A 139,297-nucleotide genomic window follows, 5' to 3' on the forward strand; every position below is an offset into this window, starting at 1 on the left:
GAAGATTTTATAAAGTAAGGAAAAAATACATCATTTTAAATGTTCCATATTCATCAATAATATTGAAATTGTTAGTCATGTGAAAATGTGTAAAGATACCAATACATAAATTGCAATCGGAGACACTACAGTGGTGTTTTTCCAAGCCCATGTTGGTTTGTAGAAGTCTTTTTACAAATTTTGAATCACAGAATATGTTCCATGATTTCAAAATATATAAAATTACGAAAAGAGGATCAATCCGCTATACTTAATTCGAATTATGCAAGCAGTCTGATTACAAATAAATATGCCGACGAAGTTCTTCAATATATGCTTATAAGTGAACATTTAGTCGAAATAGTATTATCGAGAATAGGAGACAATTGGTTAAATTACAGATTAAACAACTGTTCTGATATCTTTAGATCTAAAAAAGAGAAAACATGTTGTTTGTGAGTTGAAACACACATAAGAGAAAATAATTCTTAATGTTTAAAGAAACGTTAATGTAAGCCGTCTTCCTCAAATCATTCTTAGTTTCTTAGTAATTCAAACTAGTTTTTCTATTTAAGATGAATGCTTCAAAAGAATTGATGACACTATGTATTGCAAACGACCTTCTGTACTTAAAGCTCTTCAACGATTTTCGGTACTTATACATCTTCGGATTTCAAATGTTTGGCTTTGAGCGTTCCTGATGAAGGTAAATCCAGAAAAGCGCTTCGGACGCAATAAATTATAAAACGTGTTGTTTTCCAATTTTTTGTATATAATTCTATTCTTAAAAGTATTGGATTTTCCTGTGCTCTACTGTTTATCAAAGTAAGACAATAGAGACTCCGTCACATATTCGAATACCTTTTGAGTCTGAGTGGCCTAGGTTATGAATATTCTCGGTGGTTGTCTAATTGCATATGTTTTTTTTTTATTAATAGTATATTATTTGATATATTAGTGCTTATGTCATATTTTAAACAGTTTTGTGGAATCAATTTTATTCGGGGCGTTTAGAATTTGCCATTTTCATATATTGAATTTAGTAGTATAACTGTGATAAGGGGAAACGAGAATCTAAAATTAAGTAAATACTTATGAAAACTCGAAAGTAAAGAGAGTAGAAGTTGTCAAATAATGAATACAAACAGGAAACCCACAACCTTTTACAAATCTAAGGGGATCCATTTAACTTTTTCCTCCTCATGAAACACGCATTAGGAAAGTTATTCTATTATTCAGGTAGTTTACTTAACCTTCAATAAGTGATTGAAAAACTTTAGTTAATGATTTATAACATTTTACGACCACGATTCATTAAAACAAAAAACAATAAATATGGCAGATTCAATCACCGTGAGAGGGGTTATCACTCTATTCTTTTATTTAATTATTCTTTTTATTTTCATTTATTGTATAGAATTCGCTTAGGTGATGATAAAATATAATCAAATGTGTGATTGTGTATTATGGGAAAGCGTAAAGGTAAACAAAAAGAAAGCAATTTCTTCTGATGTATCAGACCTAATGAAATCAATTACTCGCAATATATTTGAAATCGACATCATTATTGTCTCCCAGTTAACTTAGGTCTTTGAAGAAAGGCATACCGTGACGGAATGATATTTGAATCATCTTTTGTTCTATGTTATCATATTGTTATAATTGTTTTCAATCTCTTTGTAAAGCTCTGTTCAATTATAGATAATATTTGATTGAAAATCACTTCTCGCAAAATTACGTCTCAAAGGGACTCTATTAAAACGATTCAGTGAAAACGTTTTGATGGTACCATGCAAAACATATTGTTTTCTCTTTTTATCAGAGGTAAATATTGAAAAATATCAGTAATTAATAAGTTTGCACTTTTCAATCTATTTTTACAGGAAAACAATTATAGTGTACTATTAAACGTCGTTAGTTATAACAAGGAGATTAAAAATATAATGGTTTTAACTTTTGCATTTCCGTCATATTTAACTTTAAAGTAATTCATAGGTGCTGCCATGATAAAAGTGGTCTAATGATTACATAAAAACGCCTTAAAATGTAGGACATGGATGGCATTATGTCATTTCATATGTATACTGACAAATGAGGATAAAATGCCAGAAATGAAATTTGATAAAATTGTCATGATTTTATTGTGATTGTCCTCGTCATTATGTAATCTCCTTGTTTCCTCAAGTAAAACTTTTCGTTGGTATTTTCGTTGGTATCTTTCGCCCCTCTTTTCTTCCTTTTTTCTTGTAAATGATAAATATATTCTGGTTGAAGTTATGTTTTATAATAGTCAATTGATTATACCAAAACCATCTATTAGTAAGTGTCTCGTAACTTATTTGATGTCTTAGCGGTAAGCCTGTTGGAAGTTGTGGATCGGCTTATGATTTTGATAAGATTTGCATATTTACAAATATTTCTTGGTTGGTCAGTCTGGTTTTTTTTGGTCTACACTTCGATATGCCGCGCAAGTTGCCGAAATAACTTTTTAACCTGTGTAAGCAGTATGCCGATTTCACTGTGATATATTCATAGATATAGGAATATGCGGTATGAGTGCCAATAAGACAACTCTTCATCCAAATCACAATTTATAAACGTAAACCATTATCATGCACGAGACACATGATGGAATACTGGGGTTCCAAGACAGTGGAAATTTAATAAAACTATTTATCTATTTTCAGAATTTTAAGTTTAACCCACCTTTACAGATTATTGATGTATTGCCGATAACTTACACACTTTACATAAACATTTCCAAAAGTTTTATTTGGTTTGTGAGCTGGCCCAGTTCACACACCAATAGCATGTGGATAATGTATCTAAGCCTTCACAATAATTAAAGGATGATTGTTAAACTGGATCAATTTTTGATAACTTTTGCAAATCTTGATTTTTGTTAATTATGGTTAAAATTATGCGCACAAAGTGGAATCACTATTTGGTTTAATATTTGGAATTCTGAATCGTTCGATCTCGACATCTTAAACGTGTGAAAAATTGCAATAAATGCAATGCACGCACATCGTCATAAACATACGATCTCACAACAATTGACCAACTTCTTAGGAAAACATTTGTACGAGATAATATATAAAGTCATGTGTTGCGTTTATTTGGGCATTTAGTATATTATGAGTATGAAACCATTTATCATGAAGTTATGGTACCAACGAACTGAAGTCTCTTGATATTCTAATGTATTTTTAATGCGATATTGTACTGACAATTTGTTAAGGTACTTTCATCTGTAATATTTTCAAAGAGGCTGAATCAAACTTTTTAATACAATGAAGTTATATGCGAATGTGATATGTTTAAGATGGAAGATATGGTCTAAACTTATTTTGAATTCTAAAAAAGAAGTTGATAAAATTGCCATATTTATACCCATAACAGTACCTCTCTTTACAATCAGTGAAGACCTTTTAGGAATTATGACAAAATCCACTTATGTAACTACAAGTTTGAGTTTAAATTTGAAATTTGAATTGGGTGTCTAATTTATGAAATCTCTATTGTTATATAAAAAAAACTAAGAACAAAAAGAGAAAAATAGATGTGTTCTCATTTCGCATTTCATATGTTACTATGCATAAGACGGTGTGTTCACAAACTTCTATATAACTGGTACATTGTTGTCATGAACATTACAGTCTGATTTTAGAGGGAAAAATAGTATTTTGTCAATCTCAACAACTTTTCAATGCGCATATTCATTTAAAATAAAGTGCAGGTCATTTTTTAAGTTAATGTCTTCATTGGTTTTGTTTTGCCTTTATTGACAATCGGAGGCAAAGTAAAGGTTAAAATGAAACCTGAAATAGTCTATCGTGATGTGTCGTCAACGATAAATAAAAATATGTTTGTAAGTAAACCTGATAGAACGACACATTTCAGCGACGACCATTTGATTAAAGATCGGTTTTGATAATCTTTGACACTATCCCAATACATCTTAATAGCAAATTAGTGTTGATTTTTGATGCTGAGACAGTTTATTGACAAAAGAATCAGAGAAAAACATAATATTGTCAAAATCTGTCATAATACCAAAAACAACTCTCTGAAGAGTTCATTTGAGATCGAAACGAGGGACAAACCAGAATATTACAAAATGCAAATTTAGCGAATAATCATCATTTTCATAGAAAAACCAAACAATAATCTCATCAGGAAACCGATAAAAGAAATCAATGCTATGAATAAAGCTCTTTTAACGTGGTTTAAACGACTGATAAATGTTTCAATTTCTGGTAAGAATGACCTTTGTTCTACGTTTCTGGGGTATAGACGTGAAATATTGTCAGTTATGTTACCAAGGTTGGATTTACTCAAGTCAGTCTAATGTTTTCCTGCACTGTAAATGTTGATTAAATGTCCCAGAACACAATGATATATCTACTGATTGTTTTCATAAATTATATTGCCAAAGATTTTAGTGCTTTTGGCATCATATATTGATTCTTAAACATCATGCAAAATGATTCCAGAAAAAAATATTCGTTTCAATCTCTTATTTTAATATAATAGAAACATTTTTACCTATAAACAATATAAATGAATACTGATTAAGTGGTTTCTTTTAAAAAGAACACTACAAACTGATAAAGGTTAGTTGACTCTTCCTAAATTATTGAAGATTTGATATGTTGATGACTTGCACATACATTTTGTACTAATAAGAGGATGATTATATATATATAAACGTTTGAATTACAAACAAAGAATAAGAGATATTATTGCATAGCAATATAATATTTCCCACAGAAGGTAACCAAATGTTAGCATGCAATGCATTCTAAGATTGCACTAGTGCAATAAATCATCAAAATTCATGACGTCATCAACGACAAATTCTTAGTTTAAACCAATTTTTTCTTTCAAATATTATATTGCTATACAATAACAGGGTTATTGCATGAATATTGGGGAATATTGTCCCTCGTAGAACATATATTGCACTCGCAAGCTTGTGCAATATAAAATTCTACTCGTGACAATATTCCCCAATATTCATGCAATAACCCTATATTACAATTTCCACTAATTTGGATTTATGGGAACGCGAAGTTTAGAGAGAAGCTAGTTTGAGATATTTGAATAAATTAGCATGCAAATAGATGTGGCCAAATAAACAAAATCAAAAGCACGACCAACAATCGAAAAATGCCATACAGTTTTATGCGAAATTTATAGTGAATAGCAAATATTAGAAAAAAGATTCTGTTTACTTCAAAACTTGACAAAGTAGTGATTTACGTATTACCCTTGACTGAAAATCAATTAGTTCATTAAACAATAATTTCTTTTTTACATTCAAAAGATTTTTTTTAGAAATGTTATTTATTTCTGTTCATCTCAGGCTATCAAAATATTAGAAATAAATTGGACATGAAAAAAAAGGAAAAGACAACTTAAATATAAAGGAAGATTTTAATTCCTCCGAAACAATCAGTTACTATTTTGTTTTCATATGCTTTAAATCTACGAGAAATATTTACTCTAAATATTGCGTCTCAAAGTCTTAGTGGCCATGTTACCCCCATTATGGTTTTCGGACAAAATCATAATACTATAAAAAAAAACCCAAACAGATGCTCCACAGGACGCAGCTTTATACGACCGTAGAGGTAGAACCCTGAACGGTTGGGTCAAGTATGGACACAACATTTAAGCTTGATACAGCACTGGATTTGGATTGCGATTGAATAGTTGACACAACATAGGTTTCTGACACAGAACGAATGTGGTCTAAGAACTTAAACTTAAAAACTTAAAAAATTTTAAATTGGAAATTTACCTGTTATGGTCCAATATCTAAAATCTAAATACATGGTTAGATTCAGCATATCATAGAACCCCAAGAATTCAATTTTTGATGAAATCAAATAATGTTCAATTGTATACCCTTTAGACCTCAATGTGGACCAATTTGATAACCAGGCTCAAATATTAAAAATCTAAATACATGGTTAGATTGAGCATATTGAAGAACCCCATATATTCAATTTTTGTTGAAATCAAACAAAGTTTAATTTTTTACCCTTTGGACCTTAATGTAGACCAATTTGAAAACGGGACAATACTGTGCAATTGAATATTTCTTGCTATCGCGCAAAACTGCGCAATTGAAAATTTGTTGCTATTGCGCAATATTGTGCAATAAGTTATTTCTTGCTATTGCGCAATACTGTGCAATTGAAGATTTCTTGCTATTGCGCAATACTGTGTAATCGAAAATTTCTTGCTATTGCGGAATACTGTGCAATTGAACATTTCTTGCTATTGCATAATACTTAATATAATAATTTTGGACCCCGATTTGGACCAACTTAAAAAATGGGCCCATAATCAAAAATCTAAGTACATGTTTAGATTCAGCATATAAAAAAAGCCCAAGAATTCAATTTTTGTTAAAATCGAGCTAAGCTTAATTTTGGACCCTTTGGACCTTAATGTAGACCAATTTGAAAACAGGACCAAAAATTAAGAATCTGAATACACGGTTAGATTTAGCATATCAAAGAACCCAAATAATTTATTTTTTGATGAAATCAAACAAATTTTAATTTTGGACCCTTTGGGCCCCTAATTCGTTGGGACCAAAGCTCCCAAAATCAATCCAAACCTTCCTTTTTTGGTCATAAACCTTGTGTTAAAATTTCATAGATTTGTATTAACTTATACTAAAGTTATTGTGCAAAAACCAATAAAAATGCTTATTTGGGACCTGTTTTTGGCCCCTAATTCTAAACTGTTGGGACTAAAACTCCCAAAATCAATACCAACCTTCCTTTTGTGGTCATAGACCTTATGTTAAAATGTTCACTTATACTAAAGTTATTGTGCGAAAACCAAGAAAAATGCTTATTTGGGCCTTTTTTGGCCCCTAATTCCTAAACTGCTGGGACCAAAACACCCAAAATCAATCTCAACCTTCCTTTTATGGTCATAAACTTTGTGTTTTAATTTCAAAGATTTCTATTTACTTTTACTAAAGTTAGAGTGCTAAAACCAAATGTCTTCGGACGACGACGATAACGCCAACGTGACCACTATACGACCAAATGTTTTTCAATTTTTGCGGTCGTATAAAAAGAAAAAGAGTAAAATCACAAAAATACTTAACTCTGAAGAAAATTCAAAACGAAAAGTCCTTAATCAAATGGCAAATTCAAAGATTAATATATCAAAAGAATGGACAACAACTATCATATTCCAGACTTGATACAGGCATTTTCTAATGTAGAAAACGGTGGTTATATAGCTAGCTAAACCTCTCACTTGTATGACAGTCGCATCAAATTCCACTGATTTTAAAGAAATGAACTGATGTAAATATGATCAATTTCATATCTACGGTGAGAGGTTAACGCAATAAGACGATGAAGATGCATTTGTTTTAACTCAAACAAGTAATCTTTTAATTTTGAAATAAGATTTTCAATTGAAAATGAAACAATTCTTGACAACGATTAAAACATAACTAAATCCAACTTTAGTATTCTTAGGGGATTTATTTGATCTCCATTTGAAACAAAAGCGACACAAACGGTTGAGATGATAAATAGTAAAATAACAAGCTTACCTAACTCCGAGGAAAATTTCCCCCACCTTAGTAGCAATATACCAACTTCACCTGCATATGGGATATACATTTCCGACATTCAACAGCATGCAGCAACTATTTAGACTTTGTAAACATCACCAGTGTCGGAACAGAGAGGTGATGTTCGAGGGCTTTGTCAAAGAAAGTCACGTTCTTTTTCTAAAAAGTTTATCAGAAGGTATTAAGATCTTGTTGATAAATATTCTGTATCAACTTCACAAATAATACAAGAATGTCTTGAAGTGAAGATTATTTGTACTGATGTTGTTTATCATTTTAATAACGTGTTATAGTAATCTTTTATGCGTCTTTATAAATATTACTGTTACTGTTAAGTCTATTCTTGGTGGTATCAATTTGTCGTGGCTCTTTTATTGTACATTCCATCATTGTGTTATTATTCTGTGTTAATTTTTTTATTCCTGTCTTCATTTTTGCTCAAATGCTATGTCTATATGCTTTTTTTTTCTTTTTTTTTTTACATATGACGTTGCTCTGTAATTATACATCCTGTCAAATGTTCTGTTTTGTGTCAATGTTTGTTTACATATATATTTATTTCTATGTTGATTAAGATAATAAAACAATGTTGACTGCTGTACCCCTATTTTGACATTTTTATAATTATATCTGTTTGTTTTGTTCGCACATCGTTGTAAATATAATTGAATGCTATGCGACTGTCATACATGTGAGAGGTTTAATTAACTAGCAATAAAACCATGTTTAATCCACAATTTTTCTACTTAAGAAAATGCCTGTACCAAGTCAAGAATTTGACAGTTTGATGTGTTTTCTCTTTTGATTTTGCCAATTAATTAGGGACTTTCCTTTTTGTATTTTCTATGAGTTTAGTGTTACTGTTTTTGTTTTTTTCTATGAATTGTATAAATATGAGAAGGCAAAAAACCGTCAAGTGTGTCCATTTTGACAAAATGTTACACTTAGATTTCACATTGCTACAAATAAACCTTAAAATGGTGAGCTCGTCTTTTTTATGGGGTTGCGACTTGCATGCATATAGTATTTGTTTGTTACCTCTACCATAAACTACCTCTCTGATTTCAATCTAAGAATCAAATATACCGGTAGATTTTTTTTGGGAGAAAATCTTCCCTGCCATTTGATTTAATTACATTTAATATATATTATTAGCTTTAATCACGTTAAAATATAATTAACTGAAAATCTGATTTGAAACAGATTGTCCTATCGGCTTTGCACTCCTGTAAATAAAACTCATGACGTCATCTGTAATAAAGCTTTATGTAGAAAGCGTATACAACCAATTTCAATCTACAAGCTAAATCATTTTGTGATAGAATGATGATTAATTTAAATTTCAAGACCTTTTCAGAACAAAAAGTTAATTTATATTTATTTTCACAAAAATAATTCAAGTTTCTATTTTCACCTACACAATTATATTGCTTTTATTTCAATTGAAAAGTAACCTTAACAGACTTCTAAGTCAATCAGAAAACATTAATCACTTGGAGCTTTTTTAATTCATAATCTATGACTTATTTTCTGTATCCATTGCCTTTGTGTTTCTTATACATTCCAACTACAATTGCAGACTATTGTCTATTGAAAAATCTCATTTTTACATCCATTAGTAATTTGCAAATTTGAGAAAAACTTTAATTTTCTGAATCTTTGATATAATGGTGCTTTACTTTGGATATTTCTTCAAATGAATGGTACAACAATCCTCTCAGGAATCCATTTCCTTTCTTTAACAATTGCTTTTCTTGATGTGTGAAATTTTGACAATAGCTTGAACATAATTTTCTTAATCTATGAATAGTTTCATCATGAACTCTATAGTATATTGTCAATGATGCCGAGACTAATAGATTCTAAATGAATGAACCGAAGAAGAAAATGAAACAGGGAATTGTTCTGCTATTTTACTTTCTGATAATACCAAGTTGTGTTGATGGAATCCTTTCATTCTATGTGGAATTATTTTATAATCTCCCATTAAATTTTTCAGCTTTATCGAAACCGGTTGATAAAAGATGTTTTTTATCCTCAAATCAACGTCCTGTTGTCTAGTACACACTTTGACAAGAATTTATTGAAAGGATAATAAAAATACATCATGTGATTTACGAATTATTTACCAAACATGGTCATTTCTGATAGCTTTCCTTTTTTATGTTTACCCTTTTATTATATAGTACACCTAACACTTCAAAGTCTTCGAAAATACGGTAAAACAATGTCAACAAGCAGTGATACAAGAAAGCTACAATAATGTTTTCTTGCTGGCTGACAAAGTTCTCTGATTGTTTTATATGAGAAAAAAATCACAGCTTGTTGAGAATCGATAGGATATAAGATAAGATAAGATAAGATAAATTTTATTTCCAATAGAGAAACCATTATATGCATAGTCAGTACATTGATTTTTTTTTATATCAAACAATTGCAATAGACAATACACAAGGAAATAAAAAAGAAATACAACTGTAAAAACATAAAATATAAATTGAGGTAATAATACATGTAGTCACGTTCACCAGTATGTTTACTGTTTATTGATCATGCACCAGAAGCAGCATCACATCCATTATAAAAATAGGTTTTGAGTCAAGTCCTTTCTCGTGGCTGATGCATATGAACAAGTAGTACTGTTGTTCATATGCAGGATTCACCAAGGGAAGATGTTTGAAGGACACTCAAGCCAATACACAGAAATATGAACACTTAATCATTTTATAACACAACCATAAACTAATACTCAAAGAAGAATTAAAAGATCAAATGAAGTATGCGACGTTGAAGAGCAAATCGAAAGGTTTTGTCAAATACAGCTTTGTTTGGACTTGTTTGTTTGCTTTTTGGCCTTGAATGTTTGTCCCTAATATTTTATTAACTACGCACTTGCATTCAGATATCGCCGATCAAATTTATTCGTTCATAGTGTATTAATTTACGTTTTTTGATTAAGTTAGGCCTGCCAATTGATATTTTATCGCGTGTTTTTCTATGTTGTGATGTTATGCTATTGTTTCAGAAAAAGGGAGAAGGTTTGGATCCATTAAAACGTTTAATCCCGCTGCAAATGTTTGCATCTGTCCTAAGTCGGGAATCTGATGTACAGTAGTTGTCGTTTGTTTATGTAATTTATACGTGTTTCTCGTTTCTCGTTTTTTATATAGATTAGACCGTTGGTTAAATCAAATAAAAACGTTGAACAGATGATAAAACTGAGAATAACAAAAAGTATAACCATGAAAGAGATTTAATTTTTTAAAATGCCTCATTGAAAATTCCGTAAAAAACAATATCAATATTTTATCACCAAAATTCTGTGCAATCTGGCTGGTGATACACTCGGACATCTACAATTCACCATTAAGAAGTTCGGTCAAGTGAAAATAATTACATTAGATGTATGTTTCATTATAGTACGTTATTCTGATTGGCTACACTACAATCTTGCGTTATGCCTTAGTCAATTTCATTACACAATAAAATTTATCATTCATGATGACACGAGGTCCCAAAAATGTACTTCGGTCAACGCCTTTATACCCTAATAATGTTACAAAAAGAAGCATTCAATTCTTAAGTAAAGTATAAAGCGATATCAATTTATGAATTAAATGCGTATTAATAAAATTAACAACAATTGTCGTTTGACTATAACAACTTGGGCACCCGCATACATGTTTAATCCATACACACTGCATTTGTGCCTTTTATAAGTAATAAGTCAGAAGCCTGTTGTTCATAGGTTGTCATTTTTTATTGTATATTTATTTCGTTATTTGTTTTATACAGACAGTAGTATTTTTTTCATTTGTTATTTCCGTATGTGTTATAGCTAACGTTAGAGTCTGGATTTTGTTGATTGTTTAGGGCACTACGGTGACATATAGTGTTATCAACTACGTCTATTAGTCTTAAACGGAGATTTGCTTCATTGGTAATAATACAACAACTTATTTAAATATTCAAGAAAAAACGGGTGTAACAACATTCCAGCAGGGCATGTATATGAAGTACGATATTCCAAATCTTTCGTTTTCTTTTATGATAGAAATAAACTCATCATAGATACCAGGACTGAAATTGTATATTTACGATGGACGCGCGTTTCGTCTACAAAAGAATCATCAGTGACGCTCAAATAAAAAAATGTTAAATGGCCAAATAAAGTACGAAGTTGAAGAGCATTGGGGACTAAAAATTCCTAAAAGTTCTGCCAATTACAGCTAAGGTAATTTATTCCTGAGGTAGAAAAGCCTTAGTATTTCAAAAATTCAAAGTTTTGTTAAAAGTTAATTTATAATTATGAAAGAGGGACGAAAGATACCAGAGGGCCAGTCAAACTCATAAATCGAGAATGAACTGACAACGCCATGGCTAAAAATGAAAAGGATAAACAGACAAACAACATTAGACATGACACAACATAGAAAACTTACGAATAAGCAACACGAACTCAACCAACCAAAAACTAGGGGTGATCTCATGTGCTCTGGAAGGGTAAGCAGATCCTTGCTCCACATGTGGCACCCGTCGTGTTGCTCATGTTATAACAAATCCGGTAAATAAACATATCAATGATAGCTTAAGTCAACAGGAAAGTGCTGACTACTGGGCTGGTGATACCCTCGGGTAATAAAGTTATTCAACAACGGATTCCATGCGGTTATGTTGAAGTTAGCAATTTTAAAAGTTTTTTGAACGCGAATCCATCAATTGATGGTTGATAGATGTAGATTATCTTTGTCACAATTGAACATGTATATGTTCTAATGTCATAATCATACTCCTTTAATTGTGTCATCACTGAATGAGATTTATCACAGAATATATACTTCCCATGAGCATTCTAACGCGTAGCAATAATACAGCAGGATATGCTTACCTTTCCTGAGTACATGATATCACCCCAACGTTTCCCGGGGTTTATATTGGGCAGTTTCAAGCATCCTATGATATATTTTATGGACTTGTTTGTATTTTTTCCGTTTTCGGTTTTTTTTTTACTATGACATTGCAAGTTACTTTTCGACTTATAGTTTTGAACATCTTCTTGGTATCTTTCCACTGATTTATACTTAATGGGTGTGTTTTAAGCTTGAAACAAAATGTCTTTCAACTCAAACCCTATCATAAGGATTAAAAGGTGAAAGAAACCCCGAAAAGAACTAAAAGTGTAGTCAAACACAAACAAGAAACATTTCTGAATTTTAAATAGTTTCTTAGTTTTATATCACAGCTGTTATTATTATGAAAGTTAATTCTGTGTTTTGATACCAACACCAAAGTACTGGGCCAATGTCAACTCAATCCGCATATTCACTTGTAATGACTGGTATTTATTCCGTCTTTTTCAACTTCATCTGTTAACATGTTTTTCTAGTTCAGACCAATTCGAAAACGCTTAAATCATCGTATTTTAGAACAAAGTCATATGCAATAGTAATTTAATTTGTTTCTTTTTTTCTGACAAATCACTTTACTCGTTGTTTTAAATGCAAAGAGGAATAACTCTGAATATCATGCTTCAATCTAATGTAGATAGGTTCTGGGTAACAAGGATTTGTTTGGTTTTTTTTATTACTGTTTTTAGGTTTACTTGAATTTTCTATCCCCAACATATATGGTCTTAGCAATTTTTTGGTTGGCTTGGGCTTGTAGAAATATTTTGTTTGAATGCTTTAAAAATCTGAAAACAAATCTTAATAGATTGCATGCATATAAATGCTCCTCTGGATTTAACTTAATCATGAACGATGAAAGCTGAATATTATAAGTAAAGAATGTGTAACAATCAATCGAAGCAGTTGAAGAGCTATGTCACAAAAAGGATCGAAAAAAGTAAAAAATAACTAAGATCAACAATTATTGCACATTTTTCATTTGACTGTCCAAATGTTTTATTCTAACGGTAATGGTGTGTTTTATGTGAATAAAACGGGCTTCTTATGTGTCCTGGTATTGCATTTAGTGTGTCAAGTTTTGTATGAAGCCCTTATCTGGATTTATATTTCATTAGTAACACTAAAACTGGAATGTTTTAAAGCCAAGGATATATACATGAATACATTAGTACAATGATTACATTCCAATATTTTACATTCATGAAAATTTTAGTAAATACAAATATGTGCACGATTGAGTTTAAATTTCAAAGAGGAATGCCGAACCTGATAATGTACATACGAGCAAGCAGTTGCTAAACTTATCATAATATATAGCACGGACATTTTCAATTCCATCCTTTTTAGTTAGAAGCTGACGCCCTTCTTTTCCATTAGATGAAATAACCACGATACTCTCAGTTCCAAGTGACGCTACGTAAACGTTATGTTGACTGTCAACAGCAATTCCTCGCGGTTTTTGGAGAACCTTTTCATCTTCATAAGTCCACAAACTGTTGCCATCCATATCGAAACATGTCACACTATTGGTCTTCCAGTTTGTATGATATATCTTGTCACCGAATGACGTAAGATAAGTATCAACAGTTATATTTGCTTTATGAATTGTGGAAATATGACCAGTGTCTAGGTGTAACACATGTATACCTTTTGCATAAACAGAAAAAATCAGTTTTCCATCGGCATGAGTTATTCCGTCGCATTGCCAGGTTGTGCCAATAGACTTCTTTATTTTCTTGGACAAAATATTTGCGAAAGCTATTTGTCCGCTACTTCCGGTTGTTATAGCGATTGTTTTATTGTCTATACACGCGACATCAAATGCAAACAAAGGTGACAGCAAAATTTCCCCACTTGATGTGCCAGTGCTATCCATTATTACTATACGATGATTGTATGTGCCATCTACAAAAGCAAATTTGCCATTGGGAAAAATGGCACAGCTGGTAATAGTATTTTTATTTGAGCCTGCTGGAACAATAAGAGTACGTTTTACTTTCGCCTTTACAGCAGGTTCAGATCGTGATTTTTGAATTTTTGACTCGGTGGTTTTACTTTTTTCATGTGTTACGTTCTTATCTTGATTATTTACCGAGAACAAACCCTTCGTAGAAATTCTTTCTTCTTGAATATCTCCAAATGTCTGTAAGTCAATTAAAAATAGTTTTATCTTTTCATTTACATTGCAATGGATATTGATTCTATCTAGCCGGGTATCCCCATATAATACCTGTAGATATTTCTTTTTATTTTCCACATCATCTTTCAATTCATTCATTCCAACAAATGCCTGAAAATCTGTGGCATGTTTTTTAATTGCATCAATGTTCTCTTGAATTTTCATAACTTTGTTCTTTCCGTCTGTGACCTCCGTTATAAAATCTTCAGATTGTTGAATGATTTTCTTTTCGATAGCCTCCAATTCATCTTGTAACTTTCTCTCAAGTTTATCAAAGAGATTTACCAACTTTTCTCGAATTTCTTTGATCTCGCTTTGAAATTTCATTTTACTCTCATGAATAGTTTTCAAATTTGTTTCTTTATCTTTTAGGATTTTGTCCATATTATGTTGGATATTTTCGATTGTTGAGGACATTTCTGAAAATGCGGAGGACTTTTTTACTCCGTGTACAATGTCACTAATTAAAGATAAGCCTTTGCAGTTTTTGTGCTCGGTATCTGAGGATATTTTACAACATGGAGTCTTATGTACAGGACAAAAGTAATCATACTTTTCATCATGTTCTTTACAATAGTGCTTTTTCTCATGAATGAAAGCCGGAAGTTTTTCATAGTCATCGATAGTAATGATGCCATGTTTTCTGGACGTTTTTGAATGAGTATGATGGGTATAGCAATCAGCACACAGCCCTTCTTCACATTCGGAACACCAATGCGCTGCCGGATTTTCATTTTTCCTATACTTGCATGTGTCACAAGGCAGTACAGTTGTCGAAGACATCTTAACTGAAATACAAAATGATAATTAGTCAATGAGGTTGTATTTTTAAGTGTTTGTTTCAACTTTTAAAAATAAAAGGGAAAGCGGTAAAATGGTTACTGCTCCTTCAGAAAACCATAAGAAGACAGGAATCCCTTAATCACGATTGAAAAGCAGATTTCAAGTTAAATGAAACCAAACGTTTAAACTCTTTATCTTACATATTAGAAATGGTCCTCACTATGTGTCTTTATCATTTTTTTTATTATTATTTTAAAATTTGATGATAGATTAAAAAAAAACCAACAAAATAACAATATTTACCTCCTCATTCTCTGTATGTCCTTTATAAAATGGACAACATATCGTATGGTTTAAAATACTAAAAGTTTTTATAAAAACTGGTAATACAAAAGGACGTATGTCAACCAGTTCATTAAACTCACTAATAGACAAAAGCTTTTGTAATTTTATATAATTTAAAAAAAACTTATTTGTTTAAAGTTTATACTATTTTGTTATATTTAATTTTTAATATTTTGACATTCCTTTTATAAAGTTTCGTTCTTCGTATACTTTTGACTGTTCCAGTAATACGATCGGGCTTATTTGTCTGTCTGAAGTTAAATGATGGCTTTGATTATGTCTTAATGTTTCGTCTATTAATGAACGATCATCTTATGATTTTTCTAGAGCAATTACGAGCTTGATATTTTATTAAAAGACACTTATTTTACTTGAAATTTAAAGAGTTGAACGTTAAGGCAACAAAATTTAACCGATGTTTAAATCTCGAAACTCGATTAAGAATGGACAAACCCAGGTGAAAAACAAAAACTGAATATTTTTTACTGACAAATAAAATTTACCATGAAGAACAAAACTAAATATAAGGATAGATCAAACACATTTTTTTAGAATTTCGGTATTTCATAAAGCAAGTGTCATCTTGTTCCATATTTGTTATTATCATTTTTTGGGAGTTTGAGTGTTCCGGAAAGGTAAATCCAGAAAACCGCAAACTTTATAAAGTATTTCATTTTCTAGCACTCGGTCGATATCGCTGCTGGTTATCAATCTCTCAAGAATTTATTCTTTTATACTAACAGTTGGCTTAAACTTTGAGCTATACACCCTTCAAAATTCATCTGTATAAAAGAAAGGCTAAAAATATCAAAGAGATCTTCAAACTCATAAGTGAAAAATAAACTGACGTCATGGCTAAATAGAAAAAGACCAACTGACAGACAGAACACATTCACAAATCACGACATAGAAAATCAAAGCCTTAGCAACACGAACCCCACGAACAATAAGGGGGTGATCACAGGTGCTCCGGAAGGGTAAACAGATCATGGTCTACATGTGGCATGTTGCTCATGTAAATACAAAATCCGGTAATAAGTTTAATCTGTAGGTCTTATTCGGGAAAATGGGACGGGATTGAAGCATATCTGTCGTCATCTGTGAAATAGATATTCAATAACGGTCAACAAACTCGTGATTGAGTCAGTAAATTTACAAAAGGATGATTTCAACATCACTATTTGGAAATCATGGTTTAGAAACTTCCATGTGAGCAGAAATCTCTTTCAAGGAAATCATGATATGAAATACAAGCCTAAGAATATCGAATTAACTAGGAGATATATACTTCGTATGCAGGTTTGTCTGGAACGCTGCTTCATAGAAAAAAGAAAGTTCACAATTTGGAAGCAGAAATCTCATTTGTCGTAAAAAAGTCAATCGACCCTCATGGTCATTTCCTAGATGTAATACAAGTTATGAGACAGACACAACTGTTGCATCTTTATCTCAAGTTCAATAGGATAGATGCGTTCAACATTGTCGTCAGATTTTGAATTTTTGAGAGAACATCATCTATATAACGGACAGTATAGTTAAAGTATACTTTTTGTCTGTTTTCCTAAGATCTTCCTGAATGGAAACAATCTCATACGAGTAAAGAAACAAGTCGACAAGAATAGAATCACAGTTGAATAGGATCACAGTTGGTTCCCATTTGAACGCCGATTGTTTGTTGAAAACACGTCATCAAAACGTAAAAATATGTTGTAAATCAAGAAATCAAGCATCTTGATAATGTCTGTTGCAGAGAATTTTCTGTTGGAATCAGAGTGATTTGTTTTACAAGGCACGAATTATTCCTCCCGAAGATACTTGTATCTACGTTGGCGATTCTTTTTTATGAAACAAAACTGGACCAAGTCTATCAATTTGTCCTTAAAATTTGAATGGAATACTTGTGCAAAGTGTAGAAAAGTCAAATGCTTTAATACTATTGCAAGAGAGAAGAGTCTTAGATTGTATGTACTCAAACAGAGCTTCATAATTTTCAGTATTCTCATCTGATTTACGCCACCGCTAGAATTGGTCGATTCACAATCACTTCAAAGCCAGGCTTTGATTGCTGATAAATTTTATGTTAAAGATTTTTCGTGGAGCACTTGGAAGACCCAGCTATATAACAGTGTTTGTCAGGACACTTATAATGTAGTTTTTTTAATTTACTGTTTGCAAAAGTATGCATTGTTCGAAATACTATGGATTTTCTTATCCCAGGCGTAGATTACCGTAGTCGTTTTTGGCACAACAGTTATGGAAATTGGGGTACTCAATCTGAGCGTCACTGATGAGTCGTGCTGCTTTAATTTTCTATGTTGTGTCTTCTGTAATATTATTTGTCTGTTTGTCTTGTGATTTTAGCCATGGCGTTGTCAGTTCATTTTCAATCTATGCATGAGTTTGACTACTAGTATTCCTCTGGTTTCTTTCGTACCTCTTTTATGAAGACAAAACACGCGTCTGGCGTATTGAATTATAAGCCTGTTACCTTTGATAACTATTATGTAGTTAATGTATTTTACACAGTGAAGAACAATCCAGTTCTTCATTTATGGTTGAAATTCTGAAGGAACATAGAACAGACCTTTGACTATCTAGAATGTCCTCCTTGGTAAGTGTCGTGGGGGTATATGCTGAGTTTCAAAGTGAATTGTCAATACCTAATTCATTTATCAATTTATCGTGTATGTAATCTGATTTTCACACACAAACGATATTGTATGGTACTTTATCAGCGGGGATAATAACATATTTGTCATGAGTCATGACAAGACATGTATTTTGCATATATTTATATTCTTTCTCACATGTTACCCATTGCCTTGCATAATCCTCAACTGATTTCATCACTATTTTGAATTTGTGTTTCCTATTGATTGATTTCGGCTCAAGATATTTCGGCCTTTGGATAACACATTTCGAAGAGAAGTGTTTATTGACACCGTTTAGTTCATCATTAATAACGTGGTCTGTCAGATCATTTATGAATGTGGAACTAGTACAGGTACAATCAGGAGGTTAATAATTGAGATCCTGCAACACGTGTTTGTAATTGAACATTTTAAAGCAAATTGGTTTGGTACAGGTTTAAGAAATGTACATACTGTTTTTTTAAAATTGGGAGGTATTTTCCGGATGAACTGATTTATGATGAAGGATATCGCATAAGTTTTCTATTTTGTGTTATGTGTAATGATAGATCCGTGTTTTACTTGCTCGGATACTAATAAATAATAACTATATTTTTGTAACTATTTTCTATTCACAAAACTACATCTATATATTTACGCTACAAATCTACAACTCTCAGTTTATCGCTTCACGTGCGGATCTTATCTATATTCATGCATATTCATTAGCTATGCCGGTAGGCGTGTCAAAATCGTATCATACGCGATAATGACCAGCCAGTACACACTGTAATGATTTCATTAACCAGTATTAAAAAGATAAACATAACAGTAAGGTTGTTTATCTGCTTGTCTTTTTTCTCTTTTAACCATGACAACATATAAAAAAAACCTTCTTACCCAGATTCATTTAATTCTTTGAAGGTTTTACACAGTTGTTAATGTCGAAAATCTAAATGTTAACTGCAAAAAAAATATCAATAACAAAACTTTTTATTAGTTAAATAAAGGCAACAGTAGTATCCCGCTGATCAATAGTCTTTGAGCGATTAAGCGAAAACAAATCAAGGTTACAAACCAAAACCGAGGAAAACACATCAACATTAAGGGGGAAACAACGGAACAAAAGAAACGCTGAACTGCTAAAACACCATCATACATAGAAACGGACTATTTGAAAACAACTGCCATATTCCTAAAAAACTTTAACCTTAGATTAATTTAATCTTTAAATGTTAAATAGAAAAAGGTCCACAGATTTGTTTTCCTCTAAATGTAAGAGTTGGTACTGTCTATTCATTTTGAAGAAAGCGTGTTTTCATGTTTCATTGAATGCCATAAATGTATAAAAAGTTATTGATGTTTATTGAAATTTTAATCATAAACTGAACCTAAATGTTGATGAGGTAATAGACAATGGAACGTAGGATCGCTATATCATACGAAAAATAAAATCAACTACAAAATTAACAGTGACTTTATTGATGGCGACAACTTTTAATTGTTGATGACAATCTTGAACATATTAACACACATATAGATTGCTTACAATTTAGGTATGAAAAATAGTACATATATAATTAATACTTTTGGTTTTTTTCTTCAAGTGATTTCTTCTATTAAGTATTTCTTTTGTATTATTTCAATACTGTTTCATTTTAAAATATGCATTCACAGTTCGGGTTCAAAGATAAAGAGGCTATGTTGAGGACAAAATCATATATCCTGAAGATGTTTACTGTACAATTGTATATGAAAATCAACTATAAACACCCTATTGCATTTGACAACTGTTGGTCTGCTATATTTAAATTTTTAAATGGCAAAAAAATGAGAAGCTGAGATCAAGGTCAAATGTAGTTATGAGAAACTCAACCAACACAAATTGTTTAATATATCATGTTTACTATCCGAGATGCACCTTATAAATATTTTAAACGTGACCACTGTTGCATGAAAACGAGGTCCATATTTCATATGTTAGACTGACATATGCATTTTGTCATGAAAACAAATTCATGTATTGTTGACCTTCATAATCCTGAAAACTTCACCAACTGCTGGAATGCAAAATAATGCCAAGGCCATATGACATATGTCAATCAGACATACTTTTAGCAACCAATCAATACGTTTGGATAAAATATTGTTGAGCCATCATTTATAATTACTAATGAAAAGACCTCATCCTGTTTCTAGTGTTTATCTATTAAAAAAAGTATGTTTGATTATGATGACTGTGATCGTTTTCTTTAGTTTTTAGTTTTGTCTAGTAATTGCTAGTAATACAACATCTTGCTAACTTATAAATATAAGATCATATAATGTCATACATGTTTTCAAATGAAAATAAATAAAATGATTAATGAATTCATGTTAAAATGCTGGACAACAATCAAAAGAACTTTTAAAAATAAATATATATAATCTTTCGTGCAATTTCTATTGAATTCCAACAAAATAGAAGTCTCTGAATCATGACATACCCTCTCCAATAATCACAAATAGCTGCTATCATCTAGACATAAATAGACCTCAGGAGTAGGACATCATAAAAAAAAATATATAACTATCCTCAAATAAATGTTAACATTAGTTACAATAACTGTTTTGTTTTTATGAAATTGAGGTCATAATATACATAGGTTAACACTACTACACACAGAATGAATCATATAAAAATAATAACACAATCACATTGCGCAAAGGAACCTTCAATCACTTACTGAACTTCTTATTTTCTGCTCCATTATATCAGCTAAAGAATCAGCAACATCTAAAAAAACCATATATAACAATATTATTTTGAAATATAACAATACATCACGGGTGAGGGATTTTCTCGTTGTGTTGAAGACCCAATGGTGCCCTCGTGTTGTTTTCTATTCTTTGGTCGGGTTGTTGTCTCTTTAAAACATTCCGTTTCCATCCTCAATTTTGTAAATATGAATTTGAGAACTGTAAAATCAGAAATCATTAAGTTCATTTGTCATTGTAATATTCTTAAAGAGATTAATTATTATGGTTTCAGTAAAATTTGCATACAGATAAATGTGTCAGAAATCTGACAGCAAGATCTCGTTATTGCGATACTCATTCATTCCCATTATTTACATCAATAAAAAAAACCTTGCATTAATCTCAGAATTTACAGTATAAAACTTCAAAGTGTATCTATATTTACTAGTTATTTCATGTAACAAACATTAATACTCTTCCTCAACATTAAACCTGTTTAATACAAAACTGAGCCAAAATATCTTTCATATATATAGGAAATTAAAAGTGTACTACAACTAACTAAGACTGGTGACATAGGAATAGGTCTTGCCTGTTCGCAATGTTGTTAGTATAATGCAGATGTTGAAATTAAAATGGCAACATATAATTTACACTATGGAATACATTCACGAATAAGGACATTGAGGCATACATTTTCCATGAAAATAAGATTTACTAATGGTGATTCAACTTGAAATGGCCTAGTCAGAAGATTAAACATGTAAATTATGAAACTATGGGAGGATTTCAAAGCCAATAGACCAAATAAAGTCCATGGTAATGGGATTGGTTGTCACGTATGGCAAACCAACTGCACACCAAATAAAATTATCTACAATTTAATGGTTTCCCTGACAGTGACCTGATCAACCTTTAACATGCAAACTAAGAAACAGTTTCAAAGTCAATAGACCATGACTGGCAGAGGTCAAATAATCTCCATTGGAATGAGATTGGTCAATGCTCATTCAACTGCATACCAAATACCATTTAGTAACCCCTTGTGGTTCCCCTTAAAGAGACACAATCAAAAACTGTTTCGCCGCGATATAGCCTTTTGTTCTGATGCTGTGTAAAGCAAACAACAATAAATCAATCAAAAACTTTAACAAGTAAACTAGATTGAAGACCCATTGGTGGCCTTCGGCTGTTGTCTGCTCTATGGTCGGGTTGTTGTCGCTTTGACACATTCCCTATTTTCTTTCTCAATTTTATTTTAAACATTGATGGCTCATCAGCATTTACTACTTAAAGTTTGTCCTTTAGAATTACCAACATTTTGTCTACAGTGAGAGAGGTTACAGAATTACTGATCCTGTTTACTCACATAGAAGCATTTACCATACTCTTAATAATATTCAACTTGAACGATATTCAAGATCTGAAGCAACTACTTTTAATTTTTTAAACGTCATGTGTGTGTTAATCAGCCAGAGTTTATCTCCTCTGCTTTCTAAAAAAACCATTGGAAGATACCAAGAAGCAAAAGTAAAATACTCTTTTTCAACTTAACAAATAATGCAAGCTGGTCTATAGATATATTCTAGGTGCTAACGTTGTGAATTTTTCTTATCTACTTTTGTACTGTTGTGTTCTTTTTGTCGTATGACTCTTGCCTTATTTCAGTATTTGTGCATTTCATTTTCAGGTTTTAGGGCTTTAAGTTTTCGTGATGCAAATAAACTCACCATAGATACCAGGATTGAACCCTCTTATTAGTATTTTAATTTTAATTTGTATGTCATCTGGAAAGTGCGTATATGTACTCCATACAGTGCTCTATCATACTTACTATCAACTTAAGAAAAAAAACTACATTTGTTTGGCGTATTTGTTAGATTTAATTGTAAGCTTGTTTGGGTATTAAATATAGCAGTTGTATATCTCTGATGTATGTTACCACTATTTTGCCTGTTTGATCCCAATAACTGTTGCACGTGAGAAAAAATTATGTCTGCTTTACAGTTTGCGTTGATCACATAAATTTGGCAATATAATGGAACAACATACAACTGTCACACAAGTGGGAGGTTCAGCTGGCTATAAAACAAGATTTAACATACCACATTCTTCGGGAAATGCCTGTACCAAGTCAAGAATTTAACAGCTGTTGTCTAATTGTTCCATCGCTTGATATTGCCAAGCGTTTGGTGCTGTTAGGTATTATGGACTTCCACTTTTTTCATTTACCTTACAGTTCGATAGTTTTATCAAAATATACTTTTACAGGACATTCATATGTTTTCAATGATGGTTTTAGAAGACAACAGGAAGAAACCTCAAGTATAGTTTGACTATAAGACATTTATACAGTCTTCCCTTTAATTACTGTACACAAATGTTATTTGGCTTTCATTTAAATTTCGACATTTGGGAAAAATTACAATGACATCAAAACTCCTAGCTCCACAATAGATTATCATTAAACTCCATCCGATAACTAAAAAAAGGTACAATAGCCATTACAAATTCAAAGTTTTTAAAGGATATTGTGGATTCATTATTATTCGAGGGATACTAATTACCGTTGATTTCGATGTAACATATAAACCACGAAATTAAATGGTCAACGAAAAACAAATTTTCTGTATTCTCGTATGCAGACTTTGACAAAACAATGAAATCAAATATCCATGAGAATGCAAGTTAACATCAATGCACGAAAATTGGTACACACGAAAATAAGAATCCATAATACTGCCAGTTTGTAAATTGCAAGAACATTTCTCGGGCAGGTGCAATTGAAACACAATTCTGTATTGTCTTGTTAAGCATAGGAACCATGGGTGTAATATGGACTACCTACCATCAAAGTAAATAAATTCACAATATGGAGCCTGGTCTGGAACAGCATTTGTCATCAATTGACTAACGATTTCATAAAATCTTTCAGCCTCAGAGCCCATAGTCTCTGAAGTTACCCCAGCAATATTCCATGTTTTCATTTCTTCTAAGCAAGTCACTGGTGCTGCATACTGTCCAACAAAATATAATCCCTGAATACAGAAGTAATTTAGTAGTAAGAACGAATAAAATAAAAGTAAGACAATAAATACATTGTCAACGCATATCATAACATATAAACCCCAAGGAAATAACTAGTGTTCAATAACATACAAACAATTTGTTAAGAAGCAATAAAAAGCATTTACATTAATTAATAAGATATTATAGCACTCTGATAATTTATCATCCATGTAACAAGACAAGGTTATATGCAATCAGTAACGCTTTGTTTCAACAAATATTACAAAAAAAACACCGTAGGCAACTACTGTTTATAAAAGTTTACTCGTCATATTATTGATTTCTGAATTTAACCGTAACTAATTCTATTATTTTCTACGAATTCTGAATCACTCCCAACAGATATTTGAGTGCTTTGCAGAAATGTTAGAAACCTAGAAAAAGTGAGGTGCTTCATAAGATGGAAATTAGATTCCAATAAGTACAGCAGTGTTCTCAAGAATAACATTTTGTTTCAAAATTGGAAGGACAACTGATTACGAGTAACTGCTATACAATGAACTGTGAGCTTAATATTTGTTTTATCATACCATGTCCACTGAAGAATTATGTGCTCTAATCTTGTAAATATTACAGGAAAATGACCGTCCTCTTCCAAAGGGAAATACAGCTGCAGTTTTTGCAAAATCGATAATCCTTTGTGTATCCTTTCTTTTGTCCTTCAAAACATTTCCAGCACTACAGCTTTTAGGAATAACAATGTACAGCTTGTGTGGACAAATACCATTACTTATGCCCTTTTCTTTTAAGGCTTCATCAATTCCATTGAGAACATCTGTTACAAAATATATAGTAGTCTTCAATTAATACTTTACTGTGGAAGAATTCCTTTTTTTTAGTATACATGTATATATAAATTTAGACAATCATCAGCATTTGTGCTACATTTTAGAAAAACTGCACCTTTCATAATCCAATCTAGTAATTAGGGTTCATTAACAAAGGAAAAATGAATGTATACCATTTTGGCTCTTGAAATTGCATCAACATCATTTAAATGTTACTATAATTAGCTGTCATTAGCATGCTGTATTTGAAAAGAATTGCCATTTTAAATATATTTTTTTAGTAAAACTTTAATCAGTCTTAGCCAGCCATTTTTTTTAAGTCACTATGAAAATGACGTCATAAAAAATAGACATATATACCAGAAAGAAATTTCTGAACGTAAGTAATCTAGAATTATTAAGCTTTATAAAAAAAAAAACTAGATGTATCAAAGCGACACGAATGACTCCGTCTCCAAAAATTGAAAAATCTGCAATTTCAATAACACATGAGGACACAAACATGATGGTAGTCTCACATATAAAAAATCAGCTAAAAATCTGGAGGCGTATAGAAAAAAATTCTGTATAACTTGGATTTTCAACAAATTTCAAAGTTGTAAACACTTATGGTGACTTGAGAAACACCAATACCACTCAGATTACAATTCTACCTTGACAGGTAAGTTTGTATCTAGCCTATAAAATACTTATTTAGCCTTGAGAATTGAAAGGTCAGTTTATCCCATGCATACAAAAGAAGTTTACCTATGAGGGTCAGAATGGGGTTTACAGAATAGAGAATACATGTAATAGCAACAAAAAATAATAGAGAATAGAGAAAATGAACATCAAAATAAAGAATAGAGAATAATTTACTGCAGTGCAAAAGTATAAAGAATAACTGTGCATAATAAAAAGGTAACTTAGGTAACTGTAAGGCATACTGATAATATAATCATGATCAATGAACATAATTGATAAATAATCTTGTAACAGAAAGACTAAATAGTAAAATCATTTTCATGAGAATTTTACAGAATGAGAGTTTTTTCAAGGCTATTAAAAGAAAATGCCCTAAAACTAAAAGAATACAGATATTAAAAAACTCATCCAGGTCCTCATGTTATTTACCTTGTCAAAATATAGGCCACACCATTGTTATTCCAAGAATAATCTACACATCTAGTCAAACTGGTTTTAAACTAGAGATATAGTCAAACTGGTTTGGTATAACTGACAGTTTGCTCCTGCCCTAGATGTCTATTTCACACTGACCTTATGTGTTTGTGCTTAGAGTACATTGTACTGTCATATTTATTGATTTTTTGTTGGGACATGATCTAAACCTGCAAAACAGTGGCTTGAGATTTCAATTTAAAAGGAATCAATAAAATCTTAAAAGTTTATTCTATATGAACTGATTTTAGTATAATAAATTAATATTTGGAATTTCATATCCTGATTGATGATTTTTTTTGGGACCAAGATGTTTTCTTCATTCTAATTCACATTATAATTATTTAACCTTCAATTCACATTAAAAGATAAAAAAAAAAAATCAGCTCTCGTTTAGAATATTTTGCAACTAAATTATAATCCTTTAGAATTTGGTGTAAACAAAAAACAAGAGAACCTGCAAGCAGAGTCTATTTCTATAAAGCCGATAGTTTTTTTATATCTGAAAAGAAAACTAACACGTAAAAAAAAGGCCGAAAGTAACCCCTAAATTTCAACATTAACATATTTTGAACAATTGAATCAAGATGTACAAAGTTTAAGCATTGGTCAGAATATAGGGTTCTTTTGTACTTTAACAATATCACAATAACAATAAAGTGACCTTAATTTTGGACAAGGTAAATGGCATGAAGCCAATTTTACCAACTTCTTTTGTATGAATGGGATAAACTGACCTTTCAATTCTCAAGGCTAAATAAGTATTTTATAGGCTAGATACAAACTTACCTGTCAAGGTAGAATTGTAATCTGAGTGATATCGGTGTTTCTCAAGTCACCATAATCAGCGGAGCGGAACTAAACTTGCACTCGATCTGTAACTTATCGTGGTTAACTCACATATCAAATATCAGCCAAATATTTAATGGCGTTTAGAAAAAAATCTGTATAACTGTGATTTTCAACAATTTATCAAAGTCCAAAGACCGTAATTACAGCAAAAATTAGCTGAGCGGAACGAAATTTAAACTTGATCAGTAAGTCATCATGGGTAACTCACCTATGAAAATTAGCCCAATATCTGAAGGCGTTTAGAAAAAGTCCGTATAACTGTGATTTTCAACAATTTATCAAAGTCCAAAGCCCGTAATTTCAGCAAAAATTAGCTGAGTGGAACGAAATTTAACCTTGATTTGTAACTCATCGTGGTTAACTCACATACCAAAAAGCAGCCTAATATCTGAAGGCGTTTAGAATTTTTTTTTAGGTATAACTGTGATTTTCAACAATTTATCAAAGTCCAAAGCCCATAATTTCGGCAAAAATTAGCGAAGCGGAACGAAACACAAACTTAATCATGTAATTCATCATGGTTAACTCACATACTTAAAATCAACCCATTATCTAAAGGCGTTTAGAAAAAAGTCCGTATAACTGTGATTTTCAACAATTTAACAAAATCCAAAGCCGTAATTTTCGGCAACAATTAGCATAGAGAAACGAAACTTAAACTTGATCTGTAACTCATCATGGTTAACTCACATACCAAAAAAATCAGCCCAAAATATGAAGGCGTTTAGAAAAGTCCGTATAATTATTTGTTACGGAATGACGGAAGGACAGAATGATGGAATTACGGAATGACAAAATTACGGACAAGGGAAAAACTATATAGCACCGACAACCTCTTTGCGGGGCCATACAAATTCTTTACAGCAGGATTAGAGTCTTAAATTATGCATTTTTTCTCACATACAAAATCAGTTGTAAAAGGCTCAACTCAACAGATTAGTATGAAGCATACCACAGGACTAACATAGAACAAGAGTGCACACGCTGAAATGACTCGCCTTCTTTACTAATCATTGATAGTATGTTGATAGTATAAAGCTTTATTACAACTGTCATATAAACTTAACATTAACCAAGATAACTAAACAAAGACCAATAAACCATGAAAATGAGGTCAAAGTCAGATGAACCATGCCAGGCAGACATGTAGAGCTAACAATGCTTCCATACAACAAATATAGTTGACCTATTACTTATAGTTTAAGAAAAAATAGACCAAAACACAAAAACTTAATACTGTGCAATGAACCATGAAAATGAGGTCACGGTCAAGTAAAACCTTCACGACTGACATATACATCATAAAATATTTCCATACATCAAATATAGTTGACCTATGGCATATAGAATTAGATAAAAAGACCAAAACTCAAAAACTTAACTTTGACTACTGAACCATGAAAATGAGGTTTAGGTCAGATGACATCTGCCCGCTAGACATGTACACCTTACAATTATTCCATACAACAAATATAGTAGACCTATTGCATAAAGTATGAGAAAAATAGACCAAACACAAAAACTTAACTATAACCACTGAACCATGAAAATGAGGTCAAGGTCAGATGACACCTGCCAGTTGGACATGTACAACTTACAGTCTTTCCATACACCGAATATACTAGCCCTATTGCTTATAGTATCTGAGATATGGACATGACCATCAAAACTTAACCTTCTCCACTGATTCATGAAATGAGGTCGAGGTCAAGTGAAAACTGTCTGACGGGCATGAGGACCTTGCAAGGTACGCACATACCAAATATAGTTATCCTATTACTTATAATAAGAGAAAATTCAACATTACAAAATATCTGAACTTTTTTTTCAAGTGGTCACTGAACCATGAAAATGAGGTCAAGGACATTGGACATGTGATTGGCGGAAGCTTCGTAACATGAGGCATCTATATACAAAGTATGAAGCATCCAGGTCTTTCACCTACTAAAATATAAAGCTTCTAAGAAGTTAGCTAACGCCGCCGCCGGATCACTATCCCTATGTCGAGCTTTCTGCAACAAAAGTTGCAGGCTCGACAAATATGACAAACAGAAAGTACAGAAATAAGAGTACTTGCAGTTCCTGAAAATAATCGTAAGGATTCCGCGGAACTCAGTGTCTCGCCTACTTTTGCTGTTAATCGCAGGCTCAACAAAACCGAGGACAAAAAATACTAAAAATATTCCTCCCTATACTATTTTTTTTATTGTAAGAAGCTTATGACCAAGTTTGGTAAAAATCCAGGATAATTTATGAATCTAATAAAAGTTTTAACAAGAATGTGTTCTCAGTACACGAATGCCCCACTCGCACTTTCATTTTCTATGTTCAGTGGACCGTGACATTGGGATAAAAACTCTAATTTGGCATTAAAATTAGAAAGATCATATCATAGGGAACATGTGTACTAAGTTTGAAGTTGATTGGACTTCAACTTCATCAAAAACTACCTTGACCAAAAACTTTAACCTGAAGCGGGACAGACGGACGAACAGACGGACGGACGGACGGACAAACGGACGAACGGACGCACAGACCAGAAAACATAATACCCCTCTACTATCGTAGGAGGGCATAAAAACTTTAACTGCAGACTATGTAATGTTAACTGGAAGAAAGTCCATTTATAAGTAAAATATGGAAAGAATTTATTTTGATTTTACAAAATTTACTTCTGGATACTATTTTGTGATCATAAACAAGCTTGTGTTCAAGTTTGGTACAAATCCTGGATAGTTTTAAAAAAGTTATTAAAATGATTAAAACTTTAACCTCAGAGTAAATGTAATGTTTGCTGGCAAAACAACCAAGCCCATTTATAAGTAAAATACGGAAAAAGATGATTTTTTTTTACAAATTTTACTTCTGGATACTATCTTATGATCACAAACAAGCTTTTGTCCAAGTTTGGTAGAAATCCAATATAGTTTTTAAAAGTTATTAAAATTTCAAAAAATTTAACCACAGAGTGAATATTGGAGGCCGCCGCCGCCGACGACGACGGGATGTAGGATCGCTATGTCTCGCTTTTTGACAAAAGTCAAAGACTCGAAAAAAAGTCAATGCCAATTTTAACTTATTAAAGTCTTGTGCTACAAGATTTAAATATCATTCAGTGTAAAGGCATCATGAACAGTTGCAGACATTTACTGAATTTCAAAATTCCCTTTAGCAACGCCAAAACATAAAAAATAAACAGAATTGATAGGATGTAGTACCATAAGTTTGAGGAGCCGGATCTGCTTACTGGGGCACCTGAGATTACTGCCAACTGTTGTTTGGGTATTGTGTTGCTTAGTCTTTAGTTTTTTATGTTGTGTTTATTCTACTATTGTTTGTCTGTTTCTCTTTTTCTTTTGTATGAGGAGCGATTTAGCTTGTTTATTTTTATATATACAGTGATAAAATGAAAAATTCTGTACAGAAACGAAAATATAAGTTGCCCCCATCGCCGAAAAGGCAGAAAAGTAACTTTCCCTTGCATACAAATTGAAATAAGCTGAATGCACGTGATTCAAATATTTACTGCCACAAAATCAAAACTGTCATTCTGTAACTAAACTGTGCAAATAGACGTGTTAGGAAAGTCGATACTACTGCTGGCGCTCGTGTTGGTCGGAAGAAATATACAATATGATTGGGGACCTTCTCAATGAGTATAAAAACTGAACTCTTTTGTTACCTGTTTGGGCGTGTTTGATACCGCTGAGACAAATCTGTAACAATTGTATTTATTAGAGTACGCAGGAAAAGATCAAATTATTTGTTTAAGAACCAGAAAAGATTCAATAAATACATTTTTAGACAAATTAATATTAGTTTTTTGAATAATTTATCTTGTTTTAACATCTTGTAAGCCTTTGTTATTTTATTAATACTTTTATTTTCAGTAACTGCAAGTACTTTGATATTGGTACTTTGTGTCTATTGTCTTTATGTTATTTCTTTTAACGATTCCTGCCGATATAATGAGTCATGCCATTTTCAATCGATTTGCATAGTATGTACTTATGAATTACTGTTACAATTACACGACTGTCCGATGTTAGAAAAGGGTTTCGTCAAGAGCTCTTACGAACATATTTAACCCCGCAATATTATGTATGAACCGGTCACACACCATCAGCCTCTTATTCAGTAATTGAAGTTAGATTTTGAATGCGCACACTGGTAGTATACAGCAAATAAAAATAAGTACAACACAAAACAAATAAACACAAAAATAAATACCCCCCCCCCCACACACACACACACTTCTCATCTGTTATAAGACTATAAAAAGGTGTCCACGATTTTTGATTCTATATCATAAGCATACGTCTTTGGAAAGATCGTTATAAGCTTTTCTGATAATTCTGATTTTAGAAACAAAAAGTTTAAACGACATTTTAAGAACGATACAAACAAACTTTGCTTTAGTTGACATTTGACGATTTGAGCCCCATTGTCTTCGTGTAAAATAACATCTGTCTGCATTTCCGATTCCAATGGGTTCAAGTTTATTCTCTCGCCTACAAAATTCGAGGGTTTCTTTACCCTCGGTCCGCCTTTCCGTCCGTAACACACTTGTTGACACTCTATATTTAACAACGTTCTAGGAATTTGACCGTACTTGATTCGTTTTTAGTCCTTATGAAAATCTAGAATCCTATTAATTTTTGAAGACAAAGGTCATGGTCACAGTTGGAATTATTTGACGCAATAAGACGTCTAGAGACAGTCAGAGTCGTTTGTGACCTTATGGGAACAGCAAAGGAACGAACTAAAACAAACAGTTGAATCGTTTGGTGGACTTTTCGGGAGACATTAAACAATGCAAATGCTACCCAATCATACAATGCTAAAAGTTATTAGGCAAGTGAACAACAAAATCCCAAATTTGCATTATAAAATAAATCATCGAGCGTTCATATTGTGAAAAGGGGATTTGTGTTTTCCAAAATATTTTTTTTTTTTTTTATTATTTTTTTAAATCGTACCAGAATGAAGAAAACGATACTAGTAGTTTGCTTCCATTGAGAGATCAAGCGGGCCAAAACCCTTATCAAATTTTTTTTTGAAGGAATTTTGTTGATTCTGAGAATAAAACAAAAACATCCCCTCTTTTTCATGTGTATCCTTAATTTACAAATGTACCACGTAATTTATTTTAATTATCACATTTGAAAATTAATTTTGGTTCTTAACAATGCCCGATCGGTCATGTATTGCACACTATAAATAACGTATTTCAGTGGCCATACAGGTAATAAAAAATAGAGTATTTATAATTTTGGAGATGACCCCCCAAATCGTATTGTATTTATCTTCCATCCAACACGAGCACCAACAGTAGTATCGACTTTCCTAACACGTCTACTGGAATGTGTGACGATTTCGATTAGACTACAAAATCATAATTTAACAGTGATTAAATTTAGAATGTGAATTGGTCAGTGAATTACCGGTTGACAACATCATTATTACAAAGCAAACTCGCTCCATGTCAGACATCCTTTAACGATTATTGTATGTTTACGATGAGACGCGAGATTGAAAAAATGGCTTTTTATTAAAAAAAAATGTACTATGTCTTTCTTCATCTATTTGATACTTTTACTGTATTAACTTTTGCATATTTATTAACATAAAACTATATTGTCGTCTGTTGTTTGACTGGCGTCTCTTGTCAGTAAGTGTCAAAAGATTAAAAAGGCCACTTCCATTTTCTTCTGCGATCTGAATGAGGGACGAAATATACCAGAGGGACAGTCAAACTCATAAAATCGAAAATAAACTGACAACGCCATGGTCCAAAATGAAAAAAGACAAACAGACAAACAATAGTACACATAACACAACATAAAAAACAAAACAAAAAAATCAAAACGAACCCCACCAAAAACTGGGGGTGATCTCAGGTGCTCCTGTGAAACCCGAACAAAAAACAAAGTCCCTAGCATGTTATATACTAGAAACAGAACAACAATCGTGTTAAATCTGTCCCTCCCTCACCAAAATTCGACCTCCTGCTTTCATGATGTTTAGACATACTTATCATGTATATGTATTTTAACATGCTTAGCACTGCTTACGGTTGTGACATTCCTTGCCAGGTAAAACCTTAATCAGGTAATTTGTGACATAATTCCAAGCTAAACCGTAAGCCACATCACCTGCTGGTAACCTCAACTCAGTCTTCATTGGAATGTCTTCTCCTGTAAATGAATATCAATCTCATAAAATGAGAGTGGAGAATTGGATTTATTTTCTCATGTTATTGAATAATCTCTATCATCTTAAAGTTTTGTTAAATTGTTTGAAAATATGCATAAAATACAAATGTTTGCAGTATCTGCAAAATATAAACTTCTATAAATGAACTGTTATTGACTTTTGTAATCTGAGTTTACAATTTAATGACTTGAATGTGACCCAAAGATTTTTGTATGCCCCACCTACGAAAGAAGAGGAACATTTTGTTTTATCTGTCTGTGTGTCTGGTCGTCAGTCTGTCCCGCTTGAGGTTACAGTTTTTGCTCAAGGTAGCTTGTACTGATCTAAATTATTGCAGAATATTGTACATTTTTGTCTCCTGATGCATAAGATTAAAAAATAAAATGTTTTGTCTTTGATGTTGCTAAAAAAGACAAATAAATCTATATTTCTTACCACTGACTATAATATGAAGATCCTCCAGATAGTTATCATCTGTGTCAAATGGAATATATGTCACACATCTTAGAGATTCAGGGATGGAAAGCTTTTCCCTTCTATCAACAACTGATATGACTTTTACTTTCTTTCTGTAAATACTGATATTTAGTGCTGCCATTACAGTAAATGTAAGAGTTTTATCTTTCAAAGCTTGTTTTGTCTGTAGAAAAATAAGCCATTTACATTTTTCAGAAGCTGCTATCAATTTCTGGCCATATGACAAACCAGGAAGAAATGCATTGTCTTCAATGATGTTTGTTATTCCTTTTCTTTTAAGAAAATCAACAATTTTATTTGCCTTCTCTTGATCTTCAACATTCTGTGCACAAGCAACATAAACAGACTGATTTTCTGGCTCTGATAAATTCTGGTCATCTTTCTGAAATATGGAAACAAGTATATATTACCATGATACAGCATATTGTAATAGCTTTAACATCAATGTATAACATGGATATGAAAATAAAGAAACTTGCACCAAATTCATAAGATAACAAGAGTGTACACACTTAAATATCTCGCATGCTGTACTGACCATAATTGATTTAATGTTGAAAGTTCTAAAAAGAAAGGTTGTACTGCACCTCATATCAATGGTGAATGACAATAATACCAAGGTGAGATAAACTATTGAAGACAAACATTGTGCACCTTGAAATCATTCCATACGCTACATATAGGTGACCTTTTGCTAATAGTATCAAAGTAACCAACCAAACCGCAACAAAAGGCTCTCGAGAGCCTGGTATTGCTCACCTGTAATTTCAGTTACAGGCATTTTCTTTTTTGCAGATCTTACATTGCTGAACAATTTTGTCATTTACATTTTCTCTCTTTCTTTACTAATATGAAAGATAATACATAACCAAAAACTGTAAAAATTCCTAAACATTTTACTATTTTTGTACAGTTGCCGAACAATAAGTTGTCCTGCTTGTCTGAAGATGACTTAACAGTTAGATCTAAACCTGTTTAACACTTTACCAATGTCAGTTTTGCTGTTACTGCTTAAGTTTTTGAGATGATAGCCAAAAACTTTATTTGACCTATATGTTCTATTTTAAGAAACTGCAGCCATGTTTTAAATGGATAAAATAAAAAAATACAATATATACACTAACATTTGTAAGTATTTGGCTTAGTAGTTTCAGAGAAAAAGATTTTTGAAAAGTTACTAGACTTTCCCAAATACATGAGAATAAAAACCCAATATTCAAAGGGCAATAATTCCTTAAGTGGTCACTTTACCATTTTTATCATGTTGACTTATCTGTAGATCTTACTTAGATAAATATGTATTGTCATGTATAATATCTTTTACAATATTAAACCAGATGCTCCGCAGGGCCCAGCTTTATACGACCGCAGAGGTCGAACCCTGAACAGTTGGGGCAAGTATGGGCACAACATTCAAGCTTGATACAGCTCTGAATTTGGATTGTGATTAAATAGTTGACACAACATAGGTTTCTGACTTAGAATGAATGTGGTCTAAGAACTTAAACTTAAAAACTTAAAAAATTTAAATTGGACATTTACCTATTATGGTACAATATCTAAAATCTAAATACATGGTTAGATTCTGCCTATATATCAAAGAACCCCGAGAATTCATTTTTTGTTAGAATAAAACAAAGTTTAATTTTGGACCCAGATTTGGACCAACTTGAAAACTGGGCCCAATATAAAAAAAATCTAAATACAAGTTTAGATTCAGCATATCAAAGACCAAAGAATTCAATTTTGTTGAAATCAAATAAAGTTTAATTTTGGACCCCGATATGGACCAACTTGAAATTTGGACCCATATCAAAAATACAAGTACATGTTTAGATTCAGCACATCAAAGAACCCCAAGAATTCATTTTTTGTTGAAATAAAACAAAGTTTAATTTTGAACCCAGATTTGGATCAACTTGAAAACTGTGCCCAATATAAAAAAATCTAAATACATGGTTAAATTCAGCATATCTAAGACCAAAGAATTCAATTTTTGTTGAAATCAAACAAAGTTTAATTTTGGACCCCGATTTGGACCAACTGGAAATCTGGGCCCATAATAAAAATCGGTGTACATGTTTAGATTCAGCATATCAAAGAACCCCAAGAATTCAATTTTGGTTGAAATAAAACAAAGTTTAATTTTGGACCCTGATTTGGACCAAGTTGAAAACTGGGGCCATAAAAAAAATATAAGTACATGTTTAGATTCAGCATATCTAAGACCAAAGAATTCAATTTTGTTGAAATCAAACAAAGTTTAATTTTGGACCCCGATTTGGACCAACTGGAAATCTGGGCCCATAATTAAAAATCTGTGTACATGTTTAGATTCAGCATATCAAAGAACCCCAAGAATTCAATTTTTGTTGAAATAAAACAAAGTTTAATTTTGGACCCCGATTTGGACCAAGTTGAAAACTGGGGCCATAAAAAAATATAAGTACATGTTTAGATTCAGCATATCAAAGAACCCCAAGAATTCAATTTTAATTGAAATCAAACAAAGTTTAATTTTGGACCCCGATTTGGACCAACTTGAAAACTGTGCCCATAATAAAAAATCTAAGTACATGTTTAGATTCAGCATATCAAAGACCCAAGAATTCAATTTTTGTTGAAATAAATCTTATGTTAAAATTTCATAGATTTCTATTTACTTAAATTAAAGTTATATTGCGAAAACTAAAGTGTCTTCGGACGACGACGACGACGTCATACCAATATACGACCTCAAATTTTTTTTTGCTGTAGTATGAAAATAACCATGATAAACAAAATGTGAAAAAATGTCTTAAAAAGGACATTAATTCCTTAAAGGGTCAATGGACATTATTTATAACCTTTTTCTTGATCTAACTTTGCTAAGAAATTTTGCAATGTATCTCTATCTATAATAATATTCAATATAATAACCAAAAACTGCAAGATTTCCTTAACATAACCATTTTATTGGCAGCAATCCAACAATGGGCTGGTCGGTTCGTCTGACTATTTTAGAGCCATGTGTGTTGATAGATAAAATTTTCAACGACGACGGACGCCAAGTAATGGCATAAGCTCACATTGGGCACTCCGGGCCCTAGTGAGTTTCAAACTGAACATTGATCAATGTTAAACATGTTTTGTGAGATCACAAACCTCCCCCTATTTATAAGCAATGTAGAATAAACAAACAGCAATACGCACAGTTAAACTCAGTTTGAAAAGAAGTCCAAGTCTGAAGAAACAAGGCAAAATGACAATGATACAAAAAGTAAAAAGGACTGCTAGCAGTTACAGACATGCCAGCTTGACTCCAATTAACCTGATTGAAAGAGAATGTTTTTATCATATGAAAATCAAGCAAAATCCCAAATGTTAGGGGTTTAGCATCATACCATCATAACACATGTGAGAATAACATAACCCGTATCATGCCAACAACTGGTTTTTTTAAAAAAATAAATGTGTTTATTTTCGTTGGAAAGACCTATGAGTGAATCAATATTAATACCAAAATATGCCATCATTAACCTGACATCAATATACTAACTATATGCATTCTGATTTAAAATTATAATCCTGGTACCTTTGATAACTATTTAGTCTGTTTAAAGGTTTGGTAGCTTTTGAGGTGAATGTCGACATTTTTGTGTTTTGTATAGATATTACAATAAAATTACCTGAAAGTATAAGATTGTATGTTGATTAATACTTACAATTGATGTCCTTGTACCAATGATAAAATTCAGTTAAAGTTTTGGCAAATGTTTTTGATATCGAAAACCTTGGTATTATAATTTTTTTCAGTCGATGGGATTATTACCAATAGGAAATGAACAAGAATGTGTCCCTAGTACATGGATACTATCATTTTCTATGTTCAATGGACCGTGAAAATGGGAGAAAATCAAACACTACCTCGACCAAAAACGTAAACCTGAAGCGGGACAGACGGACGAACGAACGGACCAGAAAACATAATGCCCATAAACTGGGCATACAAATCATATCTTTTTTTAAAATTTTGGTATTAAGCTTCCTGCTTAAGATATAGATATCAAGATCCATAAAAGAGCAGTGTTTTTTGTCAGTATTAGATTTATTCAAAGTCAGTTCAACAGGATAACTATCTTTAGTGTACATACTGAAATTGTTTTCTCCATTTTTTTTTAGTCAATTTTTTAAATTCAAAACTCGACATCCTAAATATTTTGCACCAACCTATCAATTATTTCAACAAAAAAATGAGATTTGTTATACATGTTCAACAATGTGTATGCCATCTTATGCCCTTTGGTCACATTCTCCTATGTTACTGCAGATAGGTAAGTACTTTGGATTAATCTTTTACACTCACCTTTAGTTTCTTGATCTCAGAAACAGTAAGTAGATCTTCCCTTACAGCTTTCATTAACACCTCAGAAGTATTCTCATTTTCATCTGTAAATTTAGTATACTTAGTATTTGAACAGTTCTAATATCTAAACAAGAAATACTTTATGGACTCTTTATTTCTATATTTAAGAACCAAACAGATCATAGGATCATAAGATCAAAGCAGCGCAGTTAAAGAGATGACTCGTTCAGGAAATGAAAGTTTTACATATAATGCGATGACAAATATAACATTCACATAAATGATGACAGTGGATCAATATGCTGTTAGTGGCAAATGTTTCATAAATATCAGGAGGAGAATATGTTACTCGTGCATGTTCACACTATACTGACTTCATATATAGAAGTGTGTTCCACAGAGTTATGAGGAGGAAAGATTAAAAATAACACTCTGTAAATTCTATGGACACATGCGTTTCTCCGTGATGAATGTTCTTGCGTGTGTTTGTGCTGTATTCCTGTAACACAGTGTTGTCATTTAAGTAATAGTTTGTAACATTTTTATATAAGCGGGAGGCTTGGCTAGCTATAAAACCAGGTTCAACCCACCATTGATCTTAAAATGCCCTGTACCAAGTCAGGCACTATCTGTAAACAAAGAATCTAGTATAACAAATTATTTAGGTGAAAACATGAAATATATCCGGATTAATGACAATTTGTGTACTAACATTATTAACTACAATAGATGTTCTATACTAATGATAGCGATGTCGGGATAAGGTATCGGTATTTGATCTATCTATTAACAAATGTAAATATGTTAATAAAATTTTGTTTTAATGAAAAAAAAAGTCAGGTATAAGGTAACCCAGATTTGTTTTCTCTTAATCGATTGATGTCTTTTGAACACCTGTAAACTAATGTATACTACTGTTGCCTTTATGTACTGTGATATTGGTATGAATAAAGTTATTAAAGGTACCAGGCTTATAATTCTATACGCCAGACGCTTGTTTCATCTACATAAGACTCATCAGTGGAGCCTTCTATTTTTTTTTAAAATGACACGCAAAACAAGATGACACAGTGATCTAAAAGTATAGGTTGCCAATTTCATTTTGAACAAATATACAAAAAATAGCATTCAATTCTTATCTTTAAAGATCTTAGAAATAAGACATACCTGTTTTTTTTTAAATTTTAAATCTTAAAGGCAAGCTTTGCGCACAAAGCCTCAGCTAACATTGTGTAGGAATATGAGATCACATACAATACGTGCATGTCCATTATAAAAGTAAAATTTGCATAATGCAGCTGTTAATTTCCAAGCCAAAGAGATGTTGTATGATGAATGGCATTTTGTCCATTGATCTTCGAGTGAGTTTAATTTATGCTATTATTAGAGCCTATGATTAATTTGCCTTACCTATCTCAGATAAAAATAGGCAGAGGAGCAGAAGCACCGAAAGTCTAAGGGCTGTCAGTTAGATAGCAAACCGGAGTATTGCAGAGGTCGAGCCCTGAACAGTTGAGCAAGTATGGACACAACATTTAAGCCTAAAACTGCTCTGATTTTGGATTGTGATTGCATATTTGACACCTCATAGGTTTGTGACACAAAACAAATGTGGTTAAAGAACTGAAAAATATTGAAATGCGACATTTACCTATTATGTTCCATTATCAAAAATCCAAGTACATTGTTTAATTAGCATATCAAAACACCCCATGAACTCAATTTTCTATGAAGTTTAATTTGGGACCACTTGGATCTCAATGTGATATAATGAGAATAAATGCAAGTTTAGATTTAGCATTTCCAAGAACCCTTTATATATCCAGTTAATGTTGATATCAAACCAGTTGAATTTTTGGACCCCGAATAGGACTAACTTGAAAACTGGGCAAAAATTGGACACTAAATATACGTTTTTTAAATGTAGAAAATGGTGGATTCTCACTTACCATCAAAACGTAAAACTCTGGCTGTATTCCGACAGGTTTCAAAATGACTAAGGACAGAATTCATTGTGTAATAAAATCTGTCTAACTGTAACTCTTTATCATCGGTTGTAAATGGGGCTGCTGTTGTGTAGCCTTCTTCTGCACCACCCGGGTATGTATGAGAGAATCTTGCTAAATGATTGTCTTCCATTACTTTCATAGTGCCAATCACATTTGGATATTCACACACGCAGTAAAAAGTCTGAAACATAACAAGGTGTTAGTTATCTTCTGGATTAGAACACAAAAATACTAAGATGCTTTGTCAAACATATTATTATGTGACTTACAAAAAAGTTGAATCATTTTCATTTTCATTTCAATGAATTTAAATCAAATAAAGTTTGTTTCTCTCTCTCAGAGAAGTGTCATGGTAAAATAAGCATTTCTGATTTTAAATCTAACTGTCCCATTCCCTTTAAAAACTTATACTTCAATCAATGAAAGCCAAGCCAATAATAAAGTTTTTATAAAATGATGACCATTTAAATGCAAAATGGTTACACCAGAATCACATAACCATGAATAAACTAAAGGCTAACCTGAGTGAACTTTTTGGAGTGATAATTGACATCGTTTTTGAGGAAGACACATTGAGGATGAATTTCAGAAAATTTGGTTCAAATCCATTCAGGGGTTTTAGAGAAGAATTTTGAAAATGTATCGACATTAAGGAATACCATGTTATTGTTATATTTCACATGTCCCTATGTTTTACATTTCAAAAATGGCCTTTTCAGTAAATGAAAATTAAATTATACCAACCTTGTTTTTCACAAATTATGAAGTGCACTACTTTTGGGACAAATTTTATCAAAATTTCATTGTAACTATCTCAGAATATGGTCAATTTTACGCTAGTGGGGTCATCATTTCAATTCAACAGCTTGAGAAGTACTTATTTTTTACATTTCTCAATTGGACAAAATCACTACTTTAAATAACAAGAGTGCACACACTGAAATGTCTCGCCTTTTTTTTTTTACTAATCATTGATATTATGTTGATAGTCCTAAATATAAAGCTTTATTACAACTTTCACATAAACTTTACATTAACCTAGAAGGCTAAAAATTGTCAGATGAACCTTGAAAATAAGGTCAAGGTCAAATGAACCATGCCAGGCAGACATGTACAGCTAACAATTCTTCCATACAACAAATATAGTTGAACTATTGCTTATAGTTTAAGAAAAACCGACCAAACACAAAAACTTAACACTGAGCAATGAACCGTGAAAATGAGGTCAAGGTCAAAATAAATCTGAGCGACTGACATATAGATCATAAAATATGTTCATAAACCAAATATAATTGACTTATTGAATATAGTATTAGATAAAAAGACCAAAACTCAAAACTGAACTTTGACCACTGAACCATGAAAATGAGGTCAAGGTCAGATGACACCTACCAGCTAGACATGTACACCTTACAATCATTCCATACACCAAATATAGAAGCCCTATTGCATACAGTATATGAAAAACAGACAAAAACCAAAAAACTTTACTAAAACCACTGAATCATGAAAATGAGGTCAAGGTCATGACACCTGCCAGTTGGACATATACACCTTACAGTCCTTCCATACACTGAATATACTAGACCAAAACTTAACCTTGTTCACTGATCCATGAAATGAGGTCAAGTGAAAACTGTCTGACGGGCTTGAGGACCTTGCAAAGTACGCACATACCAAACATAGTTATCCTTTTACTTATAATAAGAGAGAATTTAACATTACAAAAAATCTAACATTTTTTCAAGGTGTCACTGAATCATGAAAATGAGGTCAAGGACATTGGACATGTGACTGACGGACACTTCATAACATGAGGCATCTATATACAAAGTATGAAGCATTCAGGTCTTCCACCTTCTAAAATATAAAGCTTTTAAGAAGTTAGCTTACGCCGCCGCCGTAGCCGCCGCCAGATCACTAAGCTTTCTGCAACAAAAGTTGCAGGCTCGACAAAAATTATAAAAGTGTAATGTCATTCTCTACTTATTATTTTATGCATAAAACATTAATAAATATTTGTAAAGCGTATGTTATTTTGCAAGGAATGTCCACACAAAGGGCTATATTTGAAGATAATGAAAATGAAAAGGCGACTATTTCAAAATGTCTATGGCTAAACAAGATAGACACAATTCATCAAATGGAAATGGTTCCCATATGATTGACTACCACTGAGTAATAAGGATACTTTCAAAATGTAAATAATGAAAAGAAAGTAAATTAAACATAAACTAAAATATGATTTTTTATGTTGGTTTCAGCATCAATAAAAGATGTATTTAGGAAAAATATTCGGATAGCAGCAAAAAGCTTGGTTTTATTTCATCCAAAAACTTTAAGACTTGTATTAAGCTAACAATCTTTGCTGATGTGTTACTGGTTCGCAAATTGATTATTCAACCTCGTTTGATTTTTTTTTCTTCATGAAACCGGCTATTTGACCTTACATTGAGTAGGTTATAGGGGTCAGCATGTTCATTCATCAAAAAAATACTGAAGTCAACATTAAAAAAGAGAAGTACATTTGTAGGGAAGCAAAGAGGTATAACCACTTCGATGACAGATGTAGTCCACAAAATAATCTTTTTTATACAGAAAAACTGAAAATTTACATAAATATTTTATCTATAAGATGCTTGAAAGAGCTTACAATACAATTTTTTTCACATAATTATTTTGCCCAAGGGGCAAAACTTTAAATTACATCTGATCAGCACTGATTTTCAGAATTGTCCTAGATTTTACTGAAAAATGTATAATCCTTCGATAAAAAAAATAACAAACATCCAGCATGAATTGAACACATGAGAGTTCATACATAACAATTTTCCTTTAATCATCATTCCAATGACGTAACCCTTTTGAAAAAAGTAAGAACTGATTTTCGAACTTGTCCAAGACATTATTGATATACATCTTTCATATATAAATTTCATACAAATCAGGCAAGAATGTAATCTGAGAGCCATCTGAGAAGGCAGATGTCAAATGCACAGATGTTTTATTTGGCCATAAAAAAACAAAAAATAATGCTCTATTCCTTTAATTTGATACAAACCTCATTGCCATCCGTAACACTGTAGATTTTAACATCATAATTTCTTGTATTCCCAGCTCTCATCACAACAAGGATACTAACTGTTGCCATTTCTGTAATATTACTGTCTTCTTCATGTAAATCATGCTTAACAGTACAAGACTTGGGTACCATTTCATATATTTTAAAGGATACTCTCTCTTGAATTTCAGAAGGCTGTTTTTTGTACCATTCTGACTCTTTTATTTTCTCCTTTAGCACTGCAAGATGACATTACTGTTGATGAATACGAGATATTCCACAACCTAAGAAGTTTCTTAAAACACCCCAAATTCACAAACTTCTAGTTTTAACAACATAACACATCTTTATTTAATGCGAGTTACGTTTGCTGTTGATTGCATTAGTTATCACCCTTCAAGGTGGCAAATTAGGAGAACTTCATTTATGTTCAGTGCACTATGTAATAACAATATTGTCGACATCGCGATATTTACAATGTTAACAAGATATCGTGTCAACATGGTTAACATTTTAGAACCTTTATATACTGTTTACATCGTTGACATTTTACGTAGCGATGTATACAATAAAATAACAATAATGATTTTGCATCGTTTACATCGCGATATTATCAATGTTTAAACGATATCGCTATAACGTCGTTTACATTTTAAGAAATCCTAAAAACTGTTTGACATTGTTGACATCACGATGTTTACTCTGTAGTAACGAAATTGAGTTTGCATTGTCATTTTATCAATATTGACACAATATCGTGTAACCATGGTTCACATAGTAACACATACTGTTTACATCGCGATGTATAAAATTTATTATCAATACCGTGTTGACATCGTTTACATTGCCGTATTCACGATATCGTGGCCACATGATTTATATTGTATGAATATGTATTACAAAATTTAGGAGTTATTGCCAATTAAAGTCGATTTTCCTTGTTATTTTTTCAATTATTTCTTATTAAACAAGTTTTTCAAATTTAAAATATTTTTAGGGGGGCAAAAATGTGGAAGTAAAAACGCACAACACTTTTACAGATAAATAGAAAATGCACACAATCAAATTTATAAGTATTTTACAATGAACGAAATTATTTTTTAAAGGTATTGTCATGAACATGAGCTTCACTAGGGGACTAACACTCAGATTTGTTTTCTATTTCTTACAAGTCAATCCTCAAACTTTGTGAATACAAATGGAAACATGATGTCAACACATTACTTCATATTGCGAAGTTGACTATGTAAACGATGTAAAAACAACGTCTCGGTATACGATATAAACAAAATATTAACACGATATTGTCAACATCGCGATGTTGACGATGTAAACACAAAGGTATTAACCCGGTGTCATATGGTATTTTGAACCCCATGGTAAATTGACCCCGGGGTCAAAATACCTCTATGATAAAATAACACCTCCCATGGTAAATTAACCTCCCCCAGTATGGAAAATTGAACCAACATTATACATTGAACCTGTTTTTTTTAAAATTCTAGATAATAGTAATAATATTATAAATTACTTTTAAGCTTACAATAGATTGAAAATAATACATACTAAAAGGTGAAATATATTTTTCATGGTAGGAAAAAAATAATGCCATGGCTTGCTATAAGTGCTCTAAACAAGCTGAAGTCCTAACCCACAAAATTTCATTTAAAATCCTTATTGAAACAGTATGACTAGATCATGTACCTAAATGCTTTGCTTATTTGAAAACTTAAAATATAAAGGGAGTTGAAATTTCCTATGGTAAAAAAGGGGAGGGGGTCAAATACCATGGCTTAGTAAAATTTTCAAAACATCTCTTCCAGCATGTTAAATACATACAAACTACTTATTGGAGTATAATAAATGTGTAAAGGAGTTATAACAGCTATAATTTTTGAAATAATAGGTCTATGGTATGGGGTTCAATATACCGCAAGGTGGAAGGGGGCAAAATACCATGGCTTAGTAAAATTTTCAAAACATCTTTTCCAGCATGTTAAAAACATACAAACTACTTATTGGAGTATGATGACTATGTTATTAAAGGAGTTAGAATAGCAAGATGTTTTTAAAAATTACAGGTCTATAGTAGGGGATACAATTTACCGCAGGGGGTCAAAATACCATGGCTAAGTAATTTTTTCAAAACATCTTTTCCAGCATGTTAAAAACATACAAACTACTTATTGGAGTATGATGACTATGTAAAGGAGTTAGAATAGCTAGATTTTTTGAAAATAACAGGTCTATACATTGTAGTAGGGGGTTCAATATACCGTAGTGGGGTCATAATACCATGGCTAAGTAAAATTTCAAAAACATCCTTTCCCAGGATTTTGAAAACATATAAACTCCTTTTTGGAGTATTATTAATATTTAAAGGAGTTAGAATAGCTAGCTTTTTTTAATTACAGGTCTATACATTGTAGTAGGGTGTTCGATATACCATAGGAGGGTCATAATACAATGCATATGGCTAAGCAAAATTTTGGTATTTTGACCCACAGCTGTGTATTGAACTTACTGCCATGTACTATAAACCTCTAATTCCGTAAAAAAATTCTAGCTTTTCAAGCATGTTAAATGCATACAAAAAGACTTATTATTTTAAAATGTTCAGCTATTCTTACTCCTTTACATAGTAATCATACTGAAATAAGTAGTTTGTATGTATTTCACATGCTAGAAAAAAATATTTAGAAAATTTTACTTAGACATGGTATTTTAGCCCCCGCTACCATGGTACATTAACCCCCCCTAATATAGATCTTTAATTTCAAAAATTATGTGTGTTATGACTACTTTACATAGTTATTATACTCCAATAAGTAGTGTGTATGTATTTTACTTGCTTTTAAAGATGTTTTGATAATTTTACTTGCTTTTAAAGATGTTTTGATAATTTTACTTTGCCATGGTATTTTGACCCCCTGCCATGTTATATTTAACACCCTACTATTGTATATTGAACCCCCTACTATCGAACTTTAATTTCCAAAATTCTGTGTGTTATAGATCCTTTATATAGTTATTTTACTCCATTAAGTAGTGTGTATGTATTTTACTACCATGGTGTACTGAACCCCTACTATAGTCGTTTAATTTCCAAAATTCTGTGTGATATAACTCCTTTACATAGTTATTATACTCCAATAAGTAGTTTGTATGTATTTTACTTGCTTAAAAAGATGTTTTGATAATTTTATTTTGCCATGGTATGTTGATCCTCTGCCATGATACATTGCACACCCTACTATAGACCTTTAATTTTTTTTTAAATCTAGCTGTTATAACACTTTAAAAAATTAACATAGTAATTATACTCATATAACAAGTTATTGTTTGGAAACTAGAAAAAATGCTAGTTTTTTGTATCTTATCCTGCATGTTAAAGTGAATGGATCTATGAACTTTACAGGAAGGTTCAATACCACAAAAAGAAGGTTGGGATTGATTTTGGGGTTATGGTATCAACAGTTTAGGAATTAAGGACCAAAAAAGGGTAAAAAACAAGCATTTTTGTAGTTTCAAGACATTAACTTGTGTGTTTTGAACTATCTGAAATTAGTAGGCTTGGATTGAGTATGGGGTATGACCGAAACACAGGAATAAGGGGCAAAATACAAGCATTTTCCTACTGTTTCGTCAGACGACGACAACATCATAGCATTATACGAACCCAAAATATTATTTTGCGGTCGTATCAAAAAGCCAAAATTGACCAACAATTATTATTAAGGGGGAATAACTTTTATAAGTTTTCCTCTAATCATTTTATAAGAAACAGAATATGGGAAGAATAGGGCAACAGTAGTATACCGGTGTTCAAATTGGTTGAAATTACCGTATCGCGTTTATACAATTTTGAATCGACGGAATTTGTTTTGGGGGTTGTATCATTCTATCCACGAAAAAAAACCGAAAATTTCAACTCCGCGAAAACACCAGCTATGCGGTAGTTTATTAGTTTCAGAGAATAATTTTTTGGAAGTTTAAGACAGACAAAGACATCATTTACAAACATAAAGTGATGGTAATAGATCATTTAGACCATAGGACCACTATTAAGCAGAAAATGTCTCACCAGGCAAAACATACTGTTGATATCCATTATAATGTGACCAAACTAATCCATGAGCAACATTTCCTGCTGGCATAATGGAATCGATTGGCTTGGACTCTACAATGTAAAGAAAACACTATTATTCATTTCATGATTTTATGAAGTAGTACTTTAAGTAATTCTAATCTGAAACCGAAAGTGATATTGAAAAAATAATTTAAAAAAAACATCGTTTCCAAAGTTCCCCACGTTGCATAAATTTTATCTGTCCAAAAATCAAATGTCTTTAAAACAATTTATGAATATAGAAAAATGATGGTTTCAGAGCAAAAGCAATGTTATTTATGTTATAATTATTTTTTTGAAGGGGAATAACTCGTAAAAAATATTTGATCAGCACTTTTTTTCGAATGTCAAAGACATTTCTAATATAAACCTATGGTATATGTTCACTAAAATTCTGACAAGAATTGTACACATGGGAGTGCTAACAATGCAATGTTCCATATAATCAATATGTCCAAGGGACATAACTCTTTGAAAATATTTGATCGGAACTGAGTTTAAAATCTGTCTGAGACATTGATGATATAACAAAATGGGAATAGGGAATGTATAAAAGAGACAGTAACCCGACCAAGGAACAAAAAATATACGAATGCCACCAATGGGTCATCAACACAGCGAGAAAATCCCACACCTGGAGGTAGGCTTTAGCTGGTCCCTAAACAAAAATGTGTAATATTTAAGTGAAAATGAGCGTCATACTAAACTTAAAAACATAAATGAACTAAAAAGACAAAAAGAGGCCAAAGCTCCTGACTTGGGACAGGCGGAAAATGCAGCGAGGTTAATATATATAAGAAGATGTGGTATGAGTGCCAATGAGACAACTCACCTTCCTAGTCACAATTTGTGAAAGAAAACCAATTATAGGTCAAAGTATGGTCTTCATCACGGAGCCTTGGCTCACACCGAACAGCAAGCTATAAAGGACCCCAAAAATTACTTGGGTAAAACCATTCAAACGAGAAAACCAAGGGTCTAATCTATACAAAAAACGTGAAACGAGAATCAATTATGAACCACATCAACAAACGACAACTACCGAACATCAGGTTCCTGACTAAGGACAGGTTCAAATAAACGCAGCGGGTTAAAATGTTTTAATAGGTACCAACCTTCACGCTTACTCGAAACAATAGTGCAACATCACAACATAGAAAGACACACTATAAAATATCAATTGAAATGGCTTAACTTGATCAGAAAAGAAATATTAACAAAACAAGTGAACATACACTGAACAAAAAAAAACATAGCCTTGAACAAATAACTTTGCCGCCAAATAAAATAATGTACACAGTTAAAAGAAAATAATTTTGTTGAAAGGTATACAGTATAAATGGAGAACGGAAATATTGTTTAAAAACTAAATAACTTTGTTTTTCATAGTAAGAGAAAGTCATACTAAACAGTTATCAAAGCTGGTATATATTAAACACAGAGAGATGAGACATCATCCTAAATAAGTTAACATTAGATAACAAAAAACATAACAATTGTATCAACATGTCAAATTGAACACGAAAGTACGATTTGAGAGTACTTGCAGTTACTGTAAATAGTTATCAAAAGTACCAGGATTATAGTTTTAATACGCCAGACGCGCGTTTCGTCTTCATAAGTAACTGTTTAGTGAGATCTCAACCCTACCTCCATACCTCTATCCAATTTAGAAAAAAACCAAATACACAGCAATATGCACATTAAAACTCCGTTTATAATAAGTCCTAGTCCGATGTCAGAAAATGTGATGAAAGAAGCTAAGCTTAATGATACGTACATTAACAAAGAACTACTAGCATTTACCGACATGCCAACTACAGACAATGATTAAACTGATTGAAAGATTACGTCTCCATCATATGATAGTCAATCACAATCCCTACTGTTAGGAGTTAAGTATCATACCATCATAAAATGTATCGGAATAACTGATAATCCGTATTATGTCAACAACTGGTTTTAGAATAAATGTTTTTATTTCCGATACAAAGACCCTATGAGTGAATCAATATTAATTCCAAAATATGCCATCTTTAATGACCTGACCAACAGTATCGTAACCATTTCCTTTCTAAATAAGTCTGTTTGGTTAGCTTTTGAGGTGAATGTTGGCATTTTCTGCTTGGTTTAGAATATTACCATAAAAGATTGGATATGAAATACCTGAACATACAAGATGTCTCCATGTTGAATTATTATTACGAATGATGTCCTTGTACCGATGATAAAAGTTAGGAATTGGTTTGACTAGTTTGTACCATCGAAAACCCTGGTGTTATAATTGTTCAGTAATTCAGATATTTTTTTCGTTAAAATCAATTATGCTGCTGTAGCGAATCGAGTTGGGATATATAACCAATGTATAAAGATGGGGACAAGGGAATGTCGCAATCTAAAATGGACAATTAAAAATAGGATAAGAAAAATTATCAAGTTTTGGTATTAAGATTCCCTTTAAGATATAAATATCAAGACCCAGGAAAGGGGAGAGTTCCTTGTTGGACATAGCTTTATTTAAATTCAGTTCAGGCGGATAAATCTTTTTATTGTACATACTGAAGTCGTCATCATTTAAAACCAATATATCATTCAAATATCTAAAAGTATTATTGGATTTATTTGTATATCAGATGTTGTTTCGATGGGTCTTTGTTGATTTAAGTCATAAATGTAACTCATAACAATATAGAAATTGGTCCGCAATAAGTGGTGCACAGTTAGTCCCCATTAGAAGTTGTCGATCTTGATAGCGAGCAAAATGTTATCTAGTAACAAGAATGTGTCCCCAGTACACGAATGCCCCACTCGCACTATCATTTTCTATGTTCAGTGGGCCGTGAAATTGGGGTAAACCCTCTAATTTGGCATGAAAATTAAAAAGATCATATAATAGGGAACATGTATACTAAGTTTGAAGTCGATTGAACTTCAACTTCATCAAAAACTACCTTGACCAAAAACTTTAACCTGAAGCGGGACAGACGGACGAACGAACGGACGCACAGACCAGAAAACATAATGCCCCTCTACTATCGTAGGTGGGGCATTAAAATTGATGAGCAGTTTTTGTATCAAAGCAGGTCATAGTTCTTTTCTTTGTTGTTACTAATAAATGACCTAAAATAGTTTAAACATTTAAATATTCGCATCCTGACTTTTAAAATGCGTATCTTACTAGGTGCGTTTTTTTTCTTAATTAGAATATGACGCAAAAATGTATATAGGGTAGAAAAATCTGAACTTTGAACAGATTCGAAATCACCAATAAAGGCATGCGATTTATCAAGTTCTTCCAACAAATGTTTGATATTCCAAAGGTAATTACTCCCACTATCTCCAAAGGACTTATTTGAACCATCCCCCTTTATAGTTTACTGTTCGACGTGAGCCAAGACTTCGTGTTGAAGACCATACTTTGATCCATAATTGTTTACTTTTTAAACATTGTGACTTGGACGGAGAGTTGAACAGTCTCCGGGACAAGTTTGCAATTCCGCTGAGTGCAAAAGTTGTCACCTTAATTTTTGGAGTTAAGTCAAAACAAAGTTGATAACTTGGTTGGTATTGGTTCCCTGATATTTGTCCTAAAATTTTTTGGATCTAGCACCACTGTTGAAAAAGTTATGCCCCTTTTTTCAACAATTTCCTCAGAGGAAAAGTACTTTTCCTCAAGGGAAATCAAATTTCCCTGAAGGAAAAAGATTTTTCCTCAAGGGAAATTGTTTTTTCCTCAAGGGAAAAAGATTTCCCTTAGGGAATTTGCTGCATAATTATTTCCTTTGAGGAAATTCTATTTCCTTAGAGGAAATTCTTTTTCCTTAGAGGAAATTCTTTTTCCTTTGAGGAAATTTGCAGCTTCAAATTTTCCTTGGAGGAAATACTTTTTCCTGTGAGGAAATTTGTAGCTTCAAATTTTCCTTGGAGGAAATACTTTTTCCTGTAAGGAAATTTTTGACAAACACTTTTCCTTGGAGGAAAATTCAAGACAACAAATTTCCTCTAGGGAAATCATTGTTCTTCAAATTTCCTCTAAGGAAATTTCTGAAGATCAAATTTCCCTTAAGGAAATGTTTTCCCTTATTTTTACTTGTTGAACATTTCTTCACTACACCATGTATACAAACAGTATGAATATAATAATAACAAGACTGTATAATTGATGCAAATGATATTTAAAACTTTAATAAATGTTTGACTCAACATTTTAATGACATTGAAAATAATACAGTCTGACTGTTTAGATCTAGGTATTGTTTATACTTTTTTTATAAATTTAACTTTGATTTATAATTTTTTTGGGAGCAAATGCTTCTATTTTCTTTGTAATTGTTTCAATGCGATACATTAATAAGCAACCAATTTGAATGTCATACCATTTGTGGTGTTCTAAAGAATTTGTTTATATATTTGCAGATTAAATAATAAAATAAACACTTTTCGTGTTATTTTGAATTAGAATTTCTTCTGTTTCAGCTTGTGTACAGTTATTCAATCCACTACGTAAGAATTCAGTGAATACATTATTCCATTCACTAAACAATTCCCTTCAATTCTAAGAGAAATCATTTTTGCAAATTGTTCTTCAATGATCTTCTTCTGTATATTTGATCATGTTGATATGAGGGAGCGATGTAAATGAGTGGATAAAACTGGTGTTCCTTTTTTCAACAACAAAATAGTATTTGTTCAGCATTCTCCTTTCTTTTGATTAAGATATGTTGTTGCTTTTATGCAATAGTGTTTTTGTGTATCTATGATAGAACTCCATTTTGTTTATGGTCATTATCATGTGATAATGTTGAAATTTCCTATTTCTTTTTTGCAGGAAAGCACACATTCCATTTCAAATTAATCCAATTATGCACTATGTAAATAAATTTCAACTATAAGTTTCCTCTTCAGTAATGACCTATTGATCATGAAAACCAAGATGTCTGATCACCTATAAATACACAAAATAAACAAATAAAATGTTATAAATGGAGAGAGAAACAGCAATAAATGTTTTTCATGTGTATCTTTCCTTATTAAAATACATTAAGTAAACTTGAACTCGAGAAAAATAAATAACTGCGATGTAGACTAGAAAGTATAAAATGCCAAATAAAGTATTCACGAAAAATTAGTTGATTTACAGAAGTCAAGTCCCTGTTTGCAGGAAATTTACATCATTGGTTGTCTGGTGGAGAGTTGTCTTATTGGCAATCATACCACATCTTATTTTTATATAACCTTGCCATATTCCTATTGTGCCTGTCCAAAGTTCAGAGCCTGTAGCTTTTGTCAGTTTAGTCTGACACTAAAATTTAGTGGTTGTTGTTGTTGTTGTTTCATACCGGTCATATTTATTTTTTGTAATTTATTTTGTTATAAACTAGGCAATTACCATGATTAGTTTTACAGTTTGGATTGTTTCAATATTTCATCTTTAGGTCTTTTATAGCTGCCTACTTTGACTATAGTATAGGGTATGAATTTTCTCATTATTGAAGGTCGTAACAGGCCTACAATTGCTTTCTCAAAGCCATGATAGTTTTCATATTTAATATACCACATCTTTTATTTTTATAGTAATCATGATACTAGTAATCATCTTTCAAGTTCAATAACTTTTTTAAAATTAAAAGGTGTCTTACCATTTAGGTTTAGTCGGCTTCTGCAAATTTTACATTGCCTATCATTTCTGCTGTATATAATTTCTCTGTATCTTCTATAGTTCTTGTCCTATACATAAAAGAGTAAAAGTTGAATGACATCTTGCATCAATATTTTTTTCTGTTTAATGTACATTATGTATATTTATGTGTGTTTAATAAAAATCTAAACCATGAGTGCTTGATAAGCTTCTTGCCCTTATAGCTGGTCTTTAAGCTTTAAATGAATTTTAATGATCGACTAAAAAACTATGAGCACTGTGCAAATAAGACCCCTGCCCTCCAAAAAAAACAAAACATGCACAAACAGTGGTATTTATTGACATAAAACATGTATATAATTTGGCTCCATTTATAGATATATATCTCAAGTGACTATAAGTTTAAGGCTGTGATTTTTTTAACAAATCCATAAATTTCTAAAACCTTTCAAAGTTTTTGAAAATGGACAATTTTAAAATAACTTTGCAACAACTAAAGTTCCTTAACTCTGCATCTTATAAAAAAATATACATGATAAATAGGGAATGATACTCCAGCTTGCATATTATTCAAAGTTTTAAAGGAACATAACTGAAGAACGGTAAAAGTTTTACTACCAAAATTTGAAATTGATCTGATTAAAATTGTGATAAAAAGTATTTTTTTAAAGTTTAATAAAATTTGGTTGAGGGAAACTTAAGTTAGAAGGCCGAAACATTTTTTTCCATTTTTAAAGAACATAACTATAGAATTTAGTAAAAGAGACACTACCAAAATTCAAACTTAATCTGTATTTTGTGATGATAAGCATTGTGTATTGATTTCATAACATTTGGTTGAGACAAACTAAATTTTAGAGAACAGGAAACCAAAAATTCAGCATATTTTCCCCATTTCTAAAGGGGCATAACTCTGATACTCTACTACAGTAACACTGACATCACCAAAATTCAAACTTGATATGAGAATTGTGATAACAAGCTTTTGTAAAAGTTTAATTGAATTTGGTTGAGGCAAACTAAAGTACTGTAAGAGAACAAAAAACAACTTTGGGACAGACGGACAAACGATCTGACAAGTGTTAAACATTATGCCCCCTCCACTTTGGGTCAAAACAATAAAAAGGGAGTTTGTCAAGATATAAAAACAATTCACCAAAGTTTCATAAAAATTTGTGAAAGCATTCTTGAGACTATCCTAATCCCAATTCATGATAGTACAATGACATAAATCAGATTTTTTTTTAAATTAAAAGGAAAATTATCATGTTTATGTTATACAAAAATAATTCACCAAGTTTCATGAAAATTGCTCAAAGCATTATAAATAGTATACGTACTGGAAAAATCCCCGCTTTTATGAATAAAATCCCTAACTTTAAATTAAAAATTTAAAATCCCTAAAAATTAAAAAGGAGCTTAATTATCATGATTATATCAATAGATAATTCACCAAAGTATTATGAAAATTTTATGATTAATGTATTCTAATTCCAAGACTATCTAAGACATGGTTTGTTTGAATTAAAAAAGTTGGAATAAAGTACCTGCTAGAATTCAGGAGAATTAGACCAAATCAGGCTATCTGCTAGATTATCAGACAATTGACTGTACATAGAAAAGGAAATTTATTTTTTCTTTTTTCTTATTTAGCTATTTGTTATCTCTGTCCTTAATATATACTGAACTAAGCCATTTTTTCACATATTTTTTTTGTTTTTTCTCTCTTGTGACTTGTTATTTAACATAACAAAAAAAACCAAAGGCAATGAAAGAGAAACTGACAATGCCAAGGCAAAACATAAGATGCAGAAAAGAAAAACAAAACAAAACACTAAGCAACACCAACATCACCAAAAAACTAGTGTTGAATTCATGTGCTCAGTCAGTCAGTGAGAGTTCGCAGATCCTGACCTACTATATCTATGCTTAAAAACCGAAAAATCATATAGTTCTAAACATATTTTGTAAATTTATACTTGATTAAAATGTTGTCATAAATAACATATAGACACCTCTGAGTTTTGAGAACCACATGTGTTAATTGTGCGAGTATAATCATTGATAATCATGCACAAGATTTACTTTTAAAAGCCTATATATTGAAATTTTCTGAAAATATTGCATGCATTTATTAATATGACCAATTTCAAGAAATGCACAAAGATGTGAGATGATTTATATAATTGTAATTTCAGGAATTTACAGTAAAGGCTTTTATCCTAACTGCATTTTGCACTTTTCCTAATTCAGGAGCCAGAAGTTATGGCCTTTGTGACCTTTGTATGATTTTTATGTTAGTTTCTTTTTTTTATATTGAAGAGTTTAGTATGACGTCCATTATCACTCAACTAGTATACATTTTTGTTTAATGGCAAGCTAAAGCATGCCTCACAGGCACGGATCCAGGGGGGGGGGCTGAAGGTTGGACATGTTGGAACCCCCTTTCTTTATTGGACGATCAATGCATTTGAATGGGGACATGTAGTTGGACACCCCCCCCCCCCCACCCCCCAAAAAAAAAATTGTCCTGGGTTAGGAACCCCTCCTTTATATGACTAGATCCACCCCAGTCTCAGGTTGCGGGATTTTCTCGTTGCAATGAAGACCCATCGGTGACCTATGGCTGTTATCTGCTCTTTGGTCATGTTGTTATCTCTTTGATACATTCCCCATTTCCATTTCCATTTTCTTTTCGGTTCTATTATAAATAATAGAAACGAGTTTGGCGCCTTTACAAAAATATAATTGTCTGTGCTGATAGGGGAGTATGTGTGCATACCAATATTTAAATTTTCTAGGCCTTCTTTTTGAATATTTTGTGCATTTCTTGGTAAAATACTGTCAGACCTCGAGTGCTGTTGTTTTACAAAAACGGTCAAGTAATGTAGGGGAAAGAAACTAACTAAAAAGACCAAAATAAGCCACAACTAATGGGGGTCTCATTGGGGGTTCTGTTCACGGATCCCGCTTAGTTACTACTTATTTTTTTAGATTCTCGCATGATGCCATCCCGCGTACACTATGTAAGTGAACAATTCTGCTATTTTTGTAATTTCCCATGTCCCGCTAAACTTCATTTCGCGTTTTCACGGCACAATAATTTGAGGGAGGATAGGACCTTTATCGGGACTGCGGGATCGGGTGTTTTTAAGCTCTGGATTTCGGGATTGACCCTTTCGGGATACGATAATTCTTTTTTCGAATTTCGGGACATCTGGATTTCGTGTTTTTTAAGCCCGGGATTTCGGGATTTCGTGTTTTTAAGCTCGGGATTTCGGGATCAGTACCCCTCCTACCCTCCCTCATAATTTGACTTTCATGTGTCACGTTTACAAAAAATACGCCTCGACAATCCCGAGTCCCGCTCAGACCCCCCTTATAGGTACATAATGAATAGTTTACTATGTAGTCAGTAGTCGGGTCAAATACACATGTATACACTTTTAGACGACCTTAGATTCATTTCACAGCGAAAATACTCATTTATATTGAACATTTTAGATCACTTTACATTTAGATTTTATAACTTTTAAAACAAAGACCATATAGATTTAAGATCATTTAATGAGGCTTGTTTAGGGGGGGTATCAATATCCCATATCTCATTAAGTTTTTATCCCAATATCCCGTATCCCTATAATGTTTACCCCTAATATCCCAATAATTATTTTTTACAAATATCCCATATCCCTAAAACTATTTTGAAATATCCCAAAAAATCATTATAAATTCATTCCCAAGCCCATTTTTTTCCTCATCATCACAACGTCAACAATTTTGACTCTGGAAAAACAAACTGTGTTAAAGGAAATTTAGTGCATATTTCTAGTGTTAAATAAGAATATACAATGTATGTGTCCAAAAGAAGAAGTGTTCCATCTTAGAGCCTAGTATAACAATCTCTTTTATGTGATGTTAAACGATAAATTTAGTGTAAGGGGTCTAATTTCAGACTTTTTTTTTTTATTGTTCAAACCGTGATGCATATGACTGTAAAATATAATTTTGATAGCATTCTTCTTTCATTGATAAGAAACTTCATCCTACACGTTAACCTATGTTGGAAAGAACAGAAGGACGCAACCCTGTCTCTTGTCCAAGATTGCTCTGACATCCAACGGCTGTTTTGCCAGACAAGCTGAGACTGTGGGACGTCAGAGCACGTCCATATCAAAAAGTGGATATTTAGCATGCAAGTTCAATAACTCAAAATTTAACACAAGAAAGCTTTCTGCTAATGTACCTACATTACACTTAACTGTTGCAATATTTTTACAGCAGGCAAAATTTGCACAGCCCTTGTTTTGAAAAGAAATAACATTTGAGTCTGTGATTTGTGATCTATGAATTACATAGATCCCAATATTTTTGTTGCTTTTTTTTAATTTCCTTTCTCACAACACCAGTAATAGAAAGAAAATATATCAATTTACATTGATTGTTTAGTAATTATTCGTTATTAACATAGTCTATACAGCGAAATATCTACTTTTTGATATAGGACGTGCTCTGACGTCCCTCGGCCCAGCTTGTCTGGCAAAACAGTCGTTGCACATCAGAACAATCTGTAAAACGTGGAGACCTCTGAAGATCCTCGCCACGCCACGTAAAAAATAAGAGGTAAAACACTATAAAATATTCTGTAATCATATAAAGCATCAAAACAAATGAAAACATTGACAACAATAAGGCTTAACTCATCAGATGGATACATCTAACAAAAATCTATGATTATTTCAAGAAAATTATCAATGCATATGAGCATATAATATAAAAAAAGATTTGGTATGATTGCCAATGAGACAACTCTTTACAAGAGACCACGTGACACAGAAATTAACAACTATAGGTCACCGTACGACCTTCAACAATGAGCAAAGCCCATACCTCATAGTTGGCTATAAAAAGACCTGAAATGACAAATGTAGAACAATTCAAACGAGAAAACTAACGGCCTAATTTATGTATAAAAAAAAATGAACAAAAACAAATATGTAACACAGCAACAAACGACAACCACTGAATTAAAGACTACTGACTTTGGACAGGCACATACATACAGAATGTGGCGAGGCTAAACATGTTAGCGGGATCCAAACCCTCCCCTTAACCTGGGACAGTGGTGCAACATAAGAACGAACTATACAAATCAGTTGAAAAAGGCTTAACTCATCAGATGGATACAAATAGAAATACATCTAACAAAAACAGAGAGTGAACGTGACCGAGTACTTGTACATTCCATCAACAAAAAGACACTAAGTACAGATCTGAGAGTACTTGCAGTTACTGACAGCTAGTTCAAAGCCAATTACAACTAATAAAAAGTAATGCATCCGAGACTACATTATCAATCATTACACATCCAACATCACCAATGGCACGGTAAACAACATCTCCGTAAAAATGAGGATGTGCTATCCCGTTTGAAATAAAATGTTTTTACAGGTAGAACCAAACTTCAAAACCAAATCTAGAATTTAGTAAAGATTTTAAGTGATTTGTGGTAACTAAATCCCTGACTTAATATTATTTACCAGTAATACATAGATTTCGTTCATTAAAATCTAAAACGTTACAACAGACACGGGCATAGCCTAGGTGTTGTGATATACAAACACTGTAAGATAGTGCCAAAGGAACATCACCATCCAAAAAAGGAAAATTAACAATAAGGAACGAAGTATGGAAAGCAAAACAAATACTTTTAAAATTATCAGTACACATGAGCATATAAATATCGAAAATAGATCAACACTTTTTGCTTGGGTTAGGATGACTTGTAAATAAAACGATCATTAAACTCAATTAAAATCAACAAAGCACTAAAATGACCTTTAATATTAAACTTTTGGGGGCAATTTTATCAAGTGAGAAGTAAATATTTCTGTACTTAACTTTTAAATTCAACTTATTTTTTTTTCATGTTAAAAATTCAATATCCTTATAAATGCATCAATATCCCATATCCCATTTACTTTTAGGACAAATATCCCGCATCCCTAAAATTAAAATGGCAAATATCCCGTATCCCAATATACCCTATACAAGCCTCTTTAATCGAAAGATTATAATTTGTCAATGCGCAACTGTAACCAGGTACTGATTTTTTTTTTGCATGCGTTAAGTTAAAAGTGCTGGGAATAGAAAAGCAAGTTAAACTTCTCATCTGGACTTTTTAATAAGTCTGTATACCGGACCTCTTCTCTATTTTGGGATTGAAAAAAATCTAAAGTTAAAAATGCGGTTTTGAGCCTATTTCTTCTTTTTAATTTGGTAACACGTTAAGCCATTAGTGACACTAATATGGTATATTACCAATAATAAGGCCATATATTTCGGTGTGTAGAAATACCGCAAAAGACTTCTTAGTGCACTAAGAAGAAAGTTTTTGCATTAAGGACACTAAAACGATGTTTTAAGATCACAGCGAACATGAATATAAGAGGATATGATTAAATACCTCAAATCTATAAAGTTAGGTATCAATAGATTTTGTAATTTTGAAGTTAAATGACTTTTTAATCAACGCCTGCCACTCGCCACGTGACCAACGGTTTATTGCAGATTCCCGAATCATCATGTTCAATCAACCTAATCCAATAAACAATTGTCTTTTGATCGTTACTTATTGATTAACCAATGGTTGTTAACCTAACGGTTTAGCGTGGTATAAATTCAAGTTTATGAAAGAAAAATAAAAAATAAATTTTGTGTTTTAAAACTTTGCCTTTGTTATATATATTTAGTTTTTAAGGAAATTGCTATGCAAGCTTTTTTTTTATTTAAAGAACCCTATTTTGAGATAAAAATTGAGAAACAAATGCTTTTGATATTTCATTTCCTTACTAACAACACAAGAGTTTACATACTATCATTATTCCTTGAAAGACATTTGAGAGTATGTGGTGTCCATGGGGTTCTTCAAAATCCGATTACAGAAGTAACATATAGAAAAACTCCAAGAGGTAAAATTATATTACGTTTAAAAAAGAGAATTATAGAATAAATCATAACTGTCTTCTATGAACGATAACTTTAAACTGGTGTCAATGCTTTTTTTTTTAACAATTCATCTTTATTTCAACAATTGAAGATGAATACCATTTTATTTCTTAATGTAATAAGCACTATGGGCAGGCGCGGATCCAGAGCTTGAAGTGGGGGTTTGGGGGAGGGGTTATGTGAGAAATGTTTAAAACACTAGAGAAGTTTTCATGTTATACCAAACCATATGTTTTTCAATAAATGGCACACTTTTTGTTCATCCGGCATATGGTTACTCTAAATAAAATTTTAAGTATTAATTTTATAAGGTTAATTATTTGATTACAGATCGTATCTACCCGTTTTGCAATTGTTGTATCAGTCTAAGGGAGGCTAATAAAGATATATATAATAAAATATAGAGATAGCAGCCTTGGATTGTCTTAATTAAATCCTTTGGTCCTCTAATTATCAAGTTACCCTCTGGCCAATGTTATTATGACTTGTGTATATTTAAAGAAGTGTAGCGACAACGTGTCACCCTATTCAGTGCTAGATATTCAAATTATAGTAAAGATAACATTAAAACAAGAAATGGTTAATACAAAAAATATTTTAAGATTTTCAACCGGGGGTGGGGGCTCGCTTTAACCCCCTAAATCCGCTAATGATGTGGGAAAACTAAATTATTTAGTTAACTTAATCATATGACTCTTAAGCCCGTTCTGCCATTATTAAGAAACGCTAAAGAACGGAAATGTATGATTTTAAGATTTGGAAATAAATGAAATTGGTGTCACAAATGGTATGTCTGCTTGTATTTAAAATATTTTATCAATAGATATAATGCTCATATACATAATTATTAACGGTTGTTTTACTTCGCTTATTTATAGCATTTAACAAATAACTTCGTATTCTTATTTTCGGCATCAAATAAAAATAATGGAATAAATATATAGGAAGTTCCAATCAATAGACAACGTACAGAACAGAGCAATTCGATATTACTTAGGCGTTCACAGATTTGCACCAATTCTAGCACTGTATGGGGATACTGGATGGATACCAAGTCAGTTTCGGCATTGGGTGAACATTATTCGATACTGGAATAGGCTTTTATCGTTTGAAGACGACCGATTAACGAAAGTGGTGTTCAATATGGATTATGATCGTTGCACAAACAATTGGTGTAGTGACACTAAAGATATTTTCACTAAACTTAATATGTTACATTATTACGAAAGTAGAACAATGGTGGATTTAAAATCTTTTGAACAAATTGTACGAACTTATTATAAATGATAAATAAACCAAAGCTACGATCTTACTTAAACTTTAAAACAAACTTCGAACTAGAGCACTATGTAAAACTAAATCTTACGAAACACGAGCGATCTGTGCTAGCCCAGTTTAGATGCGGATTATTACCGATCAGAATTGAGACTGGTAGATATATTGGGGAACCAGTAGAAAACAGACTATGCCGATTTTGTAATTCTCAAAATGTTGAAAGTGAGCTACATTTTCTTATAAACTGCACATTTTATAATGATATCAGACAAACTGTTTTTAGCGAGATATTAATGGTGCCTGACTTTACGCAACTAGATGAGCAGGGAAAATTAACATTTCTAATGGTGAACCATCCAAGGAAAATAGCTAAATACTTAGCAGCGTCACTTTTCCGTAGAAAACAAACAGTTTACTCTAGTTAACATTCTTAAACTTTTTCACAAACATTAGTTGAATAATATATGAACTTTTACAATCGTTAATTCTTAATCTATTATTATCTGTATTTAAATTTAAATTGGCAATTGACACGTGATATTAGAACATTTATATTGAACTAACAGTAAAAGGTGACTTATTGGTCCATTGGGCCGGGTGTATTATATATGTAATTATATTTTGTACAAATTTATGCTGATTTACACATGTCACTATAATAAACAATTTACTTACTTACTTACTTACTTTATATTTTAAAAGACAAGGAAAGTGAATTAAAAAATATATACAACAAAAATAAGCGAAAGGAGATGTGGTACGGCTGTCAATGAAACACCTATCCACAAAAGTTAAAAATGAAGAAGATGTCAGAAATAAATTGGTCATAATTTATTTACAGTCTAAAACATCGAAGGGACTAAACATCAACCTATACATATTTATACTTGTAATGCATTTGTATATAAACATCGAATCAGAAATATGTTCCTTTCCTAAACATGTTTAAAAACATTGCTGTGATAGTTATCAAAAGTACCAGGATTATAATTTAGTACGCCAGACGCGCGTTTCGTCTACACAAGACTCATCAGTAACGCTCAAATCGAAATATTGATAAATGGCATAGTTCTTAACATTAGAAAAATGAATGAAGTATTGGCAACTGGACGTTAAGCAACCAAATATCAATCCTCACTTTTCCATGAAGTGTTCACAATTATTTGTCTTTTTAAAATTAAAAGGATGAAAAATCCCAAACTGAAAAGAGTTGAAAATACGCTATTAATTTAGAAGTAAAAAATATAGCAGACAGAATAAATACGGCAAAAACAAACAAATGAAAAAAAAATAGAGAACAATTTGAAATACCATATACATGTTTAATCAGTATACTAGTAGATTATTCACGGGCCAAGGTTCAGCGAACATGAATTGCTATCGATTATACTAAAGGTGACAATCAACTTTTTGAGGCACGTGTCGAGAAAACATTAGAAAAAATATAATTTAAAATTATGAAAGGAGTAGGTCCTTAGTGCACATTTTTGTTCTTAGTGCACTAAGGAGGTCCTTTGCGGTGTTTCTACGGACCCCATATATTTGAAGCTGTTCAAAATTCTGTACATTATAGGTACGTGTATCAGATCGGACAATAATTTTCATATATATAAAAAGAATTACTGTATAAGTTATCTAGTATGAAATATGTCCACTGGACCGACCGTGTAAGTGCTATATATATTATATCATGTATATAGCCAGTCAAAAAGATGTGGTATGATTGCCAATGAGACAACTATCCACAAAAGACCAAAATGACACAAACATTAACAACTATAGGTCACACAAGGTCGTTAAAAACTTCCATTTGTTGTTGTCCACTGAAAATAAGCTCATAAAAACACGAATCCCCGTTTACTCAATTCCACCTTTATTTGTTAATATTTCTTTATCTTTTTCTTTTGATTTTATCATATCTTTTTTGTGAAATATTTTGTGTGGTCGAACATGAAATTGCCTCCGATGCTACAAAGAAAATTTGTTTAATGTCATCTGTTGCAATATATGCTAAGTACTACACGTGGACAGGATGTTCCCCAGAAAATAAGTTATACACACCCCGATATAACCCCGAGGGTACACGCTACTGTCATATGGAAAATTACTGGGTCACCTGTAAGATGGTAATCAGCCATGCAACTAATTAGGTTACTGACCATGTCACTTCAATTTAAAAAGTTTATCGTTAGATATCAAAATGATAAATTCATTTTAATTAAAAATTTAAGAACTAAAGGATTTATCATTAAAATGAAGTGAAATAATTCAACCAAATCGTATATAGATTATATACATATTTTTTTTTTATCTATGCCGGAAAGAATTGAAAAACTGTATTTATAATTTTTGATTTGTTTTATAGAAATCTGTGTAGGTCTCATGAAATGGAACTCACGCAACGCATGCCTAATTAAGATTTATAAATTTATTGAAAAATATAACAAAAATTTAGTTTTGATATTAAATTAAAGTTACCTTTCCGCGCTGTAATTTATTTGATATGACATGAATCAAGCAATTTTTGTTGAGGGATTTATGGGTTTGTCCATACAACGTATAAAAAAAAAAGTGTATGTTATTAGTATTTCACATGCCTTGTTTTCGCCTTGAAGCTCATTATTCAGAGTGTTTCAGACAAGATGATGAAAATAACGTGCAAGATACTTTTTTCGATCATCGTGAAGAGACAATTTTAATTCCCATTCCTCGATGCACTCTACCCCTGTTGAATTGTATATTTATAATTCCTCGTGCTTTTAATTAGCCCCCCCCCCCCTTTCGTGGTTACCGTTATGCCAACAAATACCCGGGGCTTGATTTACATGTAAAATCATGGGCGGATCCAGCCATGATAAAGGGGGTTCCAACTACATGTCTCCATTAAATAAGGGGTGTCGTTGCCGCTGGTTTTCTACGGTTACCCCACCCTTTTCATATAATTTAGATTTCAAAAGTGTATACCTTATTCATATATTGTGTAGGTTAAAATGTTATCTTTTCCCATATTGTTTGCGTTTTGATTGGTGTGTAATGCAACAGTGCAATACCTAAGTGTCAAAAGAGAGTTTTTCCCGACCTATTCACATATTTTTAAGGTTCCTATATACAAGGTGATAGGACGTTCGGTTCCGTTGGAATAGGTTACCTTTTCACGCTATGCCTTAAAACTTTTCCTGATGCACAGGTAACCTATTCCAACGGAACGTCCTATCACCTTGTATATAGGAACTTGAGAGGATTCCCGAGATTATCATTTATGCAATGATTGCTCACAAAATGCTAGGGGAGGCCAACCCCGGATTCCATCCCCTTCGACCCGCCACAGAATACAGATATAATTGATAATTGTTATTTAAAAGTCATATACTATAGCCACTATAGTACTAGAACCGAACACCTGTTTTCGGATATATATATATGTTCCGGACCATATGAGTATTTGGACCATACGCGTATGGTCATGACCATATGCGTATACTCATATGGTCCGACCATACGCGTATGGTCCGACCGTACGCGTATGGTCGGACCATATGAGTATAATACTCGTTTGGTTATTAACGGGTTGGACCATATGAGTATTTGGACCATATAGGTATTTTTTTCAAATTACATTATACACGTTTCAATAATACAAAAACTTTTTCTAAAAACAACAGCGATGAATACATGACAATATATTAATTTTATAATAAAAAATAATACGTAAAAATTAAATATTGATGCCATAGTTAGTTTTCATCGCTAGTTACATTCTTGCATGTTGGCTTAGGTGACATTCACTTCCACACGGCATCATAGCTTTTTTGCATTTGCAAGAATTTTGTGCACGATCCTTTTAATTTACACCTTTTGCTTGCGAGTGAAAAACTACCCTTTTTGCAGCTGCGTACAGTTATACCGAGGTCTACTTTTTTCAAGAAGCTCTAGATCTCAAATATCGTAAAATGACTACAATACACCATATTTACAAGACAACTTAAATAAACTGTGTTACTTTTCAGTGACTTCTTGTGTAACAGTTCATAAAGAAATTTTTGAAATTTATTTTTTTAGTCGACATATTGCCATTTACTCGTAATAACAAATTGGTAATGACCATCGGTAATGACCATTGGTATACAATGTGTTTACTATAAATTTGACAATTAAGTAAAATTAAGTATGTGAAACTTCTTAGTTTTATTTAGATTATCTTTTTATTATAATATAATGATAAAATTACCTATATGATAGCGTCTTTTTAATGAACGGTCATATCATATGAAGAGTTTAGAAGTATTAAAAGTAAACTGTAACAGTGTTAACTATCCCGACCATACGCGTACGGTCGGACCATACGCGTATGGTCGGACCATATGAGTATATACCCATATGGTCATGACCATACGCGTATGGTCCAAATACTCATATGGTCCGGAACATATATACATACACCACATCTTCCTATGTCTATATAGCTGATTTACCGTAAATAACTGCGAGAAAATGAATAATACACCAGTTGATAATTGTCTCTTCTCTGCTAATTTTAATGTGCATGCAATATTCACTCTGATTTACTTGTGAGACCACCGACACTAATAATAATTACCTACAAAATAATAGGTGCTCCTTTACTGGGAAGAACATTTCGGATCCGATCAATTTATTGGTTCCATTCCCCCATTCTACACTTCTCCTTAGAAAAAATGCCTTGCACTGCGTCATAATTATCTTGACTACTAACTTACTTCCATATAACTTCGAAAACAGACTATAATCTATTTCACTGGATGAGATTGGGCTCACGGATTTTTTAATGGATTGGTAATTTTTATTTATAGCACAAGTTTACAAAGCAAGATTAATCACATTTTTCACCCGGCCTACAAATCAAATGGTTGCCTCCTTACTGACGTACACCTACACAAGCTAAAAAAACATATTCATGGGGGGGGGGGGGGGGGGGGGTTCAAATGGGGGATGCTTGCCTCGGTCATGTTTCTGTGATTCCCTATATAATCAACAAAATTTTTCACACAAAAAGGGGGGCAGGGATTTCTCCTTAATAAGAAATCTCTATTTTCAGCATAAGCTCATATAAATTTGCCTTTTGAAGAACTGAAATAAATATGAGACGGCTAATGATTTTTCAGATGCTTTACATTAAAATACATCCATGTGACATTCACAATTATATATAGATCCAAATTTAAAAAGCTATTTTTTTTCAATATTTAAATAATGTAGGATCAAATCTTGATACATGTATGTAGTTGAAATTGTTAGCTTTAAACATGTTAAACATTAAAAAATGAACACCCAAAGTTTAAACCACGTTTAAACATAAGAATGACCATGTAGTCTTTATTAATGTATGCTATTGCTATGAAACTAGGTCATTGTAGGTAAACTGTCATCTATTCCCTTAAATCTTTGTTCCCAGTCACCCCAAGTTTGATTTAAATTAGTCAAGTATATCTACTCTATTAGGTCTCTAGTTTGGATAGTTAATAACTTGCAAATTACAAATGAATTAAAATCATACTCCTCCCAAATTTATTTCTTTAAATATTATGGATGAAATACATGTAGCAAGTAAGGGATGAAATTAAATTTGATGAAATGTGGCATTTTTTTTTTGATAAAGTAGTATGTCGTCTGATGTTGTCAAACTTAATTATAGACCCTTAAGGGGCGGATCCAGTCATTTTAAAAAGGGGTGGGGTGGGATTCTAACCCAGGACAGAAGGGGAAAGGGGGGGGGGGTCCAATTACATGTCCCTATTCAAATGCATTGATTATCCAAAAAAAGGGGGGTTCCAATCCCTTGAACCCCCCTCTGGATCTGTGCCTGCCCTTTAAAAATAAAATTATCCTTATTTTGAGTTAAAGCTTATAGATTTTTCTATAATGCTTCTCAGGGGCGGATCCAGCAATTTTAAAAGGGGGGTCCCAACTAAGAGCAAAGAGGGTTCCACCATATATCTCCCATTCAAATGCATTGCTCGGTAAAAGAAAAGGATTCCAACCCTCAAATCTATGGTCAGGTTGTTGTCTCTTTGACACATTCCCTTTTTCCATTCTCAATTTTATCATGTAGTCGTCGTTGTCCCAGGACATTTAGTTTTCGCTTAATAACTTTAGTACAAGTAATAGAAATCTATGAAATTCAAACACAAGGTTTGTGACCAGAGTTTTGTTCAGAGTTTAGGAATTACATGAATTAGGGGCCAATAGGGGCCAATATTAAACTTTGTTTGATTTTATAGAAAATTGAATTATTGGAGTTCTTTATATGCCAAATCTAACTGTGTATTTAGATTCCTAGTTTTTTGGTCCTGTTTAAATTGGTCTACCTTAAGGTCCAAAGGGTCCAAAATTAAACTTATTTTGATTTTAACAATATTTAAATCCTTGGTGTTCAGATTAATATGCTGAATCTGAATATTTACTTAGATTTTTTTATTATGGGCCCAAATTCAAGTTGATCCAAATCGGGGTCCAAAATTTTACTTTGTTTGATTTCAACAAAAATTGATTATATGGGGCTCTTTGATATGCTGAATCTAACCATTCATTAAGATTTTTGATATTTTGACCCATTATCAAATTGGTCCACATTGAGTTCTAAAAGGTCCAAAATTTAACTTTATTTGATTTCACCAAAAAATGAATTATTGGGGTTCTTTGATCATGTTGATATGCTGCATCTAACCATGTATTGAGATTTTGAATATTGGACCATTTAAGAGGTTAATTGTCAATTTAAAATTTTTAAGTACTTGGACCGCATTCATTCTGTGTCAGAAACCTATGCTGCATCAACTATTGAATCACAATCCAAATTTAAAATTCAGAGTTGTATTGAGCTTGAATGTTGTGTCCATACTTGCCCCAACTGTTCTGGGTTCAACCTGTACGTTTGTATCAAGCTGAGCCATGCATAGCATTTTTATCTGATTTATATATTAATTTGAAATTTTGACAAGTGAGACACATACAGATTATACTGTTAACAATATTTCAGAGTTTAACGTAGTCAAGCGAAACAAATTTTAGAAGAATAGTTGAATCATGTCTTTGTTGTCAAATGAAAAATTAGTACGAACACCAGAGTTCAATGAAGCGGATGCAAGAAATTAAAGGCCAATCATGGGCCTGCCTTCAATAATGAGAAAACACTTCCTTTATAGGTCATCCATTAAAGATCTCAACATATAAAGATTTAAACAATCCAATTTAGTTCAACATGTTCAAAGTCAATAACAATTAATAAAAAAAAATCATGCCTAATATAAAATATTGTTTGTTTCTCCAATCCTGACCGACCCTGCAAAAATGGCCCTACTCATAAAATTTTATTGTCAAAACTAAGCCAAATATTATTTTATTCATTTCTGATTTTCGGGCTTGCCGGATCATCCGATAATATTCAGGCTTTTGGGAAAAATAAAATTATTTACCTACCTACCTACCCACACCTGGCTTGTCAGAATAGGGATTAGGGAAACAAACAATATATTAATTTAGGCCTCATGTCTGTGAGCACTCAACCTGACCATAATATAGGACAGTGGTTCAAATATTAACACAACATATGAACATTCTATAACAACTATTGCAAGTGGCTCAACTTTAAATATCACTGCAAGGCACTAAACAACGAATATTAAATCTTGGACACAAAGCACTGAAATAAGAGAACTCATAAGCATGACAAGTAAGAATATCAAATGAAAGTTTCTCAAAATGTTCATTAAAACATGATAAAATAAGCTTATTTATATTGCTGTTTTTTTCTCCATTTATAACATTTTTTTTTATTTTGTGTATTTATAGGTCAGATATCTTGGTTTTTATGATCATCAACAGGTCCTGCAGGTCTATACTGAAGAGGAAACTTAATTGTTAATACTTTTCTACATAATGTGCTAATTGGATTATTAATGTGAAATGAACTCAACTGTGTGTTTTTCTGGAAAAAGAAATAGAAAAAATCCTACAAAATTGCTATAAACAAAATGGAGTACTATCAAAGAACACAATTGTGTAAAATGTAACAACCTACATTCATATTAACTGATGGATTATGGAGAAATTTAAGAAAAAAATAGTATCTTTGTCATGTTTGTTGTCGAAATAAACACCTGCTTTATCAATTCATGTACATGGCTCCATCATATCAAATATACAAAGAAGATGTTTGAAGAACATACGTTGCCAAAATTTATTCAACCAATTGAAGGAAGATGTCTTGTGGATTGAATTATTTATGCACTGAACTGTTATGTAGGGGGTCGAATACACAGCAGCTGAAACAGAAGACAAGTTAATTTGACAGGAAAAGTGTTTATTTTATTTAATATGCAAATATGAGCACAATATTAATAACATCACAAATGGTATGATATTCATAGCATTTTGCTTATTATTGTATTGTCTTAAACATGCTAAACAGTCAGCCTTTTGTTTTTGTATGTTTAATACTCACCATGAAAATTTGTATTACAGTATTAAAGTTTTAATTATCTTTTGTATCAATAATTCAGTCTAGGAGAAAATATATTAATACTGTTTGTACTGTTATGAAATTTCCAAAAAGGAAAAACATTTCCTTAAGGGAAATTTGATGTTCAGAAATTTCCCTAGAGGAAATTTGAAGATCAATGATTTCCTTAGAGGAAATTTGTTGTCTTGAATTTTCCTCCAAGGAAAAGTGTTTGTCAAAAATTTCCTCACAGGAAAAAGTTTTTCCTCCAAGGAAAATTTGAAGCTACAAATTTCCTCACAGGAAAAAGTATTTCCTCTAAGGAAAATTGGAAGCTGCAAATTTCCTCAAAGGAAAAAGAATTTCCTCTAAGGAAATAGAATTTCCTCAAAGGAAATAGAATTTCCTCAAAGGAAATAATTATGCAGCAAATTCCCTAAGGGAAATCTTTTTCCCTTGAGGAAAAAACAATCTCCCTTGAGGAAAAATCTTTTTCCTTCAGGGAAATTTGATTTCCCTTGAGGAAAAGTACTTTTCCTCTGAGGAAATTGTTGAAAAAAGGGGCATAACTTTTTCAACAGTGGTGCTAGATCCAAAAAAATTTAGGACAAATATCAGGGAACCAATACCAACCAAGTTATCAACTTTGTTTTGACTTAACTCCAAAAATTAAGGTGACAACTTTTGCACTCAGCGGAATTGCAAACTTGTCCCGGAGACTGTTGTTGTCTCATTGGCACTTATACGTACCATATCTTCTTATATCTATCTTTGAAGAAGAAGAAGAAGAAGAAGAAGAAGAAGAAGAAGAAGAAGAAGAAGAAGAAGAAGAAGAAGAAGAAGAAGAAGAAGAAGAAGAAGAAGAAGAAGAAGAAGAAGAAGAAGAAGAAGAAGAAGAAGAAGAAGAAGAAGAAGAAGAAGAAGAAGAAGAAGAAGAAGAAGAAGAAGAAGAAGAAGAAGAAGAAGAAGAAGAAGAAGAAGAAGAAGAAGAAGAAGAAGAAGAAGAAGAAGAAGAAGAAGAAGAAGAAGAAGAAGAAGAAGAAGAAGAAGAAGAAGAAGAAGAAGAAGAAGAAGAAGAAGAAGAAGAAGAAGAAGAAGAAGAAGAAGAAGAACACTTCCGGTATTTTTTTTGCACGTGAACGGAAATACTGCTATTGTTTTACATGAACTAATTAGCAGGACAGATGAAGGGACCAAGAGTTGTGTGTCTTAATGATTTTGATGGCTAAATTTGATATAAAAAGAAAACCTTGCGAAATATGTTACATCTTAAAGTACATATGTTCTTAATTTCCTAACTTATATTTACCTAGTAACTTGCAATTTTAATCAGCTGGCTATTGACCATTACCTACTTGTAGACCAACATGTTTTGATTTACAAAAAGAGACCTCATCCAAACAAATTGAATTTGAAAAATATACAAGTGTTATACAGTATTAACATTTTTTGCTTTCAAAATATTCAAATATATTTAACATAAATTATTAACAATATACAAACCATTAAGTCCTTCAACTATTTCCGCAACCCAGTCATCACTTCCTTGTGTAAAATGTATTTTACAAGCTTCTTGGAGAACTGCAATAGTTGGAATCTACAAATAGAATTTAGAAAAACCTTCTGAGTTAATACCGAGACATTTATAGATATAGGAAGATGTGGTAAGAGTGTCATTGAGACAACTCTCTCATCCAAGTCACACTTTGTAAAAGTAAACCATTATAGGTCAAAGTACGGTCTTTAACATGGAGCCTTGGCTCACACCGCATATCAACTATAAAGGGCCCCATAAATGACATGTGTAAAACTATCCAAACAGGAAAACCAACGGTCTACTGTTTATAAAAAAAGAAACGAGAAACACTTCTTAACCACATCAACAAATGACTACTCAACACCAGATTCCTGTTTTAGGACAGATGCAAACAAATGCAGCGAGTATAAATGTTTTAATAGGTACCAACATTCGCCCTAATCTGAAACAAATATAGTCTAACATCACAACATAGAAAGACATACTATAAAATATCAATTGAAATGGCTTAACTTATTCAAAAGACATATTATCACAAGTAAAGTAAAACATACACTGAACAAATAAATTTGATCTATGACACAATGTAAATACAAATTCAATAAAATAAGGGGTTATATGTTAAACAATTTCAGAAAAACAAAATTGAACAAAATGCCGCCAAAGAGGATAATGTACACAGGTAAAAGAAAATTATTTTGTTGTAAGGTATACAGTAATTCGGTATTAGTGGAGAATGGAATTTTGTTATACAAACTAAATAATTTTGTTGTTTATAGTTCATTGAATAGAAATCAAAATTTATAGTCATACCAAAAACTTGTCAAAGCTGGTATATAAAAAAAAATAGAGAGACGAGGTATAACCCTAACTAAGTAAACATTCAATAACAAAAAATCATTACAAGTTGTATTAACAGATCAAATTAACAAAATAGTTCGATTTGACATATATAGATATTTAAAAAATTTGTTTATATATATATGTACTCGTATTATTGTTTTTTATGCATTATTAAGCACTAAGAATAAAGGTTTATTTAGATAAGCGCTATAAAAGCACTGTAAATTATAATAATAATAAAAATTTGAGAGTACTTTCAAAATTAAATAAAGGTGTAACTAGATCTAGCCTCTGTCACATGCATAATGAATGATAGTTCCATGAAAATTAAAATAACTAATTGAGATGCAGAAATACAACTTCAAATTGGTCTGTCTGAAACACAGATTTACTGCACCCACTGATTTTCTCAATAATGTAAGATAGAAGTTGTCGTTTCTTTCAAGTGTTATGACTCAAGTTTTGCCACGTTGATAGGATGTTATATTGTGAATGTTAATACATGTAGTACAAAAATGTACATTGTTAATTTACGCATGCAATCACAAGTCAGCAGACTGTTATAGAATATCTGATTCACAGATTACAATGTTCAATCCCATCCCTGAATGTGAAATACCAAATGAGACTTATAACCGGTTTTGTACAAACATGAGCAACATGACACATATGGAGCAGGATCTGCTTACCCCTTCCGGAGCACTTTAGATGTTGGTATTCGTGTTTGCTCAGTCTTTCGTTTTCTATGTTACGTGTTTTTGTATTGTTTTTGTCTGCTTGTCTTTTTCCTTGTTAGTCATGGCATACATGGTCATATAAAAAAGAAGATGTGGTATGATTGCCAATGAGACAACTATCCACATAAGACCAAAATGACACAGACATTAACAACTATAGGTCACCGTAGTTTATTTTCAACTTGTGTGTTTGAATGCCCCCTTTGGAATCCTTTGCTTCTCTTTCAATATTTAGTTAACAGCTGTTGTTGTGAATTTTGTACAGATGTAGTAAATTCTATTTATTAGTAACACAACATTATAGATGTAAAAATACACCCCTGTGTAATGGCACTTACAAATTATTTGACTTTTTGTAAATTGGCCAAAAATATGACAAAATTCCACATTCTGCAATTAATGGAAAAAATGGGCATCTGGACTGATAAAATGTAAGACTGCTATCAATCAAATAATCATTTTATCATTTTATTTTACAACTTAATCTTTAAGATTATTTACCTCTGATTTTTCTATATCATATAGTAACAAAACAACAGATAATCTGTTAGTTCTCTGTGACTTCTCTAAACTGATCGACAACTCAAAAGAACACCAAGGACTTTTTAACGAATTCTTTGAAATGAACAACAATGTTTTGTCTGTATCATGTACCAAATTTGTAATGGCTGGAACCACATAGTTTCCTGCAACTAAATGTTCTTGTCCATAAATCTGTATGTTCCTTGCTTCTAATTTTGGAACAACTACGTTGCTAACAATTTGTCTGTCTTCATCTTCATTGCTGTGAGATATGAATACCTTCAGTTTACCATTAGACTCTTCTCTATCTAGGCATTTATCTTCCTCCATCCTTTCACTGAAAGATTAAAAAAAAAAAGAAAAAAAAAAGGTTAAGTTAGCTATAAAACCAGGTTTAAATTCACTAATTTTTACATTAGACAATGCCTGTACCAAGTCAGGAATATGACAGTTAATTGTTATTCATTCGTTTGATGTGATTGAACTTTTGGTTTTGCCTTTTGACTACGGACTTTCCGTTTTGAATTTTCCTCGGAGTTTTTATTCTACTTTTTACTGCGGCTATCTTAAGTTGTAAACTTCGTTTGCCGCCTAGTGATTATAATCAAACTAATTAAAACCTGTATTCCACATCGTTTATCAGATATAAAATATACGAACTTACCTTCATTCGAAAAACATGTGAAATGAAAGTCATCGTGTGGCTTTCCAGATTATAATTAAAACGTTGAAACAAATTTTCCGACTTTCGTTTTTCAAAACGAAAGTAAGTGAACTTCTACAACTTACAACTATGGGTTTTTTTCGTTCAGAAATAGAAACTCTCTATTTAACTAAGTAACGATTCTTTCATGTTTTGAAAATTATACAATACATGTAATAACAATGATTTGTGTTATGACTAACCAATAATGCACAGTCAGATATAAAAGGCCTTGAAATGACAAATGAAAAACAATTCAAACGAGAAATTTTACAGCCTAATTTATCTACAAAATGATGGACGAAAACAACCACTGAATTACAGGCTCCTGAATTGGGACAGGCACATACAGAATGTTACGGGGTTAAACATGTGAGTTGGTGTCAAACCCTTCCCTAACCTTGGACAGTTGGGTAACAGTACACATAAGGTTTATTATTTGGTCATTGAATTAAAATTATATACTTTTTACTGCGGCTATCTTAAGTTGTAAACTTCGATTGCCGCCTAGTGATTATAATCAAACTAATAAAGTAACTTACAAATTAATTACTATGAGCTCTCATTAACCTGTATTCCACATCTTTTATCAGATATAAAATATACGATCTTACCTTCATTCGAAAAACATGTGAAATGAAAGTCATCGTGTGGCTTTACAGATTATAATTAAAACGTTGAAACAAACTTTCCGACTTTCGTTTTTCAAAACGAAAGTAAGTGAACTTCTACAACTTACAACTATGGGTTTTTTCGTTCAGAAATAGAAACTCTCTATTTAACTAAGTAACGATTCTTTCATGTTTTGAAAATTATACAATACATGTAATAACAATGATTTGTGTTATGACTAACAGTAGTAACATATAGCAATAATAACAATTTTAGTCCCAGGTACAATGAATAGTCAGTGAATGCACACGAGAAAAATGTTAACATGGGAGACAATCAATTAATTATTGTATTTATAAGTATTGTGTCCCTTTGAAAAATATCTGATAGCCTTAAACTTAGGATTTGTACAAGAGTTAGCGGAGGCGGGGACCCAAATGTATTTATTAAAGGGTAAATTTGCACGTACATATAGCTACTGATTTAAAAAATATAAATGTATACAATATGTCAAATGCAAGACCTGTATAAGTACTTTTACAATTTTGAGTTGCAGTTTGTCATATACATTAGGCATTATCACACATACATATAAAACAATTATATGTAATATAGATATATATATATAACTCTAAATTTAGGCACAAAAATATTGAATCGGCAGATTTGCGGTAGCAAGTTTTTGTTCTTCCCTCCCCGAGATTCTGACTCATGTCGTATGTATTTCTTTGCATCGTAAACAGAGGGGGGCAAGGGGGTTCAATAACAGCAAAACAGTAAATTGATTTGGCTTAAAACAGATTACAAGGAATTGAAAAGGGACAATAACAGATAACAGTAGATGAAATCTTAAAATCAGTCCGGTCCAGGACAAATACAGTAGATCTTATTATGTAACTGGTTGTATGGATCTAGCTAGGCCTTAACAGAGACATATATATTCACTTATTTAAAGGATATTTTGTCGAGAAATTAAATTGAAGCTGTTAAAGACACATCTTTATTTCAGCAACAGTTTATGAGCATCACTTTTCACTATGTGAACCAGTTAAAAAGCTTTAAAAAAATTGATAGTCAGGGTTCTCTTTCATGTATTAAAGTACAAAGAGTAGGAGTAGCACTTCTAAATATGAATGCTAAAAAGCAAAAATATATTGTGTAATTCCCAAAGGCAATATTTCACTCACATGGTCAAACAAATGATACATATATACTATTTTTGTATTTTGTAAATAAGTATAAAAGGAGATGTGGTATGATTGACAATGAGACAATTCTCCAAAAGAGATAAAAATACACAGAAATTAACAACTATAGCTCATCATACTGCATTCGACTATGAGCAAACCAAAACTGCACAGTCAGATATAAAAGGCCTTGAAATGACAAATGAAAAACAATTCAAACGAGAAATTTAACAGCTTAATTTATCTACAAAATGATGGACGAAAACAACCACTGAATTACAGGCTCCTGAATTGGGACAGGCACATACAGAATGTTACGGGGTTAAACATGTGAGTTGGTGTCAAACCATTCCCTAACCTTGGACAGTTGGGTAACAGTACACATAAGGTTTATTATTTGGTCATTGAATTAAAATTATATACGGTGTATCAATGCTTTTTTTTTTATAACAAAATCCGTATGATAAGTTATTGTAAAAGTTATAAGTAAATTTTAGTCAAATTTTATACAAATGGTTATTTTTACAAATTATAATTTGTACAAAACATGTGTACAAAGTCAAAATCCAAATCATAATTTATAAGAAAAATGTATACTGGAATGGTCCTGGACCCGATTGTTTTTAAATATGTTTATGTGATGTATGTTACTTCTCCAAATACGTGACCTCCATATCACCAAAGGAAAAGACCCAAATAGTTATAATAAGAAGATATGGTATTAGTGCCAATGAGACAACTCTCCATACAAGTCAAAATGTTCAATTTTCTTCAATTTCTACTTAAGATTGGCTGTCATAATGGTAACATTCCAATTTTCCATAACAGTTAACAGCAAATACAATCTCACAATAACAGATAACAATAAATATGATAGTCCTATAACAGCTAACAAGGAATATATTTTCAGAATATCAGATAACTAAGAATTAAATTACACCATAACAGCATAACAGTTAAAACCCTTGCCCCATCTAAATAAACACATTTATTCTAAAACCAATTGTTAGCATGCTACAGATTGTGTTCTTCTCATATATTTTATGATGGTATGATACTAAATCCCTAACGGGAGGGATTGTGCTTGGTATTCGTATGATGAAGTCATAATCTTTCAATCAGTTTAATTGAGGTCTGGATATGGAATGCCAGTAACTGCAAGCAGTGCTTTGTTAATATAAGTATCATTAATTGTCATTTTGTTTAGTTTCTTTTGTGACCTTTTCTGACATCGGGCTTTGACTTCTTTCAAACTGAGCTTTACTGTGCGTATTACTGTGTGTTTATTATTAATTGTTTTTTTTTTTACATATGATAGAGGTTTAGGGGAAGGGTTGGGATCTTAAATCAAAGTGCTGGATAGCACCTCTGGAAAGTTTGCAACTTTAGCTGTGTATTATTCCAAAAAGGTTATAGAAGTGTATTATTTTAAATATATATTTCATCACAGCTTTGATGTTTTAAACTAAACCATTGTCTCCTCAGTAATCATAAAAAATCACTTTTTTATGTTTATCATAAAAAGTTTTGATATTTTTCTCATGATTGCAACCTTAAACAGTCATGACTGTAGATCTAAAATAATGAAATATACATGCAGAAAGCTCTGTTAATTTCAAGTACCCATGCGATGTCAACTTCAAGGGCCTTCATATTTGTTTTAAGTAAATTAAGTTAACGCGTAAGTTTTTTGTTTGTTTCAATTGTTCCACATGTTTCTGTCGGGGCCTGTTGAAGCTTTCTACATGTATATGGTACAAACATTTCTCAATATTGACGACCTTCATTGTGGCCTATAGTTATTAATACATTTTCATTCTTTGAACTCTTTTGGATAGCATTGGTTCTTTGCAAAAAATACTGCATCCTTACTTATAAATAAGACAGTTACAGTAACTTAAATCAATACAACTGTAAAGAAAGTGAATTTATATTAAAGGCTTTTATCAAAAATAGGGAACATGTCCATGGGACTCAAATGATGCCCTCGCTAGCATTAACGTTATAAACTCATGAACTGTAAATGTGACACTACCAAAATTTTTACTTGATCTGAATTATGGGTTAATAAACATTGTGTATTCATTCTAATTATACAGTATTGTGTAATAGAATTGTAAGATCTTGACATTTGTTTTGTGTCAGAAACCAATATGTTATGTCAACAATTTGATCGCAGTCCAAATTCAGAGCTGTATCAAGCTTGAATGTTGTGTCCATACTTGTCCCAACTGTTCAGGGTTCGACTTCTGCGGTCGTATAAAGCTGTGCCCTGTAGAGCATCTGGTTTCATTTGTAACAAAGCACAACCCTAGAGCAGTAAAAATAAATCCACAAATTCACACTTGATCAGTGTGTGTGGTAATGAGAATTGTGTATAAGTTTCATAACATTTGGTTAAGACAAACTATACTTACAGAACAGAAACTTAAATTTCCAGCAACTTTTCTTTTTGTAAAGTAGCATTAAACGCTAGAATGGTACAAGTTACGCAACAAAAATTCAAACTTGACTTGTGAATTGTGGTTATAAGCATTGCGTATCAGTTTCATACAATTTGGTTCAGGCAAACTAAAGTAAGAGAACAGAAACGAATTTTGGGATATATACGGAGGTACTTATAAGTAAGGGAAGAATGTACATACTTTCAGCCTGAAGAACAAGGATAAAACTCAATACGGTGGGAGCATAATAACAGCAGTATGACCACATGAATAAAAGGTTTATATACGCTAGATTCATAATTTTGTTGTTGTAAGCCATTCGTTTGATATATTATGGTAATCATTGCCTCTATGTTTGTATGACAAAGCAATTGAATTTCTATTTAAATAGGGCATGCTAACTAAGCCTATGCACGTTTGTCTGTAATCTATATAAATTTTTAGGTGAAATGCAGCCATTTAAGCCAAAGGGTACCCATCATCATAATTTCATGAACCTTAATCATTTCTACAGCACTTGTCTTCATACCCTGAGCTATGTTATTCAAGAAGTAGATGCTGGCCGTAGGCTGGTTGCTTTTAATATGGATGCTATATTATACGAATTTGCGATAATACACCAGAGGTGGTATGATGTAAATTATTGGAAGAAGACTGAAGAAGAATTGACGTTGGGTCAATGTTTTTCTGCTGTCAGTTTGATCCATTTGAGCATGCTGAACGAGTGAAGCCCCTTATATCCACATTGGAATGTATTTAAATAACGGAATTAAAAGTTTTCAAATGATTTTTGGCATCAAAACATTTCGATCGATGTTTAGACAAAGACAATGCATTTTAAAATTATTCTTTTTTATGAAAGCCGGTACCGTATTTACCTGTACTCGTCCATTACTGAGACAGTCACATTAGACATTAGACATATAATTATCGAGTATTTTATATTCTATCACCTGTGTTTTGTTATAACAAGTCAATTATCCGACGGCTTGCACCGCATTCCCGATTTTTTCGATACTCTCGGGCTTTTACCACGTTTACGTACCTACATAGTAAACAGGTAAAAGTAGAGCGGAAAATGTTCATCATTTTCATGAATGAAACTGACGCAATCTGGCGTAGATTTCTTGTGATTTTCTCTTCAGCGTATGGCAGATCCGCGATGTAGTGTTTGAGATACTCATTTTCAAAATGAAGTTAAATTCATCTGAATCGTCGGTGAACATTCGATTCTTTTTTATTAAAGCTGTCACGAATGAGAAGTTACTCAAAATTTTAAAAGAACCTTCCAAGAATCAGAATTCAAACACTAGTACTAGTACTAAATTATCTCGAATCAGAATAAATGGCGATAATCTGTCACCATAAGTTTGAGGCCGATGGCTATGGAAAGTAGCAATAGCAAGCTATAGCAAACTTTCCAAAAACATGTTGAACTATGCTGCATTTTTGCTCCTGTCAACAGTCTGGAACCTTTGGCCTTAGTAAGTCTTGGATGCTTTTTAATCTTGGTTTCTCTTATATATTTCGGAGTTTGATATGACACCCATTACAACTGAACTAGTACACATTTTTGTTTAGGAGCTAGTTGAAGTACGCCTCCGGGTGCGTGATTTATTTCGCTGTATTGAAGACCCATTGGTGGCCGTCGGCTGTATTCCGCTCTTTGGTCGGGTTGTTGTCTCTTTGACACATTCCCCATTCCGATTCTCAATTTTATTGAGATATTCCCTGTGTCCAGCGCTCAAGACTACTAGGCCGCCAAGACTATTATAAGTTCAGCGTTTATATAATATATAGGCCAGGAAAGAACAAAAATTTGCTTCCGCAAATTTACAGATCTAACATAGTTAGGCTGTTATTTAGACGAACTATATATAAAGAATGTGTTTTCAGCCTGCACCACCATAATTGGTGATCCGATTGATAAAATCCGTCTTAGAGTTGTGACTGGTTCATATGTTCTTATAATAAGATTGTAATTGTGATTGCATCCTACATTAAATTTCTAGATCCTCTGCAATAGATAATTCAGCTGATCTGTAAAAAAATCCATCTTCATGCCTTATGGATCATGTAATGTGTTACGACGCTAGATTAAAACTGACGAGGAAAAATAACACCCCGTCCCGGCCACAAAAAGCTTTAGAATTGTAGGTGGTCGAGTGGTATAGCGCGTCGGGTAGAGTGCAAGGCGATTTGGTGCCACGATATCTAGAAAATCGTCCTATATAAACGCATATAGCATTGAATTTGTAAAAACAAGGTAACTGTTAATGATTTTACACAATCACTTACCGTGAGTATCAGTGAGTTTGTTAAATCCCTGAAATTGTTACTTATTTTATTAAATCGCTAACAACATTGCTAACGAGCTAAAATTTGAGATATGAAATATATATTTTTCTTAATTAACAAAAGTGAGATGAGGGCATCTGACGAACGACAGTAATTAACCCCATCCCCGCACAAAAAAAAAATAAGGTAAGTTAACAACATGCCAACAAAAGCTGATTATATAGTTCAGTCTAGGTGGGCGAGTGGTTTAGAGCGCTATGCACAGTGCAGTGGTGTTGTCATGATATCCCACAATAGCATGAATTAGAATCCCGGCGAGGGAATAACACAAATTTGCCCCGCAAGCAACACTTTATCAAACAGGCAGCATGAGAATAAGAACGAGTGAAATCAAAACCATACAAGTTAAACGGTCATTTTCACAATATTTTACATTTCAAACCAGTTTACTGATATAGTAGTATACAAATTTAAGACCACGAAAAAACACATAGCTAGTGAAATGACACCATTATTATATCGTATCTTTAAAACAATATGTGATGGGTTCCGTAAATCGTATGCAGTGTCGAATTCATTCGTTCATAATCATAACTCTCTTGGGGCATTTTTTTTGTGTAAGGAACACATCTATGTGAATAAAAAGTTAAATATAAAAAATATCGAACTCCGTGTAAAATTCAAAACGGAAAGTCCGTAATCAAAAGGCAAATTCAAACGCTTAAACACATCAAACGAATGGATAACAACTGTCATATTCCCGACTTAGAAAAGGCATTTTTTTTATATGTATGAAACCAGGTTTTATAGCTAGCTAAACCTCTCACTTGTATGACAGTCGCATAAAATTCTATTATATTGACAACGATATGTGAACAAATTATTCGCCATTTTGATCTGTAGAAAGAATCGTGGCAAAAACATTTGAAAATTATGTACACACAAAACACCTTTACCCTGTCAATGTATCCGGCCTCCCTCTTTCAGATTTCATGGGATTCCCTCAGTTTCTGTTCTTTGCTTTGACATGTATCTCCTTAATGGATTTATGAGATGTGAACAAATCAACATCGGTGAATTATTATTGTTTCAAATAACAAATAAAACCCAATAGAATGAAATTCAAAACAGTGTGGCCGTGGCCATTGATTGACACATTAAATTCATCCATTGACTGGGACAATTTACGTGAACGTTTGTCTGTAACGACCACTGTTCACGACGTACCTACGATAGACATTTAAACTGTGGGGTCACCAAAGGTTTCATAACGCCTTTAATTATAAAATAATTCGAAAAATTAATCAGGTTTGATTTATATAATTGATATAAATCAAAACATCTTGTTATTTCTGATTAATTTTTCGAATTACTTTATTAAGGTGTTGAGAACCTATGGTGACCCCATAGTTTAAGTGTCTTTAAAAAGTACATAGTGAGCAGTGGTCGTAACATACAAACGTTCACCTAAATTGTCCCAGTCAATGGATGAATTTAATATGTCAACCAATGGCCACAGCCACACTGTTTTGAATTTCATTCTAATCTATTTCCCATCAAATAACATGAGTCGTAATCAAGTAATCAAATGGCAAAATCAAAAGCTCAAATAAAGGCAACAGTAGTATACCGATGTTCAAAACTCATAAATCGATAGACAAAAACAAATCCGGGTCATAAACAAAAACCGAGGGAAACGCATTAAATACAAGAAAATGACGACACAACATTAAAATGTAACACACACAGAAACGATCTAAGCATAAGACAAAATCCGATGCGAATAACAAATATAACATAAAAACTAAATACATGAATTTGGGATCAGTAACACGTCTTATAATAATGTGTATTAACACTCAAATATAAGAGGAAACAAACGACACAAAAGAAACACAACGTTAAAATGTAACACACACAGAAACGAACTATTATATAACAATGACCATATTCCTGACTTGGTACAGGACATTTTTAAAAGAAAAAATGGTGGGTTGAACCTGGTGTTGTGGCATGCCAAATCTCCCTCTTTTATGGCCATGTGAAATATAACATTAAAATGACAACACAACATTACAGGACTACAATACAAACAAACAGGAGAACACAATTGACAAAGAAACACACGAATAACAGCTAACAAAAGGCAACAGGTTTAAAATTTTAATACGCCAGAAGTGCATTTTGTCCACACAAGACTTACTAGTGACGCCCAGATACAAAAGTTTGAAAGCCGAAACAAGTACAAAGTTGAACAGCATAGAGGACCAAAAATTCAAAAAAGTTGTGCCAAAAACGGCCAGGGTTTTCTGTTAGGTACTAGAACATCCCTATTATTTAGAATAATTTATACTTTTGCAGACAGTAAATTTTATAAAATGACTATATAAAAGATATACATGATAAAACTGAAGTATTAAAACTAATTACAGGAAACCGAAATCAGATGGATTACAACTGTCATGTTCCTGACTTGGTACATGCCTTTTCTTATGTAAAGAATAGTGGATCAAACCTCGTTTTGTAGCTAGCTAAACCTCTCAATTGTATGACAGTCACAAAAAAACCCATTATATGGACAACGATGTGTGTACAAAATAAACAGACATAATAGGTACAAATGTGTTCTTGCCAATTTTTTTTAAAAATTGCCATTTACTCAATTTATAAAAACTTTAAACAAAAAATACATCGTTAAAATCAAACAAAGACGTACAGCATCTGAAAAAAAAAAGAATAACTCATTTCAATGGCTGGAAAAAAACTTATATTGGTGTAATTGACTCTTTATCCTTCCATTACATCTGTCATAGATGATGTTTGTTATCAACTGCATCACAGTTTTCTATAATTCAAGCATATCTTATTGCAAGATTTATATTTGTTAAATGATTCATTTAAATTGAAGTATTACAAATACTACATACTAAATATATCTCTATCCATCAGGTTTGAAGTTACACAGAAATAAAGACTGTATAAAAACTGAAACCCACGTAAAATAGGAAATAAAATGTTCATACTATTATATATTCCAAAATATGTGGTAAAAATTTCATTTAGTACAAGCAATTCTTTAAGTATCATATGAAAAGGATATGATGAACTTGTAAAATATTATAATATAAAAGTAGAATTTGGATGGTAAAAAGCTGACAGAACTATCTGACAAATAAAATGCAAATATAATAAACTATACATTTGGCTGTCTGATTTAAACTAGCATTCAGAAGCTATTTGTTTTTTTTCATTTAAGATCAGACTTTTGCAAAGAATTTTGTTTACATTACTAACATCAGTTTTGATTTGAAAACAAGATGAATAAACTAGAGGCTCTAAAGAGCCTGTGTTGCTCACCTTGGTCTATGTGCATATTAAACAATGGACACAGATGGATTAATGACAAAATTGTGTGTTTTGGTGATGGTGATGTGTTTGTAGATCTTACTTTACTGAACATTCTTGATGCTTGCAATTATCTCTATCTATAATGAACTTGGTCCAGTAGTTTCAGTGGAAATTATTTTGTAAAAATTTATAAAATTAGGAAAATTGTTAAAAAAGATTATAAAGAGCAATAACTCCTTAAGGGGTGGATTGACTTATTTGAAGGTCTTACTTTGCTGTACATTATTGCTGTTTATAGTTTATCTCTATCTATAATAATATTGAAGATAATAACCAAAAGCTAAAATGTTAAAATTACCAATTCAGGGACAGCAACCCAACAACGGGTTGCCTGAATTGTCTGAATAGATAGATCTTGACCTAATGAACAATTTTGTTTCTGAAAGATTTGCTCAAAATGCTTTGAGTTTAGATATATGTGCCGAAAACTGCATTTTCCCCTATGTACTATTATTAGCCATGTCGGCCATCTTGGTTTGCAGGCGGGGTCTTCAGACATAACTTTTAAACTACATACCCTAATGATGATTGTTAACAACTTTGGTTAAATTCATCTTCATAGTGGCAGAGGAGAAGATTTTTTTTTAAATCTACAAAATTTATGAAAATTGTTAAAAATTGACTATAAAAGGGCATTAACTCCTTAAGGGGTCAACTGACCATTTTGGTCATGCTGACTTATTTGTAAAACTTACTTTGCTGAACATTATTGCTGTTTACAGTTAATCTCTATCTATAATAATATTCAAGTATATAACCAAATACGGCAAAATTTCCTTCAATTTACTAATTCAGGGGCAGAAACCTAACAATGGGTTGTACAATTCATCTGAAAATTTCAGGGAAGATAGATCTTGCAAAGGTTGTTGATTGCACATTAATGCTCTCATCCATTATTAACTATGTCATTAGTGGAAAATTTATAGAAAATGAAAATTCAGATATTATATAGATAAAGGAAGATGTGGTGTGAGTGCCAATGAGACAACTCTCCATCCAAATAACAGTTTATAAAAGTAAACCATTATAGGTCAATGTACGGCCTTCAAAACGAAGCCTTGGCTCACACCGAACAACAAGCTATAAAGGGCCCCAAAAGTATTAGTGTAAAACCATTATGCACACCTTTTGAATATATAACCAGATGCTCCGCAGGGGGCAGCTTTTTAAGACCGCAGAGGTGGAACCCTGAACGGTTGGGGCAAGTATGGACATAACAATCAAGCTGGATACAGCTCTGAATTTGGATTGTGATTAAATAGTTAACACAGCATAGGTTTCTGACACAGAATGAATGTGGTCAATGAACTTAAACATTTTTTTTTCTTTTGAGCAATTTACTATGCTGTTGAATATTAATCCTCTCAAAGAAAAAATATTTGAAGAAATTTTCTTTTTAAATTCTGAAATCTGAAATAAGGAAAATAATTTACCCCCACCCATTTTTTTTTTTTTACTGCCCCCTTTCCCTTATTGAATTTAGAGGTAATAAGAAATATATACACATTTCATTAAATTTAGTTGAGACAAACTTAAGTTAAGAGAACAGAAACTAAAAAATTCTTCAATTTTTCCACGTGTAAAGGGACATAACCCTAGAATGGTCATCAAAGTGCTTGTAATCGCTGAATGGTAAAGATTGCTTTAATTTATCAGTTGGTAATAAAGTGAATATTGCATTGTTTCTTGTATATAGCATTGATTTAAGTTGAATCTTCTATTCTGGACAAAGAAAGATAACTCCAATTTTCAAAGAAGATTATATCAAGCATTGGTTTTAACTTTTAAGTGATTCAACAACCATTCTGGACAAAGAAAGATAACTCCAATTCATTGACTTGAAACTACAAAAATGCTTGTTTTTGGCCACTTTTTGGCCCTTTATTCATAGACTGTTTGCCCCATATATAATATATTTCAACCTTCTACTTATGGTATTAAACATTGTGGTACAATTTCAAAACAATTGGAATACTAATACACAACTTATTGTTCTGACACTAGATAAGTGCTATATGTGGGCCCTTTGGGTCCCTAATTCCTACACTTTAGGGACCATAACCCCCAAAATCAATCCCAATCTTCCTTTTGTGGTTATAAACATTGTGTTAAAATTTTATTGATTTCTGTTTACTTATATACTAAAGTAATTATCCGGAAACCATATTAAAAAAGTAAGAAGAGTCATTAGGACTAATCATAAACCAGGGATGGCTGATATTACCATCCAACGGCAAAGTTCAATAACCTCCAAATTGTAAAAAATCAGAATAGCTATTTGACATATGACACAATAAGAAGCTGGATACAGTAATTTCATTTCAAGAACCATATTAATGTACAGTTTTAATTTAAGCCCTGTTTGCCTTGAAAACATAAAGGGTAATACAAAATGAGCTGCCAGTTCACATAAGCTTTTATAACACAAAATATCAAATAAAATTACATTAAAAATCTAATAAATAATCTATGTACCATGTAAAATTAAAATAGAAACCTTCAGACTGCTCATTTCTATATAAGACAGAAAGCTACAATAAAACTCATTAACCAGATGCTCCGCAGGGCGTAGCTTTATACGACCGCAGAGGTTGAACACTGAACGGTTGGGGCAAGTATGGACACAACATTCAAGCTGGATTCAGCTCTAAATTTGGATTGTGATTAAATAGTTGACACAGCATAGGTTTCTGACACAGAATGAATGTGTTCTAATGAAATTAAAATTTTTGTTTTCTCTTAGAGCAATTCACTATGCTGTTGAATATTAATCCTCTCAAAAAAATGTTTGAAGAAATTTTCTTTTTTATTTATGAAATTTCAAATGAGAAAAATTGAACCCAATTTTTTTAATCACATCCCCCTTTCCCTTATTCCAAAACTAATCTCAATTAAAATTTCTAATGGAGTTTGCAACAATAACTACTCATTTAAATACATCATAAAATATTAAGATGTAAAAAAAACTGCTTGTTATCACTGAATGGTAAAGATTATTTTAATTTATCAGTTGGTAGTAAAAAGTGAATATACATTGTATATTGTATATAACAAAGATTTAAGTTGATTCTGGACAAAGAAAGATAACTCCAATTAAAAAAAAATCTTGCTATTGCACAATATTTTGCAATTAGATATTTCTTGCTTACTATTCTGGACAAAGAAAGATAACTCTAATTAAAAAAAATTTGCTATTTCACAATATTGTGCAATTAGATATTTCTTGCCATTGCGCAATACTGTGCAATTGAAAAGACTTGCTATTGCACAATACTTAATATAATAATTTTAGATCCTGATTTGGACCAACTTGAAAACTGGGCCCATAATAAAAAATCTAAGTACATTTTTGGATTCAGCATATCAAAGAACCCCAAGATTTCAATTTTTGTTAAAATCAGACTAAGTTTAATTTTGGACCCTTTGGACTTTAGTGTAGACCAATTTGAAAACAGGACCAAAAATGAAGAATCTACATACACAGTTAGATTTGGTATATCAAAGAACACCATTTATTCAATTTTTGATGAAATCAAACAAAGTTTAATTTTGGACCCCGATTTGGACCAACTTGAAAACTGGGCCAATAATCAAGAATCTAAGTACATTTTTAGATTCAGCATATCAAAGAACCTAACTGATTCATTTTTTGTCAAAATCAAACTAAGTTTAATTTTGGACCCTTTGGACCTTAATGTAGACCAATTTGAAAACGGGACCAAAAGTTAAGAATCTACATACACAGTCATGACAGTTAGATTCGGCATATCAAAGAACCCCAATTATTCAATTTTGATGAAATCAAACAAAGTTTAATTTTGGACCCTTTGGGCCCCTTATTCTGTTGGGACCAAAACTCCCAAAATCAATACCAACCTTCCTTTTATGGTCATAAACCTTGTGTTTAAATTTCATAGATTTCTATTTACTTATACTAACGTTATGGTGCGAAAACCAAGAAAAATGCTTATTTGGGTCCCTTTTTGGCCCCTAATTCCTAAACTGTTGGGACCTAAACTCCCAAAATCAATACCAACCTTCCTTTTGTAGTCATTAACATTGTGTTTAAATTTCATTGATTTCTATTTACTTAAACTAAAGTTATTGTGCGAAAACCAAGAATAATGCTTATTTGGGCCCTTTTTTGGCCCCTAATTCCTAAACTGTTGAAACCAAAACTCCCAAAATCAATCCCAACCGTTCTTTTGTGGTCATAAACCTTGTGTCAAAATTTCATAGATTTCTATTAACTTAAACTAAAGTTATAGTGCGAAAACCAAGAAAATGCTTATTTGGGCCCTTTTTGGCCCCTAATTCCTAAAATGTTGGGACCAAAACTCCCAAAATCAATACCAACCTTCCTTTTGTGGTCATAAACCTTGTGTTAAAATTTCATAGATTTCCATTCACTTTTACTAAAGTTAGAGTGCGAAAACTAAAAGTATTCGGACGACGACGACGATGCAGACGACGACGCCAACGTGATAGCAATATACGACGAAAATTTTTTTCAATTTTTGCGGTCGTATAAAAATACAAGCCATAGTGATCAGATGTAATTGAAAGAAATTGAAATGCTTGTGAGAAATAAAGGGTATAGAGACTATAGATTGCTTTAATTCAGCATTATCTTGAATTGGACTTATCTTCCTTTGTTTATTATGGTAGTTGAACTTTTTTTTCTAAAACAGATGAATGCTAACACTACACATCACATAAATAATAAAAATAATAACATTTTCTTGACAAATATGATTATACACATAAAAAATATTTGTAACTTATATATCTGAGTACATATTATTCATCAATTGTTTGGTATTGTACAATGGTATTTAAACACTCAAGAGGTAGAGGTCTTTCTTGGAAGATACAGCTATCAAGTCAGGAACATAAGTGTTTTAATACATTTAATACAATATTTAGCATTACCCTGAAAAATGTATCACTATGGAATTTTAAAATTCAAAATACCAATTGAATTCATGAAGGTGGATATTACTGTCAGTTTAATTTCAATGAAATCAAATTGTTGAAATCACTTCTGATATTTTACTGTTACAAACTACCATTAAATGATCACAAATCTAAATGATTAAGGCATAAAAGGAATGTCAGGGACTGTATTCTTAAGAAAGCACTCATTAGGGACTTTAACATATATACAAAACATATCACAACACACCAATTGTCATATAAATTATAATACACTAGAACACACCCGCAAAATTGCAGGTAGTAAGAGCTTGGTTGAAAGTAAAAAATAATTATTGTCCTGTCCACGTTTACTCTTGTGAAAATTATGTGCAAGTTTCAAACCAGTGTCCTAACACTCCCTGGTGTTGGGTTGGGGATTGTCCTTATAAAGATTGAACATTGTAAATAGGTTAGTGACACATCTCCATTAATCCTGATAGGGATCAAAATTAAAATGTTCTGCATTCAATTTGTATCACTTGATAAACAACATTGAATTCTTTGGTTTACCCCCCCCCCCCCCCCTTGAACTTTATGAACAATAAGAATAATATTTAATTTTCTGAACGACTTTACATATAATTTTTACAAAATTACATACAATACATGGAGACCATCTTATGTGTCAATTTCACTTTTTAATAAATTAGAAGTTTATGCCATAATTTACAGTAACAGAAAAGAGAGATCCACCACAAACAGTAAAACTAAAAAAGTCAGAACTAATTGGTACATTCAATCTGTACATTGTTCGTTGATTTCCTGCTCCATAATATCTGCTAAGGAATGTGTAGTGTCTGAAATATATCATTCACAAATATTATTAATGTTTTTTTTTTTCAATATCTAAATGAAAAAAGTGCTGCGCTATAAGCACAGTATACGCCATTGCCCTTTTAGCTTGTCTTTATGCGCCAAATGATTTTTTTGGTACATTAATTAGGCTGTTAAAGCTTAGATCAACGGATATAAACAATTCACCAAAGTTTCATAAAATTTTGTGAAAGTGTTTATGAGTGATTGTCTGAAAACTGGAAAATCCACCCTTTTTTAAGCATAAAAATTCATAACACAGAAAGGTGAAATCTGAAATTTATAAAAATCGAAAGTAAGCATACATCAATAGATATAAACAATTAACCAAAATTTCATTGAAGTTGATGGAAGCATATTTTAGTAATTGTCCAAAAGTGTGGACGAGAGACGGACAGACAGACGAACAGACAACGGTATACCATAATACGTCCTATTTTAGACGGGCGAATAAAAATACTGAATTTAAACAAAGTTTGTTTGCAAAAGATTGCAAAGTAAAAGAGCAGATGATAACACAATATGTAGCATGGCCGCATTTTATAAAGGGAAAAAAAACAAGAACAAAACATTTAATATACAATGTTATCATATACTTAGACTAAATAACATATGATTTTTACTGTATGAAAATAACATTTATCATATGTTTAGTAGTAAATACAGTAGTTTTGCATATTTGATAAATAGCCTGCTGTTTAATCCATATCGCGCAACTTTGATGCGCACCCTTTATCGCATACCCTTTTTCACACCCCTACCCTTTATCGCATACCCTTTATCACACCCATACAATAATAAACAAAATCTTTTTAAAACAACAGCACGCAAATTGTAAGGTAACCCAGGTGCTTCGGATAAATAATTGAGCAGTTCTTTTAAGGCTTTTGAAGCAAGAGAAAAGTAGAACTGAAGGTAACCCAGTGCTATTGATCAGAAAACAGCTAGTTCATATAATATAATACTCTCATGTTGAAATATATGATAAAGCGTATAAAACATGGCAAAATACATATCACATGCTGTATCACCCTCGACCAATATCATCCCTCGGGCCTAAAGGCCCTTGGGCTGATATTGGTGTCTCATGATGATACGACATATGATATGGATTTTGTAATGTAAACTCCATATTTTTTTAATTGTTGCTTAGCGGGCTGATATGAAAAGTTTATCACATGCTTCGATTGTTATCACATGCCTTTCCGTAACATTATCGCATGGCATTCCGGTGATACTCGGCAAATTCCAGAAAATACACCTCAATGCTATGATTTCAATGAAAAACATTACAAAGCAGTGTAGAGTGGGGTGCGCATATTCGCCTGGGACACAATTTTGCCATTTTATAATTTTGATTTGTAAATACTTCAAAAGATGGCTGAAATGGAAGAAATATGCCGGTAACTAAGATTTTTATAACAAATATGATTTTATTTTCAACTACGACAAAATTGCGGCACTTACCGCAAAGGACCGAAAAACGGATAACGATTTTCGGCCAATTTTCTAAATGAATAACACGATTTCTAAGAGTTATTTCTTAGTAAATCTGATTGCCTGATTGCCCTAAATTTCAGTTCTGTACACCTTTAAAATGTCTGCTATTGCCATCTATAATGAAATTGATTTGAAAAATATTGTTTAAAGCTGCAGTTATTTTGGTTTAAATAGATGTATAAAAACGGCAAATATGTATCCCCCGTTAACAAAACATCAGGAAATTTCAAACACCCTTTAATCTTACTTTACAGATGATTATTTTCAAACAAACACGTTTTCAAGCTTAAGAATATTTTGCATTTGAAGTTATCTTCATATAGAAATCTCAGTATACTTCAAAAACATATGGACCTGAACATAAACTGTGGAAAACATGGAAAGATATTGCGAAAATGAGCACCCCACTTTACAAAACAATCATATTTGGATACTGGAAAGTATATTGTTTAAAAGAATAAAATTAATAATAATAAAAAATATTAAATAAACGCATGTTTTGAAAGTTTCTAACATAATTTAGAAACTTTCTTTAAAAAAAGTTGACTTTTCCAAACAGTGTTCATTATGTATATTGTTGAATTATTTATTTTGGTGATTCGTCCATATTATAATATTTTTCTTCTCTGTTGAGGCTTATGATAGAAAGATTTCATATTGAATGTACTACATCTGGGATCTGATGTCAGTGAAATTTTCAATCTATGAACTTTTATTTTGGAACCACGTAAACATGGTAAAAGGATCATTTTAATGAATTTGTTATTTTTCTCCATTGTTGAAGCATATGATAAAAAGATAATTACATGTCAATTTTCATATCTCATGCATTATCAGCCCTCAGTCAATATCAGCCCTTGAGCCATGCGGCTCTTGGGCTGATATTGAATCTAGGGCTGATAATACATGCGATATGAAAAATGCCATGTAATAATCTGATAATATATAGATTAAAGCATTAATTTTAAGATATTTCTTGTCAGAAGAATGCAACATGTAATACTTTCATTTGATTGGATAAAACAAATTGCAATTCGATCAGACTTTGGAATATACTGCAACAGGTAGAGAGCAATACTGACAGTAGTCACAGTAATGTATGTAAAAAATAAAGATTATGCAAAATTGTGTGTGGAGGAGCAAGTTTTAAGTTTATAACCACTTCCAAGGCCTCATTGGAACTTTTAAATGAAAAACAGTAATAAAAGGGTTAATGTTTCAATGCTTTTTGTGCTTTTTGCTGTGCATGTATAGATTTTTTTGTCATGGGTGGATGGGCCATATCTTTTTTTCTATTAAGTTAAAACATTATTCAGATCATTTTTATGGGTATAATCAGTTGCTATGAAGTTCTGAAACCATAATGACCATAGTCGATTTGTTGTTAGAAAATATTTAAGGATAACCACAAGTGGCCCATTAAAAAAATAATTTTACAACAATAGAAAACATCTTCTACTGGTTTAACTGTTTAATTTCTAAAACTTTTACTTAATAAAGCTTCACCTTTCAAACTAGTAACTACTTAGACCATTCGGCCACCAAGGCCTCAAACTCAAACTGAAAAAGTCTTGTGATGGTGAGGTCTCCCACTTATTGCATGTTGACTAAATCAAATTATGATTTTTTTAAAACTGTTATCACAGAGATGTCTTGCTTTTTTGTAATTTCAATAATGCAAATGTTGAAATTAAAATAGCAACACTTCAACATGTAAGTTTTGCAAATATTCAAAGTCAATGATCCATGAAGGTACATGGCTAAATAATCTCCATTGAAATGAGATGTGCCATTAATGCTAATACAACATCATATCAAATACCATTGACTTATCATAAGAAGTTCCCTTTAAACAAACCTAAACACAAACTAATACATGTAAACTATGCAAAACTTCAAAGTCAATAAACCATAACTGAGGGGGCAGGGTCAAACAATCTTCATGGCAATGAGATGTGCCAATGCTAATACAACTGCATACCAAATATCATCGACCTTAAACTAGTGGTTTCCCATAACTAACCTAATCACAAACTAATATTGTAAATTGGGTTATTTTGGTTTATTTGGTGCCTCCAATGAAAGTGCCAAAATTAAACACACGAAAATAAATCATACACTAAAAATTAAATCACCAAAATCGCCTACAGGTACAATGAAATCGTTATGTTAATTGTTAAGGAAAAGATTTCATGTTATTATATCTTCTGTATATTTACTACAATTCAATACATAGCCAAATCTGCAAATAAATACCTGATATAATTTGACAACATTACTATACAATTTTTAATTAATTGTCAAGAAAACACAACATGAATTTTTATTCACACATGTCTTAAATATGCCAAGCTATTTCTGATTAGACCCGTTGTTGGTAATTAGAATATCAAAACTGATTGTCCTTTATCTTCAATTAATAAACATATACTGCCAGAGGCATAAGAATTAAAATTCAAATGAATGATTATTAATAAACAAACATGTACTGCAAAAGAGATCATTAAAATTGATTTCATATGATACTAGTAAAAGGAATTAATCTATTTAGATAGTAATATTAACGTTAAAGATTGTATTTCTTATTCATTCTCAGCTTTGAACCGTGAAATACGGAATTATTTGCAATTCATCCACATCTGTATCGGATTTTAATATTACGTTAACTTTGTGGTGTTTTTAGATTGAGAAATTTAATGATATTTTTTCAATAACGGTTAAATAAAAGCAGATATGAATGAGCATGTCAATAATGTTGTTCCAAAACTAAACATATCAATTAGACAAAGCATCAAAATTATGCACACAAAATTAAAACACATGCTTTTTGAGAGAAAATCGCCAAAATACCCCGACACCAAAATTTCCCAATTTACGGTACATGAAAACTAAGTAAAAGTTTCAAAGTCAATAGACCATGACTGAGGGGACAGGGCCAAATACTCAAAATAGAACGAGATATGCCAATGCTAATACAGCTGCATACCAATTATCATTAACTTACTACTAGTGGTTCCCCATAAACTAGACCTAATCACAAACTAATACATGAAAAATAAGCAAAAATTTCAAAGTCAATAGACCATGACTGAGGGGTCGGGGCCAGCTAATCTCCATGGTAATAAGATGTGCTAATACTAATACAACTGCATACCAAATATCATTAACTTACCACTAGTGGTTCACCAAAAACTAGACATAATCACAAACTAATACATTGTTGACGCTTAACTGTCGCCAACACCAGAAACAGCATACCTATGTCTCGCGTTTTGACCTCATCAAGCAGGACAAAAATGATTCAGTTAAATCTATCTATAACTTAATATATTGTTGTGCTCCATTAACCTAAGAACTGACCTAAGTATGCAACCTTTACCATGTTTACTGTAATGCCATACATACGAAATAGTCATTTTTTTTTATTAATGAAATCAAATAGTTATTCATAATTTTTTCAATGAGGAAATAACTTAAAACAACCAGTATATACTTACAACTTGACTTAAATGCCTTCTCATTATACTTTAATTAAAGTAATTGTTTCAATAAAAATACTACAGTATCGTTTAAGTACACACACTACCTACCATCAAAGTAGATAAATTCACAATACTGAGCCTTTTCAGGTGCAGCATTTTTCATCAATTGACTAACAATTCCATAAAATCTTTCTGCTTCTGATCCTATGGTCTCATTATTAACCCCAGCAATTGTCCAATCTTTCATTTCTCCTAAACAAGTCACAGGTGCAGCATACTGCCCAGCAAAGTATATTTCCTGCAAAATGAAAAAAAAACCCAAACATTAACAATAGCAAGAATATAAATGTATCATTATCTAAACCGGTAGTTGACATTTACTCAAAAAATATAATAAACTTCCAAATGTGCTTGATGCTATCTATTAGACAATAAGTTAAGAAATAAGGTACTATTCCCATATTTAAGAAATCAAAGAATGTTATGACCTCATTGTGTTAAAAATTATGTCTATTTCATACCTGTGAAAATTAATTTTAGGTCACATCACTTATTAAATCTCTGCTTAGCGAGCCTAAAGGGCTAAACAAAAAGAGCTTGGTTTACACTGTGTACCTTTTTCCTAAAACAACTGCTCGATGACACTTTGTAAATGTTACAGATAACTGATCTCTTGTTTCCAAATGGATATATAGGTGCAGTTTCGGTGAAATTGACAATTCTTCCATTGTTGTCCTCCACGACATTACCAGTATTACAACTTTTAGGAATGAATATGTACAGCTTGTGTGGACATTTGAAGTCTGCAGTCCCTTTTCTCTCAAAAGCAGGAATTATTTCATTTAAAATGCCTAGTAAGAGGTTAAAAGAACATATTGTTAATATTTTCCACATAAAAAAAACATTGGCTGTAAGATGCATTGTACAACGTATACGGTTTTGTATAACAGTATATTACTAGTTTTTGAAGTATTATTATTATTTTGTTTATGTATTGAAATTGTCTATCAAAACTGTGCCTGTTTGAATGTAGATGTAGAAGGCCAGGTGCGGATAAACTGTTTTGTAGACTATTTAACCTTCTGAAAATAATGAATTTTATTATTATTATTATTGTTATAATCCTTTGCACTGGCCTTATAGGCTTTGTGTAATTATACCTTTAGTAAACAATGAGCATATATAACAAGAGTGTATATGCTGAAATGTCTCGCCTTATCATTGAATTATTTGAAAGTTTGTATTATGAAGGTTTGTTTATACATTGTATAAGTATCAAATAAACTTAACATTGACCAATAATTATGAAAATGAGGTCACGGTCAGATAATACGAGCTACACTAACATGTACACCTAACAATCATTCCACACACCAAATATAGTTGACCTTTTGCTTATAGTACTTGGAAAATTTAATAACCAAAACACAAAAAAACTTAACATTGACCAATAAACCATAAAAATAAAACCATGCTCAGATCAAACCTACCAGACTGACATGTACCCCATACAATAATTTTATACATAACTTATAGTTGACCTACTGCTCATAGTATCTGAGAAACAGTCCCAATCATGAAAGTTTAACCTTGATTACCGATCCATGAAATGAGGTCAAGGTCAGGTAAATCCTGTCTGACTTGTCGACCTTGAAGGGAACCCAGATACAAAATATAGTTATCCTATTACTCATCATAAGTGAAAAACCAACATGACAAAAATCATTTTTTTTTTCAAGCAGTCACTGAACCATGGAAATAAAGTCAAGGGCAATGGACATATAACAGACAGAAACTTTTACCATATTTTAACATAAGCTTTCTGCACCCTTAGTATGCAGGATCCAGGTTTTCTACCTTCTGAAATATTAAGCTTTATACAAATAATTTACATGGTTGCACCCAGATAGTAATCCCTATGTTGTGCATACTGCGACTGACCATTGACCAATGAGCCATGAAAATGAGGTCAAACCTGCCAGACTGACACAAACCCCTTACGCACATTCCATCTACCACATATAATTGACCTACTGCTTGTAGTATCTGAGAAACAGAACAAACTAGGGAACTTTAACCTTAATCATAGATCAATGAAATGAGGCAGAGGTGAGGTGAACGCTGTCTGACCCAGTAAGTCTTCCAAGGATCCCAGACACGAAATGTAGTTATCCTTTTACCTGCAGTTATAAATGGGAGTCACATGACAAAAAAACCCAGTCCCTTAACAATGAAAATGAGGTCAAGGCAGTGGACATATGACAGACAGATACTTAGTAACATATTTAAGTATTTGCATACAAGCTATGAAGCATCCTGGTCTTCAATCTTCTGAAATATAAAACTTTATATTTCTGATGGTGACACAGGTTAGTAATAACTATGGGATACATTGGATTTTCGTCTCAGGCAAGACAAAAAATGGAAGTTTGTGCTCTATCTTTTATAATGGGACATTTCTTCTGTTTATTGTCGCCACGTAGCCTTTTTGTGCTAATGAAGTGTAAAGCAAACAACAATCACTAAATCAATCTGTTTATTTGCTTAGTTCTAAAAATCAGCATGATTCATGCATTAAAATATTAAAATCTTACCAGCATTAGTTAAACAAACATAATGTGTAATGCTTCAATAAACAAAATAAGTGTAATACAACTATAGTCCAGTCAAACTAAGTTTGAACCTCAAACTAATTGCAACAGGTAATGTTTTAGTTCTAATCTATAGCATTTAGCCCCAAATATACCCAGAAAAAAGGTCTCATAAAATCTAAATAAAGGATACCTCAAAATCAGCATTTTCATTAATTTCTTAAATTAACATTGGAAAGGGAGATAACTCTGCAAATTTTTTTTTTTCTTCAGTTTTTGGTTGATTTTCTTAACCCTTAGACTGCTACGCGCGACTATTGTTGTTCCAATAAAGCAGTCCGCTGCTGCTACGCACGACTATAGTCGTTTTCCGTAACTCGTTTGTTTACACAGTTACCATGGAATGGGCGGAGTCAATATTCATGAGATTGCGGCAGTTTCGACTTGTATGGATTCTGATTGGTTAAAAATCTGCGTTCTTTCGAGTGTCTCTCGACTTTAAATCAGGTAAAAGCGATCAAACTGAAAGTGAAAATTTTTTGATGAAAAAAGTGACAAAATGGCAGATATTATTTTGAGAAATGACCAACATGTTCGGAAGTATTTCAATGATAATGATTTAACAGCGGCAGCCAATTAAAAGGATTTGGATGAGAACAGAAGATATAATAGATGGAAATAGAAACATTCTATCAAAACTGTGAACAGAAGACTTTTAAAGCGAGAACCACGGGGAATCCCAGACCTTGTTCAAAATGGATGACATGAAACAGGATTTGGGATGTTTATCATTTCGCCTTTCAAATGTGTATCAATATTGACTGACATCCGAACTTTAAGTTTGTCAAAATTATTTATTGATGAAAGCTATAACAATGAACTTGTCGTATAAATATATTTGAACATGGAAGTAAAAGTCCGCGCAGAGAAAGCCGGAGGAAAATACCGGAAAATATTTGCATAAAAAAGGGTGTTGGTCAGAGAAGAAACTTTTTTTTTTATAATCACAATGGAACTAGTTCTTAAAAGAGATTTTTAACTGTATTGGTTTAATTCTGAAGTCATGGATACTTTTACATTGATGGATTTGTTAATAAAACATGAAAAAAAAAATTTACCTTTGTTTACCTCTATTTGCACCTGTACAGGTAAAAAAATGACCAGAGACTCACACAAAAATAAAATAAATAAAAAATACAGAATCTACCAATACTTTTTTATATAACTTTTATTGATGAATATTTAATATTTACAAAGATACAGCAATTGTAAGTGAGCATGTTTATTTCATCAGTGATTAAAATATTATTCAGCAATACACAAAAGTACAATAGAAATGAATGCAGCAGTCTAAGGGTTAAAATTCATGTAATGTATGATACTTTGATGGGGTTGTAAGTTCGTATTTGACCATATTATATAATCTTCTGCTCATGAAATGTACAAAACAGAAGTGTTATCGGTATTTTTATTATTTTTTTGCACATTTTTCATCAAAGAAATTGTAAATTTATGGCTTTGTGACCATTTTGAAAAAATAATGTGAACATCTGGTATTGTTTATATCTGTATATATGTTCAGCATCTACCTTGTTTAAACCACAAAAAAAAAGAATATATGCTTAATTAGTTTATTAAATTTGATATAATAACCTTGACATGCTGATAAATCTAATAAATGGTCCACAAATGAATTATATATGAAATCTAGGTTGTTGCTTGATAAAAGATTTGAAAACACCTTTAGAGTTGTTTGTTTTACTCTAAAGATGGCTAAAATGTCAAGAATTAATACATTCTGTTGAGTATAGGTTGCATTTCTGTAAATATTGACAATGCAATTTCTCATAGGAACTCCTTTTACGGCTAAAACTGTACCACTTTTACTATGAAGTTTTGAAAAAAATCTTATCCTAGAATTGAAAGTTCATATGCACCACAATTTTTTTCAAAGGTCAAAATATAGGGCTGTGCGTCATATTTTCAACGTTTATATGCCCTGAACATCTCAGAGTTTAAACTTACACTAATTTTCTTAACTACCCCTACCTCGAATGAAAGGTTACCACAAATTTCAATGTAAACAATATGCACGTGTTTATTTACTGGTAGCATTCCCAAGTTCTGTCTCTGCGATATGGAACACAGAGAGCATAACTGGGAACCAGTATGTAAACAAAATTAATTTTCTATGAATATTCAATTACTTCCCAAAAGAGGCGTGTTTTGAGAAACAGCTGTATTTACAAAGTGCAACCTATACAGACATTTATTCAAATAGAAAACTCTCTAAAATTAGTTTTTCTCACATTAATACTCATTTATCAGAATTAAAGTCTTATAGAAATCACTGTGTATACTCTAAGTTTTTCTTTACTATACATTTTATACCCCCTCCCCTGTTTCAATTTTTAAAAGAATTTGAAAACAAAGACTTTAATTATTGCGAGCTTCCCCTATTTGCATATTTTCTGATAAAAAATGCCTAGAACCTGTTAAAAACTGTTTTGATAACATATTGAAAGCATATCAAAATATCATAAATGTAATGTTTAGCAGTCAATCATTACAACATTCAAGATTATATAAAGTATCCAATCCAACCTCTATCTCCAGTCCACATCTTACTGTATGCCTATTTGTCAATTAAAGAACACATTTTCTGCCTCAAATGGTCAATTTAGAATTCTTGTCACAACAGTATCATCTGTAACCATATATCTGACACAATTTAGCTACTATATATACTAGAAGTGTTCAAACAAAGCCATATTTTCAATAGTTGTATGTATGCAGATACCAGTCTGAGATATAAATTCACTAAAAATGTTGTAGAGATGACTGCTAACATCTGATTTTTGCATAACTTCCAAGCATAGCTATTGTTTTCTATATCAAGAACTTTAAAATCATAAAATCATAGCATTTACGAGTTAAATTATTTGTTTTATGACCCAGGGGGTAGGCAATTTTCTATGTTTTTTGTCTCTGGGGCCTCAAATTTCCTAAATCATTCTGCTGTTTCTAGCAATTTGGAATATTGAGTACATATTCAGGATAGAACACACTATTGTAATTTGTAAGTTTTCTTGAGATATTTTTGTTTTTTCTAGCTTGTATTTATTATGCCGTGGTGACAAAAAAACAATGACTGCGAAGAGTAAATAAAAGCACTTCTTAACAATTTACTTACAAATATGCAAATATTATGATTTAATTTTGTATCCAGGACTTTAAGTTAACTATGCATACTGTAAACTGTGAATTTATGCTGAGTCATCATATTTAAGGCCCAGGATTCTATCAATCTTCATTAAATATTTATAAAACTTCTTATTTGAGTTAATTTTTTAAAAATCTGTGAAATAAAGCAAATTTGGTTAAATTCTGAATGTTCCCCTTTTTCACCCTATATAGGTTGCATTTCTGTAAATATTGACAATGCAATTTCTCATAGGAACTCCTTTTACGGCTAAAACTGTACCACTTTTACTATGAAGTTTTGAAAAAAATCTTATCCTAGAATTGAAAGTTCATATGCACCACAATTTTTTTCAAAGGTCAAAATATAGGGCTGTGTGGCATATTTTCAACGTTTATATGCCTTGAACTTCTTAGAGTTTAAACTTACACTAATTTTCTTAACTACCCCTACCTCGAATGAAAGGTTACCACAGATTTCAATGTAAACAATATGCATGTGTTTATTTACTGGTAACATTCCCAAGTTCTGTCTCTGCGATATGGAACACAGAGAGCATAACTGGGAACCAGTATGTAAACAAAATTAATTTTCTATGAATATTCAATTACTCCCCAAAAGAGGCGTGTTTTGAGAAACAGTGTATTTACAAAGTGCAACCTATAGGCAGTAAGGTTATAATTTTGTATTAATTTAAATTGATATTTGTGGTTTTTTTTGCAGAGTTATCTCCCATTTCAATGCAAATCTCCATATGGATTTTATAATTGTGATTTTTTAGTTTTCCTCAAGTTAGATTTTGTTGGACTTTTTTCTGTGTATATTTGGAATATAATTCTAAAGAGTAAAAACTATAAAATCTTCTGTTGCAATAAATTCAAGGTTACTGTAGAGTAAAATTTATGCTAGTTTGACTAAACAACAAATAATATAACCTCTGTTAAAGTTTTAACAATATAGAAATAATGATGGAAGCCAATTCCCAGCAATATTGTGATACTAGTCAAAGTATATGCAACTTCTTAATTAAAGTATTGTGCAAATTCCAAATTTTCAAAAGTAAGCCATTAGAAATATTAACAAAATGATTACCTGGTAATATCTTCCTCAGATAGTTTGTGACATATCCCCAAGCTAGACCATTGGCTACATCCCCTGCTGGCAGTATCATCTGGGTTTCCATAGGAGTATCCCTTCCTAATTGAAAATCCAATTATGTTGTTATAAATAATTTCTAAGTTGAACATTTTTGAAGACATATACTTGATTTAGTCATTTAACCTTCCAATCTATACTACTAAAGCCAACAACCTGTTGTATTTGTTCAATGGGACAATAGAACTTACAAAAGTTTAAATGGACAGGTAACTTGCAGGTGAATCTATGGAAAACTATGATAGGGTTCGCAATAAAAGCCAAAAAAAATGGGAAAGCTTGGTCTTTCAAAGATAATAACTCTTATAAGGAGTAACCTGGCGACTTTATGCCAAGTGAATTATTTGTAGATTATATCTTGCTGATAATTTTTGCTATTTTATGTTTCTCTATTGAATAAAATGTTAAATCCCTATGTTCTCTGTGGAGGGGACATGTAATGTATTGATTTGAATTATTGAATATAAACATACCACTAACAATACTGTATAAACTCTTCAAATGCTTTTTATTTTGATCATCAAATGGAATGTATGTGATCCATCTCAGTGCTTCTGGAATGTGCAAATTATCACATTGGTCCACAACAGGTATTACTCGAACTTTTTTATTATATATACTGTCATTCAGTGCTGCTAAAACTTTAAAATTCATGGATTCTTCTTTCAGAGCATGTTTTGTTAAAAGAAAAACAAACCATCTACATTGTTTTGAGGCTGAGATAACTCCTTCAGCAAAAGACGAACCACCTATGAGTTTCTCCCAATGCAATATATCACTTTCAGCTATACCATTTTCCGTAAGATAGTCCATTATCTCTTCTGCCCTTTTTTTATCTTCATGATGTTCTGTATAAGCAACAAACACTTCATAATCATATACGTTTTCTTCAATAGGCTCCAACTTGTCAACATTAGGAGGACGTAAACCTTCCTGGAAAGAAAAGTACAATGACATACAAATATTTCATATCTGAAAGTTTTATACATATAAGTGTGTTCTGAGTACCTTTAAATAAATTATTCTGCACTTATTTTTGTCATAAAGTATTTCCTTTTTCCTTCGAAAAATATCAAAGGTTATTTGTAAAAGCTCTGTTCATATTACTCAGATCAATGTTTGATGCATCTGAAGTCTAAACAAGGAATATATTGATAAATAAGTCTTGTCAAATTTCATATAATTCAAAAGTAAAATATAAAACCTGGTTCCAAGAGACTTTTCATTGACCATGTTGACAAACTTCCTAAAAGGTGAAAAAGTTGATTCATGCTTTTTTGTACTAAATTCTGCAATATATGTTTTTATTATAGTAACTGATAACTTCCAATTAAATCGTAATGAACATAAATGCTATATACTCCATAATTGTCCCTATTCCAAAGTAAACAGGGTTCGAAAATTAAAAGAAGAAACTATGGTTTAGTTTGGTTGATTTGCTGTCTTATTAACATTTATCCCACATCTCTTTTTTATTGCATAGAATATATCCACATTATAATCCATCAATTGTCTTGATAAATACTAATGATGGTTGTGTTGATGAGTTTGGTTTTTTTTCATGACTTTGACTACCCATGACGATCTTGCATGATTGGTTTTGATGGTTGCATGAATCATAAGAATATCATATATGCTGGTAAATTCATTTAATCTGAAATTGAGAAAAATAAAAGTATAATGTCTGCACATATTTTATCAACAATCACCTATCCTGTCTCAATAACTGAGGTTGTAGTGCTCTAAAGAATGCATAAAAGCTATATAAAGTTTTATTCATATTCATGCTTGCTCAGGTTACTTTCTAGTGACTTAATCAACTAGAGGCTCTAAAGAGCCTGTGTCGCTCACCTTGGTCTATGTGAATATTAAAGGAAGCAGATGGATTCATGACAAAATTGTGTTTTGGTGATGGTGATGTGTTTGTACATCTTACTTTACTGAACATTCTTGCTGCTTAAAATTATCTCTATCTATAATGAACTTGGCCCATTAGTTTCAGTGGAAAATGTTAGTAAAAATTTACAAATTTTATGAAAATTGTTAAAAATTGACTATAAAGAACAATAACTTCTAAGGGGGTCAATTGACCATTTCGGTCATGTTGACTAATTTGTAAATCTTACTTTGCTGAACATTATTGTTGTTTACAGTTTATCTCTATCAATAATAATATTCAAGATAATGACCAAAAACAGCAAAATTTCCTTAAAACTAACAATTCAGGGTCAGCAACCCAACAACGGGTTGTCCGATTCATCTAAAAATTTCAGAGCAGATAAATGTTGACCTGATAAACAATTTTACCCCATGTCAGATCTCTCTAAATGCTTTGGGTTTTGAGTTATAAGCCAAAAACTGCATTTTACCCCATGTTCTATTTTTAGCCATAGCGGCCATCTTGGTTGGATGGCCGGGTCACCGGACACATTTTTCAAACTACTAACCCAAAAGATGATTGTGGCCAAGTTTGGATTTATTTGGCCCACTAGTTTCAGAGGAGAAGATTTTTGTAAAAGATTACTAAGATTTACGAAAAATGGTTAAAAATTGACTATAAGCAATAACTCCTAAAGGGGTCAACTGACCATTTCAGTCATGTTGACTTATTTGTAAATCTTACTTTGGTGAACATTATTGCTGTTTACAGTTTATCTCTGATTATAATAATATTCATGATAATAACCAAAAAAAGAAAAATTTCCTTAAAATTACTAATTCAGGGCCAGCAACCCAACAACGGGTTGTCCCATTCATCTGAAAATTTCAGGGCAGATAGATCTTGAACTGATAAACAATTTTACCCCATGTCAGATTTGTTCTAAATGCTTTGGGTTTTGAGTTATAAGCCAAAAACTGCATTTTACCCCATGTTCTATTTTTAGCCATGGCGGCCATCTTGGTTTGATGGCCGGGTCATCGGACACATTTTTCAAACTACTAACCCAAAAGATGATTGTGGCCAAGTTTGGATTAATTTGGCCTAGTAGTTTCAGAGGAGAAGATTTTTGTAAAATATTACTAAGATATACGAAAAATGGTTAAAAATGGACTATAAAGGGCAATAACTCCTAAAGGGGTCAATTTCAGTCATGTTGACTTATTTGTAAATCTTACTTTGCTGAACATTATTGCTGTTTACTGTTTATCTCTATCTATAATAATATTCAAGATAATAACCAAAAACAGCAAAATTTCCTTAAAATTACTAATTCAGGGGCAGCAACCCAACAACGGGTTATCCGATTCATCTGAAAATGTTAAGGCATATAGATCTTCACCTGTTTAACAATTCTACCCCACGTCAGATTTGCTCTAAATGCTTTGGTTTTTGAGTTATAAGCCAAAAACTGCATTTTACCCCTATGTTCTATTTTTAGCCATGGCGGCCATCTTGGATGGTTGGCCGGGTCACCGGACACATTTTTTAAACTAGATACCCCAAAGATGATTGTGGCCAAGTTTGGATTAATTTAGCCCAGTAGTTTCAGAGGAGAAGATTTTTGTAAAAGATTACTAAGATTTACGAAAAATGGTTAAAAATTGACTATAAAGGGCAATAACTCCTTAAGGGGTCAACTGACCATTTCGGTCATGTTGACTTATTTGTAAATCTTACTTTCCTGAACATTATTGCTGTTTACAGTTTATCTCTATCTATAATAATATTCAAGATAATAACCAAAAACAGCAAAGTTTCCATAAAATTACCAATTCAGGGGCAGCAACCCATCAACGGGTTGTCCGATTCATCTGAAAATTTCTGGGCAGATAGATCTTGACCTGATAAACAATTTAACCCCATGTCAGATTTGCTCTAAATGCTTTGATTTTTGAGTTATAAGCCAAAAACTGCATTTTACCCCTATGTCCTATATTTAGTCGTGGCAGCCATCTTGGTTGGATGGCCGGGTCACCGGACACATTTTTTAAACTACATACCCCAAAGATGATTGTGGCCAAGTTTGGATTAATTTAGCCCAGTAGTTTCAGAGGAGAAGATTTTTGTAAAAGATTACTAAGATTTACGAAAAATGGTTAAAAATTGACTATAAAGGGCAATAACTCCTTAAGGGGTCAACTGACCATTTCGGTCATGTTGACTTATTTGTAAATCTTACTTTGCTGAACATTATTGCTGTTTACAGTTTATCTCTATCTATAATAATATTCAAGATAATAACCAAAAACAGCAAAATTTCCATAAAATTACCAATTCAGGGGCAGCAACCCATCAACGGGTTGTCCGATTCATCTGAAAATTTCAGGGCAGATAGATCTTGACCTGATAAACAATTTTACCCCATGTCAGATTTGCTCTAAATGCTTTGGTTTTTGAGTTATAAGCCAAAAACTGCATTTTACCCCTATGTTCTATTTTTAGCCATGGCGGCCATCTTGGTTGGTTGGCGTGGTCACCGGACACATTTTTTAAACTAGATACCCCAATGATGATTGTGGCCAAGTTTGATTAAATTTGGCTTAGTAGTTTCAGAGGAGAAGATTTTTGTAAAAGTTAACGACGACGGACGCAGGACGACGACGGACGCAGGACGCCGGACGCCGGACGCAAAGTGATGGGAAAAGCTCACTTGGCCCTTCGGGCCAGGTGAGCTAAAAATACCTTGAGTTTCTTTTCGGGAGAAATATCATCTTTTAAATCTTCTTTTACAGCCTCCATCAAAACCTCTGAAATGTCCTTCTTTTCATCTGCAATTGCAAAAAGTAGGAGAGAAGATTTGCCATATGGGTAAAGAATGATTTCGATAGTGCAAAGGACACTAAATTTTAGCAAAACTCTTCTTTTCATCAATTTTTTTTTTAAACTGGTCAATCAGGAACATTAGTTAGTTGCAATATATCTTACTTGTAATCTGAAACATTAAATGCTAAAAAAATTCAAAAAATGTTGAGAAGTGAGGCCCCCTGGGCCCCCCCTAAATCCGCCTATGAGTATTGTGTATAATTTTATAACATTTGGTTGAGGCAAATTTAAGTTAGAGAACGGAAACAAAAAAATCAGCAATTTTCCATTTGTAAAGGGGCATAACTCTAGAACAGATAAAGTGTCACCACCAAAATTCAAACTTGATCTGTTTTTGTGGTAAAGCATGTTGTATAAGTTTCATAACATTTGATTAAGGGTAACTTAAGTTAGAGAACGGAAACGAAATATTCAGCAATTTTTCCATTTGAAAAGGGGCATAACTCTAGAACAGTTAAAGTGACACCACCAAAATTCAAACTTGATCTGTTTTTGTGGTAAAGCATTGAGTATAAGTTTCATAACATTTGATTAAGGGTAACTTAAGTTAGAGAATGGAAACGAAAAATTCAGCAATTTTTCCATTTGTAAAGGAGCATAACTCTAAAACAGTTAAAGTGACACCACCAAAATTCAAACTTGATCTGTGTTTTGTGGTAATAAGCATTGTGTAAAAGTTTCATAACATTTGGTTGAGGCAAATGAAAGTTAGAGAACGGAAACCAACTTTGGGACATATGTATGTGGCTTCACAAAATAGTTACCCTCTTATCATTCACTTTAATATATATAGGCTTTGCACTTAAATTAGACTAAAACAGCCAATTAACAATTTTTATGACATTTAGGTATAGACATCATTCATGTTTTGTCATTTGAAGGTTGAATACAACTTGTGTATATTGTGCTGCAAAATCATTAATATAAACAGAGAACAATTAAAAAAGAAAAAAAATAATTGTTTCAGTATAATTCTTTTCAATTCACATTAATCAAAAAAACTTTTCATTGTGCCTTGAATCCAGGACTAAGCAACTGCATCAAAACATTATGCATTGTAAACTATGTTGTTTGAATTTAACACTGATTCCTAAATATGACTTTAAATGTTTTTCCAATTTCATCAAAAATAAAACCATGTTGTTTTGCTGTATCAATTTAACAAGCTCCATATATTATAACAAATAATTTATCTTATTAATTTATATTATTGTCAAATGTTTGGACTCCTTGGTTTTTTTCCTACAATACAGGGTAAAATAACAAGCCTTTTTCTTTTCATATAAGACTTCAATAGCTCATAAAAGGCTATTTACCAAAATTTAAGCAGATTCTAGATTTTTTTCTTTCGATTTGAAACCCAAATAATACCAATGCAAATATAAGGTAAAAGTCCAAGTCTGCCTTTTCTCGCCATTTAAAAAAAAAAAAAATCTCCAAAAGGCGCTCAATAACCTATTAATATTTTTAGCTTATTTTGTTTCTTAACTAATGCTTCTCTGACTTATTGTATCAATTTTAAATTCTAGATTTTCTTCATTTCACCTTAGTACATCCTTAAGGTTATCTTAAAAATCAAAGAGCTGATTGGTCTGACGTGAAGAAGATGCATAAAAGGTAACTTGAATTACCATAAAAGCAGCCCCACCAACCCAGCCTGCTTTGTCCCATTATTGCTTTCAACATATTTTTTTCTTCCAAACTGATACTCATAACTCAACCAAAACTCACTTTACTTAACATAAAAATCTGCAAAAACTGTTGATTCAAATTCAAATTTCAATAACTAAATTCCATACATTTGTCACAGCATGGTCAACTTGATGCAATGCAAATTTGCCAAGCAATTATAACAGTAATTGAAGTGGTTTCACTTGAAAGTTTCTGTCAAAGGTAGCTAGTTAACTTTCAAAAGAACAAGAATGTGTCCAAAGTACACGGATGCCCCACTCGCACTATCATTTTTCAAGTTCAATGGACCGTGAAAATTGGTAAAAAATATAATAAGGCATTAAAATTAGAAAGATCAGATCATAGGGAACATGTGTACTAAGTTTCAAGTTGATTGGACTTCATCAAAACTACCTTGACCAAAAACTTTAACCTGAAACTCGCACTTTCATTTTCTATGTTCAGTGGACCGTGAAATTGGGGTCAAAAGTTTAATTTGGCTTTAAAATTAGAAAGATCATATCATAAGTAACATGTGTACTAAGTTTCAAGTTGATTGGACTTCAGCTTCATCAAAAACTACCTTGACCAAAAACTTTAACCTGAAGCGGGACAGACGGACGAACGGACGAACAAACGAACAGACGAACGGACGCACAGACCAGAAAACATAATGCCCCTCTACTATCGTAGGTGGGGCATAAAAACTGGCTCCAAGATTTTAGTCAAATTGCTTAAACTAGTTTCATTATAAACATATATATAAAAAAATCTAAAATATATCCAATGCAGATATGTCAGGCCAAGGATTGGGTTTTGGGCACATATTAGCATATCAAACCCGTTCATTTTCTGTAAGTGCTCGACCCATATTAAATTTGTTTTTCATCTAATATTTTTACACAAAAGTATGATGGTAGGAATGCCTTTTTCCGTCAGGAGTCACACAGCCCTTTTCTGAAATTTTTCATGAAAATAAAACTATTGACAGCAAAGAATTACTGGTTCCGTATTCGAGCTTCGATAATGGGTGTACTTTAATGACGAATAACGATAAAGAGCTGGACTATTAAATCCCGTTTTTTATCACTTATAAAACTTTGAAACGTAAGGCAATAACGGCAATCATTGAGGACATTCTGACAATGATCGACATGAAAACTATGTACTTTCAAAATGTAATCCCTCTGAAATGACAATGAATTTATGAATGACAGTCGTCAAATGGAGACATATTAAGGCCACACCCAGCAGGCAGGTTGCAATTTGGTCTTGAAAAAAGTATTCAATATATCAGTTTCGGCGAAAAAGACATTCCGGTCAGACATGCAAACCCCCGCCCCCCCAAAAAATCTACCCGTTTTTTATTCATCATGTTCATTTAATGCTAAATAATTCTGTTGGAAATTTTCATTTCTAATAGCAAAAAAGTGGACAAGATTATTGTTTTCAATCCAGATACAGCCAAAATTTTTGTTTAAGGCAAAAACCAGAGTAAGATTTTTTTCTCTAAAATATCTCAGACTACCTCCTCAAACAAATGGTTTTTACCTTAAACTTTAAATCTATCTAGAGCTTATACTGACTGGGGATCATTTTTCAGCTATGTTATTTCTAGTTAAAATAGGCTGGGGCGTTTGGGGTTAAACATGTTTTCGTAGGTAAATAATATTGCTGTGGAACTTTTTTTTCATGAGAGTGTAAAAAAGTATAACTTTCTGTTTCGAGGAATTGTAAAATAGAAGTCAATATGTTCTTGCTCAATCCTGTGTCGCTTTGAAGATGATATGATTGTCATCCTCAGCCTATGCAACGTGTAACTGTAATTTGAATTTCAAAAAGACTGAGTGACGTTTTTTTCGGCGAACTGGTCAACTCCACCATAGTGAATCACATGACTTTGACATAATCAGTAAATACCATCACAAAATATCATTATAAGTAAAGAATTGTCGCATAAAAATGGAATACACAGGAAATGGCAAAGTTCACAAAGTCTAGTCTGATTACAAAAAAAAGAATTCCAAGCAAAGGGATATGCGCTCTACGCCCCCCTCTGGATCCGCCACTGATAACATACAAAATATTCTAAATTTTGTTTTAAAAAAACTTATGTTGTCTAAAACCATGAAAACTGGAATATGACTTGATTGCATTAAAGATCTGAACGCAGACGGAACAACTAAATCTGTGTATTTTTTCAAGCATCATTGATTTGAAGTCGTACTCTCCATGTAGATACTTGACTTTAACACAAGAAGGTTTGTATGAATCAAATGAAAATTCTGTTTGTCAATATTTTGAAACTTTCGGATATACAATTAAATTTCCCATTTGTGCACATGCCCGGATACGTAAACAACATGGTTTAGATTAACCCGAATTATCCAGTTGTTTCATTCCGATAATTCCAATTATTAATCTACCAAAGACAATTACAGTGGAGTCCCAATTGTATGCGTGGCCAGTGATATAGCGCATTACCTGATTTCGTCATATCAGCAATATAACAATAAAAGAATCATTCTTGTAATTATATTGGTCTTCCAAAGGGACAGAAAAGATTAAAATTTGTAAGTTCAAAATTAAATTTAAAACTGCAATCCAATGATTAATCATATTTAGCAATTTCCATTAAAAAAAATTACATCATCTGATAAAATTTGTTCCATTGATGTTAAATTTTATCAGATTGAAATAAATTTTGCTTTGCATTTCGAGAATTAATACCATAAATATCTGAATAAGTTTATAAAACTTTTAATACCCATAATATTAGTATTTTGATAAATGCTAGGACGTATAAAAGTCCTTGATAAAAGTAAGATGAAGGAACCCAGGGTGAACGTACTCTATTGACGAACGAAATCAGGACGAACCGATCCGATACCAAAATCATGCATGCGTACTACAAAACCTACATTAAAAATATCCGGTTTACAAGTGAACAAATAATGTTCATGTAAGATAAGATGAAATCTAATAATATACATAGATAAAAGGGAAGATATTAATAAATTAAAACATGAGAAATAATAACACTAACGATAATGATTGTTTTTCATGCCTAACTAATAAATTAAACGACCAAATGCTTAGATCATGTGTAATTTGTAAACATCGGTGTCAAGAAATGGCACAGAAGTTGTTACGAAATTGTAAAGCACAGAAAGGGATTTGGCACACAACCTGGTAACGGTTCATGATTTTACAGCCGGCAGTAAAGGCTTTCAGAAGACTTGAGGTCTTCTTCCATCAAAAACAAAATAAATGCAGTATGCTGCATAGTTTGAAAATTAAAATGGTAATGCTTGAACATGTACACCACACAAAACTTTCAAAGTCAATAACACAGTTAATAAATCTCCAAATAAATGAGATATGTCAGTGCTAATACAACTGCATATCAAATATCATTGACTTACCAAAAGTAGTTTCTTTAAACTAAACTAATCACAAACTTTCACATGGAAACAATGCATAAGTTTTAAAGTCAATGAATCATGCACAATGTTTGTGGGTCCAAATCAACACTATGGAAATGATATGTGTCAATGCTAGTACTACTCAATACTAAATATCATTGACTTACCATATGTGATTCCCCGGAAACTGCCCTAATCACCTTTAACTACAGCTAGTTGTTGAGGCCACAGTCACCAGAAACAGCATGCCTTTAACTCGCCTTAGCAACTTTGTCAAGACAAGACAAAAACGCAAAACCTAAACAGTAACTTAGAAATTGTGCGCATGTCTGAGAAATTACCAATTTGGATGCACTCTTTTTGTACAAAAATGTGTACATACCATTATACAGCAAAACTCTGGCTGTGTCCTTGCATTCATCAAAATGATTAAGAGTAGAATTTATTGTGTAGTAAAATCTGCCTAGCTGTAACTTCTTGTCATCAGTAGTAAATTGAGCAGCAGTTGTAAATCCTCCATCTTTTCCAACGTTGCCTGGGTATGTATGAGAGAATCTTGCCAAATGATTGTCCTCCATTACTTTCATTGTACCAATCACACTAGGAAACTCGCACATACAGTAAAAAGTCTAAAAATAGTTATTACTTTACTGTTCATTCTGAATAAAGGAGATATTAGGTATACATCTATGATACAGCAACCAACACCAGAAAACAAGAGTGCACACGCTGAAATGTCTCGCCTTTTTTACTAATCATTGATATTATGTTGATACTCCTAAATATAAAGCTTTATTACGACTGTCACATAAACTTAACATGAACCATGAAAATGAGGTCAAGGTCAGTTGAACCATATGCCAGGCAGACATGTACAGCTAACAATGCTTCCATACACCAAATATAGTTGACCTATTGCTTACAGTTTAAGAAAATAGACCAAAAACCAAAAACTTAACACTGAGCAATGAACCGTGAAAACCAGGTCAAGGTCGAATAAAACCTGCACAACTGACATATAGATCATAAAATATTTCCATACACCAAATATAGTTGACCTATGGCATATAGTATTAGATAAAAAGACCAAAACTCAAAAACTTAACTTTGACCACTGAACTATGAAAATGAGGTCAAGGTCAGATGACATCTGCCCGCTAGACATGTACACCTTACAATCATTCCATACAACAAATATAGTAAACCTATTGCATAAAGTATGAGAAAAACAGACCAAAACACAAAAACTTAACTATAACCAATGAACCATGAAAATGAGGTCAAGGTCAGATGACATCTGCCCACTAGACATGTACACCTTACAATCATTCCATATAACAAATATAGTAAACCTATTGCATAAAGTATGAGAAAAACAGACCAAAACACAAAAACTAAACTATAACCACTGAACTATAGTATCTGAGATATGGACTTGACCACCAAAACTTAACCTTGTTCATTGATCCATGAAATGAGGTCGAGGTCAAGTGAAAACTGTCTGATGGGCATGAGGACCTTGCAAGGTACGCACATACTAAATATAGTTATCCTATTACTTACAGTAAGAGAGAATTTAACATTACAAAAAATCTAAACTTTTTTTTCAAGTGGTCACTGAACCATGAAAATGAGGTCAAGGACAATGGACACGTGACTGACGGAAACTTCGTAACATGAGGCATCTATATACAAAATATGAAGCATCCAGGTCTTCCACCTTCTAAAATATATAGCTTTTAAGAAGTTAGCTAACACCGCAGCCGCCGCCGCCGGATCACTATCCCTATGTCGAGCTTTCTGCAACAAAAGTTGCAGGCTCGACAAAAAACAATCAAGAAGACATCTAGAGTATGTACCTTCCAGAATTATAATAATCAAAATCGTTTAATGCTAATTATGTTAATGTGTTTGCTAAAAGTCAAGACACTTCAACATGGATTGTCTTTTAATATTCATATTTGAGTTATTTTGTTTTCGTTCTGTGAAAATTAAGCACTAATTGCACTGATTTTCGTAGTTTGTGTAAAATTCTTTTTAAATTTGTAAAGAAAGTGGATGATTTAGAGCTTTAAACATTGTTAAACACTTGACTATATCTGCTGTTGAAATGAAAACTTTTCAATTACTGGATTACATTTTTGTTGTTGTGTTGCATCATTTCTTACCTCTTGGCCAATGGTAATACTGTACATTGTTACTGATATCTCTCTGAAATTTCCACTTTTCATCTCTGCAATAATTTTGAATATTTGAACTTCTTTGATGTTTTTATCCTCATTTGGTATATTATATTTAACAGCGCATGTTTTTGGAACTAATTCATATAACTTAAAGGAGACTTTGTTTCTATCTTTATTAGTCAGACTCATGTACCAAGCAGACTCTTGCACTGTTTTTTCCAGTACTGAAAAATACAAAATAATCAAATGTGAGATAATTGTTATTCCACTTACTGTTAAAAGGTAAGTAGGGGGTAACAATTTCTTTCTCTTCCCTTATTTCTGTAACAAGAGGCTCCTAAGAGCCTGTAACACTCACCTTGTAAGCTTATATTGCAATCAGTTATTTTATTTTTGTAGATTTTATATTGTTGATCATTTTTTCAGTGCACAACTTTAACCTATTTTTCATACAAAATCCTAAATGAGTTATCTGATAACTTTGGGGCAAACAGGAAGTTAATTGACACTGGCATTCTGAGAAATTTGGGCCTGTCAAATTTTGTCCTATCTATTATTACAGTGACTTGACTGTTAGTGTTGCTATCCACCAATTGCAACTCATTCAAAATTTTGACCAAATTGCAATTTGTTTTATAAAATCAAATTGTTCAACTGGTCAGAATATTGAAGAAATTGTTCAGTCAAAATGTGAAAGTGCAAGGTGATAAAATAAAATATACTTACAATCCTATAAGACTTTAACTCCACTTTATTGATGGTATAACTAAATCAGTCTATCAATCTGTATAGTTATATTATAGCCATTACCATACTAAAGGTGAACTGTTTTATTTTTAATTGCTATAAAAATGTCCAAACTAAGCTTTTATATAGTTTTTCTTTCGAAAAGTATTCTATATTCATAAGAATCACACATTATGTGAATAAAAACATTTCATATTCAGTAAAATATTTGTGAAATTGCAATATGTTTGTAGGAAGGGGAGATAATCTTTTTTGGTTTCAAAAAATCTTTATTCAAAAGAATAGTATTTTAGGTTATCTCCACAAGGAAACTTATCAATAGCATATTGTTATTTCACACATATTTTACTGAATATATGATGTATTATTTTAAATGATATATGATTCTTATAAATATAAAATCCTTTTTATTTTTAATTGCTATAAAAATGTCCAATTTAAGCTTTTATATAGTTTTTCTTTTGAAAAGGATTTTATATTTATAAGAATCATATATCATTTAAAATAATACATCATATATTCAGTAAAATATGTGTGAAATAACAATATGCTATTGATAAGTTTCCTTGTGGAGATAACCTAAAATACTATTCTTTTGAATAAAGATTTTTTTGAAACCAAAAAAGATTATCTCCCCTTCCTACAAACATATTGCAATTTCACAAATATTTTACTGAATATGAAATGTTTCTATTCACATAATGTGTGATTCTTATGAATATAGAATACTTTTCGAAAGAAAAACTATATAAAAGCTTAGTTTGGACATTTTTATAGCAATTAAAAATAAAACAGTTCACCTTTAGTATGGTAATGGCTATAATATAACTATACAGATTGATAGACTGATTTAGTAATACCATCAATAAAGTGGAGTTAAAGTCTTATAGGATTGTAAGTATATTTTATTTTATCACCTTGCACTTTCAGTCTTGACTGTGGTTTGCCACAGCAGTTGGTTCAAATTTCTGACCAGTTGAACAATTTGGTTTAATAAAACAAATTGCAATTTGGTCAAAATTTTGAATGAATTGCAATTGGTGGATAGCAACACTTACAGTCAAGTCACTGTAAATGAAATGTGCAAATTGTGATGGAAGAAAGTATTTCATTTATTAGACTTTTCAACTGAATGATGAAGATTATATATGTTTTATCATATTTTTGAGACTGCTTTTTACAAATACAGAATATTTTTGCTTTAGTTAAATTTTTCAACTTTGCCAGATAAATCTATCTTCTCATACGTTATCTATGAATACTATGTTTAGTTATTTTTTAAATCATACAAATATATTTTTTTCCATAAATCTGATAATTTTGCACAACAAAAGCCTTGTGAATTGTTTTAAAATATTTTTGAGAAATATAGGATATAATAAATCATTGGCAAATCAATAAAAAAATCTATATTACATACCCCATCCAACTTATTAGTTTCTATCTACCTAGTATAGCTTTTGGTTTAATGGACAAAAACACAAAAAGTAGCTAAATAAGGGCTAATAACTCATTTAATAATTTGGTGCAAACAGAAAGTAGGTCAAGATCTTGACATTCTGAGCAATTATGATGCCATTGTTAGTTTTTTTTTTTTTAAATCTGTTCTATATTTCAAGATATAAGACATTTAAAACATTTCACCCTTATGTTTTATTTTTAGAAATGGCAACCAATTTCCTTGTTGAACAAGAATAAAACAAGAGGCTGTCACAACGACAGCAAACCGGATTTATTAATATTTATTTGTGTCCTGGCAATATCAGAAGAACCATTACTGATGAATGGTGAAAGTGAAAATGGTCAATATCAAATTTGACCTCCATTTTGTCATCAGTATCAACATCTTAAAATTTGAAAAGCTTAGATTGAATGGTTCATGAGTAAATGCAACAACGTGAATGGAAATGCCATTTCACAATTTTTCAAGAACCATAACTCCTGAACGGTAAAAGTCAAAATCGTCATTATTGAACTTGACCTCTAATTTGCCATCAGTAACAACATATAAAAATTTCAAAAGCTTTGGTTGAATGGTTCATGAGAAAATGCATGGACACGACTGGAAACATCATTTTTCAATCTTTCAAGAACCATAACTCCTGAACGGTAAAAGTCAAAATCGTCATTATTGAACTTGACCTCTAATTTGCCATCAGTAACAACATATAAAAATTTCAAAAGCTTTGGTTGAATGGTTCATGAGAAAATGCACAGACACGACTGGAAACACCATTTTTCAATCTTTCAAGAACCATAACTCCTGAACGGTAAAATTCAAAAGCGTCATTATTGATCTTGACCTCCATTTTGTCATCAGTAACAACATATTAAAATTTGGGAAGCATAGGTAGAACAGTTCATGCGTAAATGCATGGACACAACTGGAAACTCCATTTTTCAATCTTTCAAGAACCATAACTCCTGAACGATAAAAGTCAAAATCGTCATTATTGAACTTGACCTTCATTTAGTTGTCAGTAACAACATATTAAAATTTTAACAGCTTTTGTTGAACGGTTCATGAGTTAATGCATGACAACATTTGATTACCGACCGCCCGCCCGCCCACCCGCCGTACATCCCCAAATCAATAACCGACATTTTTGTCACAAAAATCCCGTTAAAAACAAAAATTTTCATATAAAATACCCTTAGAACTATTCAGCCAAATTTGGTTGAAATTGGTCCTTTAGTTACCGAAGAATTTCAAGTTTACATGATGGGCCTCACAAGGACATTATTAGTTCAGGTTACAGCTTAAAATAATAAACCGATGCACCATGAACGCATGATACGCCCGTGGATTTTCAATAAAGTTCAATAACTTCTCAATGTTATATCACAAATTTATAAAAAAATAAACAGAGGTATCTTAATACATTTAAATCAGTCATCAAAGTTTAATGCAAACGGCTCTAAGCACTTTAAAGATATTGTCTAAAACTTGAAAATCACCCCTTTGTTATGAAAAAAATCAAAAGGGAGCTTACAATAATAGATATAAATTATTTACAAAAGTTACTGTCTGAAAACTGGAAAATCCACCTTTTTGTACTGAATAAAACCTCATAAATATAGGAAACGTATAATCTAAAATTTATAAAAATCGAAAGGTAGCTCATTTCAATCGGTGCGGGATGTTTGCACTTTATATTTTGGACACTTGGGCTTCAAATCATAGGACATTTGCGCTTTAAAAAAAAAACATTTCTGCTTTTACATAGGACATTTGCGCTTTTGCAATAGTTGACTGTTATGACTACCCTCCCCTTTTATCCGGTCTTAGGACCGGCAGGTTTTACCTTGAAGAGTTAAAGTCATATTGTTCTTTATGATCAAAAGTAAAAAAAAAATAGTTTCATAGCACATTTCAAAGCACATTGCTATATGTTTTAAAGTTTATATGAAGCTGAAAGTGAACATTCTAAAGACATAAAAACACGTAAAGTCATCACATGTCAGTTCAACTTGATAACTGAAGCCCAAGGAGTGAACAAATTTAGCTATTGTTATCTGTTCAGACTGGTATTTCGCCCTCATTTCAAATAAATAATCAAGTTTCTCTTTCTCAATTCTTCACCAATATAACAAATATTAATGTAATGCACCGACTGATTGTCAATGATACTCTTCAAAAAGATAAAAATATAGCAGGATGAGTCGAGTACAACTGTTCAATATAGTGGGCATTGAAGGTTTCTGGGCCATTTGTTGTACTAATAACAAATATAAGTTTAATTTATTAACATAATGATTACTTTTCATTAGAATTACAGGTAGACAACAATAGCTATAGGTAAAAAGCGCAAATGTCTGGTCAAATTAATACAGGTGAATCAAAATTAAAAGCGCAAATGTCCATAGTATTTGAAGCGCAAATGTCCTTTCGATTTACAGGTAAAAAGCACAAACGTCCTGTGCCCACTTCAATTGCAATAAACAATTCACCAAATTTTCTTGCAAATTGGTGAAATTGTTTTTTGTATTAATGTCTGAAAAACTCCCCCCTTTTATAATGAATAAAACCCCAAAACATGGAAACAGTAAATCTAAAATTTATAAAAAACGAAAGGGAGCTCATGTCAATAGATATAAACAATTCACCAAAGTTTCATGCATATTGGCTACAGTGTTTTTTGTGTTTATGTTTGACATGTTGACAACAGACGGACTGTCAACAGTTTACCATAATATGTCCTGTAAACGGGCGTATGAAAACCACATTTTTTTAATCAGAAAATCTTTTATATATGCTCATGATAAAAAGCATTATTCATAGTCTTACCAGGCAAGACATACTGTAGAAATCCTGAATAATGCGACCAGACTAATCCATGGGCAACATTTCCAGCAGGCATGATGTCACCAATTGTCTTTGTCTCTGTAAGGAAAAATCAAGAATTTTGAATCTGTCATAGTAAAAAACGACTCCCATTACTTGTTTTCATTTTCATTACAAAACTAGTTTCTCTGCAGTTTTTTTCAAATTAAAATCTTATGCAATTAGCTCATTAGTATGAGCTCTGGATATAAAAAAGAATATATATGTTGAGGTTTATAAGTTTTTAACTTATATTCTGAGTTTTTCAAATGAAGAAAAGTTTACGATAAAGTACTGACATGTTAAATTTACAATTAAAAATAAATATGAATAAGAGGAACAAGTTCTTATACACTGTACTGTATGCAAATGTCAATAATTCATCTTAAATTGCATTCTTATTCTGAAATGGACCCATTATAAAAAAAAAATAAACATGCCAGGAAAAACAACAGCACTGTTTTTCTTCCAAAAATTATTTGCAGGCCAGACAAGAACAAGTCCTTTAATAGCAAGGTACAGCAAATAAACAGAACAATTTTATGTACATAATTTTTTTATTTTTTAGTTCCTCTACATAACTTTCTTTAATGGTAAATATGCCATCTATACAATCTTTAGTTTAAGGGGCTCGCGGGTCTAAATCATATAGGATTTTGCTTTATTTTTCTATAAATGAACTTAATCTCATACTTAATAGAAAAATAAAATAAAAAAATGGGATCACCATTGACTTACGCTCACAATCTGCCTTCGAATAAAGCATACAATCTTGTAAAGGTATTTTTTTTCTGTTGAACTAATAGGAGAAATAGAGGTAATATCGAAATAAAAAAAGAACTTAATGACAAAAATCGCTCAAAGGAGTAGGTCCAGTAAGACCTGTTTTTTGCCCCAAAATATAGTAGTTTTACAAAATTATTAAAATGTAAACTTTTAGTTATTCATTGGACAGAAGAATGCTTCTGCTACATAAATTCGGGCTGATTTTGACAATAGAATGCACATATATCGGGTACTAGCACCTTTCAGTCATGCTAAATTACTGAAATCTTCACAATTCTAGCATTTTAGTTAAATTTAGATGGTTCTTGTGTAAAACGAAAGTGGCCGCATTCGTGTTCATCCTTAATATTGGAATGTAAGTTGTATTTTATGATGATACATAACATATATAAAGGTTGAGGATGAACACTAATTGATTAAAATAAAATAGACACTTGAATGTTTAAAAAGTGGTCAAAATCTTTCGTCAGATGAACATAAAATTTGAGGCCAAAATCGGTCCTTACCGAACCTACTCCTTTTACAAAAGTTTAATTTAAGAAAAGCATATTTGAAAATTAAATTAAGAAATATAGGTCATCAATGAGTTAAAAAAGATGTTTTAATTTTATGCCAAAAAATTGCATTTATGCACCAAAGGGAGATAATTTGGAGCTTTTTCAATGATATATACATTTTTAAAGTCATCTGGGTCCAACACAAATTGATTTTTTAAAATGATTTTTGTACCATATGATAAAGTAACAACTAATAAAGGTAATTAAAAACCAATTCTTCAGAGAACAATTGAAGGTCTTTCCACCTCGATAATTAGAATGAAATTGAGAAAAAGATGTTAGAAAGGGTCACTCCTTGTTGATGTAATTTGGTACCTCAACTGATATAGAAAAATAAGATTAATAAGTATATGCAGAAGACTTAATTGTTTTATAATGAACAAAAACAAATTTAAAGCAAAGGTCAAAATCTAGAACGTCAAGTTGACCTTTGACCTTGACCTCAATTTCAAGGTCATAGGTCAGTGATCTCAAATCAAAAGACCCCAGGTCAATCACTTGTATGGTTGAAAAGAAATATCGATTTCAAAGACAAAAGGGGAGAAAACTCATAAAAGGGTTGACCAAAACACTTCGACTTAAATGGGTTGAAGTTGCCCCTTGTTGTAAACAATAATTTGGCAAACACATCGTATCATTAACTGTTACATTTTCTTTTGAATAACGATAACAAGCAAAAATCAAAATTTATAACATGACCTTGACCTTTGACCTTGACCTCAATTTGAAGGTCATGGGTCAGTGAACTGAAATTAGAAGGTCCGAGGTCAATCACTTGTATGGTTGTGGAGAAATAATGATTTCAAATACATAAGGGGAGAAAACTCCTATAAGGGTTAACCAAAACACTTCGACTGATTAATTTGAAGTTGCGCCTTATTGTAAACAGTGATTTTGCAAACATATCATATCATTAACTGTTACAGTTTCTTTTGAATAACGATAACAAGCAAAATTCAAAATTTATAACATGACCTTGACCTTTAACCTTGACCTCAATTTTCTTTATTTGGACCAAGGACTTCATATCAAAAGACTGTAGGCCTCTACAACTTATACTGTATGAATTAACCCAACATATCGTTTATTTTAAATTTTCAAAGGGAAATAACTCCCATAAGATGTCTTCTGATTCCCTCAGTCAAAGTAAAACAAATCATTCTTAAGAGTAGACGAACAATTTGGTGAAAACAGTTTGTAAAAATCTTATACGGTTTTAGAGATATAGCGATAACAAGAAAAAGGGGACACGGGGAGATAACTCCTATAAGAATAAGTGTTCGGTCACACAGGGTGAGTTTTGAAACCTCCATTACTGAACAACATCGTTGGCCAAACATCCATTAGATATGTTGTAAAACAAAAAAGCATCTCAGACGGCAGAAGAAAAAAAAAAAAAAAAAAAAAAAAAAAAAAAAAAAAAAAAAAATAATCAGAAGAAAAACAAAAGGTCTTTCCACGAAAAGTGGAAAGACCTAATAACAAAAATTTGTAATGAAAATTAAATGTTTATTTCTTTTCTGAATTTTTATACCCTCGATACCTTAACTGTTGTGTTGTGTTTTGTGTACTGTTGTTTTGTCTTTTGTTCATTTTCATGTTTTGCCAGAGCATTGTCAGTTATTTTTAAACCTTACTTAAGTTTATACGTCTTTTCAGCAGCTTTAGTGATTCTTTTACACCAAATCTCAATTTAAGGATGAAATTTCTTATCACAGAAACAACACTAATCATCATAAATTCCACATTGCAACAGTCAGTGTAGTACACAAACCTCTTAAAGCTTCAGCTACCTCTCTAACCCAATCCTCTTTTTCTTCATCAAAGTATATTTTTTTAGTTTCTTGAAGAACTGCAAGATGTGGAAGCTAAAAACAATTTAGTTAAAAACGATTTTACCAATATTAAAGACAAGGTGAATAACAAGAGTGCACACTACTACTTTTAACTGACCATATTTGATTTTATTTTCAAAGTCTTAAGATTAAAGGTGTTTTCAAAGGTCTTTTAAAATAAAGTATCACATAAACATAATATTATCAATGATTAATGACAATGCAATCAAGTTTTAAGATTGGGTAAACCAAGTCTAAATAATTATAACAAGACTTCATAACTATTTGGACTAATTGGTAAACCATGCAGGACAGACATGTACACCTTATAGTTAGTTGACCAATAATCATGAAAATAAGGTCATAAATTAATTAAAAAAACAAAGCTTCAACTTTTAATAATAGTACTTTTTCATACCTTATATTCAAGACATACCCGCTATCTGTCACTGTTTGTGGGGGATTTCCCCCATGAAGGCTGCCAAATGGAAATTTTGTAAGAGCAATTGTGTCCACAATTTTAAACACAACAATTGATTTTACAATGGCTTCAGGCTTGTATAAGTATACAGAAGCCAAAAACCAACATTAAAATGTATTTGAAGGTCCCCTTGAAGGTTTTGTAGGACTGCAAGAGCCATCTTGCACGTAAAACCCCCATGGGCATTTTGAAAAATTGGCAGGTATGTCAAGAGCATTTCTGTTGTTTGATGTAATTTCACTTCGATAGTTTTAAAATCCAAATTCTATTTTCAATTGTGTTTGAAAAAAAAGCATTGCCTTTCACTTGAGGCAACTATATGAATACTTGATTCAGACTTGCAGAAAAGTAACAAGATAAACAGTTTCTAAAAACCATCAATGGAAAATATGTGTAATTTTTTTTTTTATCAAGTTAGAGTAACATTTTTATAATAGAAAAGTCCAGTCGATTCTAAAAAATAATAGATTAAAGGGCAACCATTTTTGTGCTTTTGTGATTTTATTCAAAAAATGTTGTAGAAAGGCAATAATTGATTACAAATTACAATATACCTGTGACTCCTCTATTTTATGAAGTAACAAAACAACTGCAAGTCTGTTGGTTCTCTGAGATTTCTCTAAACTAATCAGCATTTCAAAGGAACACCATGAACTGCCTAAGGAATTTTCTGTTAGAAACAGTAATGTTTTATCTGCTTTATCGACTAAGCTTGTTATGGATGGTAAGACATGTGTCCCTGGTAGTAATTCATCCTGTTCATAAATATTTATACCTTTTTCTTTCAGCTTTGGAATAACTACATCATTTACAAGATTACTGTCTTCAAATTTATTGCTATGAGATATAAAATATCTGGAAGCCATCCTTTTACTGAAAATAAATTACAATTTGCATTATTATTTCAGCAACCAATTTGATTTGGTCAAATATATTCCTATAGAAAATGTATTAGCTATAAAACAGTTTTAAAAAATACTGCTAATGCAAGCCTGTCACTAAAAATAAATACTATTTAAGTACAAAAATCAATATAAAAACATATCAACATAGTTTAAATGGAACCATATCTAAAACAATAAGCTTTAAGTAGCATGTCACTCACCTAGGTCTATGTGCATCTTCAACAATGAACACAGACTCAAACATTGTAAACTACAATACACATGATACAGTTCATGACAAAAATCTCTTTGTTGTTGATTTAAATTTGCTGGTTATATTTTATCTGAATACAGTTTCTCTACATCTTCTTAAAAAGTTTTTTTCTATCTTTGTTAATTGTTAATTTCGGTAATTTTTTTATTTTATTTTTTGATAAAATGTGAGATATAGCTTTTTTTTGTTGGTTCCACACAGTTACTTGATTCAGCTTCTGTCAAATCTTTTGAAGTAAGGTATGTAGTTTGCTTTTTTAAAATCTTTCAATCAATAAACCTTTTTTCAAGCAAAACACTTGAGATATAAATACATATATAGTTATTTTTCAATTAAAATTAGTTATAACACAGACCTGCATGATTTATGGGGGACAATGCATTTGCATTTGTATCAAGGTTTCATATCCTGAAATTTAGTGCAAAACTGCACACAAACTGCTGAAATATCCACATTTTGAGATCTTTTCATCACGTTGTTTAGATAACAACCAAAGGGTTTACCCAAAAAGATATTTTATAAAGGTGTTAATTTACCAATAATGCCTGTAAAGTATCTTTTTGGATTGCATGGAACAGACAAAAACAAATCATCTTCAACTTTTATACCAAATGGCTTAACACTAGAGAGGCAATAGTAAAATTTGTAAAAAGTTTAACTTTATTTGTGTTTAGTGGTTATTAATAACATTCCCAAACTTCAAATGATTTGTGGAGGTTTAAACAACACAAATTCACATCTGAAAACCAACTTCCGGATGAATATAGCTATATGTCCTGTCAACTCTAAGCATACAAAACTGAATCAAATGGCAAGCAATAAATCACTCTGAAACAACTAACCAGACAACAGCTAGTAGATCTGATAGGACAGCAAAACAAAATGAAGTCATAAACAAACAATAAAGAGTCGCTGACAATTAATGAAAAGATCCCCGACTGAACTATTTTTAGAAGAACGTTCCTTTCTACAACATTGTAGGTGTTTGTTAAAATTATACCTATCATCATAAAGCATCCATACAAACTGCATAAACAGTCTTGAAGCTACATATATGGCAAAGCCCATGCTACAGTCAACTACAAAGTAAATCCAGCAAGTTCTGACGGAAAGAAAAGATTGTGAATTTTTACTGTGGATACTAATAATTTTCATCTATTAATTTGTAAAAGGCAGTGGCTATTTTGCCGGCTCCAGCAAAATAGCCTCCTTGGCGCTATTTTGCTGGCTCCGGCAAATAGTGAATTATATAGAGTTTTGCTATTTTGCCAGTGTCATATGGTATTTTGAACCCCATGGTAAATTGACCCCGGGGTCAAAATACTGCTGTGGTAAATTGACCCCCCCCCCCCCTGTATGGAAAATTGAACCCCCATGGTAAATTGAACCCCCCTGATTTTTTCATCCTAGATGATTATTAGAACATTATACATTATTCTAAAGCTTATCATAGATTAAAAATCATTCATACAAAAAGGGGAGGTACATTTTCCATGCTTAATTAAAAGAAATATTTCTGCTTGGTATAAGTGCTCTGATGTCTTTACCAACAAAATGTCATTCAAAATACTTATTGAAACATTATAACTAGACCATATGTAGCTTGAATGCTTTAATTATTTGTAATTATAACATATATATATATGTTGAGGTTAAAACTAGCAATTTTTACGGCCTTCCGAAAATCCACAAATCCAAGGAAATTCAAGACCATGTAGAAAACTGTGATTCTATGTATATCAAAATCAACAGGCCTACTGATCTTAAAATAAGACCGATTATTGCAGGACCTACATGTAGTACCCAAAGGCTAAGCAACCTCCTTGATATCCTACTTAAACCACTTTGTATAAAAGTGCCAAGTTTTGTCAGAGATGACATGGATTTTCTAAACTATATTCCAGACCGGGTACCTCTTGATACAATACTAGTGAGTTTTGACGTAATAAGCCTTTACACGAACATCCCGCACGAATTAGGATTAAAAGCTGTACAATACTGGTTGGAAAAGTATCTAGATGAAATTCCGGAACGTTTTTCTAAGGACTTCATCATCAAAGGATTAAAACTTATCCTTGAGAACAACTATTTCCAGTTTAACGACACTTATTTCCTTCAAATCAAGGGAACCGCGATGGGTACAAAGGTGGCACCAACATATGCCACTCTGGTTATGGGTTACATAGAAAAACAACTATATGAAAAGATACCTTCCGAATTCGATGAAAACTTCAGACTTTACATTGAAGAAAATTGGAAGCGATATCTTGATGATTGTTTTATTTTCTGGACAAAAAGTGAAGTTGAACTAGATAAATTTCATTCAATGCTGAATGCCTTAAATGAATCAATACAATTCACTTACGATTCCAGCTCTTCAAAACTCCCATTCCTAGACATCAATATTATCAAGGAAGAAGAAGAAATAATAACGGACTTATACTGTAAACCCACTGATACCCATCAGTATTTGGATTTTAGGTCATGTCACCCGTCACATACCAAACGAAATATTCCTTTTAATTTAGCCCGACGTATATGCACAATAGTAATAAATTTGGAGTTACGTGATAAGAGACTACAGGAATTGAAAAATTACCTAAAAAGACAAAACTACCCAGTCAGATTAATTGAAAATGGAATTAAAAATGCATTGAAAATTCCAATCGCTGAACTAAGAAAAACAGTATCAAGGGAAGACAAAAAAGATAAACAACAATCAATTCCTTTTGTTATAACTCATAATCCACGTAATCACCAGATCTTAAATTCTGCTAAAGGGTTTTTACCTATTCTTCACAAATCAGAGAAAATGAAAGATCTTGTCGACAAATCACAGCTTATTGGGAGCCGTCGACAAGCACCAAATCTGAAGAAACTTCTCACACGAGCACAATTCAGTACACAAAAGGTAGCAGAAATACAAAAATGCGGGGATCCCAGATGTGGAACGTGCGAAATGCTAGAAGTGGGACAAAGTAAAACTCTGAAATCCGGCACAGTAATCAAACCGAATAAAAGCATGAACTGCAAATCGGAAAATGTCATTTATTGTGCAACCTGTCCCACTTGTAATAAAAACTACATAGGTCAAACAAATAGACTAATTGATAGAGTGAGAGTTCATAAACAGCAGATAAAAGACCCGTCAATTCGAAATTCTCCCTGTTCTGAACACTTTGACCGATGTGGAAAGGGAAAATTTAATATATATCCCTTTTTTAAGATGTGGACCGAAGATAAAATTCCGCGTGAAGCCAAGGAACAATATTTTATTGAACTTTATAAGCCCACACTAAATAGGAAGTGAAATTCGGTCCGTTAATAAAATTCCGTAAGATATATACAACTACCGCATGACGTTACTATAACGTAACGTCACAAGTCGTTACTATAACGTAACGTCACAAGTCGTTACTATTAACGATAACAATTCTGTCTGATGAACCGCTGGAGATGCGGTGAAAGCGCTAACAGAAACAATGTTCGATTTATGATGTGATTTTTTGTGTTTTTTACTTTTAAATTATATATATATATATATATATATGAATAAGGGTAGATTTGATTTTCCATGGTAAAAAAGGGGGAGGGGGTCAAAATACCATGGCAAAGTAAAATTTAAAAAATATCTTTTCCAGCAAGTAAAATACATACAAACTACTAATTGGTGTATTCTAACTACATAAAAGAGTTAGAATTGCCAGAATTTTTAAATTAAAGGTCTAGAGTAGGGGGGTTCAATATACCACAGAAGGGTCAAATACCATGGCAAAGTAAAATTTTCAAAATAACTTTTCCAGCAAGTTTAATACATACTAACTACTTATTGGTGTATTCTAACTACATAGAAGAGTTAGAATTGCCAGAATTTCTGAAATTAAAGGGCTAAAGTAGGGGGTTCAATATACCACAGAAGGGTCAAAATAACATGGCATTTGAAATTAAAATTTTCAAAATAACTTTTCCAGCAAGTTTAATACATACAAACTACTTATTGGTGTATTCTAACTACATAAAAGAGTTAGAATTGCCAGAATTTTTAAATTAAAGGTCTAGAGTAGGGGGTTCAATATACCGCAGAAGGGTCAAAATTATACCATGGCAAAGTAAAATTTTCAAAATAACTTTTCCAGCAAGTTTAATACATACTAACTACTTATTGGTGTATTGTAACTACATAAAAGAGTTAGAATTGCCAGAATTTCTGAAATTAAAGGCCTAAAGTAGGGGTTTCAATATACCGCAGAAGGATTAAAATACCATGGCAAAGTAAAATTTTTAAAATAACTTTTCCAGCAAGTTTAATACATACAAACTACTTAATGGTGTATCCTCACTACATAAAAGAGTTACAATTGCCAGAATTTTTTAAATTAAAGGTCTAGAGAAGGGGGTTCAATATACGGCAGGGAGGGCAAAATACCATGGCAAAGTAAAATTTTCAAAAGAACTTTTCCAGCAAGTTTAATACATACAATTACTTATTGGTGTATTCTAACTACATAAAAGAGTTAGAATTGCCAGAATATTTTTAATTAAAGGTCTACAGTAGAAGGTTCAATATACCACGGTAGAGGGGGGGGGGAGAGTTAAAATACCTTGGCAAAGTATAATTTATACAATATCTTTTCCAGCAAGTTAAATACATTCAAAATACTTGTTGGTGTATTCTTACTATGTAAAAGAGTTAGAATTGCCAGATTTTTTTTAGATTAAAGGTCTAGAGTAGGGGGTTCCAGATACCATGGTAGGGGATCAAAAAACCATTGCAAAGTAAAATTTTCAAAACATCTTTTCCTACAAACTACTTATTGGTGTATTCTAACTACATAAAAGAGTTAGAATTGTCAGAATTTTGGAAATTAAAGGTCAAGAGTAGGGGGTTCAATATACCATGATAGGGGGTTAAAATACCATGGCAAAATTCTAGCTCCTAAACATAGTAATAGTACTCCAATAAGTAGTTTGTATGTATTTAACATAATGGAAAAGATGTTTTGAAAATTTTACTTTGCCATGGTATTTTGAACCCCCTGCGGTATATTGAACCCCCTACTATAGACCTTGAATTTCAAAAATTCTAGCTATTCTAACTCTTAAAAATAGTAATAGTACTCCAATAAGTAGTTTGTATGTATTTAACAAGATGGAAAAGATATTTTGAAAATTTTACTTTGCCATGGTATTTTGAACCCCCTGCGGTATATTGAACCCCCTACTATAGACCTTGAATTTCAAAAATTCTAGCTATTCTAACTCTTAAACATAGTAATAGTACTCCAATAAGTAGTTTGTATGTATTTAACATGATGGAAAAGATATTTTGAAAATTTTACTTTGCCATGGTATTTTGAACCCACTGCGGTATATTGAACCCCTATTATAGACCTTGAGTTTAAAAAAATTCTAGCTATTCTAACTCTTAAACATAGTAATAGTACTCCAATAAGTAGTTTGTATGTATTTAACATGATGGAAAAGATATTTTGAAAATTTTACTTTGCCATGGTATTTTGACCCCCCTGCGGTATATTGAACCCCCTACCATAGACCTTGAATTTCAAAAATTCTAGCTATTCTAACTCCTTAACATAGTAATAATACTCCAATAAGTAGTTTGTATGTATTTAGGATACTGAAAAAGATATTTTGCAAAATTTTACATAGCAATGGTATTTTGACCCCCCCTGCGGTATATTGAACCCCCCTTACTTAAAACCTCAAATAAAAAAAATAATAGCCAATAAATTGTAAATTAGATTATCTGCAATACTATTTATCAAAAACAGGGGGTTCAATATACCGCAGGGGGGTTCAAAATACCATATGTGAAAAATGACCCCAGGGTCAAAATACCATGCGGTATAATGACCCCGGGGTCAAATTAGATTAAAATTAAGAACAAAAAATATATGGAAACATATATATAACCGGAAGAAAAGTGACTTTATTAAATAGGAACTTTTACATTAATTCGCAAAGTGCTTTATATGAACTATCGTTTTGATTTGAATATTTATATGAACTCTCTTTTTCAATTTGATTATTTCTAATTTTAGTTTTCAGTTGAATATTTCTTGTTTTAGAAACAAATGGGAAAATTCAATTGCGAGATAATACAAATATCTAACACTCGAACTACAAAAGCAATTATCGCTATTTTACTAAGTTAAGCGGAGGACAATAATCCGTTTATTATTACATAAGATTAGACAATGATAAGATATTTTTATGTGAACCTTCTATAATGTTTTAATACCCCTATCTTCGACTTCATTCGGAGGTGTTTTAAACTGTTTCTGGGGCAGTCTTCCCCTAGCTTTCGAACCGTAAACTTGTGTTAATAAATTTTGTATATACTGTCTACAGTCTTGCGTTTAAAGCAGCCACAGTGTCACTTATAGACCAACAGACTATAATGTAACCCGTGTCGAAGTTCACTGAGTTAGACCAGAAATTCACAGGGTTATATATACACTTCAATAAGAAATCTCTATACTAATAGGTCTTCTTTAATCCATTTATATAAAGCGTGCATATTAAAATTGATATTCTTTACAATCTCTAAAATCATGTCTTTTAAACATTTTTAAAAAGTAAAATATTAAAATTGATACTAGTACTTTTTTTCTTTAAGAGGAGGTTAAACAAATCCTTTAAAAAAAATATAAAATACACATAACCCATGTAAAAAAATCAACATTCTGATTAAAACTTTAAAAAAAATATCCAATTAGTTTTGAAACGAAAAGTAACACCCAACAACCTACAAATGACCTATACTGGTTAATGAGCATTACAAAACCAGTGCCTTGCTTTTTGGTGATTTTTTTTAAGTCTGGCACCATAAAGGAACTATAGAAATCTTTAATTAAATGAGTGACTACAAAGACAAAATTTATTTCTTATAGCCTTGCCATACCTGCCAATTGATATTTTTTCATGTGTTTTTCTATGTTGTGATGTTATGCTATTGTTTCATAAAAAGGGAGAAGGTTTGGATCCATTAAAACGTTTAATCCCGCTGCAAATGTTTGCACCTGTCTCAAGTCAGGAATCTGATGTACAGTAGTTGTCGTTTGTTTATGTAATTTATACATGTTTCTCGTTTCTCGTTTTTTTTTAATCTTATATAGATTAGACCATTGGTTTTCCCGTTTGAATGGTTTTACACTAGTAATTTTGGGGCCCTTTATAGCTTGTTGTTCGGTGTGAGCCAAGGCTCCGTGTTGAAGGCCGTACATTGACCTATAATGGTTTACTTTTTTTAAATTGTTATTCGGATGGAAAGTTGTCTCATTGGCACTCACACCACATCTTCCTATATGTATTGATAAAAAATCTGAAATAAGACTGGCAAAATAGCAAAACTCTATATAAATTGCTATTTTGGCTATTATGCTGGAGCCGGCAAAATAGCACCTTAGAGGCTATTTTGCCGGAGCCAGCAAAATAGCCACTGCCTTTGTAAAAACAAGAACGATTTTCTCACGGTGTTGAAGACCCAAATGGTGGCCTTCAACTGTTTTCTGCCCTTTGGTCAGGTTGTAGTCTCTTTGACACATTAGCCATTTTTATTCTCAATTTTATTTTATTAGGACTATATAGATTTTCAAATATATCTTGTTATTCTGCAATCAGTCAATTATTGTCATGATTGTACAAATAACAGGTACACAAATAATACAACCATCACAGTAAAAAAAGCCTTTTAATTAAGACCTCATAAATTTGATGGTTGTAGTTACTCTACTGTTAGTTTACTTTCAGACGGTAACAAATATATAGATGATTTATTTGTTAATTACACCTTATGTAAGAATCCTGGATTTTGATTGGTTGATAGCCAGTGTATTTTTCACCAATTTACTGTTATCAAATGAATATTGTTCATTTTTGACACTGTCGGGGTATATGCAAAAAGGATTATATGCCTTTTTTACCCTCTCTGCCGTGGTATTTACCAAAAAATACTCTATTCGACTGGAGGCTTGTTACGTCCCGATCATCAATGCGTTTCTTAACGTTAACATTTGGTGTAATTAAACAGATATAGCATGATCTTGAGAAGTATTTGCGAAAAATACCTGTCTTGAGAATGAATTTCCCTAGACTTATGGCTTGTGAAATTTAACATTCTCTCGACTGGTATTTTTCACAAATACCCCTCCTTAACATAATGATATATCTGTTCAATATTAACATTGGGAATTTTCACTTAAAAGGATTATAGAGGGGGGATAGGACCTTTATCGGGACTCCGGGATGGGGTGTTTTTAAGCTTGGGATTTCGGGATTGACCCTTTCGGGATCCGGGAATCCTTTTTTTTCGGATTTCCGGATGTCGGGATTTGCTTTATTTAAATTCGGGACCTCGGGATTTCGTTTTTTCAAGTCTGGGATTTCAGGATCAAGAACCCTCCTATCCCCCCTCATTATATATGCCTTTTTTACCCTCTCTGCTGTGGTATTTGCCAAAAAAATACTCTATCCGCCTGGACGCTTGTAATGTCGCGATCATCAATGTGTTTTTTAACATTAATATTCGGTGTAATTAAACAGAATGATATAGCATGTTCTTGAGGGGTATTTGCGAAAAATACCAGTCTTGAGAATGAATTTCCCTCGACTTACGGCTTGTGAAATTTAAATTCTCTCGACTGGTATTTTTCGCAAATACCCCTCCTTAACATCATATATCTGTTCAATATTAACATCGGGAATTTTCACTTACCTTTATCTTCTTCCAGGTAAAGAACACTAATGAGGTCCCGTTATAATTTTTCGTCAGTTTAGACTAAATTGGGCAAAATTTACATCTAATCTTCTTTTAGTTTACCTAAATTGTTCTTAAAATATTTTGTGACGCTTTCTCAAATAATAATGAACATGATGAAATTATACTTCCCAGCTTTCTTTTTGAAATAGTTGCTGGAATTACCAGCCTATAGTTTTCTTTTCAACTGTTCTATAGGTATCAATGTACCAAATGAAAATCCATGGGCGCAGCCATCTTGGTGAAGGGAACATGACATAGAGAAGAAAAATGGTAAGTCTTTGTGATTGGTTGTTATATTAAATGGATATTTTTTTTCTGGAAAGCCTCTTTAGTATGACTACAGTTAAGCATAGTTTTCTTGTAAAATTATTTACATAGGAATTATTAGAATTTTTTTTACTACTTGAGGTGAAGTGCTAAAAATCAGTGACATTTTTCTGCGGGATTGTCATGCGTTCTTGACAACCCCAAAATTCACCCGTAAAAGCCATGGGACCATATATTTTTTTGTGTTGTATTTTGATGACAATAAATTGTTCTTTCTTTTGATACCACTTTCAACCACAAAATTTCTTTTATTTAGAAGTAATTAAACAAAAGGCTAACATTGTCGGCAATGGAAAACTATTAAGTACTTTGTATTCTAAACTGGGGGTACTTTCACTTTCATTTTAACTTTTGAAAACGGTCTGTGGAGTCAGATTACTGATGCAAGCGTTTTGTTGATAAACTCATCATGGGAGACTTTTTCCAGCATCTAGAGAGAATTTTTTCATTGAAAACAAGGAAATTGGGCAATGAATATGCATGTATTGTATGGGAGGGCTATGTTGACAAATATGGCTATGGGGTGAAGAATGTAAAATGGCCCACTGAGGGTTTAAAAAAAGAAAGGGCCCACAGGGTGGCATATATGATTAGACATAAACTCAGTCGAAATGATATGCCAAAGCTAGATAAAAATAGCAATACAATTGAGTGTAGCCACCTCTGTCAGAATAAGCTATGTGTTAATGCAGATCACATTATTCTAGAGACCCATGCTACCAACCAAGACCGAATACACTGCAAGGGACAGGGATTTTGCTCTAAAAGCCATGAACCACACTGTTTACTTTGTACATTTTTATTTTTTGCTACTTCTGTGTATCCTTTTCACCTTTGCGTAACCATGTTCTTGTTTTTTTCCAGCAATTTTCTTATTTGCGTCGGATAAAAGTTTGTTTTTTTCATAGTCTCGATTCTCCTTTGCGATTGCGTATGCTTTATAGAGATACTTTCTTTTGTCAGACATAGATTTTTTATATTTCAGAGACTTTTTATGCTCCTTTTGAAGTTTATCAGTTCTTTGTACTAATTTCAGAGATTTTTCGACAGAGGAACCTGCAGTCACTGGTGCACCCAGCTGATCACAAATTAGCATCAAGGATTCTCCAGGACCAAGATTTACACTGTGGACTGCTGCATGGACCCTGCCTTCAAAGTTTTTGGTGAAGGTAACATTTTTGGGAAGTGACCGTCGTAAGCTTCGGTTAAATCCTTCAACTTTTTGCGTATTAAGGTTAAGTTTAGTTTTATTTAAGGCATCTGGGCCAAGACGGTACAGTATGCATTTTCTTATTTCACTAATATTGTCTGTTGTATTCAAAATTTTAAACATGGAAGTTAAAAAGCTACTACTTTTCAGCCAGAATTTCTTGCCACCTTTACACACAAAAGAATGACGACGGCATAGCTCATGATTTCCTGTATAACACATTGGGATGGCATCACATATGAAGGAAATTTTGTTTTTCATTTTTTGGAAGTTACCACCATATTTTTCCATTGCCTCTGTAAATTCAGAGGTGCATCTTGCTGATAAATCTAAAGAAAAATTGTTTTGGAGATTTTCTTTTTCTTTTTTAGTTCTTCCAGGCATCATATTGAGAATTTGGGGATTTTTCTTTATATTTTTCCTGTGATTATCTGCCAGATGTCGGGTGTCCAGGAAATGTTCGGGCTCAGTTTTTGTTATGTTTTCATGATATAAATCTTCCGCAGCTTTAAATGCAGAGCTGTCGGGGTCAGTTGTAAAATGTTTTGCCTCGATTTCATCTGCATTTAAATCTGTCAGGGCCTCCTTGGCCCAGGAATATTCATCGCCGATGCTTTTGAGAAAGGTCAAAGTTGAGCTGCAGTTTTCAGTACACTGTTCAAATTTTCCACTGTTTGGATTAACTGGGTGTATGGAGCACAGTTTATTTTTTGCAACAACTGTCAGTATGCTCTTGTCCTGTGTCTCATTTTCAGCAACAGTGTATACCATTTGGGTCGCAGGCTGAAATGGTGTACGACCGACCCCAGAATACAATGGGTTATTGTATGCACCGTCGCCTTGAAGACTTACGGCAGATGGATTTTCCGCACCACGTAACTTTTTGATATTTATTAATCGTTTACGCAGTCTTTTCATGTCACTCTCATTTATTTCTTTTATCTTAGGCAGTACAGCATTGGCTCTCTTTTGAAGTCCCTTTGCAGATGGAGCAACAGAATTAGTTCCTAGCAAGATTTTTCTAAAGCTTGTGGTTGAAATAGGAGTTTGAGCTAATGCGGCTTGGGCACCTATATTCATTTTAGCAGGCTTTCTACCCTTTTTTCCTGTCTTGACCTCTTCATAAAGTTTATATTTTTTAGACTGGTAACTACATGTGTCACATATAGCACATTCAGAGTTGCCAAGGCCCCATCTTTCTTCTTTGGACATGTCCCATTCAAGAAACCCCTTACAATGTGGACTTAGTTCTGAATGTTCATGAAACACAGCATTCCACATGACTGCATTTAACTTTATGTTGATAGTCCTGTTGGTTTTAGACTCAATTCTGTTAAAAAAAAAAAAAAACAGGTAAATATGTATTTTTCATACATTCTGATGCATAGTGGAAAAGTAGATAAAATGTAAATTGCTAGTTACCTCCCCTTAAAACTGTTAATTTTATAAATGGCTCTAAAAAATCCTCCTGTATATCAGATTTATTTGTCTTTGTCTCAATATCTTTAAAAATATCTGCTCTTTATAATTTATATATTTACTTGCATATTTTTGAATATTTGAATAAGATTTTTCCAAACTTAGTAATATGATGTAGAAAGTGACCCTTGTACATGGTTTCTTTCAGATTTGAAACTGTGATCATCTTTAAATGTTTAGTTTGTGTGTAGATTGATTGAATAGGAAATATTTATGTATAAAATAGTCTTACCTTTGCTTTTCTTTTGCAGATTTAACAGGTTTAGCCTTTTTTGTGTCACTAGATTTTGATCGCAACAAAGTGGCAGGTTTGATCCCAGTGTTGGATAGACTCTTATCTTCCTTATATGGTACATTTTTTACAAGATTTGTCATTTCACGGGTAAGTCTAACATAATGTGTTTGTTCACTGTCACTTTGTTTGGAAGAAACACCTTTTCTCATTTTGTTATGTGGCACAAGTCCAACTTTAAAACCAACTTTATGTCCTTTTTTGAATTTTCCCATTGTATATTGCTGATTTTTTTGGTTATTTAATGAATTGTTGTATCAATTTTAATTTTAAATGTGAATTTTGTTATGGTGTCTATACTTTTATACTGTTTTGGTGGTTTTTAGTGCATTTAGTAATGAAGAATGACAGTTGTAACATGGTCACCCATAAATTTTTCAAAAAACAGAAATAATTAGGATAAATCACATTAATTTTTCTGCACATTCTCACCCATGACAGAAATGATTTATATTTTTATACATCATCACTGGTTCTCAGTCAACAAGATAAGGCAGCTTTACTGGTCTTTCAGTACAATCATATCTCCAGAGGTCACTTTTATTTATGAAAAAATAGTAAATAATTGAAATTTTCCCTGTGGTTATAAATTTCTGGGTAGAATCTACCCCTATTAAATATCTGATGAAGACAACCTCATATACAGTATCACTGACCTTCCTCCACCTATATACATATGTAACTTTAAAGAAAACTAGAAACTTTAAGAAAAACATCAGTTTTTCCATGATGATTTTTTTCAAAAGATAGCGAAAACCTGGCCGTGTCATGAAAGGGGTATGCATATTATATTGTTGGTAACTTGGGTATACATGGACAGATAACTCTGATATTTCACACCATATTGCGGACTAGGTTTATTGTTTATAAATAAGTAAATTTGCTAGATTCTGATTTTATTTGGAAATTGTATAGGTATCAATGTACCAAATGAAAATCCATGGGCGCAGCCATCTTGGTGAAGGGAACATGACATAGAGAAGAAAAATGGTAAGTCTTTGTGATTGGTTGTTATATTAAATGGATATTTTTTTTCTGGAAAGCCTCTTTAGTATGACTACAGTTAAGCATAGTTTTCTTGTAAAATTATTTACATAGGAATTATTAGAATTTTTTTTACTACTTGAGGTGAAGTGCTAAAAATCAGTGACATTTTTCTGCGGGATTGTCATGCGTTCTTGACAACCCCAAAATTCACCCGTAAAAGCCATGGGACCATATATTTTTTTGTGTTGTATTTTGATGACAATAAATTGTTCTTTCTTTTGATACCACTTTCAACCACAAAATTTCTTTTATTTAGAAGTAATTAAACAAAAGGCTAACATTGTCGGCAATGGAAAACTATTAAGTACTTTGTATTCTAAACTGGGGGTACTTTCACTTTCATTTTAACTTTTGAAAACGGTCTGTGGAGTCAGATTACTGATGCAAGCGTTTTGTTGATAAACTCATCATGGGAGACTTTTTCCAGCATCTAGAGAGAATTTTTTCATTGAAAACAAGGAAATTGGGCAATGAATATGCATGTATTGTATGGGAGGGCTATGTTGACAAATATGGCTATGGGGTGAAGAATGTAAAATGGCCCACTGAGGGTTTAAAAAAAGAAAGGGCCCACAGGGTGGCATATATGATTAGACATAAACTCAGTCGAAATGATATGCCAAAGCTAGATAAAAATAGCAATACAATTGAGTGTAGCCACCTCTGTCAGAATAAGCTATGTGTTAATGCAGATCACATTATTCTAGAGACCCATGCTACCAACCAAGACCGAATACACTGCAAGGGACAGGGATTTTGCTCTAAAAGCCATGAACCACACTGTTTACTTTGTACATTTTTATTTTTTGCTACTTCTGTGTATCCTTTTCACCTTTGCGTAACCATGTTCTTGTTTTTTTCCAGCAATTTTCTTATTTGCGTCGGATAAAAGTTTGTTTTTTTCATAGTCTCGATTCTCCTTTGCGATTGCGTATGCTTTATAGAGATACTTTCTTTTGTCAGACATAGATTTTTTATATTTCAGAGACTTTTTATGCTCCTTTTGAAGTTTATCAGTTCTTTGTACTAATTTCAGAGATTTTTCGACAGAGGAACCTGCAGTCACTGGTGCACCCAGCTGATCACAAATTAGCATCAAGGATTCTCCAGGACCAAGATTTACACTGTGGACTGCTGCATGGACCCTGCCTTCAAAGTTTTTGGTGAAGGTAACATTTTTGGGAAGTGACCGTCGTAAGCTTCGGTTAAATCCTTCAACTTTTTGCGTATTAAGGTTAAGTTTAGTTTTATTTAAGGCATCTGGGCCAAGACGGTACAGTATGCATTTTCTTATTTCACTAATATTGTCTGTTGTATTCAAAATTTTAAACATGGAAGTTAAAAAGCTACTACTTTTCAGCCAGAATTTCTTGCCACCTTTACACACAAAAGAATGACGACGGCATAGCTCATGATTTCCTGTATAACACATTGGGATGGCATCACATATGAAGGAAATTTTGTTTTTCATTTTTTGGAAGTTACCACCATATTTTTCCATTGCCTCTGTAAATTCAGAGGTGCATCTTGCTGATAAATCTAAAGAAAAATTGTTTTGGAGATTTTCTTTTTCTTTTTTAGTTCTTCCAGGCATCATATTGAGAATTTGGGGATTTTTCTTTATATTTTTCCTGTGATTATCTGCCAGATGTCGGGTGTCCAGGAAATGTTCGGGCTCAGTTTTTGTTATGTTTTCATGATATAAATCTTCCGCAGCTTTAAATGCAGAGCTGTCGGGGTCAGTTGTAAAATGTTTTGCCTCGATTTCATCTGCATTTAAATCTGTCAGGGCCTCCTTGGCCCAGGAATATTCATCGCCGATGCTTTTGAGAAAGGTCAAAGTTGAGCTGCAGTTTTCAGTACACTGTTCAAATTTTCCACTGTTTGGATTAACTGGGTGTATGGAGCACAGTTTATTTTTTGCAACAACTGTCAGTATGCTCTTGTCCTGTGTCTCATTTTCAGCAACAGTGTATACCATTTGGGTCGCAGGCTGAAATGGTGTACGACCGACCCCAGAATACAATGGGTTATTGTATGCACCGTCGCCTTGAAGACTTACGGCAGATGGATTTTCCGCACCACGTAACTTTTTGATATTTATTAATCGTTTACGCAGTCTTTTCATGTCACTCTCATTTATTTCTTTTATCTTAGGCAGTACAGCATTGGCTCTCTTTTGAAGTCCCTTTGCAGATGGAGCAACAGAATTAGTTCCTAGCAAGATTTTTCTAAAGCTTGTGGTTGAAATAGGAGTTTGAGCTAATGCGGCTTGGGCACCTATATTCATTTTAGCAGGCTTTCTACCCTTTTTTCCTGTCTTGACCTCTTCATAAAGTTTATATTTTTTAGACTGGTAACTACATGTGTCACATATAGCACATTCAGAGTTGCCAAGGCCCCATCTTTCTTCTTTGGACATGTCCCATTCAAGAAACCCCTTACAATGTGGACTTAGTTCTGAATGTTCATGAAACACAGCATTCCACATGACTGCATTTAACTTTATGTTGATAGTCCTGTTGGTTTTAGACTCAAT

General features: G+C 32.2%; 3 protein-coding genes across 6 annotated transcripts; all 3 read right to left on the reverse strand.

Annotated features, from left to right (window-relative positions):
• Positions 1–13,633: 13,633 nt before the first annotated feature.
• LOC139516795 (uncharacterized) lies at positions 13,634–15,838 on the reverse strand. The gene is made up of 2 exons (XM_071307102.1): positions 15,767–15,838; positions 13,634–15,468 (listed from the first exon to the last, which is right to left on the reverse strand). Exon 2 carries the CDS (start codon positions 15,461–15,463, stop codon positions 13,742–13,744), a length of 1,722 nt encoding a protein of 573 aa, XP_071163203.1. The 5' UTR covers positions 15,464–15,468; positions 15,767–15,838; the 3' UTR covers positions 13,634–13,741.
• Positions 15,839–19,897: 4,059 nt separating this feature from the next.
• On the reverse strand, positions 19,898–74,953 carry LOC139516796 (uncharacterized). 4 transcript variants are annotated; one of them, XM_071307105.1, is made up of 12 exons: positions 74,901–74,953; positions 73,297–73,654; positions 71,182–71,275; positions 47,237–47,332; positions 43,153–43,391; positions 40,032–40,272; positions 38,083–38,165; positions 33,696–34,119; positions 33,119–33,241; positions 24,777–25,021; positions 24,026–24,215; positions 19,898–21,214 (listed from the first exon to the last, which is right to left on the reverse strand). In XM_071307105.1, exons 2-12 carry the CDS (start codon positions 73,645–73,647, stop codon positions 21,153–21,155), a joined length of 2,148 nt encoding a protein of 715 aa, XP_071163206.1. In that variant the 5' UTR covers positions 73,648–73,654; positions 74,901–74,953; the 3' UTR covers positions 19,898–21,152. The 4 variants fall into 4 exon arrangements, with proteins under 4 accessions (XP_071163206.1, XP_071163204.1, XP_071163207.1 ...); XM_071307103.1 differs by having other exon boundaries at positions 74,876–74,950; XM_071307106.1 differs by lacking the exon at positions 74,901–74,953 and adding an exon at positions 74,563–74,634.
• Positions 74,954–89,499: 14,546 nt separating this feature from the next.
• On the reverse strand, positions 89,500–132,593 carry LOC139516813 (uncharacterized). The gene is made up of 12 exons (XM_071307137.1): positions 132,359–132,593; positions 123,018–123,336; positions 121,922–122,015; positions 118,769–118,864; positions 113,719–113,957; positions 111,933–112,179; positions 106,314–106,399; positions 102,163–102,622; positions 101,627–101,731; positions 95,357–95,592; positions 94,850–95,039; positions 89,500–89,743 (listed from the first exon to the last, which is right to left on the reverse strand). The coding sequence occupies exons 2-12, from the start codon at positions 123,327–123,329 to the stop codon at positions 89,682–89,684; spliced, it is 2,127 nt and encodes a 708-aa protein (XP_071163238.1). The 5' UTR covers positions 123,330–123,336; positions 132,359–132,593; the 3' UTR covers positions 89,500–89,681.
• Positions 132,594–139,297: the final 6,704 nt, after the last annotated feature.

The sequence above is a fragment of the Mytilus edulis genome, chromosome 3 (assembly GCF_963676685.1).
Source record: "Mytilus edulis chromosome 3, xbMytEdul2.2, whole genome shotgun sequence".
Taxonomy (NCBI): Eukaryota; Metazoa; Mollusca; class Bivalvia; order Mytilida; family Mytilidae; genus Mytilus; species Mytilus edulis.

Excerpts from the sequence above, each read along its gene's own strand:
- LOC139516795 (XM_071307102.1), bottom strand. The coding sequence starts at position 15,463 with ATGTCTTCGACAACTGTACTGCCTTGTGACACATGCAAGTATAGGAAA.
- LOC139516796 (XM_071307103.1), bottom strand. Across the intron at positions 43,392-47,236 it reads TCAACAGTATGTTTTGCCTG|TGCTAAAGGAGAAAATAAAA; the intron begins GTGAGACATTTT and ends GTCATCTTGCAG. Across the intron at positions 40,273-43,152 it reads GTGTTACGGATGGCAATGAG|ACTTTTTACTGCGTGTGTGA; the intron begins GTTTGTATCAAA and ends GTTATGTTTCAG.
- LOC139516813 (XM_071307137.1), bottom strand. The coding sequence starts at position 123,329 with ATGGCTTCCAGATATTTTATATCTCATAGCAATAAATTTGAAGACAGT. Across the intron at positions 106,400-111,932 it reads CAGAGTTTTGCTGTATAATG|ATGAAAAGAAGGACATTTCA; the intron begins GTATGTACACAT and ends TTGCAATTGCAG. Across the intron at positions 102,623-106,313 it reads CTCCCGAAAAGAAACTCAAG|GAAGGTTTACGTCCTCCTAA; the intron begins GTATTTTTAGCT and ends TTTTCTTTCCAG.